This window comes from Dipodomys merriami, unplaced genomic scaffold, assembly GCF_024711535.1.
Source record: "Dipodomys merriami isolate MVZ:Mamm:240054 unplaced genomic scaffold, mDipMer1.0.p SCAF_16, whole genome shotgun sequence".
Lineage (NCBI taxonomy): Eukaryota > Metazoa > Chordata > Mammalia > Rodentia > Heteromyidae > Dipodomys > Dipodomys merriami.
In genome coordinates, this window is record NW_027202937.1 from 10,843,263 (window position 1) to 10,981,116 (window position 137,854).

The 137,854-nt window shown below is 45.3% G+C and overlaps 8 protein-coding genes across 22 annotated transcripts; 6 read left to right on the forward strand and 2 right to left on the reverse strand.

Annotated features, from left to right (window-relative positions):
* The first annotated feature begins 5,463 nt into the window (after positions 1-5,463).
* On the forward strand, positions 5,464-15,981 carry LOC138828195 (HLA class II histocompatibility antigen, DRB1 beta chain-like). Its single transcript, XM_070024036.1, has 6 exons — positions 5,464-5,606; positions 9,090-9,356; positions 11,729-12,010; positions 14,541-14,651; positions 15,343-15,366; positions 15,659-15,981. Exons 1-6 carry the CDS (start codon positions 5,507-5,509, stop codon positions 15,670-15,672), a joined length of 798 nt encoding a protein of 265 aa, XP_069880137.1. The 5' UTR covers positions 5,464-5,506; the 3' UTR covers positions 15,673-15,981.
* A 1,582-nt stretch (positions 15,982-17,563) lies between these two features.
* Positions 17,564-24,305, reverse strand: LOC138828196 (HLA class II histocompatibility antigen, DR alpha chain). Its single transcript, XM_070024037.1, has 5 exons — positions 24,161-24,305; positions 20,257-20,502; positions 19,519-19,800; positions 19,116-19,278; positions 17,564-17,939 (listed from the first exon to the last, which is right to left on the reverse strand). The coding sequence occupies exons 1-4, from the start codon at positions 24,240-24,242 to the stop codon at positions 19,127-19,129; spliced, it is 762 nt and encodes a 253-aa protein (XP_069880138.1). The 5' UTR covers positions 24,243-24,305; the 3' UTR covers positions 17,564-17,939; positions 19,116-19,126.
* A 6,439-nt stretch (positions 24,306-30,744) lies between these two features.
* Tsbp1 (testis expressed basic protein 1) lies at positions 30,745-74,480 on the forward strand. 11 transcript variants are annotated; one of them, XM_070024042.1, is made up of 31 exons: positions 30,745-30,944; positions 31,914-32,000; positions 33,496-33,528; positions 33,905-33,937; positions 35,540-35,572; positions 35,657-35,686; positions 37,667-37,684; positions 37,972-37,992; positions 39,418-39,438; positions 42,536-42,574; positions 43,452-43,472; positions 45,221-45,241; positions 46,377-46,397; positions 47,010-47,030; positions 47,803-47,823; positions 51,321-51,341; positions 52,763-52,783; positions 54,061-54,081; positions 54,668-54,682; positions 55,578-55,598; positions 56,370-56,393; positions 56,689-56,712; positions 57,624-57,644; positions 58,547-58,567; positions 60,573-60,593; positions 64,354-64,374; positions 64,820-64,837; positions 66,381-66,395; positions 67,533-67,553; positions 69,282-69,296; positions 72,859-74,480. In XM_070024042.1, the coding sequence occupies exons 1-31, from the start codon at positions 30,932-30,934 to the stop codon at positions 74,196-74,198; spliced, it is 2,073 nt and encodes a 690-aa protein (XP_069880143.1). In that variant the 5' UTR covers positions 30,745-30,931; the 3' UTR covers positions 74,199-74,480. The 11 variants fall into 11 exon arrangements, with proteins under 11 accessions (XP_069880143.1, XP_069880145.1, XP_069880144.1 ...); XM_070024044.1 differs by lacking the exon at positions 64,354-64,374; XM_070024043.1 differs by lacking the exon at positions 54,668-54,682.
* Positions 74,481-92,412: 17,932 nt separating this feature from the next.
* Positions 92,413-117,874, forward strand: Notch4 (notch receptor 4). 3 transcript variants are annotated; one of them, XM_070024038.1, is made up of 30 exons: positions 92,413-92,602; positions 93,362-93,443; positions 93,654-93,949; positions 96,349-96,696; positions 96,804-96,926; positions 97,041-97,277; positions 97,400-97,555; positions 97,986-98,180; positions 99,474-99,587; positions 100,216-100,329; positions 100,411-100,533; positions 101,143-101,302; positions 102,624-102,769; positions 103,148-103,300; positions 103,751-103,868; positions 104,065-104,152; positions 104,474-104,627; positions 105,688-105,872; positions 108,250-108,502; positions 108,714-108,826; positions 109,508-110,031; positions 110,583-110,957; positions 111,328-111,503; positions 111,985-112,204; positions 112,535-112,616; positions 112,708-112,846; positions 114,252-114,547; positions 114,699-114,846; positions 115,272-115,369; positions 115,817-117,874. In XM_070024038.1, exons 1-30 carry the CDS (start codon positions 92,530-92,532, stop codon positions 116,516-116,518), a joined length of 5,991 nt encoding a protein of 1,996 aa, XP_069880139.1. In that variant the 5' UTR covers positions 92,413-92,529; the 3' UTR covers positions 116,519-117,874. The 3 variants fall into 3 exon arrangements, with proteins under 3 accessions (XP_069880139.1, XP_069880141.1, XP_069880142.1); XM_070024040.1 differs by having other exon boundaries at positions 112,535-112,607; XM_070024041.1 differs by lacking the exons at positions 115,272-115,369; positions 115,817-117,874 and having other exon boundaries at positions 114,252-114,584; positions 114,699-114,781.
* A 256-nt stretch (positions 117,875-118,130) lies between these two features.
* Gpsm3 (G protein signaling modulator 3) lies at positions 118,131-119,903 on the forward strand. The gene is made up of 4 exons (XM_070024056.1): positions 118,131-118,367; positions 118,560-118,665; positions 118,860-119,059; positions 119,186-119,903. Exons 1-4 carry the CDS (start codon positions 118,131-118,133, stop codon positions 119,321-119,323), a joined length of 681 nt encoding a protein of 226 aa, XP_069880157.1. The 3' UTR covers positions 119,324-119,903.
* Positions 119,904-120,709: 806 nt separating this feature from the next.
* Positions 120,710-125,465, forward strand: Pbx2 (PBX homeobox 2). Its single transcript, XM_070024057.1, has 9 exons — positions 120,710-120,987; positions 121,884-121,957; positions 122,436-122,683; positions 122,792-122,982; positions 123,137-123,272; positions 123,390-123,543; positions 124,088-124,176; positions 124,298-124,384; positions 124,526-125,465. Exons 1-9 carry the CDS (start codon positions 120,767-120,769, stop codon positions 124,616-124,618), a joined length of 1,293 nt encoding a protein of 430 aa, XP_069880158.1. The 5' UTR covers positions 120,710-120,766; the 3' UTR covers positions 124,619-125,465.
* Positions 125,466-126,641: 1,176 nt separating this feature from the next.
* Ager (advanced glycosylation end-product specific receptor) lies at positions 126,642-129,835 on the forward strand. Of its 2 annotated transcripts, XM_070024058.1 has the most exons (11): positions 126,643-126,780; positions 126,963-127,069; positions 127,198-127,390; positions 127,566-127,630; positions 127,961-128,048; positions 128,157-128,360; positions 128,473-128,600; positions 128,787-128,925; positions 129,182-129,208; positions 129,331-129,457; positions 129,584-129,835. In XM_070024058.1, exons 1-11 carry the CDS (start codon positions 126,729-126,731, stop codon positions 129,678-129,680), a joined length of 1,227 nt encoding a protein of 408 aa, XP_069880159.1. In that variant the 5' UTR covers positions 126,643-126,728; the 3' UTR covers positions 129,681-129,835. The 2 variants fall into 2 exon arrangements, with proteins under 2 accessions (XP_069880160.1, XP_069880159.1); XM_070024059.1 differs by lacking the exon at positions 129,182-129,208 and having other exon boundaries at positions 126,642-126,780.
* A 193-nt stretch (positions 129,836-130,028) lies between these two features.
* On the reverse strand, positions 130,029-132,509 carry Rnf5 (ring finger protein 5). 2 transcript variants are annotated; one of them, XM_070024060.1, is made up of 6 exons: positions 132,213-132,509; positions 131,299-131,317; positions 131,091-131,203; positions 130,937-130,991; positions 130,730-130,847; positions 130,029-130,627 (listed from the first exon to the last, which is right to left on the reverse strand). In XM_070024060.1, exons 1-6 carry the CDS (start codon positions 132,350-132,352, stop codon positions 130,530-130,532), a joined length of 543 nt encoding a protein of 180 aa, XP_069880161.1. In that variant the 5' UTR covers positions 132,353-132,509; the 3' UTR covers positions 130,029-130,529. The 2 variants fall into 2 exon arrangements, with proteins under 2 accessions (XP_069880161.1, XP_069880162.1); XM_070024061.1 differs by lacking the exon at positions 131,299-131,317 and having other exon boundaries at positions 132,213-132,294.
* Positions 132,510-137,854: the final 5,345 nt, after the last annotated feature.

A 137,854-nucleotide genomic window follows, 5' to 3' on the forward strand; every position in this document is an offset into this window, starting at 1 on the left:
GGGATCAAAAACTTTTTACAATTATTTTAGAACATAGATGTGTCTAAGGCTGATTCTGAGTACTGCATTGATCCCTGAGCATCTGTGTAGTTTGCTTTAGAGGGTGTTCTTTCCCTATTGCTAAGTGCAAAGATTCTCTTAAGACCTTTATTCCCTGTGGATGGCCTCCTTTCAGCCTAGTGCCTATGTGTATTCAGAGGCCACTGAAATCAGTGACAGCAGATACACTAGAATTACTGTCATTCATTTAACTAACTACCTTTGAATAGTTTATCAGCCATGTCCCTAAATGTGAAGGAGAGGAAGTATGGGTGAATGCACTCATAATATTCAATATACACATGTGAAAATAGAACTAGGTAAATTGAAAGGATAGTGGGAGTGGCAGAGATGGAGGAGACATTGATCAAAATGCAGTGTACTAACAAAGTGACATGCTGAATTTAAACTCTTTTGTACAAGTATTTAAAGATAATTTAAAAATTAAAAAAACAAACACAAAACTAAAGAAAATAGACAGGCACTGGTGGTTCATGCCTGTAATTCTAGCCTCTCAGAAAGCTGAGATCTGAGTATTGTGGCTCAAAGCCAGCTTGGGCAGAAAAGTCAGTGAGACTGTTACCTTCCATAAACTACTCAGAAAAAGTGGCACTGTGGCTCAAGTGGTAGAGCACTAAGAGCCCAGGAATAGCACCCAGGACTTGAGTTCAAGTTTCAGGACCAGCACACATAAATGAACACATAAACACACACACACACACACACACACACACACACACACACACACACACACACACACACACACACACAGAAAAAATAAGTATAGACTTTATTCTTCAATCAGCAGTTATAATTCTGCCGTATCATCAGTTTCACTGGAACCCTGTTTCTTGGGGGAGAGGGGGAATCTCCAAAACCACAGCAAAACTGAAGTGGTTGGAAGATTGCAGTGCCTTCATTTCAACTGTGAGAAGTTAATGATATCCCCAATCTACAATACCCAGTCAAGGCACAGTCAATGCAAGAATAAACTTGTCATTTACTCTCCATTCCCTTTTATCCCTAAGCACATCCACAAATGTAATTGTCCAACTCACTCTGTCCTCAAGTAATCATGTGAATTGAACAGACGGATGCCTTACCTGCCAGCACAGAGATGACTTGCCATAGTGGCTTAATTCAAGTTGTTCAGATATAACTGGATCAGACTTTTCACATACAAAATGGAAATACCCCTTTGAAAGATGGAAGTTCTGAGTTTCAGAAGAAGACCTTCCTAGTAAATCTCTGCCCAGCAACTGATGATGCTAATATAATATGCAGACTGGTTTTTCTATATTGAAATCATCCAATCCAGCACCAAACCAATGAATATTCCTTACTTGGGAGGTGGATACAGAAGAGTCATAGCTCTCACTGGATAAAGAAAATCTACTCCACTGGCTCTCATCTTCTCCTAATTTCCAGCATGATGTGCCTGTGGCTCTCTGGAGGATCTCGCATGGCAGCTCTAACTAACCATGATAATAATGATGTTGAGTCCTCCCCTGGCTTGGGCTAGGAACACTCAATCTTAGTGCACACATTATGGGCTAAACAAGTAGGGATTGTGGAAGGAAGGGTGTTAACTGGGTCATGGTTTCCAGGCAGCGTCCTTTAAAAATTGTGGTCTTTTTTCTTTTTAAGTGGCTACGTATGTTTATCATATGCATCCCAAATAATTTCCACAGAAGAATCCCCCACACCTCCATGTATGCTCTGTCTGTAGGCTCTACTTATGGTGCCTTTATAGAAACCATTTGTTCCCAACTCTCCTGCAGTGAAACCTCTCCAACATTAAATTCCTTTCCCTGAAGGGCCTGACAAGACTTAGAAGCGTTGTTGTTAAAATACTTCCCCATACTGCCCTTCCCTGGTTAATGCCATCTTATGTCAGAACAAGTTTTCAAAGAGAATTAGTAGAGTCTCTCCTTCAGATCCTGTGTTCCATCCTCCACAGAATCAGTGATGTTGCTGTCTCCTTCACATGTGAGATTGTGCCAGGAGAAGTCTTCTATCAGCTTCTCTTCCCCCCGCCCCCACACCCCAACTCCAATGTCTATGATGTCTGTGTCCCTCTGGGTCAGGTGTTCTGATGGAAGGTGGGATTAGCTCCTACTTGCTTCTCTTGAAAGCATCCTGTGACTGAGGTAGAAACCCTTAATACTTATAATGCTCTTATCGATAAAGAGAATCTATGAATTGTTCTTGGGTGCCTTGAAGTATTTAAGGTGTATTGTAAAAACCTAGGACATTATATTGCATATTTTAAATCTATTTTGATTCTTTTTATGTGAACACTTTCTTGTTCATTATCTGACTGCCAGCCAAAAGAAAGGAATTCAAATTGTGGAGAGTAAATTTTATGGAACTCTATTTTGGTCATCTTAAAAGTAGTAAAATATTAACAGTATCTTATGATTCAAAGTATATGCCTAAACAAAGTTCCAGAGAGGTATGGAGGCTGTTAAATTTTGTCATGTTGAACATCAATAAGCAGGCCAGAAGAACTCACTGTTCTGTAGATTGCTGGTGAATTTCATGGTTTCCTTAATTTGTCCTGTTTCCCTCAATTTGCCATATGTGACAAATAGGATCTCATCTACGAACTTTACTTTCCCCAGATTTACTTGGAAAAAAGAGACTCATGGTTTTTTAAAGCTCAAAAAATCCTCATTTTCAAAGTATTTTGAGTCCTAAGAGGGTCAGAAATGGAACTGTGGTATCTATACATGTTTTGAGACATCACGGATGGAAATATAGAGAAGGGTTTTGAAAACAAAGGTGAAAGAGGAAGAAAGTGATGGATATAGAGACTGGAATAATCCAGAGCAAGACTGGGTGGAACAGGAGAGGGGGTTATAAGAATGAGGCTGTGGGAAGGGCCAGCAAAGGAGGAAGCCTTGTTTGACGTGAGTCCTGAGACTTGTGGGGAAGGGAAATTTAGAGCTCTGTGGTTGGGGTGAAGGTTTAGGGAAGGTGGCATGAAGGAAGTAAACTATTTAGTAGGGTCATGGGTTTTATCTACGTAACAAGTATGTGACATAGTACACATATCAAATGGTTTTAGTTCATATATAATTTTTACATGCAAATATTTTACTTGTAAATGAAAATATTTTTTAAGAATTTAGTCAAAATTAGCACAAAAATGCCTCAGAACAGATTTTAAACAATTGAAACAAATTTGACCAAAAGTAAATGGCTAAAAGAAAGCTAAAAAAGGGGGTTAGAGGCATGGCTCAGTTGGTAGAGTGACAGCCAGTGAGTGAAAACATCAAGTACTGAGTACCAGCCCTGTTCTTGGATCTAAAAAAAAAAGAAAAGAAAAGAAATTAAAAAGCTAGACAAATTAATTTAAAGTTCTTTTGATCCTTACCTAAAATAGTGTTAACTCTAATTTCAAATCAGTGTCTGGATCTTAAGACTCCATAGACTTCATTAACATACCATTTTTAAAGTGGGTTTCAGAGAAAGGGGTATTATATACACTGTCAAGAAGTTAGTATGGAAGTGGTGCTGTGGCTCAAGCAGTAGAGTGCTTGCCTTGAGCTGAAGAGCACAGGGACAGTGCCCAAGCCCAGAGTTCAAGGCCCACGACCGACCAAAAAAAAAAAAAAAGAAGTTAGAAAATCCTGTTGTATTCCATCTGAAGTGTCAGTTTCAAATGTAAGTCAAATCAAAATCAAATAATCGGTTACCAAGTTATTTCAGAGTCTAAACATTTGAATCTAATGTCTCTATTGCCACAGACATTTTATGTTATTATTCTTATTGTTGTTTTCATTATTATTTAGGGGTACTGGGGTTTCAACTCACACTTGCAAAGCAGGGGCTCTGCCACTTGAGCCATGCCCCAGCAGCAGCTTTTATTTTTTTTTTTATTTTTTTTTTTTTTTTTGGGTCCGGTCATGGGGCCTGAACTCTGGGCCTGGGCACTGTCCCTCAGCTCTTCAGCTCAAAGCTAGTGCTCTACCACTTGAGCCATAGCGCCACTTCCGGCTTTTTTCTTTTTGCTTATGTGGTGCTTGGGAATCGAACCCAGGGCCTCATGCATGCAAGGCAAGCACTCTACCACTGAGCCACCTTCCCAGCCCGCAGCTTTTATTTTTTAAGGAAATTGAGAATTTAAACTTTTCATTTTTAAAGTTACACATAATTCAAAGAAACTCTTCCTATTAGAATTTAAGAAGGTGGTATTGATGTCTTTTCTGCTTGACCTAGGGTAATAAATGTACTTTGACTTTCTTCCTTAAGTGAAGAAACAATTTACCTTAGCTTATCTGAGACCAGTGGTATAAGGTAGAATGAAAAAAATATATATGGCCAAAATATTTCAATGAAGAATCTGCTGAGAATAGCAGGTAATCTGATGTAATTGACATGACTTTCCTTTGACACATTTTCATGCATAGAAACTTTCTCCAAGATGGAGAATCTTCAGGGTTGTTCAATTCAGCAGACTGGTGACCTTTCCAAGTGAGGTACTGTGATGAACTAACTCAACTTGTACTATTTGCTATCACATAGAACCCAACTGAAACCCCAATGTAGAATATTCTAGCCTGACAACCTTGCAAGAATTGTTTAGTATAATTTCAGACTCTTCATTTGGAGAGATGATAGAATTAATACAAGTAGGATGTATATAAAGCTCTTAGGACAATTCTGGGTACAGTGTGAAATATGCAAATCTCAATAGAGACTTTAATTGCAGCATGTTGAATTCTGCTAGCACAAGTAGCGAAACAAAGAACAACTGCTTGTCAGAACTATGACAAAGTGTGAGTTAATGTTGAACTTCGTGTGTATAGTTGCCCTTTGGAGTACATTCTGAATCTGTGTCATTGCATTTCTATCAATATAATGTGTGATCATCAATGGTAGAATCTTATTTCACAAATTATACAATTTCATTATATGGTGTAACATCATCATCATCATCATCATCATCATCATTCATTGCATTGACTTGCCTGAATGCTTGAGAGTGTATTAATTAGCAATTTTTAGGATAAAGTAGATGAGGAGGAATAATAGAAAGGAACATATCCTCAATAAAATGAGGATGTCATCATGGGAAGCAGGACTGAAGGACTGAACTCATTTCCACATACTGTATAACTATCCTAAAGCAAAATTATGGTGTCAAAGGCTGGCTTGGAATCAACAGAGATGGCTCACCACAGAGGTGTTTCAGATTGCAATTAGATCAAAACTTTAAAAAATCATCTAAATCAATCCTTTTAATGAAGGAAATTGGAACTTTCAGAAGACCTTCATACTATAACTCTAACCATCAACAGATGATGCTATTCATTGTTGAGGCTGATTGGTTCTTCACCTAGCACTAAAGAAATGAGCACCTTAGTTCTTACTATTTAGGATGTGGGTGGAGTCAGGTCCCAGTGCTCACTCAGTGAGGCTGGTCTACAGCTCTGACACCCCTCCTCTCCTCTTCTCCAGCATGGTGTGCCTATGGCTCCCCAGCAGTCCCTTCAAGGCAACTCTAACCCTGATGCTGATGGTGTTGAGCCCTCCTGGGGCTTTGTTCAGGGACACCCGACGTAAGTGCACACCTCAGGTGCTGAGCTACTATGGGTGGGGGATGAAAGGGGGATAACTTCCTCATTTTCTTTGGGCCTTTTATATTTTTAAAGAATTTTTCCCCCTGTGGCTACTTGTGTTTATCATGTGAATGTCAAATTATTTCTACACAAGGGAAAAAAAGGAGCCTGGATGTTTGCCCTCTCTGAAATCTATGTATGGGACCAACATATAGGCCATTTCTTCACATCCTCTCTACCCTCACACCCAAAAGAAGCATCTCCAGTCTTTGATGATGTCTTCTTAGGGATTTGGGAAGCCTTAGAACTTAGAACTTAAATTTAAAATAATTTCCTGCCCAACACTTCTCTTGATACTGTTGAGTTATCCTGGGAGAAAGGAAAAGTGTCTCTGAAAATTTTATGAGGCATGGAAGAGTTGGAGGTTCTCTCTAAGAGATTCTGTGCTATGTTTTCACAGAGGGATCAGTGATGTTGGAGCCTTGGTATTTGCCATTCTCTTTTCTTTCTTTCTTAGACACTAAGAAGTCCTGGATCACTGAAGTTCTATCTCCCACAAAGTCATAGGGTGGGAATACTATGTCATCAAGCTGTTTACAGCTGTGCAATATTGTTGGCCTGTACTCATTTCCAATAGCTTATTTTTCATTCTTCTCTGAGACCTTACCAGAATGACCTTGATTGCCCATATTTCTATAGTCTTATCAGAACACTTTAATAGCCTCTGCCAATGCATATTTATTGAGTTCAAGAAGAATAGACAGGCTTGATTTAAAAAAAAAAAAAAACGGGCTGGGAAGGTAGCTCAGTGGTAGAGCGCTTGCCTCACATGCATGAGGCCCTGGGTTCGATTCCTCAGCACCACATAAACAGAAAAAAGCCGGAAGTGGTGCTGTGGCTCAAGTGGTAGAGTGTTAGCCCTGAGCCGAAGAGCTGAGGGACACCACCCAGGCCCAGAGGTCAAGCCCTATGACCAATCACAAAACAAAACAAAACCTATTTGCAAATCCAGGAGTTACAACCCTTGAAAGTGCACTTGAAAAGGAACAGAGACAAGGGCAAGCTTACCCAGACAAATGTCCTATTTAGTTCTCATTCTGGTCTGCTTTATGCAAATAAAAGCTGCAATTTTGCCCATTCCTGATTGGTTGATTTTACATACAGCTTTTTTATTGATCAGGTCCAGATTGCAAAACAAGAGTATTGGGAGGCTGTTCATCTTAGCAGCTAAAACAAAGACATGGATCTGTTTATGGTTTCCTCAGGAGCACAAGAGTACTTTGCAGCCCCTCAATCAGCAAATGGCTACCCAACTCCATTCTGAGTTTAAACCAGGATAGCTTTCCTTCTTGGGGATGTAACTTTTTGAAAAACTTAAGATTTGGGCTTCAAATAAAATGAATTCTTCATAAAATGAATTCTTCATACCAGTAGCTGCAGTCCCAACCAAGGCTGTGGGCTGAAGGGAAAAATCTTCCTAGTTCCCAAGGGGCAAGCAGGATGGGACTTGGCTTGTGGCTATAGCAGCTAGTAGTTCTGAAGATGCAGGATGCTAAAGGAACTGTCTTCCACCCAGTGAGGTGCATGCCAACCCAGAGCCTCTGGTGGCAGCCAGCCTAAGAGGCATCTCCTAAGCAACATGTCTTCTAGCGACAGCTACTGTAGTCGTTTGGGGTCTTGGCACTGGTAAGATCCAAAGCAAGTTCCTTCTTTGGAGCAGAGCTGCCACTGTGAAACCAGTCAGCTGCCCAAATTTCTTAAAGCCTGCAGGAATGACTGTTAGTAACAATGACAGTTAGAACTGCCAGTCAGCTGCCTTGGCTGGGCTTGCTGGTACTTTCCCACTTCTGTAGGGTCCCCATCCCCGACTAGGGAGCTGGGATTGAAGCTGCAATTGGCTTTGTTCTTTCCTCTAGGTTGGGTTTGGGGGAGGGGAGGAAGGGTGTTTGTTTTTGCTTTACTCTCTGTGCTGCTTAAGGTTTCCATCCCTTGCTAGCTGATTTCCAGACAGAATCACAGCCAGGCACCCGTAGTTGGTCCTCTTGGTAGTTATCTATCCAGAAAGTCTTCCATGAAGTGTATGTAGTAATTACACACTAGGACACCAAAGCTAGATCTCTTCATTTCTATTGAATATTTGGTTCTGCTTTATTTGATAATCAAAGCAGTTATAAAATAAAGGGGGCAATATTGCCCGCTTTTACTTTTTTATTTTTTTAGTTATCCTTAAGTAATTGTGCAAGGACATTTCAATTTAACTTGTTAGTTTGTGAGCACAGTGTATCTTGATCAATGTCACCCCTTGCACCATTTTCTTTTTCTTTTTCTTTTTTGTTGGTCATGGGGCTAGAACTCTGGACCTGGGCACTGTCCCTGAACTCTTCAGCTCAAGGCGAATGCTCTACCACTTGAACTACAGCACCACTTCTGGTTTTCTGGTGGTTTATTGGAGATCAGAGTCTCATGGACTTTCCTGCCCAGGCTGGCTTTGAACTGTGATCCTACAATCTCAGCCTCCTGAGTAGCTAGGATTACAGGCATGAGCCACTGGCATCCAGCCCTTGCATCATAGTCTAATACTTTATATAACTGTTTCGAGGATTGAAAGGTATGGCATATATAAAGCAGTAGAAACATTGCCTACTAATGACCAGGTACCAGTGACTCATCTCTGTAGTCCTAGCTACTCAGGAGGCTGAGATCTGAGGACCACAGTTTGAAGCAGCCCAGTGAGGAAAGTCTGTGAGATTCTTTTTTTTTTTTTTTTTGGGGGGGGGTCCAGTCATAGGCCCTGAACTCTGGGCCTGGGCGCTGCCCTCAGCTCTTCAGCTCAAGGCTAGCACTCTACCACTTGAACCACAGCGCCACTTCCGGCTTTTTTCTTTTTGCTTATGTGGTGCCGAAGAATCGAACCGAGGGCCTCATGCATGCAAGGCAAGCGCTCTACCACTGAGCCACCTTCCCAGCCCAAGTCTGTGAGATTCTTATCTCCAATTAACCACCAGAAAACTGGAAGTGGCACTGTGGCTTAAAGTGGTAGAATACTAGCCTTAAGCAAAAAGAGCTCAGGGACAGTGCCCACGCCCTGAATTCAAGTCCCATGACTGAAAAAAGAAAGAAGGAAGGAAGGAAGAGAGAAAGAGGGAGTGAGAAGGAAACAAAGAAACAAAAAAGAGAGAGGAGCAAGCAAGCAAGATTTCCTGGTGCTCCATTATCCCATGGATGTTGTCTCAAAAATATCTCTCAAACACCACTATTACCATCCATGCACCAAGCTTTTCTTCCACTTTTGCACTTTTTTTTTCCTCTTGTGGTACTAAAGGTTGAAGTCAGGCTACCACAGGACTTTTGGTACTCAATTGGAGATAAGAGTCTTAGGGACTTGCCTGCCCAGGCTGGCGATCCTCAGATCTCAGCCTCCTGATTAGCACCCCCCTTCCCCCCAGCCCCCCAGCCCAGCTCACACCGTGTTTCTGTCCTCAGCACGCTTCATGCAGCAGTTGAAGGGTGAGTGTTATTTCCCCAATGGGACCGAGGGAGTGCGGAGCGTGACCAGATACATCTACAACCAGAAGGAGTTCCTGCGCTTTGACAGCGACGTTGGGGAGTTCCGCGCTCAGACTGAGCTGGGGCGACCCATCGCCGAGGAACTCAACAGCCAGAAGGACGTGCTGGACAATTACCGAGCTTCAGTAGACAGGTGCAGAAATGACTATCCATTAGTTGACATACTCCTGTCATCACAAGGAGGTGAGTGTGGGGCTGGGGACAGCTAAGCTGCGCGTGCGCGCACGTGAGTGTGAGTGAGTGTGTGTGTGTGTGCACCTCCCACCTTTCCAAGGTTTCTTTTTTTTCTTTTTCTTTTGTGTGTGTGTGAAAATACCGTACAGAGGGGTTACAATTATGGGCAAGGTAATGAGTACATTTCTTATCAAGCATTGTTGCCTCCTCCTTTGTTTCCCCCAAGGTTTCTTTTAGGTGAATGTTTCTTGCTTTCTTTGTCTGTATATATTTACGGCATTGAAAATTGCAGAACTAGCTTTTTTAACTTATAATTTCGTGGCCTAGCAGACCTAGATACTGTTTCTAGATAATGCTAATACTATTTAGTGACACATTTCTTTGTATAGTTAAGGTAATTTGCAACCGAGGCCCTTTAGTTTGATTTAAAAAAATCTTTTCCGTAATGACACATAATTAAAAACTTCTTTTTAATTTTACTTTCTGTCTTTTTTTTTTTTTTTTTGGTCTGGTTATAAGTCTTGAACTCTGGGCCTGGGCACTGTCCCTCAGCTCTTCAGCTCAAAGCTAGCACTCTACCTGTTGAGCCACAGCGCCACTTCCAGTTTTCTGGTGGTTAAGTGGAGATAAGAGTCTCACAAACTTTCCTGCCTAGGCTAGCTTTGAACCACAATCCTCAGTTCTCAGCCTCCTGAGTAGCTAGGATTACAGGCGTGAGCCACCCAATTGCCCAGCCAATTTCTATGTCTTTGATTTCTGTGTCTCCTGAACATAGTTCACTTTTATTGGGCAATTATCATCACTGCTCTAAGAATCATTATTGTCTATTAGCTGAGGATCCTGAGGTTTTTTCTCAGTTTATGGAGTTTCGTGCAGTAAGATTATTAATACTTTGTTATTTGCTCTGGCATTTTCTTCAGATTATGGTTTATATTTCTATTACTTTCTATGTTAAGAATCTTAACAGTTTTATTTAATTATTTAATTATCTAATAATTATCTAATTACTTAATCAAATAATTAAATAAGTATTTATTTAAAAATTCTGGAAAGTTTCTAGTTTTTTCCAATCATTTTTTCCATATTATCTTTTTTGCACTTTTTATTTTTATTTTTTGTTGTTACTACAAAGGTGATATACAGAGGGGTTATAGGTACATAAGTCAAGTCATGAGTACATTTCTTTTTGGACACTGCCACCCCTTCCCTCACTATCTCAGTTTTCCATATTATCTTTTAGTATTTGTACGGGAGAGTTTCAATTCCACATGTCAGTTTATGAATGAACTCATTTTGATCAATGTCACCTCTTTCAATAATTCTTAAATGTGTCATTTGCAGTAGTGAAGCAATACTTCCCTTTAAATTCCTCCTTTAAATAAATGCTTTCATTGAGCATGGTCATATGAAGGGTTGTCCTAGCAACAAAGCACATGTTGTAAGTAAGCAATGAGTCCAAGTCCATAAGTCCAATGAGTCCTGTCCATAAATGTCAGTTTAGAGAGTCGGAAGATCACAAAAATTCTAATAGTAGGCATGCTCATTTAGGAAAGGAGATGGGTTCCTCAGCTGAGTGTAAACCTAAGAACTCTAAAACTCTTTCCTTCTCCTCAGGATTCCTATGAATTTACCTCTACATGCATCTGCCTCCCAGGACAGAATCAGTTCTGATGCATTTTAAGGTGTGTGGTTGTTTGGTAGCATTGAAGATCCATCCACATTGCTTTGAGTCATATTTTCTCTCAAAGTAAACAAGGGGCATAAATATCAACTGTATATTGAAGACTACATTCCAGTCACTGCTTTATACATTTCGGATATGTTAATCTTCATGTGAAGTCAGTATCAGTATCTTCCCATGCAAGTAGGAGAGCTGTGGCACAGGGCAACATAGAACATTCCTCCAGAATCAACCAGAAAAGCAGAGCCTTGATCTAAACCTAACCTGCCCAGAAATTACACTTTTCAAACAACGTTTATTAACATGTATTGATTGTTACAGGGGGATTTCATTATGATACTTCCATGCATGCACGCAATGTACCCTGATCAAATGCACCGCTCTATCTCTCTCCCTCAGTCCTTTGCCTTCTCCTGAAAACAATTTTAACAGGTTGTATGTAAAGTACAGAAGCCACACTATGTGCTTTGCAAAAGTTTGAACCTCTTACAATTTTGGCAATGGATTAATTACTTTAAGCTATGGGGGGGGGGGGGAAATCCCTACAGTTTTTTCTTAGTATTTGTGAAATTGAATGAACTCCTGCTATGAGGACTCAATTCGAGGTTGCAGCAAGCTTTGAGGAGGCCAGAGATTAGAAAAGCAAAGGACCAGGGCGGACTGTTCTACCTTCTGAGTTCTCTCCACTTTTCTCTTCTAGTTATGCCTAAGGTGACCGTGTACCCCACAAAGACGGAACCCCTGCAGCACCACAACCTCCTGGTATGCGCTGTGCATGGATTCTACCCAGGCAACATTGAAGTCAGATGGTTCCACAATGGCCAGGAGGAGCAGGCTGGGGTGGTGTCCACAGGCCTGGTCCAGAATGGAGACTGGACCTTCCAGATCCTGGTGATGCTGGAAATTATCCCCCAACAGGAAGACGTCTACACCTGCCACGTGGAGCACCCCAGGCTGGACAGTCCAGTCACTGTGGAGTGGAGTGAGTGCAAAGTTTCCCAGCTTATAAATTCTATCAGTGTTAGGACTGTCCTCGCCATACTCCCCATTTTCATTTGCCCATGTTCTCGTCTGCTTTGTTCGGCACAGATGGCTGGCAGTAGCCCTGTCACTGTGCTGATTCAAGGCCCTGGACATCTTTAATTATAACCTCCATGATTGTTCTAGCGTAACACTAGCTGGGCTTTCCTACATAGTTAAGAGTAGAAAAAACCATGTTGAACTTTACTACCAAACCCTGGAGCCAAGAAGGTGCCTGACTCTGAAATTTGATGAATATACACCGAGTCAATTTCAATTTTATGAAGTCACTTTGATCCTGACTAGTATATACTTCTGTTCTTCAGACCCAAATCATAGCCGTTTATTTTGTCTGCCTGCCACCCAGAACCACACTTCTACCTCTTAGTTTCCCAATAAATAGCACTCTGTACAATTCTGGATCTATCAGTATCAGTGCCCCGCTGGCTCCTGGGGAAAAGATAACAAAACTAGAAAGCAGTTATAACTAGAAAGAGATACACATCTCTCACTTAGCCTGTAACCTGGCTGACAAGTGGAAAACAGAGACCAAGTCTTGAAAACCTAGCTTGCTGCTTTGAGTATCAAGAAGAAATGGAAGTGAGAAAGGATGCAAGTAGAAGAAATGAAGAGAAAACCAAATCAAGCCATTTTCTTGTGATCAGAAGTGGACACAAAGAATTGGAATTCATGGGAAATGGGGAGTGAGGGAAAGGCTGAGATTAAAGGGATAGAGAACTCTGGGCGCCAGTGGCTCACACCTGTAATTTTAGCTACTCAGGGGGTTAAGATTTGAGGATTGCAGTCCAAAACTAGCCTGTGCTTTTATCTCCAATTAACCACCAGAAACCTGGAAGTAGAGCTTTGACTCAAGTGGTAGAGCACCAGCCTTGAGTAAACAAGCTCAGGGACAGCTCCTAGGCCCTGAGTTCAAGCCCCACAACTGACAAAAAAAAAAAAAAAAAAAGACGGCTTAGGTGTTTTCTGGGTGACAGTGCCTGCCTCCAAAATTGTATTTGGCTGTCCTAACTCTCAGTACCCCAGAATGCGACCTGGTTTGGAAATAGTGTATTCACAAGAGATAATCAAGTTGATAAGATCCTTATGCTGGGCCCTAATCTAAGATGACTGGAGATTTTAGAGAGAGAGAAATTTGGACACTGAGAAATACACAGTGAGGAAAGATAATACAAAGACCCAGGGAAAATGCCACCCATAAATCAAGGAGCACCCCAGGCTACTAGAAGCTGGGAGAGAGTCCCTTCCAGAGAAGATGCTCCCTCACCATTCTCAAATGGAACTAGTTCTGTCAACACTGTGATCTTGGCCTTTGAGGCTCTGGAACCCTGAGACATTAAATATCTGTTTGCCAACTGGTTGCAAGACTTGGTTACCTTCCTACCTGTCAGATGTTTGCAAGCAAGAAGTAGTTGAAAAAGCAAAGTTTTTTTTTTTTTGGTAGACCAAGCCTGCCAATGCAGTCAGATAAAGGTCACCAGTGCAGCAGATGGCATGATTTGGGTTTTCTGGCAAGAATAAGAACAAAAGGAACCTGTAGGGTTTTGGTCACAGTTCTGGAAGGGAACTAGAACAAGACAACCCCCTTAGCATCGCAGTTTCTACAAGTAACAATGAAATACTACAGGTGTAGCTACTAACAGGGTTTACTGGGCACAGTGTGAAACTGACCTACCAATAATGGGATAGATTGGACTTTTGTCTGTTTTTGGTGCCATTAATGAGGCTTACACTCAGGATCTGGGTGCTATAGTCACAGCTCCATTCTAGCTTGTATGTGTGTGTGTGTGTGTGTGTGTGTGTGTGTGTGTGTGGTTAATTAGAGATATGAGCCTCATGGACTTTCCTGTCTAGGCTGGCTTTGAACTGTAATCCCTAGCCCTTAGCCTCTTATGCAGCTAGGTTGACAGTTTTCATTACTGCCTGTCTGTGTTTATCATGACTTGTGAAGAGGAGCGATGCAGGGTTCCTTCTGACATCCAAAAGAGCTAATCTCAGCTTTGTTTTTCATCCATGATAAATTCTTCAGCCTCACTGGGTCTCAAACTGTTTGTTTATCTGGTGGTGTTTCAAGACAGCCATAGTTAAGTTCACAGCTTGAATTTTACAGCGACTCAGTGGGATTTTAAAATGTTTCTTCTACAGTGATATTCACAAGACACTATGTTGGAAATGAACTTTACAGCTTGGTGGGAAGGGGAGCTGGGGGGGAGGAAAGTGGGAGAAAAATGAGGAAGGAGGTAACAACGTTCAACAAGAAATGTACTCATGACCTTACTTATGTAACTGTAACCCCTCTGTACATCACCTTTACAATAAAATAAAATTAAATGTTAAAAAAAAAAAGTCTTCTCAGGCAGGCTTCTTCTAATGCAGGCTTCTTCTGGTAGTTCTCAAGCTCTGATTCCCAGGGTCTTAACAAGGAGAAGTTGGATTTGGAGTGAAAAATCACTAAGCCTAGCTTCTTCTCCCAGGGGCCAGATCTGGATCTACACAGAGGAAGATGCTGAGCGGAGTTGCAGTCTTTGTGCTGGGTCTGCTCTTCCTTGGGGTGGGGCTGTTCATCCATCTCAGGAATCACAACGGTAAGAAAGATGTCTTTGCTGAGTACTAGTGGCTCACACCTGTAATCCTAGCTACTCAGGAGGCGGAGGATCGCAGTTCAACGCCAGCTCAGGCAAGAAAATCTATGAGACTCTTAACTCCAATTAACCACCAAAAAAGCCAGATATGGAGTTGTGGCGCAAGTAGTAGAACACCAGCCTTGAGAAAAAAAAAGGGGGGACAGTGCCCAGACCCTGAGTTCAAGGTTCAAGTATGTATGTGTATATATATATTTGTGTGCATGTGTATATATATGTATATGTATATAGGAAACATGTGTATATGTATGTGTGTGTATACACACATACATATACACACACATCTTTGATGAGATTAGTTCTCAAGATATCTATCAATGGCCATGTATGAAGTCTTTCTTTAAGTGATCTCAAATGTCCTGGAAATTTATAAATCGTTTCTGGTTAATTATATTGAAAGGTTAAGCAGCCTAGAAATATCAACCTGAGAACCGGCAACAAATGAAGGAAGAAAGAGACATTTATCACTGGCTTCCTGGGTCAGCTGGTCTCTGTCTGCGCTCTGCTTTCTGCCTCACCTGGGTGGACTGTATGCGAAGGGAGGCTCAGGTGCCAGGAGGGAGCTTGAGGACTTGAATTTGGGGACCGTTCACCTCCATGTTTGTAAACTCCTGTCTCTCTTTTCCTTTCTCAGGACGCTCTGGACATCAGCCAATAGGTAACATCCCTTCATCTCCTCTCAGACACAGATTTTCTTCCCTTGAAACAGATGAGAACAATGACAAAAAAAAAAAAAAATGGGGAGGATTTTGGATCCAAATTTCTGATGGGACAATTTGTCTAAACCTTCTACTTGCCACTAATAGAAGGCCTGGGCTCTGAAGAGCCATGGCCTTGGGGGAAGTTTCTACGTGTTTCTCTTCTTTCTGCAATGCTGGGGACCCTGAGATGGGAAGGGAAGTCGTTTGCAGGGTTAGGCCTGAAACACCGCTGCTCTGTGTCTCCTGCAGAATGCCTGAGCTGAAGTGGAGGTGACGGCACCGAAGGAGGGACCTCTGTCCCCACCGCTCCAAGTGAGGAAAATGCGTCTCATTCATCCAAACAGAGAATGTGTCTAGGACCTGGTTCTCTCCTGCTCCATGACCTGACAGGTCATGTGCTTGCTGAGGGCCTTGTCCACCCCGTGGCTAACCCCATGCCCCAGTACCTTCCCCCCATTCTCTCACGGATGCTTTAATCCCTCCCTGCCTCCCAGGCATCTGAAAACCCCTTTGCCACTTTTCTCCATTATGTTTTGCTCAAATAAACAAAGAGTGGAAAATTATCTGCTTCACACAGTTGGGTTTTTTTGTGTGTGCATGTGTGTGTGTGTGCATGTGTGTGTGTGTGTGTGTTGGGGGGGGGGGGACTCCTGGGGCTTGAACTCAGGGCCTGGGCACTGTCTCTGAGCTTTTTTGCTCAAGGTTAGCTCTACCACTTGTGCTACAACTCCACTGCCAGCTTTTTGGTGGTTAATCGGGAAATAAGAATGTCACAGACAGGAGCTGGGAAGGTGGCTCAGTGGTAGAGCACTTGCCTTGCATGCATGAGGCCCTGGGTTTGATTCCTCAGCACCACATAAGCAAAAAGAAAAAAAGCAGGAAGTGGCGCTGTGGCTCAAGTGGTAGAGCACTAGCCTTGAGCTGAAGAGCTGAGGGACAGCGCCCCCCACAGCTCAGGCCCCATTACCGGACCCAAAAAAAAAAAAAAAGAATCTCACAGACTTTTCTGCCCAGGCTGACTCTGAACTGTGATCCTCAGATCTCAGCCTCCTGAGAAGCTGGGATTATCTATACAGTTTTAAGGACAAGAAATAGGAGGGGAGAAAGGAGGATTATTTCACAACACAACAATATTTCAGGTCAATAAAATGACCTGTGTGACACTATAATAACAGATATATGACTTCATATACTTATCAGAACTGTATAATACATAGTGAAGCCTAATGTAACTATGGATTTTGGTTCATAATAAATAGCATTATTAGTTAATCTGTTGTAACAAATGTAGAATACTAACACAAGATTTAAATAACAGGAGCAACCTGAGGGGAAGGTACAGTTACAGAAGGGGCTAATCACAGCTCCTTATACTTTCCCCACAAGTTTTGTGTGAACTTAAAATGGCTCTAAAAAACAAAGTCTAAGAAATGTACTCACCTGACTTATGTAACTGTAACCCCTCTATACATCACCTTTATAAAAACAATTAAGAAGTAAATGGGGGGGGAGTAAAGTCCATTAAACAATCTTTCTTACATTGAAGAACATAAATTTAGACAGATTTTTTTTCTATACTTCTATACGTTTTACTGTGTTCTCAATTGCAAACCTTGCTTATTTTAGAATAAAAGTTATACAAATGTGCCTAAATTGCATCCTCAATATTCTCAAGGTGCTTGAAATGAGAACAAACCCTAATAAACCTGGGTATTTCTGGTTAATTTCACATCTTTTAGATACATTCAGCAGCCAGATATTTCAGGATGGAAGGAATATATATATATATATATATATATATATATATATATATATATATATACACACATATATTATATATATGGGATATTTTGATTGGTTGTAGGGCTTGAACTCAGGGCCTGGGCACTGCCCCTAAACTCTTTTGCTCAGACTAGTACCTACCACTTTGAGCCATAGCTCCACTTCCAGTTTTTAAGTGACTAATTGGAGATAAGAGTCTCATGAGGACTTCTCTGGCTAGGCTGGCTTCAAACCACAATCCTCAGATCTCAGCCTCCTGAATAGCTAGGATTACAGGCATGAGCCGCTGGCACCCAACTGACCATGTATGTTTTTCAGAACCCTTCCACCCTTCCCCACCCCAACCCCACTAAGAACTGAATCAGACATGAAAAAAACACCACAAAAAAGTTTATTGCAGGTAGACAAATCATAATTCAGAGAAATGCATGCAAGTTTTCTACATGTAATGCTCAGCATGTTCCTTAGTGGAGACAGACATTATGGAATTTATCAGAGAGGAATGACATGGCAATGATAAAATGAAAGGAGATAGAGGGAAAGCAGACAAGGGAAGCCGTGGTGGACAAGCACCCAGTTCTCTGTTAGGCTAGGATGAGACTGGGAAGACATCTCTACTCTTGATGTTTAGGGCTTAGAAAATGCTGAAGATACCTATTTTCAGTGATGCGAACAGCTGGAGATTTATCAGTTTTGGAAAGCTTTGAAAGCAGAAATTTCTTCACTGAACCTCTAAGGTAGGTTTTACCTGTAATGAGACACATATAGTTAGTTACTAAGAAGCTTAAGATGAATATTCTGAGCTCTTTCTTTCAGATATTCCCCAGTCCTCCTAATCATTTGACTTTGGAAATGTTGTCAAATGTAACATTACCAAGGTGAATTGTAAACCCTACTTTTCAAGTTTGTATGACCTTTATCTCTCTCTCTTTCCCTGTCCCCCCTCTCGCTCTTGTTCTCCCTCCCTCCCTCTTCCTCCCTCTTTTTCTCCTTCTCTCTCTTTTGTGCCAATACTAGTTTGAACTCAGGATCTTATGCTCTTCCTTAGCTTTTATCCTCAAGGCTGGTGTTTTATCACATGAGCCACACCTCCACTTTCAGCATTTTTTCCTTGTTAATTGAAGATTGAAGTTTCTCAGCTGCCCCAGGTGTCTTTAAGATCTTGATCTTGAAGATCTCAACCTCCTAAATAGCTAGGGTTGTGGACATAAGCCACCAGTGCCTGCCTTAAGCTTTTCTTTTAAAAGATCTTCTAAGGCCAGGCACTGGTGGCTCATGCCTGTAATTCTAGATACTCAGGAGGCTGAGATCTGAGGATCACGGTTCAAAGCCAGTTCAGGCAGGAAAGTCCGAAAGACTCTTATCTCTAATAAACCACCAGAAAACTGGAAGTGGTGCTGTAGCTCAAGTGGTAGAGTGCTAGCCTTGAGCTGAAGAGCTAAGGGACAGTGCCCAGGCCCAGAGTTCAAGACCTATAGCCTACCAAAAACAAAAATAAAAAAACTTCTAAGATCAGAAATAGCCCTTGACTGTTAAGGGATTTCCATTTCATGCCAGGAACTCACCCTAACTCTAAAGATGCCAGGCTCTGGAAATGCTTTGAAGTTGATGGGTTGCCTTAGAAAATACAATTCAATAAGTGCCTAAACCTTGAGGTTCCCTGCCTAAATAATCAGGATGCAGTATTCTGACATCCACTGGTCTTGAGACCAGTTGGTTGGTTTGGAATTACATCTATGGGAAGTGATGACAGAGCCCAAGGCTATGGGAAACCAGATGATACCATTGCCTGATTTCTTCTAGCAAAAAGAAATCAAGAAGTCCAATTTTTCTTTCCCTGTGTAGTGTCACATGTCCACTTCCCTATGTGTTTCCCTCCCTCAGACACCTCCATACTGTCTTCTTCTGGCCATACCAAACCTACCTCCATAGGTCTCACAGAGGTCCTCGGCGTTGTTTATTGCCTTTGTGTACACCCTTGATGATAAAAATGGTTCCAACAACGATGCCCACCAGACCCACAATCAGGCCCAGGGCGCACACGGCATTCTCTGTGGTTTCTGAGAGGGGAGCTGGCTGGTCCAACTCTGGAGGGAAAGAAAAGAGTAGGTAGTAGTAAAAGGAAGGAGGGCCCATTTGAACACTAGTGATCAATAAATGAAAGAAGAGAAAAATAGAATTCGGTGTTGAGGCAATTGTAGATCTAAGCGGGGAGGAGTGTGAAATTACAACAGAGCTTATGAAACACTAAATTCTGAGGGCCTAGTCACAAGCATCAAGGGAGGAAAACCTTAGAATAGGCAGGGAATTGAAGGGTGTTTGCATACCCCAGTGCTTGAGAAGAGGTTTATCCAGCCCCCAGTGCTCCACCCTGCAGTCATAAAAGTCTTCCGTGGAGGGCAGGAAGGGTAAGTAGTAGAATTTGCGGAAAAGGTTGTCGGCCCTGGGCAGGAAGACTGTCTCTGATACCCCCGTGGTAACCGGTTTGCTGTTTTTCAGCCAGGTGACATTGACCACTGGAGGAGAGAACTTGTCGACGTAACAGATGAGGACGTTGGGCTCCCCTGCTTCTGCAGGGCTGCTAGTCAGCACGGTCACCTCTGGAGGCACTGGAGGACACATGACAGACATTAGCTTCCTATCTTTAGGCTTGCTTCTCAGTCTCGACCTTCTACACTGACTTGCGGTACAAACATATCTGAAGCAGCAGTTGGAATTAGGCCCTGAGAAGTGTATGCCCCATTTGCCAATGCCTATCTCTGATTTGCTAGAGCCAAGCTTGAAGTATATAAAATATCCAAGAACCTAATTTTTAATCCATCTCCCCACCACCACCACACATACATACCCTATAGACTCAGAGCAGTGAGTGCTCATGTATGGCAGAGATATTAAGGAAGGATAACTATTATAAAATTCTTGCGCTTGTACCATGAGAATATAGGGTTTTCTGAGGCATGGGTAGGCCTCAGAGCGAGAGTCATGGTAATATGGCAGACATTGCTGAAGTATCTATTTTAAAGCTATGGATGCCCACATCTGGGAGTGCAGTCGAGAGGCAGTACCATTGGCATCTGGAGTGTAGTTGGAGCGCTTCATCAGGATGTCCAGGTTGGCTTTGTCCACAGCTATGTTGTCCAAGGCACCCTGAGCTTCAAAGCTGGCAAACTGTCCGAATTCTTTAAGCCTCCAAACTGTCTCTTTCTTTGCTAAATCCACATGAAAAATCTCATCACCATCAAAGTCAAACATGAATTCTCCTCTTTGGTCAGGAAGCAGATAGAACTCCGCCTGGATGATCTTATGTTCCTCTGAAAAGACAGGAAAGGGAGTTGAGGGAATCAAGAGGAGACAAGAACACATCTGCCATATGGGTAGGAGATGATGGAGAGGGACTGGGCCAAGTGGAATCAAGGAAGAGGGAGAGTTGGGATGAGTGGCAGATAATGGGCATCCTTACTGAGTAAAGCTGGAAGGTTGAAAACAACAACAACAAGAAAACACAGCAGGGATTGGTTAGAGAGGGTAAATGGAAGGAGAGATCAGAGCTGTAGAATCAATAATATTGAAATTCATTCAGTTTCTTACCTAGATTATTTATAGCTATTTATGTGTGGCTTTTCCAATTCTGCTGCTATGGTTTCATTTCTACTGCAGGTTTTAGATAAGTAATTTCTTACTATATACAAAGCACTCTAAGCAAGCACTGATCGCATTGTATTTAAAGACAAGACTTAGGGGAAATACAACGGGGCCGGGCAGGGGAAGGGGGAGGGGAGGGTGATCTGAGGAACCTATGAAATTGAGATTAAGACCTTGTAGTGTTGTAGAGTGCTGGCCTTCATGGGTCCCAAGCCCTACCGTGAATACTACCTCTGTGTAAAAGCTTGGCTCTAGATTGGCTTCAGCAACTTGATACCTATCTTAATGCTACTTGGATTGAGACTCTCGTTGAAGGTCCTATTCTCTCATGATTCACACTGAGTCTAACCAACTACAGGAAAAATCAACTTGAAAATAGTCAACTTGATTAACCATGTATGGCTGATAGACAGGTCTTCAGAGGAAAAAGTGAGCGATTTAAAAGTCTGATTGTATATTCATATACCTAGGGACTTATTTAGCATTTGCCTCTATACACAGATTTTCTTTTTTTGTGGGGGGGGGTCCAGTCGTGGGGCCTGACATCTGGGCCTGGGCACTGTCCCTCAGCTCTTCAGCTCAAGGCTAGCGCTCTACCACTTGAGCCACAGCACCACTTCCGGCTTTTTTCTTTTTTGTTTATGTGGTGCTGAGGAATTGAACCCAGGGCCTCATGCATGCAAGGCAAGTGCTCTACCACTGAGCCAACTTCCCAGCCCTATACACAGATTTTCTAACTGCCTTTTCCCAACCCAAGGAAAGAGTTTGTGTCTTTCCTGGGCAGTAAAAATGTATACTTCATATTATGGATCTGAGATCTGGGTTATTTTCATTCTACCTGCAAATATCTGAAGGGATACCTCTGATCATTCACTTTTTCTATCTTTGAGAGCACTGCAATTTAGTTTATATATAGTTTAGATATATGATATATATATACATATATATATAGTGCCCAGATAGAGGTTTCTAATTTTCAATTTTACTAATATTCCAGAAAGAAAAATTAAAGCCCACAAATAACATTTGTTAATGCCTATCCATAATATTTCCCCACCCTCTGTAACTTTGGCTCAAACCAAGCCAAAAGTATTACTACCCATCTTAGTTTTGTCCAAGTAAACTAAATTTGGCTATATTCTAAACTAATTTAGTGTATGTGTGTATTATACATTATATAGTAATATGTATGCTAAATTATATATACTAATTATATTCTAAACTAATTTAATATACATATACAATAGCATAAAGGCTTGCTCTGGAGATGACAGAGAATGATAGCAGAAGCTCCATTTATTTGTTGTTCTATTCTTTTGGAAATATTACTAAATAGCCATAGATCTTACAAGAGCTACTGTAGAATGAGGTGGGCGTAGCTAGCACTGTTCCAAATACTATTAAATTAAATGTCTGCCCTTCTCCTTCCCTTGTTGCTCTTTGATGACTTTTCTTTCCAGTGATCTTTAATACATTCATTGCTTATGTTCAAAATATGCTGACTGGCTGGGCGCTGGTGGCTCAAGCCTGTACTCCTAGTTACTCAGGAGGATGAGATCAGATGGTTACAGTTCAAAGCCAAACCACATGAAAACTGGAAGTAGAGCTGTGGCTCAAAGTAGTAGAGCACTAGCCTTGAGCAAAAGAGCTTAAGGACAGCACCCAGGCCCTGAGTTCAAACTCTTTTTTTTTTTTTGGGGGGGGGGGGTCCGGTCATGGTGCCTGAACTCTGGGCCTGGGCGCTGTCCCTCAGCTCTTCAGCTCAAAGCGAGCACTCTACCCTTGAGCCACAGTACCACTTCCAGCTTTTTTTTTCTGCTTATGTGGTGCTGAGGAATCGAACCCAGGGCCTCATGCATGCAAGGCAAGCGCTCTACCATTGACTCACCTTCCCAGCCCCCAAACTCTTTTTTTGGGTGGGGGGAGGTCGGTTGTGGAGCTTGAACTCTGGGCCTGAGAGCTGTCCCTCAGCTCTTCAGTTCAAGGCGAGTGCTCTACCACTTAAGCTACAGCGTCACTTCCCGTTTTCTGGTGGTTTATTGGAGATAAGAGTTTCACGAACTTTCCTGCCCAGGCTGGCTTTGAACCGTGATCCTCAGATCTCAGTCTCCTGAGTAACTAGGATTACAGGAGTGAGCCACCTGTGCCCGGACTGTTCAAACTCTTTAACTGATGAGGAGGAGGGGGGGGGGAAGGGAGGGAGGGAGGGAGAGAGGAGGAGGAGGAGAAAGAAGAGAAAGAAGAAGAAGGAGAAGAAGAAGAAGAAGAAGAAGAAGAAGAAGAAGAAGAAGAAGAAGAAGAAGAAGAAGAAGAAGAAGAAGAAGAAGAAGAAGAAGAAGAAGAAGAAGACGACGAGGAGGAGGAGGAGGAGGAGGAGGAAGGAGGAGGAGAAGAAGGAGGAAGAAAATAAAAGTGAGAGAAGGGGTGGGTTAGGAGCAATGGGTAACAATGTTATCAGACACTTTGTATTCATATACTGTTTTGTAGAATGGAAACTTCTTTGTACAACCACTTAAAGATAATTTAAAAAAAATTTAAAACTTGGGAGAAAGAGGGGCAAGGGAGAAAACCTAAAAGAAAATGCAAAAAAGAAGCACTATTCAAAAAGAAATATATTCATTACCTGACTTATATAACTGTAATCCCTCTGTGCAACACTTTTACAATACAGATAAAAAAAATTAATGCCATGATTCAGCTAAGAATAGTGCTAAGAACTTTTCATACTTTTTTTTTTCATTTAATTCTAAAATTTATGGTGAGGTTTCTAAGTTTTGGCAGGGTGGGGGGAGAAGAGTCAGTCCTGGGGCTTGATTTCAGGGCCTGAGCACTGTCCTTGAGCTTCTCTTGCTCAAGGCTAGCACTCTACCACTTCAGCCATAGCTCTGCTTCTGGCTTTTTTTTTTTTTTTTTTTGGTAGTTTATTGTAGATAAGAGCCTCAGGGACTTTCCTGCCCAAGCTGGCTTCAAATCTTGATCTTCAGAACTCAGCCTCCTAAGTAGCTAAGATTACAGGCATGAGTCACTAGTGCCAACCTGAGATTTCTAATTTTTAATTTTACTAATGTTCCAGAAAGAAAAATTAAAGCCCACAAATAACATTTGTTAATGCCTATCCGTAGTATTTCCCCCACCCTCTGTAACTTTGGCTCATACCAAGTCAAAAGTATTATTACCCAGTTTAGTTTTGTGCAAATAAACTAAATTTGACTTATTTCATTTTTTAATAGTTTCCTGTTTAAGCCAAAGATTGTCCTGCAAATGTCCACAGTTCATTTCTCAAGAGCTTCATCGTCTACTGTCCCTAGTTTTTCTCTCAGGACTTACCTTTGATAGCCCATGACTCCTGAGGGCTCATCAGGATAGCCATGAAGAAAATTTCTAACATCAGGACTCCATTTAAGGCCATTTCTTCTTGGGTGTTTTGATGGGGACCGGCAGAGCTCTCAAGAGAGACAGACTAGAAAAGAATAAAGATAAGAGAATTAAAGTTCAAATCAGTGGAGCAGTAGCCAATCAGAAAATTCTTTTGAGATGACACTGCTGTTGCTAGGGAAAGGGCCCTCCTAAAGGGTGCCAGATAGGGAATATGTAGCTCAGCATTTAATACCAGACTCTCCATTTATTTGTTATTTCAAGAAGCAAATTTCCTTAAGAATTATTTTATCCATTTATTCCAGAAGTCTCTTAGGTGAGCAGAATAAAATGTTAAGTTTTTGAGAATATTATTCAATTTACTCTCTCGTGAATCCCAATACAAATTCTAAAAAGGAATATATTTAGGAGTAGTTGAAGCACATTAATGGGAAAAGAACTGGGGTTGGAGGCATGGTTCAGTTGGTAGAACACTTAGCCAATGAGTAAAAATGTCAGGTATTGAGTTCAAGTGCCTGTTTCAGACCAAAAGATAGCTGGGGAGAGGGGCAAAAGGCTATGGGGAAAGGGGGAGAGAGGGAGGAGGGAAGGAAGGATTGATGGAAGTACCATACCTAAAGTGGGTGCTAACACCAATCATGCCTCTGGGATATGATAACATGAAGCTTTGTGTGTTTTGTTTTGATTTCTGTTTTTAGGAGCAATGAATCAAGTTAAACTGTCCGGCTATGGAGAATGCTTGAACTTGGGCAGTACAGACAGCAGCTTCACTTAAGAATCTCCTGGGTTGGGCTGGGAAGGTGGCTCAGTGGTAGAGCGCTTGCCTTGCATGCATGAGGCCCTGGGTTCGATTCCTCAGCACCATATAAGCAAAAAGAAAAAAGCCGGAAGTGGTGCTGTGGCTCAAGTGGTAGAGCGCTAGCCTTGAGCTGAAGAGCTGAGGGACAGCGCCCAGGCCCAGAGTTCAGGCTGCACAACTGGACCCAAAAATAAATAAATAAACAAGAATCTCCTGGGTGAGCTGGGAATGTGGCTTAGTGGTAGAGTCCTTGCCTAGCATGCATGAAGCCCTGGGTTCAATTCCTCAGTACCACATAAACACAAAAGGCTGGAAGTGGTGCTGGCTCAAGTGGTAGAGTGCTAGCCTTGAGGAGAAAAGAAGCTCAGGGACAGTGCATAATGCTGGGTAGAGATGGAAAACTTTGCCTTAGAACACAGAGCTGAGCTTATAAACAACCAACTGTAATGGAGACACCTTCTCTGTGTGCCACACACTGGGGACACTCTTTTATAAGAGTCTGACTGGAGGGAGTGCCTCATTTGGCCACTTAGGTCAGTACCATAGACCGGGCACACTAAAGGTAAGGAGTCCACAGGTGAACTTTACACCTTCTCTCATGTAAAGAGATTATGAAAGCTCTTCTGCCACACAGCTACTAGAGTTCTGAACCAAAGAAGATATTTTGATCTTCTCTCCATGGGGAATACTAAAAGATGAGAGTTTCTGAAGCTTCTGTGTTGGAACACAAAGTGTGAGAGAAAAGAAAAATTCAAACTACACGTGGAGAGGACGGTAATCTCAATGCTTCCGACAAAAAGTGACCCGTGGCTGGGAATGTAGCTTAGTGACAGAGTGCTTGCTTAGTATGCGTGAAGCCCTGGGTTCCATTCCCTTGTACCACATACACAGAAAAGGCCAGATGTGGCCCTGTGGCTCAAGTGATAGAGTGCTAGCCTTGAGCAAAAGGAGCTCAGGAACAGTGCCCAGGCCCTGAGTTCAAGCCCCAGGACTGGCAAAAAAAAAAAAAAAAAATGTGAGCTGTCAGTGCTGCAAGTCTAGGGATAGCGTGTCTATCATTCAGCATCAGTTGTAACCCATCTGCTTAGGGTAGATTTCCACACTGCTGCACCATTATTCTGCTATGCAACTCCCCTCCCAGATCAGGAGGGCAAACATCCTAAACATTACTGATTTTCTCATCACATCCAAGGGCTTGCAACATCCTCACATGCTCTGTGTTATTAATTCTGAGATCACTAAGAGCAGACCACAACACAGCTCTGTCCTATATATACATTCCTATCAAGAATGTATTTCTTGGAGGCAGGGTATAGGCTAGAAGAAGATCTATGATGTAGCCTCATCTCATCTTCAGAGGCAAAAGCGCTAGTATTATTTTTCTGCGTATCATCATGCCTTGTCCTTAAAAGCTGCTTAACAAACACACAGTTGCTTCAGCAACTGAGCCTTCAATCCAAAGTGCTGCTCAGTAACCTATGACATGCCTTAGACCTCCACCGGGGATTGGCTCTGCTAAGGAGATGACTAAAACTGAGACACTTTCAAAAAGACTTTCAGTTCTCCTTGTCTGAAATTGGCAAGAAGTTGTTCCTATTTGGCCAGCACTCATGGTTTCCTGTTCTCTCAAACTCTAGATTCTGGTGTGTGGTAGGGGACTTCCAAGGGCACCTGAATGGCGTCATCATCTTGGTGACATGAAGACGTGAGGCAAGCACTCTACCACTGAGCCACCTTCCCAGCCCCAATTTCTGGTGGTTAATTGAAAATAAGAATCTAATGGAGGGCTGGGAAGGTAGTTCAGTGGTACAGCGCTTGCCTTGCATGCATGAGGCCCTGGGTTCGATTCCCCAGCATCACATAAGCAGAAAAAGCTAGAAGTGGGCACTGTGGCTCAAGTGGTAGAGCACTCGCCTTGAGCTGAAGAGCTGAGGGACAGTGTCCAGGCCCAGAGTTTAAGCCCCATGACTGACAAAAAAGAAAGAAAGAGAGAAAGAAAGAAAGGAAGAAAGAGAGAAAGAGAGAAAAAGAAAGAAAGAAAGAAAGAAAGAAAGAAAGAAAGAAAGAAAGAAAGAAAGAAAGAAAGAAAGAAAGAAAGAAGGAAAGAAAGAAGGAAGGAAGGAAAGATAGATTGTGGCTTCAAGCCACAATCACCACAATCATCAGATCTCAGTCTCCAGAGTAGCTACAATTACAGATGTGAGCCACCAATGTCTAGCCTGGGGTTTCTTTTAAACAACTTCACTGCCAGGCTGTTTTGTCTGTGGAGGTTCTGGTGCATAGGGCAATAGGAGAGGAATGGAATGGGATCCATTCTCAAGGGACTGATCCTGGAGAAGAGGCCTGATCTGGGAGGTGAGACAGTGGCCTCACCCAGAGTACTGTCACTCTCTTGTCTACTTGTCACTCTCTCCTGCTGCAGGCAGAAGACAGACCAAGAGCACTGAGGAACAACTACACTAGGATATGAAGAGGGCTGATTTTTCTTTCTCTTCCCTGCGGGACTTATACATGTGTAATTCCCATTGCCAGGAAATCTCTAAAATAAATCATCTTTCTGGTGCGTTGACTTGACAACTTTTAAAATCACTTTCTACCAAGTCTCTAAGAGTAGAAGCAGGTAATCTCTGTGTGAATTTCCACATGTTCATAGCAAAGACGCTAACATCTCTTGGTTTGATATTGTTTGCTAAATAAGAAAATTCCCTTATTCTCATATTTCATCTCCTTTCTTGTTTCACTCTCTCGTCTTTCCAAGTTGCTTCACTCTCAATAGTGACATGTAATACCTAAGAGTACCTAAGAATAATGGGAGCAGTGAACATAATGTGCTGTCCGATGTTAAAACAAAAGAAATGGACCCCAGAAATGAATCGGTTTGTCCAAAGTAAAGCTTGGATACATTTATAGCAAAATTTAGAATTTAAATCCCAGGCATTCGAAGTTCCTTTTGTCATCTGGTGCCTGAGACAGAAACAAGGAGGGAAGCAGAAAGGGAGAGGGATAGAGAGAGGCAGGAGACAGGGAGGAGAGAGAGATCCTAGAATTTGGAGGAAATCAATTTTGTCAAGAGATTGTCTTTGAAGGTCAAGACTGTGAGCGTGTCTTTGGTGCCCTCTGGAGGCCACATAGGCCTACAACTCCTATTCTTGCCTTCTCTGGAATCTGTTCCTCCTGCCCACTCTGTGCCATAAGCATTTGTCCAGATCTCCCAAATGTGAAGTCTAATCAGAATAGTAAAGAGTTTGTGTCTTCTTTTTCTCTTCCACATACAATTTTCATACAAAAAATTCAGCCAGGTGCCAGTGGTTCACACCTATAATCCTAACCACTCAGGAGGCTGAGATCTAAAGATTACAGTTCAAAGACAGGCTGGACAGGAAAGTCTGTAAATACTTTTTTTTTGGTCAATCATGGGCCTGAACTCTGAGCCTGGGTGCTGTCCCTCAGCTCTTCAGCTCACCACTAGCGCTCTACCACTTGAGCCACAGTGCCACTTCCAGCTTTTTTTCTGCTTATGTGGTGCTGAGGAATTGAACCCAGGGCCTCATGCATGCAAGGCAAGCACTCTACCATTGAGCCACCTTCCCAGGCCCATGTGAAGACTCATCTCTACAATGAACTATCAAAGAGCAGAAAGTAGAGCTATGGCTCAAGCATTAGAGCTGTAGCCTTGATCAAAAAATATTCAGGGACAGCACCCAGAACCTGAGTACAAGCCATAGGGTGTGTGTGTGTGTGTGTGTGTGTGTGTGTGTGTGTGTGTGTGTGTGTGTGTGTGTGTGTGTGTGTGTGTGTGTGTGTGTGTGTGTGTGTGTGTGTGTGTGTGTGTGTGTGTGTGTGTGTGTGTGTGTGTGTGTGTGTGTGTGTGTGTTCATAGCATAATTTAGTCCACAGTTCTTATTTCAAAACTGGTTGGCTGCAGGGAGCTGGTGGCTTACACCTGTGATCTTAGCTATTCTACTCAGCAGACTGAGATCTGAGGATCTCAGTTCAAAGACAGCCTGAGTAAGAAAGTGTGTGATACTCTTATCTCCAATTAGGCACTAAAAAAGCTGGAATTGGGAGGGGAGGCTCAAGTGGTAGAGCACTAACCTTGAGCAAGGATAGCTCAGGGACAGCACTCAGACCCCGAGTTCAAGAAAAAAGGAAACAAACTTGGTTGGCCACTATTTATAAATAGTTTGTAAGGAAAGACACACACAAGTTTAAATAGAGCTATTTTAAGCAATTAATTGGTCATGAAACAAAACTAGGAAGATGGATACTGATTCCTGGCAGAATCTCAGCACTGACCTTACTGAAGAGTCTAGTTTTTATGCAAAGCACTAGGCTGTGTCATGACGAGTTGGTCTGAAAACCTCCAGATAATCTCCACCCCCTCCCCCATACCATGTGTCTCTGCTCAGTGTCACTTCTGTTCCGGGACAAGAAATGGGCCAGGGCTGGGGCAGGTCTTCCTCATATTCCCAGCTCTGACCTCTGCTGCATGTCAAGGACACTTTATGTTCCCAGACCATCACAATCCTCCCGCCCCCCTGTGAGAGTGGCTGTTTATCCATAACACCACATTCTTTTTTTAAATTTTATTTTATTGTCAAGGTGAACACCACATTCTTCACCCTCCAACCCCATATCTTGCCTCTCTCCTGCCTCTTTCTGCCCATTTTTGTGTTTTAGTCTGTCATGGGGCTTGAACTCTGGGCCTGCATGCTGTCCCTGAGCCCGGCTGAACACCACACTCTTAATGCCAGCATTCAGGCAGCATTTGAGTGTTCCAGGAACACTCAGGGTTTTCAGGGTCTGTGGGAGAAGGGAAGTCTGTGGACAAGGCTGCCATTTGGGTCCAGGGCCTAAGTGGGGAGCAGGCCCTGCTACACTGATGGAGAGTTGGGGTGAAGCCTTCATCCATCCTTACGTTTGTCTCCTATGCAAACCTCTCTTCTTCACTTCACAGAAGAGCTTTACCTAAACCTAAGTGGGAAAGAGGAAATCCTCACACTGAGAACTGCTAGTAGCATTTTCCACCCCTCAGGGCTGGCACTCTACTACTTGAGCCATAGCTCTACTTTGGGATTTTTTGTTGTTGTTGGGGAGGGGTTTGGGTGGTTAATTGGAGAGAAGAGTCTCACAAACTTCCCTACCTAGGCTGGCTTTGAACCACAATCCTCACATCTTAACTAAGATTACAAGCATAATCCTAGTTTTATTTTTAAATATAAAAATGTTTTCACTTTTAGCTGGGTGCTGGTGGCACACACCTGTAATCCTAGCTATTCAGGAGGCTGAGAATTGCAGTTCAAAGCCAGCCCAGACAGGAAAGTCCATGAGACTCTTATCTCCACTTCACCAGAAAATCAGAAGTGGTGCTGTGGCTCAAATGGCAGAGCACTAGCCTTGAGCTGAAGAGCTCTGGGACAATGCCCAGGCCCAGAGTTCAAGTCCCATGACTGACAAAAACAAAAAAGAATGGGGAAAAAATGTTTTTACTTTTGATTCCTAAACACTTCTAAAGTGTTCTCAGGCTTCAAATATCTCCAGAAAGTTAGAAATCATTCTAAATCCTAATAAAGTTTCCACCCAATATCCTACATCAATTTCAAGATCCACCCAAGTATTCTTAAATCTGCCCAGCTGCTCAGTCTTCTTCCGGTCCCCTTAGAACCTCTGGAAGTTCTAAGGCATTGTTGCCACACCCACTCCGGAACCTTCCTAGACCACACCTCCCATAGGCCGCTCAGGTCTCACCAACCTGAGCTACACAATTCCTCAGGGGCCCTCTGCATCTTCGCCTACGAGGGCCTCCCTGACACTCAAGCTCTTACTGCTCAGGAACAGTGAGCTTGACTTGCCATTTTATCTTTGTCTCCTCCTGACAAAGGAATCCAAATGACGTGGGATCCCCTGAAGACAATACCTGAAAAATGGCCATCTTGGGTATGGACCCTCGCCGAGGAGGCTTTCTTGATCTGTCTCAAGATCCTGCTGCTGGAGACACTGACACCATTGCTTTACCTCTTGGCCTGCTTTCCTTTCAAACTCAGGATCCATTGTTTTGTTCTCTCTCTTTCCTCAGGGAATCTGGGGGGAAATAGCTCACGGTTAACTAAGTTCTATAGTGAAACAGAGTTTCTACTTTGGTTTGAACTGGTCAAAAACAATCAACTTCCAGCTGGGTACAGGTGGTCCAGATCTGTAAACGTAGCTACTGGTCAGGAGGCTGAGATCTGAGGGTTATGGTTCAAAGCCAGGCTATGTGGTAAAGTCGGTGAGACTCCTATTTCAAATTAATCACTGAAATGCTAGAAGTAGAGCTGTGGTTCAAGTGGTAGAGTGCTAGCTTTGAGCAAAAACACTCGGAGACAACACTTAGGTAGAAAAAGAAAGAAAGGCCGGGCGCTGGTGGCTCACGCCTGTAATCCTAGCTATTCAGGAGGCTGAGATCTGAGGATCGCGGTTCAAAGCCAGCCCGGGCAGGAGAGACCGTGAGACTCCTATCTCCAATAAACCACCAGAAAACCGGAAGTGGCGCTGTAGCTCAAGTGGTAGAGCGCTCGCCTTGGGCTGAAGAGCTGAGGGACAGCGCCCAGGCCCAGAGTTCAAGCCCACGGCCAACAAAAAAAAAAAAAAAAAAAAAGAAAGAAAGAAAAGAAAGAAAGAAAGAAAGAAAGAAAGAAAGAAAGAAAGAAAGAAAGAAAGAAAGAAAGGAAGGAAGGAAGAAAGAAGGAAGGAAAGGAAGGAAGGAAGAAGGGAGGGAGAGAGGGAAGGAGAAAGGAGGGAGGGGAAAAAGACAAAGCCTGGTGTGGGTGGGAAGAAGAAGCAGTCTATCTGTCGACCAGAAATTTTCCCTGATAATGCCCTGGCCCAAGTCCATAAGCAGTACAGATGAGTTTTCTTTTGTTTCAGAAATAACTTTGGCTATCATCCTGACTCTACTGGGACTTGCAATTTTGGCTATTTTGGTGACAAGGTGGACACGGCGCAAACAAAATGGTGAGTGACAATGAATCAAACTGCAGGTTCCCCATCATACTCCCAGAGGAGGGGGGCCAGGATCTAGTCTGCGCCTCGCTCTCCTTACCACATAGCTGGAAATGTTGCCAGTGTTTGAGGGTCTGTTTCAACACAAGTCCAAGAATCTTGAACTTAGTGATACTCTTTGCAATGTTAAAGTCCTAAAGCTTATGTTATCAATGCTGTCGATACTTTTAAAATCACAGAGCAGTTAGCAAGAGATACTAATGATAAGGATGATGATGATGATGATGATGATGATGATGATGATGATGATGATGATGATGATGATACTTTAAAACACCTTACACCTATAATCCTTACTCGGGAGGCTAAGTGGGAATGAGATTTTGAGTTGAGGTCAGTTCTGACAGAAGAATTTATGGGGGTCCTCTTCTCAACCCATAGCTGGTGTTCTGGCATACACCTGTCATCCCAGGCTACTTGGGAGCTAAGATTGGGAGAATCATGGTAACAGGCAATCTTGTATATGAGACCTTGTCTCCACAAGTGCAAAGCTGGACACCGTAGCACATGCCTGTGACCCCAGCAAACAACAGGAAGCTCAAAGTAGGCAGTTCAGGCACATCACTGACATAGAGCAAGAAACTATCCAAAAACAACCAGTAAAAGACTGTTGGAGGTGTGGATCATCTGTAGAGTGCCAGCCTAGCATATCCAAAGCCCTGGGTTCAACACCTTGTACCACCCTCCAAAAAATACTCTAAATTATCTAAGCTAAGGGAAATTACCTGAGTATAAAAAGAGAGAGAGAGCTGAACACCAGTGACTCATACCTGTAATCCTGGCTATGCAGGAGGCTGAGATCTGAGGATGGCGGTTTGAAGCCAGCCCAGGCAGGAAAGTCCATGAGAAGCCAGAAGTAGAACTCCACTCAATGGTAGAGCACTACTACTACTCAATGGTAGACTCAAATGATAGAGCACTAGCCTTGAGCATTAACACTTATGGACAGCACTCAGGCCCTGAGTTCAAGTTCTAAGGCTGGTACAAGAAAAAAATGGAATGATAAGACAGTAGCTAATAGACATCAATATCTAATATTACATGAAAAGAATTGGAGACTTAGTAACTTAATGAGGAAAGATGATAAAATGAGACAAATGCAGAGCAGTATTTGTCAGTGAAACAGAGATGGAGTTACTGAATGTGAACACTTATTTCTGTAGCATAAGGCTCCTCTCATTATCTCTTCCCCTCCAGTCACCTGTTCCCTCCTTATTTCTTATCTTCAGCCTCAACCCTCAGTGGGGAAAAGGTAGTGTGAAAATATGATACAATTTGGCTAGCTTAAAAAAGGTGTGGGAGAAAGTGTGAGTCAGTAATGCATTAAATCCAAAAGATCACCTTGGGAGCAAAGAAGTATAATATAGAATAAGGAAAACTGGGTCAGAGGGAATATATCTATCTCAAGTAATTAATAGAAATATTTTTGCCTAATTCTTTTTCACAGAAATGTATATCTCCAGATACAGTTCAGAACAAAGTAAGTACCTCCACCCATGAGAAAAAGAAATCTAGTTAGCATGTGCCAATGTGGCAGGAACAAAATTTGTTCAGTTCATCATTTCATGTCCAGCACCTATTAAAAATAAATTTCTAAATTACCAAGAGAATGCTACCAAAGATTTCTTAGTACTTTGAAAGCCAATGTTTATTGCACAGAATAAATAAGTAAGCATGATCTTGAGCTTTGGAGATAGCAAACTCCTCAGGAATGAGACCAGATGATCCCATGAAAAGTCCAAATCTGATGAGTTAGTTCATGTTACATTAACTCTTAGGTCTTTAAATGAAAAACTCCACTGATAATCACAAAGGAAAATCATAGATCTCTATCTCTGTCTGCTTTTGCTCTTAAGGTACTGGACTTCTGGACTATGAGGATGATAGAGGTAACTAGATTAAAAACTACTAAAGTGTAAGAATTGTTCTTTAGGAACATGATTAGTTAGCATAACTTCGTTTTGTTGCTACGATGTCCCACCCTCTATGCGTGTGTATATGTAAGTACAAAAGATCTATGCACTTTGCTCTCCCTAACACCACTAAAACAATTCATTGTTGGATGCTGGTAGCCCATACCTGTAATCTTAGCTACTCAAGAAGCTGAGATCTAAAGATTGTGGTTCAAAGCCAGCCCCAGCAGGAAAAATCTGTAAGACTCTTTTCTCCAATGATCCACCAGAAAACCGGAAGTGGTGCTTTGGCTCAAAGTTGGTAGAGCACAAGCCTTGAGCAAAGAGCTCAAGGATGGGCTGGGAAGGTGGCTCAGTGGTAGTGTGCTTGCCTCACTTACGTGAGGCCCTGGGTTCGATTCCTCAGCACCACATAAATGGAAAAAGCTGGAAGTGGCGCTGTGGCTCAAGTGGTAGAGCTCTAGCCTTGAGCTGAAGAGCTGAGGGTCAGCACCCAGGCCCAGACTTCAAGCCCCATGGCTGACAAAAAAAAAAAAAAGAGCTCAAGGACAGTGCCCAGGCCATGAGTTCAAGCCCCACGATTACTTCAGATTGTCTAAGGGGTAATAAACCTTCTTGAAATGATGTGTAAAGACGTGTAAAATTGCGGATAAAATGTTCACATCTGGGGGGAGGGACAGTCCTGGGGCCTGAACTCAGGGCCTGGGGGTTTTCCCTGAGCTTCTTTGGCTCAGGGCTAGTGCTCTACCAACTTGAGAGCCACAGAGCCACTTCAGGCCTATTCTGAGTAGGAGATAAGAATCTCATGGACTTTCCTGTCTAGGCTGGCTTCAAACCATGATCCTCAGATCTCAGCCTCCTGAGTAGCTAGGATTACAAACATGAGCCACCAGTGCTTTGCCTTATTCCTGTATTAAGCCACTAATGTCTCTAGTTGGCCTGCCTACCAAAAGAGTTACGAGGTTTACATATAAAAACAATTATATTCATTCTCTCTTTCTCTTTCTCTTTCTCTATCTTCTCTCTCTGTCTCTCTTTCATCCCTGAGGAGGAAGGGAAAAGAGAGAAATTTAGCTATTTTGGTCATTCTGCTTGTTGCTTATGTTTTATATTTGTTTCATCCCTCTCCTCCTTACCTCTCTATAATTCATCTGTCATAAACAATAAAGGTGAAAAGAAAAGAGTTATGGTGGGCTGGAAGGTGGCTCAGTGGTAGAGCGCTTGCCTTGCAAAATGAGGCCCTGGGTTCAATTCCTCAGCACCACATAAGAAAAAAGAAAAAAGCCGGAAGTGGCGCTGTGGCTCAAGTGGTAGAGTGCTATCCTTGAACTGAAGAGCTGAGGGACAGCGCCCAGGCCCAGAGTTCAGGCCCCACGACTGGACCCCCCCCCCCCAAAAAAAAAAAGAAAAGAAAAGAGTTATGGCATCTTCTCTTTGTTTTCTGATGTGGAACCCAAAGAAAATGGGAATATCTGGGAAAATAACATATATTATTTGTAATGATGTAGAGTAATGGTAGACATATTTTTCAATGATCTGTTGGTAAGATTAATGTTTTCATTTCCTTTCCTAAAATAGGTATTTCCAATAAAAAATCTAAAAGATCAAGAGGTAAATATATTCTCATCTGATTAGAAAGCAAAATAGATAACACCTTCCAACCTGTAATCTCACTGTGTTTTCATCTTCTTTTAGATTTCCAACATTCGTATTCAACAGAAAGTGGTAAATAAGTTAGATACTAGAACATTAAATAAATAACACATATAAGTATATTTATAAGAAATTAAGCATTTTGACTTTTTTCTTCAATCCTATAATCATTTTACATGAGGCCCAAAGAAAGTATATTTTAAAATTACGATAAAACATAGGAGGGCTGGGAAGGTGGCTCAGTGGTAGAGCGCTTGCCTTGCATGCCTGAGGCCCTGGGTTCGATTCCTCAGCACCACATAAGCAAAAAGAAAAAAGCTGAAAGTGGCGCTGTGGCTCAAGTGGTAGAGCGCTAGCCTTGAGCTGAAGAGCTGAGGGACAGCGCCCAGGCCCAGAGTTCAGGCCCCACGACTGGATCCAAAAAAAAAACATAGGAAAAAATATCCACATTTCTTCCTGCCATAATAATCTAAGGGGCTGTAAAACCTGCTGTGTGATTCAGCTTCCAGTCACTCTGATAAAATACTGGAGAAAAACAACTAAAATGAAGAAAGATGTGCTTAGAGTCTCTGGTTTCCTAAGTCTCAGTTCATTTTCCCTTGGTCTAGTTGTTTTTAGGCACATGTCGGAGCAAACTACTCAGCTTGTGCCAGTTGGAAAGCAGAGAGAGTTCATGTTCATAACAAAGTCCCTTCCCCCAAATACATTCTTAAATGAATTCATATATTCATGAGGTCAAGGCCCTCATAATCCAATCATTTCCAAAAGGCTCCACCTCTGAACCCTGGTACACTGGGGACAAACCCTTTGACACAGGAGCTTTGAGGTGAGGATTACAGGTATGAGCCGCCAGTACCTGCCAACATGACTTATTTTTGTGTGTGAGATTGACTTTGTTTCCAGATGTTTTAGCAATTCTGTTTCCATTATTTCACTAAGAAATAAGTTTTAGGGCTGGGAAGGTGGCTCAGTGGTAGAGCACTTGCCTTGCATGCATGAGGCCCTGGGTTCGATTCCTCAGCACCACATAAGCAGAAAAAAAAAAGCCGGAAGTGGCACTGTGGCTCAAGTGGTAGAGTGCTAGCCCTGAGCGGAATTGCTGAGGGACAGCGCCCAGGCCCAGAGTTCAGGCCCCACTACCGGACCCAAAAAAAAAAAAAAAAAAAAAAAAGAAGTTTTAGGTCATGAAAAATATATTCAAGAATAGATACATGCATATGTATTTGTTAAAAAAAAAAAAAAGTGTCATGAAACCAGGCACCAATAGCTCACGCCTGTAATTCTAGCTACTCAGGAGGCTGAGATCTGAGGATCACAGTTTGAAGCCAGCTGGGGCAAGAAAATGTGTGAGACTCCTATCTCCAGTTAACCACCAAAAAGCCAGAAGTGGCTTTGAAAAAAAGCTAGAGTGGCTCAAGTGTTTGAGTGCTAGCCTTGAGCACAGGAGCTCAGGGACAGTGCCCAGGCCCTCTGGTCAAGACCCCAGGATTTGCACCAAAATAAACAGTCATTGAACTTGAATTCTCAATTGACTAAGTAAATACCTTACCATTCCTTATCTTAATTGATCTCATTTGTCTTATAACTAATATATTCTTTTTCTGTTAGCCTTTGCCTACTTTTTTAAAAATTTTATTTAACCCCTAAAGTAAGCCATGAAATCTTTTTTTTTTGGGGGGGGGGGGGGGGGCGGGGGGGGGGGAGTAGTCCGGTCGAGGGGCCTGAACTCTGGGCCTGGGCACTGTCCCTCAGCTCTTCAGCTCAAGGCTAGCACTCTACCACTTGAGCCACAGTGCCACTTCCAGCTTTTTTTTTTCTGCTTATGTGGTGCTGAGGAATCGAACCCAGGGCCTCATGCATGCAAGGCAAGCGCTCTACCACTGAGCCACCTTCCCAGCCCTAAGCCATGAGATTTTCCCCTTGTTTCTTGCCACTGGATATTTGAAGATGTTGATTAAATGATCCTCTATAATATAATCATAAATATGATGACATATTTTAGGAATCAAAAAATATAAGCTGATTTTTTTCTTTGTTTTGTGTGTGTTTCAGTGATGTCCAGAGATTACAGTAAGTATTGTCTTGCTTCTTGACAAAAATTTGACTCTCACAAAAAAAAAATTAATACTCCCTTAGATTGTCTTTTCAAGGAGGGGAGGGGGAAACCCCTATCAGAGCATATGGATTTGTGTGTGTGTGTGTGTGTGTGTGTGTGTGTGTGTGTGTGTGTGTGTGTGTGTGAAATGCCTCCCTGGGCCTGGGTCTCAATCTTGAGAGGGTGTCACAATGAAGTTGATATGCAAAGGTTGAGGATACAAATTCTGATGAATCACCTCATGTTTTCCTGTGTGTTTTAGCACCAACAGCCAGCTCCGTAGGTAAGTCTTTTGTGGATTTCTTTCAATTCTATCTTCTGATTTGCAACCTCTGTTATTTCTATATTTGTCTTTTCCCCTTCTTTTAGAGAAGGTTTAAAAATAAAGTGTAAAAATAACCTATACTTGATGCGACCACTGATAATATTTTGCCATAGTAAGTAGTCACCTACTGATGAATTGATAAAGAAAACGTGGTATACATACACAGTAGAATATTATTCAGCCATAAAGAAAGCTGAAATTATGACCTTAGGTCATCATGTTTATTGAGATAAGCCAAGCTCAAAAAGCCAAATATAGAATGATTTTGCTCATATATGGAACCTAGACTAAAATCATAATGATTAATGAGGCAGAGGAGGTAGTGGTGGTGGTGGTGGTAGTGGTGGTGGTGGTGGTAGTAGTGGTATTGGTAGTGGTGATGGTGGTAGCGGAACATGACTATAAACAGAAGAAACCATATAGAGGAATGTACAGGAGTGGGGAGGGAAAAGGGGATGGTTAAGAGGATCAAAGCACCTTTTATATAAGTGTGTATGTATGGATATGTAATGTTTTATCTATATAGTAGATAATATAAAGATATAGCATAACAAAACTCAACAAACACTTGTTCAAAGTACACTTATATATATACATATGCTAATGTATGCTAATGGAAAATAAATTTGAAGGAAGGTTAAGCATTTCCTCTCTATATACACAGAAACCTTTCCTTTCTTGCTCTCCAGCTCATCTCTACCCTTTAAGACTTAGGAAAATGTTATGGGCCAAACTTTTGCAAGTAAATAGAGAGGCTGAGCTATCAATCTTGGCAGCAGGCCCTCTTTATCTTCTCCTAATCAAGAAGCTCCTCATCTTGCTCTCTCACTACTCAGCATCGCCATAAGTGATTTACAGAAAGTAGAAAATCCCCTTTGGAGCAGTTATTTAGTAATAATTTGGTCTAACACAGGATCTTTCAAACAAAGGGAAAACCCAGAAAGAAATTTGAGAGAGAAGGAGAAAGTTAAGAAAACAGCCAAGAGCCAGCTGAATAAAAATAAGACAAGATATAGAGACAAAATATATAAGGACTTAGAAACTTGTAATCATGCCCTCTCTTCTAAAAGTTAAAGACCTCACCTCAAACTTTTTGGCTAAGATTCACTGTACAAACTAAAAGGCCCATGGCACAGCTCTTTCGGTCCTATTCTACCTCAAGTGAATGACATGTGAAATACACCTAAAGTCTGAAGTTTGTACCTGAAAGTCAATCTGTAAGTAGATAAGGAGCTGCAGATCACATTGCGTGGCAATGGAAAAGGGGATGGGATTGGTCCCTGCCTCTTTCCCACAGCCATTGTGATATAATGTCTGTGGGATCTACGCTCCCCCACCCCCAAAGACACAGAACAACTCATTCTTGCTTTTGTTTTCTTTCAGGAACGTCTCGATCAACTATTGGTAAGTTCCTTTCCCTTTCCTCAATTCTGCCAACATTTCGCCAAGAGAACATTTACCTAAACACCCAAATTGATTCCACCAAAGCACAGCAGAAGCCAGTTTCCTATTTCTCCCCGATTTCTTTGCTTTCTATAACCAGATACCTCAAGAATCAACCAGGGGCTGGGAAGGTGGCTCAGTGGTAGAGTGCTTGCCTTGCATGCATGAAACACTGGGTTCGATTCCTCGGCACCAAATAATCAGAAAAAGGTGGAAGTGGCGCTGACTCAAATGGTAGAGCGCTAGCCTTGAGCTGAAGAGCTGAGGGACAGCGCTCAGGCCAAGAGTTCAGGCCCTACAACTGTCAAAAAAAAAAAAAAAGAATCAGTCAGACTTCTGGAAAGTAAATGAAAGTTCCTTGGGGGCTTACTATTATTGTGTGCCATTCCCAAAACAGTAGTGCCAGAAATGAATAAACAAAGAAGGGAGCTGGGAGCTAATATGGAAAATAGGATGAGAATAAAGACCATAGAGAGTGACAAATAATGGTGCCATTTGTCTTCAGAGAGTTTAAGTTTTGTATGGCTGACAGTAATGTTCCGTAAAGATGTGCCCAGGCAATAATGAATACATGTGTAATCCCCACCTCCCTGAACTAGGCCTAACATTCGCAGGGGTTTGGTGTTCCCAGGGGCTCCATTTTCTGACCTTCACACACACATCCCCAGAAGAGGACAGAATAAAAAGTCACTTTTGAGCTAGAAAACCACATAACATTTTGTTTTTATTTATTTTTTTAAAAGAACAAAGTGGTAATTCCTTTCTTTCCAAATTCTGATTCTCTTGAGTGTGCCATTGAGCTGGGAAACTTATTCCTAATTCTCCAAGCTCTTTTCCCTCTTCTTCTTTCCCTTATCCACTATTATTTTATCTGAAATTAATGAGAGCTTTAGAAAATGAGATGCCCACTGCTTAACAAAAAGCATAGGGAGTGGAATTTTGTTTTATCTAGCAGTGATGGTTTTAGCAATACAAGAATAATTTTATGCCAGGCACCAGTGGCTCACGCCTGTTATCCTAGCTACTCAGAAGGCTGAGATCTCAGGATCATGGTTCAAAGCCAGTCCAGGCAGGAAAGTCTGTGAGACTCTTATATCCAATAAACCACCAGAAAAACAGAAGTGGTGATATGGCTTAAAGTGGTAGAGTACTAGCCTTGAGCTGGAGAGCTAAGGGACAGCGCGCAGACCCAGTTCAAGCCCCACAATCGACAAAAAAAAAAAAAGAATAGTTTTATTTTAACTTAGAATGAGGAGAGAAAATGAGTGTGGAATGTAAAAAGGATAAGGGATGGGAGGGAGATCTTGCATAGATTATAATTAAAGGAAGTCATGCTTACTCAGTGCATATTTAAAGGTACACATGAAAAAGTTTAAGAACATTGACTTTCAAAAGGTATAGAGCTAATAAAAAAGGTAAAAACTGAAGTAAGCCTTATTAGTTATACTAGTGCTTTTCTATCACCAAAACATTATTAAATACATTTAATTTACTAAATCCAAGTAACCTTTAGAAATGAAAACTGTGCATATGTCTAGTAATATGACTTCCATTTAAAATGCCATATAAAATCTTAAATTGTGAATTAATCTAAATCTGAAAAGTGATTGTGCTTGTCCAATACTATGCCATCCCTTACCCTATGAAAAAGACCAAGTTATGATATGATATGACTCTTAAAAGCTGCCTTCAGGAAACTATCAGGTTCAATATTTTATAATTAAGGCAAGTTTTTCCTTAGTTTTGCCTTGTTTCACCTAATTTAGTCATACCAAAAGTCTAGAAAAACTCTTGGAAAGTGTGTGGATTATTTATCTCTTTAATTCTGTACTAACATGGTTTTGTTGCTACTGTGTTTAGTGTTTCAGCAAGGCACCATGTGGAAGTTTTTCTTCTAGTTTCAAAATCTGGACTTTTCCACTAGGAAGGAGATGTCTCCTAGTCTTGTTTCTTACTCTGCAAGGGTGACAAGACTTGAAGTTTATGATCATCTACTTGGCCTTCATTAGCCCATTTAACCAATACTAGTCAGTTTAACCAACATTGGTCATGCTTACCTTTATCACCTTTCTCCTTCCCCAAGGCAATGACCGGCCATTCTGTGCTTAGGCAAATTCCTCTGCTCAGGCCTTTGGCCCCCCACTCCCACCCAGCTATCTTCCCAGCATTCATCTCCAACATAGCTCTAAAATTTACCCTTCCTTTTACTTCTTACAGATTATGTTTGATTTTTCTCACATCCCAAATTGATCTTCAGGAAACTATGCTGTTCCTCTGGCTATGGGATTTTGGGGGGGGGGGGGTGGAGGGAGGGAATGATGGCTCATGTCTGATCTACTAGGAACTGTTTCTCAATGCGTTGAGAGCAGTATAATTGGAACCTCTAACAAAGACTTTCAAAGTAAGTTGATTTGTTAGCCAGGTTCCAGCGCCTCAGGCCTGGAATCCTAGCTACTCAGGAGGCTGAGACTTGAAGATGGCTGTAAAGCCAGCCACATCCACGACAGGAAAGGAAAGTCCATAAGACTCTTATCTCCAATTAACCAGCAAAAAGGTAGAAGTGGTAGAGCGCTCGCCATCCATTAATGAAAAAGCTAAGGGACAGAGCCCAGCCAACTTCAAACTGGGCTTAAATTTAATTTCGTATACAGAGACCATTACCTGCATACAGCCTCTAGAACAAGGCTATCTAGAATTGCACACCAGATCTTCTTATCTCCAACAAAAAGTCAGAAATGGGGTGTAGCTGAGGGTCAGTGAGTGAGCACTCACTACCCTACTGTTTGCAATAGAACTTTCTGGCTTTCTCATCTGTTACTACTCCTGATTTTTCACTATAATCTTCACAGCGTAAGCCAAGAGAGTTCCACTGTAAAGATGGGGCAGGGGCAAGAAATGTTAAAAGATGGGATGAGTTGCCAGAGTCATAGAGCTAGAGAATAGCAGAGCTGGCACTCAGATCCTTAACCTCAAGACTATTCATCTCTCACCTCTGGGAAGGGGGAAATGACTTCTGTAGGCCAATTCATAAGATTTTATTTGTCAATATTTATCCTAGGTGATGAAAGATATTTGAAAGCAGCTAAAGGATCTTTGAGTAAGTATCCCATATTTATAACTTCATTCTTTTTTATTTTCTGTAAAGTACCTACTATGGGGACAGGGAGACTTGAAGAGGGTGGTGAAGAACATGGAAGGAAAGATTAAAAAAAAAAAAAAAAAAACACTTGTTCCTTTACTACTGTTTTCTTTTTTACCAATGAGGAACTTGAGCCTGGTTAATACTAAGACTTTTTGTTTAGCAATGTGAAAACTCTGTTACTAAACAAACAAATTCTCTAGAATATGTAAGAAAAATGCTGAGGTTGGGTGATATGGGTTAGCATTTAAAAAATAAAGCTTGGGGCTAGGAAGTTGGCTCAGTGGTAGAGCGCTTGCCTTGCATGCCTGAGGCCCTGGGTTTGATTCCTCAGCACCACATAAGCAAAAAGAAAAAAGCCGGAAGTGGCGCTGTGGCTCAAGTGGTAGAGCGCTAGCCTTGAGCTGAAGAGCTGAGGGACAGAGCCCAGGCCCAGAGTTCAGGCCCCACAACTGGACCCAAAAAAAACAAAAAATAAAAAACAAAGCTTGTAGAAAGATTTGGTAGAAGGAAAACAGTGACAATTGAGATCAAGAAGAAATAATTACAGAAAATGGAGGTGTGGCTCAGGTGGTAGAGTGCCAGTTTTGAGCAAAAAGCAAAGTGAAAGTGTGAGACCCTGAATTCAAGCCTCACTACTACCATCACCACCCCAAAAAAGAAAAAAAATGATTATAGAATATAATCGTATCCAGCTCTTAAACAGCCTTCCTCTCACTGCCTTTCTTTGTAAATTTAACAGGTAGTACATGCTTGATCTGAAACTTTTGAATATGTCATACTTATGTCATACTCTCTCCAAACTTGATTTTTTTTTTTTATGTTTGAATTTTAGCTGGCACTCCGGGAACCATCAGTAAGTTATTTTCTCTTGTTAGTCATCCATTTGATTTACTACATGGTTAGACTAAGTGAGACATGTTATATTTCTCTTGTCTTTTCTTTCCTTCTGCACAAACTGTCCATTCTGTCCCCCTTTTCATCCTCTGTGAGAAAGTATTATCATCTACAATGTTGACAACGTTTTCAGATTAAATGGCCAAAGAAAAGGGTCAGGAACAGAGGGGTCAAGTATTAAATAAGAAAATCCCCTGTCTGAGGTGTTCTAGTCAGATCCATCAAAAGTGGCAGCCATTCCACTCAAGACCTACCTAGAGTGTTTCTGAGCTGGGCTGCTGGTGGCTCACATCTATAATCCTAGCTACTCAGGAGGCTGAGATCTAAGGATCATGGTTCGAAGCCAGCCTAGGCAGGAAAGTCCATGAGACTTTTATCTCCAATTAACCACCAAAAAGCCAGAGGTGGAGCTGTGGCTGAAGTGATAGAGTGCTAGTTTTGAGCACAAAAGCTCAGGGGACAGCACCTAGGACCAGAGTTCAAGCCCCAGGATTGGCATACACACACACACACACAAAGAGTGTGTCTGTAGAATGCAATAAGATCCAGTGTGAAGACTGAAGGTCCCCAAGCTGTCACTGATGGTGATCTGCCCTGCTATGACCAAAACAAACATCTAGAAGTTTCCAGGGAGAATTTGAAGTGATGTTATAACAAATATCTCTGGCAGAAGAACTGGGAGCAAATAGAGAGGAAGGGGTATATGAGAGGTAGCTGATTTAGAAAAGGAGGGGGAAAAGGTAAATGGAAGCAATGACATATAACAGATGTGATGTATTTGATTTTATCAACCCTTTATCACTTTACTGCTCAGAGTAGTCCCAGGGCCTGCAGTCTTTGGGTTTGTTGGAGATGCCGAATCTCAGCCTGCTAATTACTCTGACCTAAACATACCCCATTTTTAAATGAAAATCCTCATGTCATTTGTGCTCACGTTATAATCTGAATGTTGTTGCTCTGCAGGATTTCAATCCTCTGTCCTTGGGAAGTAGCCAGTTAGTGTACTTGGCCCACATCTAACCAGCTTTCCTGTTCCTACACAGAGTAGTTGACTTAAAGAAATGACAAGAAAGAGAAAAGTCACCAGGATTTAACTCGTTTCTTAGCATTCCTGAGGATGATTAGACCTTGAACTCCTGAGACAGAGCCAACCCTAAAGGAGAGAAAAGAAAAGTTTGAGGATTGGAACTCATGAGGCATCATACCCTGAGAAGACTGTTGGACACACATGCGGGCCTCGTGACCTAAGGCCTTTACTGACTCAAGTTCCCTGTGAATGTCATGAATCTCTGCAGAGTTTCTATTCCCTCTTATACTAAGATAAGACAGGCCAAGTTACTCTATTGAATTAGAAGCCAAATACCACAAACACAGTAACTCCACTGGATGGACTGGGTTCTAGCTAAGCAAGTTCAAACGAACCCTGCCAATGGGTGCTTTTGCAGGCTGTGGCTGAGCAACCTCATAGCTGCAAATAGTTCACCCCACAGAGAAGGACCGCTTCATCCCTACACTCACATTGTCAGAGTCTTGGGGCCCCCAAGATGAGGAATAGGCATTTATAAACTTCATTGCCTAACTATCCAAGGTGGAAACTTGTTCCGGGTTTCTTCATTTCTGATGTTTTCCCAGAAAGAATTTTGATGCAAACTGTATTTTCCTATGCCAAGACCTAATTAGTTCTGTTTTGATTTTCCCATCTTTCAGCTGGAGCTATTGGACCTATAAGTGAGTTCCTTTTGGTTTCTTGAGTCTTTCTTTTTTACTTCATAAAATGTAATACATTACTACGTAAAAATTTTTAAATGTTAAGGCAAAGTTTATTTTACTCCCATTTGGTAAAGATAATGAGAAGTACTTGGTTCTTCTGCAAAGACATTCAGGAACAACAGTAGAAAGTCCTCGTAATTCATACATCCTTGGCTTTCTATGTGGCCTAGGATCCTGTTGGCCCCTGTTTCCATTCCTATACCCAGGACTGTCCACTCGAGTTCACTCAAATTAAATGCAGTCAAATTGCACTCCATTGATTGCATTCAAGTCTCCTGAATTTCCCAACAACACGAGACAAAAGGCCCAGAATTATCAATGATTTCAGAAAAGGGAAAGCCAAATAGCTATATTTAAATTTTGTGTTTTCTCTTTATATTTTTCTTTTGCTTTTTTTTCATTTACTGAAATCTCTCAGTTAAGCTGTATACTGAATGGAATCATCTCAACCTGATCTGTTGGGAAGGTCATGAGATTCCCCAAAAACATTATCTGCAGTCTTGCATGAGTCATTCTCCCTCTGCTTCAAAGTTTCTTAAGAAAAATGTGATATAGAAATGCACTCATTACCTTGCCCATGTAATTACAACCCCTCTGTACGGTATTTTCACAATTTAAAAAAACACTGATTCACTCCCATCAGGAAGAACAAAATTATGACTTTCACAGGAAAATATGAATGGAACTGGGAAAAATTTATGTTAAGTGAAGTAAGGCTCAGAAAGACAAAACCATGAATATTTTCTCTCATATGTGGAAGTCAGATCTATATTATAAACATTTATAGGACTCTGCACATACATAAATAAACAAGCTGACTAAAGTACGGTATATAATACTCAATGTACACATGTGAACATATGAACCAGGTAACTTGAGGGGACGGGTGGGGTTGGAAGAGAATGGGGGAAAATGATGGAAGGGGTGACCTTGATCAAGATGCGTTGAACTCATAAACTGACATGTTGAATTAGAACCCCTTTGTACAACTACTTAAAGACAATTTATAAGAAATGTTTCTTTAGGAAAAAAATATTGGTGGTTTGAGAACTCAGTTAATGTCACATTGATTTTCCCCTTTTTTATATTTCAGTGCAATTCTCAGCACCCATCCGTAAGTTGGATTCTTCTCTACTCTGGTCCCTCTGATGACTGATTGTGTGTGTGTGTGTGTGTGTGTGTGTGTGTGTGTGTGTGTGTGTGTGTGTGTGTGTGTGTGATTAATATGGAATACATTTTTCTCAGTCCTTCAAAGGGTTTTAATCATCAATAAAAGCAAAAGGAAGCCTCTATTCTTTTAGATCCTATGTATTGACAATAGGAGGCCTACCTAAGGCTTTCCATAAAAGCAACTCTTTAACTCTTTTTTTTTTTTTTTTTTTTCCTTTGGGTCTGGTTGTGGAGCCTGAACTCTGGGCCTGGGCGCTGTCCCTCAGCTCTTCAGCTCAAGGCTAGCGCTCTACCACATGAGCCACAGCGCCATTTCCAGCTTTTTTCTTTTTTTGCTTATGTGGTACTGAGGAATCGAACCTAAGGCCTCATGCATGCAAGGCAAGCGCTCTACCACTGAGCCACCTTCCCAGCCCCATAAAAGCAACTCTTGGTCTTCATTTATGACAATCCCTTTCGAATGTGTACTAGATAAAAAGCATTTCCTTCACAGTGATTAATAATGTTGATATAATGACATCCTCTCTCTCTGTCTCCCACTCCCTCCCTCTCTCAGCTGGATCTACAGGACCCATCAGTAAGTTTGCTATCTGATTCTACATTATAGAGACTTTTAGTTTCCTGAAATATCCTCCCTAAGACACTATGGGAAAAAATTTTTCCGGATTTCAAAGGTTTGGGGTTCACATTTTCTTGGCCTTTTGGAGTTTTTTCTACCCAGTATGTGATTAATAAGTAAGTCATTGATAAGTCTTGAACATACATCTTTGATAAACACCATCCATACTGTGAGGTAGCCCCTTGGGGAAGGCCTCCAGTGGCTTGCTAACAGCACACAAGGACTTCTCAAAACAGAGTGAGGTGGAAGTGGCGCTGTAGCTCAAGTGGTAGAGCGCTCGCCTTGAGCTGAAGAGCTAAGGGACAACGCCCAGGCCCAGAGTTCAAGCCCCATGACCGACAAAAAAAAAAAAAAAAGTATGGACCGACAAAAAAAAAAAAAAAAAAAAACAGAGTGAGGTGGAAAAAAGTAAAGGAGAGAGGAAGAAAGTAGTTTAAATGAGGAATGATTTTTCTAATCTTCTACAAGCACTAAATGGACCAAAGAAGTAAGTCCTACTTAGTGTAGCTACAACCTGCTCACTCAGTGGATCCATTGAATAAGAAAGCTTTACCTTTCCACAGTATTTCCAACAACAATAAAAAAAATCAATTACTCAGCTGCAGCTGATCTCAATTAGTGGTACATATTCTTACTAAGGAAAGCATACAAATAGGAGCTGTGGTCTCCAAAGTTGGAAGTCATCTACTAATTTCCTTACTTTTTAAATTTTCTTTGCTTTTTTTTCCAGAGCTCTCGCAAAAGACCATTGGTAAGTCATACTAGTCTCAATCATAATGCTTTTTTGTCTTTGACAACGTAAGTCCATTGTTATTTCAATTATTTACACCTACAGATTCAAAGGGCTCATGATCCTTCCCAGAACTCCCCTAGACTGGGTTCAGCCAGGTTCTAATATATATTTTAGTTCATAGCTTATAGATATATATTTATTTACATATGTTTATATTTTAATATTTTTATTTATATAGTTACTTACACATGTGATATATTATTATGTGACTGAAATACAGGGGGAAAACAAACCCATAGAAATTTTCCTTCCTCACCCATTTAAGTGTATCATTCCATGATTTTGAGCCAATATGTAACAAAGACTTAAAATACAGCACCTAAATATCTTGCTTTTCATGCAGTTTTTTTTTTTCACTATTAGATTACCTTCACTTTGTGAAGCAGTGCATTTTAAGTTTCTTTTCATTTCTAATTTCTCTGAAAGATTCTCTCCAAGGCATTTTGGTTTTAGTCTCATCAATTTTTATGGATCTGGTCGTGGGGCCTGAACTCTGGGCCTGGGCGCTGTCCCTCAGCTCTTCAGCTCAAGGCTAGCGCTCTACCACTTGAGACACAGAGCCACTTCCGGCTTTTTTTTTTTCTGGTATGTGGTGCTGAGGAATCGAACCCAGGGCCTCATGCATGCAAGGCAAGCGCTCTACCACTGAGCCACCTTCCCAACCCTATAGTCTCATCAATTTTTAATAACTTTCTCTATTACATTTTCCCATGGAAACAGTATAAATAATTGGTTCTAAGACATAACAATTCATAATTATGTGTTTATAAACCAAGACCTCTCCTTGTCAAAGAGTTTGTTTCACATACTTTGTTATATTATTTCTTGCAAACATTAAGACATTAAAATTATGAAACTAAGGAAATATCACTTGAGTTTCTTTTGTGTTCATGTAATAGATAAATATGAATCAAACATTTGTCACATTTTTGGAACTAACTCCCAACATACCTTACAAGTACTCATTTCGGGAGCTGGGCACCAGTGCCTCCCACTTGAAATCCTTGCTACTCAGGAGGCTCAGTTCTAGAGAAGATCAGTTCCAAGCCAGAAATGTTCACTAGACTCCATCTCTAATCAGCAAAAATCAGGGATGGGGGTGTGGCCCAAACAGTAGAATACAAGCCAAGCAACCAAGTTGAGCAAGTCTGAGGCTCTAAGTTCAATCCCTAAAACTTACAAAAATACCCATTTGTGCATTATTTTGTTGAATTTATACACTATTCCAATAATTATGGGTCAGGAGGTATAACCACATTGAGAGTTGTCAATAATGATATTTTACTGGCTGTTCTTTCCACCATCATTTTTTTAGTGTGATATAGTATGTTATTGACAGTGAATAAAATGAACTTTCAGTGCTGGAATTCAAGAGGGAAAAGAGCCTAAAGAAAGAGAAAGTGAAAAAATCAACAATGAATGCAAAAAAGTAGGAGTCAGACAAAATATTAGGGAAAGAGGGCTGGGAAGTTGGCTCAGTGGTAGAGCGCTTGCCTTGCATACCCGAAGCCCTGGGTTCGATTCCTCAGCACCACATAAGCAAAAAAAAGAAAAAAGCCGGAAGTGGCGCTGTGGCTCAAGTGGTAGAGCACTAGCCTTGAGCTAAAGAGCTGAGGGACAGCGCCCAGGCCCAGAGTTCAGGCCCCACGACCAGACCCAAAAAAAAAAAAAAAAAAAAAAGGGAAAGAGGAAAAATAGGAAAAAATAAATGTGAACAAAAGAAGAAAGATCAAATTCATTGGCAGATAGGAGAAGAGAATAAATGAGTACAAATAAATCTGAGAAAGGGAAGAAAGGCAGATGTACAACAAGTCACAGATTAAGAATGGAAAGGGAGAAGAAATATAGGAAGAAACAATAAAATTTAAAGCATCTATCCAAGGATTTACTGACTTATATTGAGAGGTAAGTATCCTAACAGTTCTGCTTCAGAATCAAAGGCACACATTAATAATATTAATAGATAAAAATAGAATCAAATATTAAATTACTTTACAGAACAGTTAAAATTGTAGCTTGTCTACTGTTCATAGACTAATATATCCAAATCTAGAAAAGCAAATCAAAATCTTCTAGCTATTTTGCACAGAAAATTATTTTTAAAAAAAGAATTTAAAAAGTAACGATTGGAGGCTTATGTGTATGATCCAAGGTATTTTCCATCATGAGCACCATAAAATGAGTACCTGTGGAAAAGAAAGACATTGTACTGCCTACTGCTAGGGGAGGGGTAGAGAATCTTTTCAGATTAACCTGTTTAGAGCAACAAGAATTATCACAGCCCTCAACTAGCACTCAATAGGATCCAACACAGGAGGGAGCCCATTGTCCCAGAAGAGCAGCATTTTCTGTGTATGCGCAACACTGTAACACTCAGGTATAGGTGTGTCCACAGGTAGACACTGAGGGCTATTTTCTTTGGCCTCCCAACAAGCAAGTGTTGAGAGAACAATGGGAAGGAAATAAACATGAGCAAAAGAGAACGAAATTGGAGGAAAGATAAAAGAAGGGAGAACCCTGGCTTAGAACACCCCACCCCAGGTCCCTCAAAAACCAAGATATCCTATGACATTCCCACCGCATTTGGGGAAGTGATGGCTTCTTAATGGATATTTAGAATTCTCCAAATTGAGGCAGTTTCCAATCAAAGGTCATTCGTATGTTTAGAAATAACCTGAGTTTTCCATCATTATCAGCTCACCATAGGATCAGAGTTAGAATATCAGCTAAAGGCCCAATGCTCATTAAAAACCATAGAGTTTGCTGGGCAATGTAGCTCACACCTGAAATCCTAACTACTCAGGAAGGTGAGATCTGAGGATTACAGCTCAAAGCCAGCCTGAGCAGGAAAGACCAGGAGACTCTTATATCCAATTAATCACCAAAAACGGAAGTGGCGCTGTGACTCAAAGTACTGGAGTGCTAGCTTTGAGCAAAAGAACTCAGGGACAGCACTTAGGCCCTGAGTTCAAGCCCCACAAAGGGAAAAAATTTTTAATTTTAAACCACAAAGATTTTGTTGCCCTATTGCTTAGAGACCACTCCTTTAGTCCCCCATATGTGGAATCTGTGAGAAGGAACAACTTGGTTCCTTACCTTCTACACTTATGCCTAGACGTAAACATATAGATGGTAAGAAATATTGAGTACAAGGATCATCCCTTAAGAAGGCAGCATCTTCCACTGCTACTGACCGGAAGGGAAAGTAGATCCATCTTCCTCTAATGTCTCTTACAGTGACAAGAGTCCTTCAGAAACCTCTGTCCTCAGGCTGGAATACGGCAGCCTTCTGCTCTAACTTAGATTTAGTTTGTTCTCTCTCATGATCTCATAACTGATTTCACTTCCTCTCTGCCTCCCTAAGCCCCACCTCTAGGACAGAATTAATTAAAACCAGAATATAAACTTTTCTGCTAAGTAACCATACTAATGTGTTAATTTGGATTTCTTTTCAGTGCAAACTCCAGGACCTATTGGTAAGTTGCTATAAATACATATACATATACATATACATACACAAACACATACACATACATATACATGTGTGTGTATACAAACTCATTTCTAATAGCTTCCTTCTATGTCTGAAGGACTTGGGCTCCTTCAGAGCTAAATGTTTACATTTCTCCTTTAAAGGAAATGAAAATCATGATTCTCAGACTTCATTTCCACCCACTCTTGCCATCTCCATAATCAATCATAGTTTAGAAAATGGATATCACATAGCCTTAAAATTCCTAATAGGTAGCATACCATTTTCTTTAATAATGATTGAAAGGCTGTAACAATAACTATTAGGTAAGCTTCATAGCAAAGATGTCATCAAAAGAATCTGAGGAGCCAGGCCCCAGTGGCTCACACCTGTAATCGTAGCTACTCAGGGGGCTGAGATTTGAGGACTGCAGTTCAAAGCCAGCCAGGACAGGAAAGTCTGTGATACTCTTATCTCCAATTAACCACCAGAAAACCAGAAGTGACACTGTGGCTCAAGTGGCAGAGTGCTTACCTTGAGCTGAAGAGCTCAGGGTCAGCGCCCAGGCCCAGATTTCAAGCCCCATGACTGACAAAAAAAAAAAAATCTGAGGAATATAATGAATAAGTAAGAAGACAAAATTGACAAGATTGAGAGACAGACGCAAGAGTGATATGACGGGAAAGGATGAAGGATGGGGAAAGGAATCCTATTAAGAATTTCATCTCTGTGGTTAGACACCAATGTCTTACACCTGTAATCCAAACTGCTCAGGAGGCTGAGATCTGAGGATCACAATTTGAAGACAGCCTGGGTAAGAAAAAGTCCTTGAGACTCTTCAATTAACCACCTAAAAACCAGAAATAGAGCTGTGGCTCAAAGTGGTAGAGTGCTAACCTTGAGCTGAAAAATCAGCTCAGGGACAGCACCCAGGCCCTGAGTTCCAGACCCATGACTGACAAAAATCAAAAAGAAAAGAAAGGAGAGACTAAAACAGTAATCAGTCTCCTAGAGGAAGTTCTGGTTCTTATGAAGAGGCTGTATACAGCAGAGTATAGTATTAAAATTCGTTAATCCGGAATACTCTAAATTTTTATTTATTTATTTTGTTAGCTGTAGAGCTTGAACTCAGGACCTGGGTGTTGTCCCCGAGCTCATTTGCTCAAGGCTTAGAAGTTCCACTTCCAGTTTTTTTGAGTGGTTAATTGTGGATAAGAGTCTCAAGGAGACCTTCCTGCTTGTGCTGGCTTTGAACCACAATCCTCAGATCTGTCTCCTGAGAACTAGGATTACAGGTATGAGCCAGGCACCTCTGAATAATACTTAGATTTTAAAATCCCTACAAATGCCAGTTTTACTGCTGTCTTTGAAATACATCAATGGGTATTTATGTTTAACAATCACAATCATTTTTTTCTATTTTAGTGCAATATACTGGACATAGTGGTGAGTCCCTCATCTGTTCGTTTTTTGGTCTCTTTTGTTTCTATTCCCTGTCCCAGTCTCTCTCCTGCCGTAAGAACAGTAGTGTTAGGGATGTTTTCACACTTCCCAGTTTACTTGCTGAGAACCCTTCAGAGTAGTTGTTTTTATACTAAAAAAAAAAAGTCTGGGTTTTTTTTTTATTACCTTTAAGTAGCTGTACAAAGGATTTGCCATTTAACAAAGCAGTTTGTGAACATACTACATGTTGATCAATGTCACCCCTTTTGAAAAAGTATTCAAAAATACCCCCCCCAATACTAGGTATAACTGTTTCTAAAATATAGTTTTTCTAGAGCACCAGAAGAAGAATAGTAGGGAAGTTTTCTAGTTGTGAATTATTTTGTAGCTTCCACGAAGGGCTTACTCAGAGATACTGGGAGCCAATGTAGGGGAAAATGACTAAAGGAAAGCAAACTTTAAAAATAAATTTAAAAGGGGGAAATACAATAAAATTGAAACAAACTAAGGTCTTACAAGTATTGTGAGGCAAGTTTGCCAGAGAAAACTGCAGGGCTAGTTCCCCTGAATTCCCAGTCTTCTCCTCTAAGACCTTTCTGTTTTCTCCAGTCCCAAATATCACCCACTTGGCCCTGCCCCTCATAGAAAGAGGAAAGGAGCATTTCAAGAAACAGGATCTGAAAGTAGCTGGGCCACAGTCATAAGCATTAGCAGGAGCATCAGGCAGTCACAAACCACCTGTGAGAGAAAATAAGCAAAGAAACAGCTCATGTGATTAGCTGGGGGGTTGGGGGGAGGGCAGGAAGGACAGTATTAAAATCTAGTTTGTGGCCGAGTAGGTGCCAGTGATTCACACCTGTCATCCTAGGCTGAGATCTGAGGATTGCAGTTCAAAGCCAGCCCAGGCAGCAAAGTCTGTGAGACTCTTATCTCCAATGAGCCACAAAAAGGCAGTAGTAGAGCTTTAGCTCAAGTGGTAGAGCTCTTTTTCAAGCCCCAGTACCAGAAGACAGAGACCGAGAAGAGCAGGTAGAGAGAGGACAGATAGAAAGAGAAAGAGGGTGGGGGGAAGAAATCTTACTTTATAGCCACTCTTCTATCCTGGACCAACAGAAACAGGCCTAAGGCTGCACAGGCTGCGCTGAGCTACAGTGAGGCAGGGTGTAGACCCTTGTGCCCTCTCTGAGGTCACTCTTAAGCTAATCAATCATGGGATAACTGAGATCTCTTGGTTCTACACGTGCTGATTACTCCTCTTTTCCCTTTTGTTTTCCTACCAGTTGATTCTTCAGACACAACCTGTAAGTTTCATGCCTGTTTTTATATGAGGACTGCCTTTGTGGTCATAGTATTTGGACATCTTTCTACTCTCTGCTTGATTCCATCTGTGGGTGGAGAAACTTGTGGCCCTTCTCTAGCTCTTTGACTCCTTGCACTGTCTTGTTGGTGCCTGTTCCCCTCAAGAAAAGAATGAATGGAGGAAAAATACAAACCTCAATATCAACCCGAGCACAGAGATCAGAGGAAATAAAGCTGACAGTAACTTATCAACAGGGTGGGACAATTGTATTAGTGAAGGAAAACCTACACAGGTTGGCTGGAACAGGGAGAAAGAAAGGGAAGGCAGAGCAATGTAAAGAAAACATCCCCAGTCCTGCAGGATGTCAAGCCACTATCAGGCATTGCAAAAAGGGAAAAAATAAGTCGTCATCTGGAAGGTTCAATGCAGAATTACCCAAGGTGTGATGGTAGATATACAAAACTCTAAAGCCCTTCCATTCAAGATGAGGATCCATTGCTACTTCTAGTATTCCCTCCTAGAAGAATAGTGGGAAAACTAGTCCTCTTCCATTAGCCTCTTCACATTCATTTCTTTTTGTTTTTCAGCTCCAGGAAACTCTTGTAAGTTTGTTTCCATTTGTGATGGAATAAAATGTTCTTCCCTAGTATCTAACAAATCTTAAACCAAAATGTTAGGATGCAATAGCTTAAAATTCTGATTTTCTTTTTTTTTTTTTTTTTTTTTAAATTGTATTTTATTTTATTTGAGAACATACTGTACAGAGGGGTTACAATTACATGGGCAGGATAATGCGTACATTTCTTACCAAGCATTGCAGCCTCCTCCTTTGTTTACCCTTCACTTCCCTTCCCCGCCTCCCCCCTCCCCCCACCCAATTTTACCCCCCTCCCCCCACCCAAAATTCTGATTTTCTTGATTCTCTATTTCCTCAGAACACTTATAGGTTATTAACAATCTTGTAGAACATTTAAAGAGAAATTTAAAGAGGGGGGAAAGAAAACAAAAGAAATTTCCCCCCATGGTTCTAATGATTATAAATTAGGAGACATCTATACAGAAAGAAAGAATTAGGGCTGGGAAGGTGGCTCAGTGGTAGAGTCCTTGCCTTGCATGCATGAGGCCCTGGGTTCCATTCCTCAGCACCACATAAGCAGAAAAAAAGCCAGAAGTGGCTCTGTGGCTCACTTGGTAGAGTGCTAGCCTTAAGCTGAAGAGCTCAGGGATAGCGCCCAAGCCCAGAGTTCAGGCCCCATGACTGACAAAAAAAGACAAGAAAAGAAAACAGAATTAAAGGAAATGATACAGATATTTCTGTTTTCTAGCTAGATCAGCTATACAAATAACAAGTTCTCTGCTATACACGCAGCAAAATCCAGGGATGATTATGAGAACTTATGTTCTAAAAGAAACTTGAAACTGTTCATTTCCTTAGCTTTTTACATTACTTTTTAAAAATTTAAGAAACAATAAGGAATTTCTCTGCTTTCTTTTCAGATGGCTCATCTCCTCGTGTCAGTAAGTCTGTGTTGGTTTCCTTCTCTCACACAGGACTTTGTGGACCTCTACTGGGGCCCAAAAGCCTGTCCACAAGGCTGCATAGGGCTGGAGGCATATGTTGGCCTCAGGCTATCTCATTATAAACCCCTGAAGATTCTAAATTGCGTACTAGAAAGTTTTAACTAGGTTAATTCAAAAAGAGATGAAGAGCAGAGAAACAGAATTGCACAATTCTAAGTCCTCAGTTAATAACAAATACTGTGTACAGAAAAGGAAAAAAATGATGAGAGGACAAAGAAGACATGATTGTGTAACTGTTTATCATTTAGACCTCATTTCCTGACCACATATGGATTTGAAGGCTCAAAGTTTCTACTTTAATAATCTATGGGGAAAAAAAGTAAACTGTATTTATTTACATAATAATAAAGAGTAAGCCAGGGGCTAGTGGTTCCACACCTGTCATTCTAGCTATTCAGGATCTGAAGATTATGGTTCAAAACCAACCAGGTTAGACATAGCCAAGAGACTTATCTCTGATTAACCACTAAAAAGCCAGCAGTGGAGATGAGGCTCAAGTGGTCAAGCATTAGCTTTGAGCAAAAAAGCCAAGTAAGAGCATGAGGTTCTGAGTTCAAGCCCCAGTACTAGTACACAAACAATAGTAATAACAATAAGAAGAGTAGAGAGGAAAGTTTCTCAGTAGTTTAGAGTAACATATTACAAGGGAATTGACAATGTCAAAAAACAAACAACTAAGATAACAGTTTTCTCTGTTCTCCTTACCAGGTAGACCAATTTCACTTGCCATCAGTAAGTCCACATTTCTGACACCATGGGGTCCTAGAATCCCTCTCTCCCCTGATAGTGCTGGGATTTGGGGACCTGTGGCGCTTACTACTTTAACCATTTACCTTCCTAATTGTCTAAGTTACTAATGATCTTTTTAAGAAAATGCAACCTCTGCTAATTCACATGAAAAGTAAATAAACACCAAAGAGAAGAGTTTCCCTATTGATACAATGACCTACCAAGAAAGAACTCTCTATGTAGAAGGGGGAAATTTTAATGGGAGAAGAAAATAATAAGATTCTTCCCTGTTTTTCAGCTGGTCAGCTTTCCACACCCAGCGGTAAGTTGTACTTGTTTTCCTGCTCTTTTCTGTGGTGACTGCTCGCCACATGCCTAGTGCCTTTCCCTGCTCTGCTCATTCTAACCTGTATATACTAACCTAAGACACATGACTTCCTGCTTCCTTTTCTGGTTCCACCTGTGAAGGAAACCAACATTTATTAAATTTTTTTTCTTTGCCTGTCCTGGGACTTGAACTCAGGGCCTGGGTGCTGTCCCTGAGCTGCTTTGCACTCAAGGCTAGCGCTCTACCACTTGAGCCACAGTGCCACTTCCAGCTTTTTCTGAGTAGTTTATTGGAGATAAGAGTGTCACAGATATTCCTGCCTGGGCTGGCTTTGAACTGTGATCTTTAGATCTCAGCCTCCTGAGTAGCTAGGTTGACAGGCATGAGCACTGGAGCCTGGCCATTTATTGAATTGTAAACACTGATTTTCTTTGCATATCCTTTAAGAACTATTAGTGTTCTTTAGTTATATTGCCCCATTTAATCCTTACAGGAGCTCCATTGGTCTTCTTATAAGAAAGAAGAAACTGAAGCCAAATAACTTGCCCAAAAGTGTATAGTCATAGAACCATACTTCAAACCTAGAATGTATATATACCAAGATTATTTATTTATTTATTTATTTTTTGCTGGACATGGGGCCTGAACTCTAGGCCTGGGCTCTGTCCCTCAGCTCTTCAGCTCAAGGCTAGCACTCTACCACTTGAGCCACAGTGCCACTTCCGGCTCTTTTTTTTCTTTTTGCTTATGTGGTGCTGAGGAATCGAACCCAGGGCCTCATGCATGCAAGGCAAGCACTCTGCCACTGAGCCACCTTCCCAGCCCCTATACCAAGATTTTTGTCTACACAAATATGGCTCTTTAAGAGGCATACAAGTCACTGATTTCTAATTCTGTTTTTTTAGGTACACTGCTGACACCTTTATGTAAGTATAACATCTCTTTCTCTACCTTAGTTCTCTTTTGTCCCCTTCATTTCATTTCTGCGTAAATGATCTGAGTTTCTCATCCCTGACTAACCTCCTTATCACTCAGCTTCCTCCATATCATAGCTCCTAGATCATGAAAGAAAATACTGATTAGAAGGACCAAGTTAACATTTATCAACAAAATACTGGAGAATGTTAGGGGGAAATGGAGATGTAGGCAGAATTTTTGAGAGAGAAGGGGAGGGTATAGAAGCAGAGGGGAAGGGCAAAGAACAGAGAATGAAGGGGAGCAGGGAGGAGAGGGAAAGAGGAGGGAAAAAAGAAGGAAGGGAAGGGAAAAGAAAAGTAGCTATTTAGTATCTACTTAGGAGGCTGAGATCTGAGGATCATGGTTTAAAGCCAACCAAGGCAAGAAAATCCATGAGACTCTTATCTCCAATAAACTTCTCAAAAATAAATCAGGAAAAGGAGCTATGGTTCAAATGGTGGAACACTAGCCTTGAGTAAAAAAGCTCAGGGTAGTACTCAGGCCCTGAGTTCAAGTCCCAGGACCATTACCAAAAAAAAAAAAAAAAAATAGAAAAAGAACCCAAGTTTCCCCCAATGATCACAATGTTATTCAAAGGAAACAAAAAACTCAAGTATTCTTTAGCTAAGACTGTAACACAATGTTGTTTACGTCCAATAAATGAAGAAACCCTTTAGGGAAGTCCTACCTTAGTCATCATCTTCACTGCTTAACCTCACATCTGAGTTTGAATTGCAGCTGATCTTCAAGGCTGTTTTGGATCCTTTTTCCGTGTGCCAACCTCTTACAGACACCAGCAAAAATAATTAAGAGAACACTGTGTGGTTCATATTTTTTTAAGTAAATGAATTTATTTTGTTTATTCTTTTAGTGATCTCCCAGAGGATCGCAAGTAAGTTCTCCACTTTTCCTTAGGTTAGATGGTTCTATTTCTAAGGGCCCTTGTGTTTTATTCCACATTCCATAAGGGCCTACATAATGACTGAAAGGTACCTTTTTGATTTGCAACTGTAGAATTTCTAGCCATTTCAGTTCTTCACTCAATTTCCCGGGTAACAGTTGCCAACAGTGACTTAACAAGTCACACTAAACATTGACAATAGTGTTAGTTCATATAAAATTTAGAAACCCAGTCTTCACAAGAAGATGCAAATCTTTAGCAATCCCAATAACCCCTGGAGTTCCTCAAACTAAGTTACATTAATATTAAAGGACAAGCTCAGCACCATGATTCATACCATAATCTTCATTACGTGGGAGGCTGAAGTCAAATGGGTTTCCAGCCCAGGCAAAAAAGTTCACAAGACCCCTGTCCCGCTGCTGTAGGAGGTAGTGCATGCCTGTCATCCCAGCTACATGAGAGGTTGAGATCAGGAGGACCATGGATCCGGGCAAAAAATTCACAAGACCTAATCTCAATAGAAAATACTGGTGTAGTGGTCTATATTTGTCATTTCAGCTATTGTGAAAGGCATAATTAATATAAGAGGGTCATAATTCAGGCCAGCTTAAACAAAAAGCAAGGACCTAAAAATAAGCAGAGACAGCCAAGCACTGTAGTCCTAACTACTCAGGAGACTGAGAGAAGAGGACTGTGGTTTGAAACCAGCCCAGGCAAGAAAGTCTGTGAGACTCATCTCCAATGAAGCACCAAGAAAAGCTGGAAGAGAAGCTATGGACCAAGTGGTAGAGTGAGATAGCTTTAAGCAACAAAGTTCTGGGTCAACGCCCAGGTCCTGAGTTCAAGCTCCAGGACTGGCACCAAGTTGGTACAATAGTAGTAGTAGTAGTAGTGAGAGCCAAATAGGTACACACACACACACACACACACACACACACACACATTGAGAGAGAGAGAGAGAAAGTTCATGCCAAGGTTAGAAATTCAATTCAGAATCTACAAGCCGTTAAGCAGGTACTCTAAATGAATATGATGAATTAGGTCCCCTAAGAACTGTGTAGAGTCACGTGCATTCTGATGACAAACACTGCTGCTCTGCTCTGGCCAACTTTTCCATGCAAGAAAGCAGATTTAGAGGTGCCAAAGCAGCTCAAGTGAAGCCAGGTTTGGGAGTATAATTTCCCAACATTTTAGCATGGATCCCTGTGGTAGATTTGCAAACATCCATATATATCTCCCTCCACTTCCATCTAGACACACTTGAAATATAACTGCACAACAATAATGAATTGCAAAGCCAGGACAAAGAGATTTGTATTTGAAGGAGAATTGGAGCTATTGACATAGAATGTGCTAGGGTTTCAAGACCCACTTCAAGATGGCAGCCAAGGTGGTAGAGAGTTGGAATCAGGATGTCTTGAAGTGAAGTTGGGAGCAGAAAACACACAGCGTGTCCATGGACAGGAACTAAGATATCTTCACCTCTCTGTCCCAGGAGTGAAACAGCATTCGTAACCCTGATAGGATAAGAAGAACCAAAAGTCTAACTGGAGGGGGTGATAGAGATATTGAGGGGTTGGTGGGATGGCTCAGGTGGTAGGGCACCTGCCAGTGAGCAAAAAAATAATGAGTTTCAGTCCCAGTCTAGGAAAAAAGAGAGAGAGATTGAAAAGTAGGAAAGTAAGGAAGCTGGTATGCATGTGGTCTGTGGCATTTACTTTCGTGAAAGTAGAAGAGGGACTATGAGGGAGGTGGGAAAGTAATCAGGAAAGTGGAGTTGAGAGATGCTAGCAGAGGCGTGAATATCAACAATAAATGCTATCCGTCATAATTAAGCCCACTACTTTGTATAATTAGTGTATGTGAATAGAAACTAAAATCTACCATGAATGAGGTCTTGCTCGCTCTTCTTATTCAGTGTGACACTGAATGACATCAGTCAGAGATTGTCTTTCTCCAGACAAACACACTAATTTATTTGTCTTTTCTATTGAAGCAAAACCTGGGATGCCTGCAAGTAAGTTCCATATTTCTCTCCATTTTATTGCTATATTAGTTTCTTGTGGCATCAATACATAGTCCCTATTGAGTCCTATTATGTGTGGGAAGGTACCAAAACCCAAAACCCTTTCTTTTTTTTTTTTTTTTGGTCGGTCATGGGGCTTGAACTCTGGGCCTGGACACTATCGCTCAGTTCTTCAGCTCAAAGCTAACACTCTACCACTTGAGCCACAATCGCCACTTCTGGTTTTCTAGTGGTTTATTGGAGATAAGAGTCTCATGGAGGAAGTGGCGCTGTAGCTCAAGTGGTAGAGCGCTCGCCTTGAGTTGAAGAGCTGAGGGACAACGCCCAGGCCCAGAGTTCAGGCCCCATGAACTACCGAAAATAAAAAAGTGGAAAATGTAAGACTAGGTATCTCACTCACAATCTCACAACTACAAGTACTAGGGCCACCTACCTGACTCTAAAAGTTAAGTAGTACCTCCATCAAGCTAAATAAGGTATTTATGCTTTTGGAGGGAAAAAGAAACTTTTCTAAAATTAACCTAAAAGTATAATGGAATGAGCAAGTTGAATCAAACACAATCATTTCAAAGAAATAACAAGAAAGGAATAAGAAAGTAATCAAGGGCTGGGAAGGTGGCTCAGTGGGAGAGCGCTTGCCTTGCATGCTCGAGGCCCTGGGTTTGATTCCTCAGCACCACATAAGCAGAAAGAAAAAAGCCGGAAGTGGCGCTGTGGCTCAAGTGGTAGAGTGCTAGCCTTGAGCTGAAGAGCTGAGGGACAGCGCCCAGGCCCAGAGTTCAGGCCCCACGACCGGACCAAAAAAAAAAAAAAGAAAAGAAAGTAATCAAGTGACCCAATACATTATACCACTGAATTTTGAAACTTCAAATCAGCAGAGAGAAATAAAGAGGAAACAGCCTCTCTCGATGATCACTGTCTTATCCTTGCTTTCCAAAAAGGAACCCAAATTAAGACACTTGAAGAGAACAACCTCAAGATGGTCTCCCACTATTGTTAATTGATCCTAAAGAGAGTTTGGTGGCCTCTGAGTTCTGTTTCTAAAACTTCCAGTAGAAAGACTCTGAGAAGTAACTATGTTTGTCATGTAGAAACCTCTTTTATTCAATTATTTCTTTTTACAGTAAAACAAAAACCAAGTAAGTTCTGTCTACTTATCGATCCTGAGATTGGTTCCTGTACAGATTATATCCTTTTCCAAGCATATAAGACCTCAACATTCAAACTTTTTTTTCATTTATTTTGCTCTATATTGAATGGCTTCCTCTAACAACACTGAAAGATACTTTAGAAAAATAAAAATGTCCAGGCCCCAGTGACTCACGCCTGTAATCCCAGCTACACAGGAGGCTGAGATCTCACAATAGCAGCTCAAAGCCAGCTCAGGCAAGAAAGTCTGTGAGATCCCCTGATCTCCAATTAACCACCAAAAGGCTGGGAAGTGAGCTCTGACTTGAATAATAGAGTGCCAGTTTTGAGCAAGATACCTCAGGGACAGTGCCCAGGCCCTGATTTCAAAGACCCAGGACCAGGAAAACAAAGAAACAGATGACCTTTTTAAAGATAGCATGACATCAAAAATGGTATTTTCAAATGACTTTCATTGGGTTATTTGGGTTTCAATTTATTTTGACACATAATAATTATATACATTCATGAGGTATAATATGACCACTTAACATGTGTATACAAAGCATAACAATCAAATCAAGCTAATTAGCAGTCCTATCTCATTTTTTAAAATCATCATTTCTTGTGTATGGAATACACAAGTCCCTTTCCTCTAGTTCTTTATAAAGTATATAATGAGTTTTTACAAACTATTGTCACTCTACTGTGCTATAAGATAGTAGGACAGTGGCATACTAGAGGTCAGAAGAAGCAAGAAAGTAAAGGCCGGCATGTTAGAACTGCCCATCATTCTTGATCTTTGTATACAAATAAGTTCTTCTCCTTTGATTAATAAACATCTATAAAATAAAACACAAACAGAAATAATTTTGGATGGGATAAGAAAAAAAATTGAATTAGTTTTACTGGCTTTTCCACACACAAGAAAGAATAGTTTATTTGCATACATTAGCTGCACAAGGGTTTCTTTGTGATATACACATACACACATGCAAAGTACCTAGATCTTATTTAGCTATGGCTCCTCTTTGTTCCCCTTCCTCACTTCTTAAGACAATTTCTACAGGTTTCTTTGTGCTAGTTTCATACATGTTTGTCTCCACACAAACTCCCTCTCCTCTTGTCCTCCCCCTCCCACTGGTACCCACACCCAAACAGAACATGTTTTACATTCCCTGTCATTCTTTTTCTTTTTTTGCCAGTCATAGGGCTTGAACTCAGGGCCTAGACACTGTCCCTGAGCTGCGTTTGCTCAAGGCTAGCACTCTACCACTTGAGCCTCATGACCACTTCCAGCTTTTTCTGGAACCCAGGGCTTCATGCATGTTAGGCAAGCACTCTACCACGAAGCCACATTCCCAACCCCATAGAGTAGATTCTGCATATGAGAGAGAATGTGTGGTATTTATCTTTCTTACTCTGGCTTATTTCACGTAACATGACAATCCCTAGTGCCACTCATTTCTCTGCAAATGACAAAACTTCACTCTTCTTTGCAGCTGAATAATACTCCATTGTGTATGCCACGTTTTCTTTGTCTAGTCATTGGTTAATGGACACCTAAACTACTTCCATATTTTTGACTCTTGTGAATAGGGCTACTATAAAACCTAACTCTATGTAGGTGTCTTAACTGTATTGGATTAACTGACTGGCATTCTTTGCCACGTATGCTCAATTAAACATGGTAGAAATTACACTGAAAAGTAGGAAAATCATGGAGAGAGTAAGCAATGAGAGAATAAAGGGGGAAAATCAAGCAAAACTGATGAGAAATGAGGGGCTTTCTCGCTCTTTTATGCTTCATTTTCCAAGAGAAATTAGATAATAAAAAGGAAACTTAAGCCAGGTGTCAGTGGCTCGTGCCTGTAATGCTAGCTACTCAGGAGGCTGAGATCTGAGAATTGCAGTTCAAAGCTAGCTCAAGCAGGAAAATCTGTGAGACTCTTATCTCTAAAAGCCAGAAGTGGTGCTGTAGCTCAAATGGTAGAGTGCTAGCCTTGACCAAAAGGAGCTTAGGGACAGTGCCCAGGCCCAGAGTTTAAGGGCCAGGACCAGCAAAATAAAATAAAATAAGTACTCACTTCAACTCTCAAAATAGTTAGATTACTATGTTTGCTCTGTGTGTGTGTGTGTGTGTGTGTGTGTGTGAGAGAGAGAGAGAGAGAGAGAGAGAGAGAGAGAGAGAGAGAGAGAGAGAGAGAGAGAGAGAGAGAGAGCCTATACTGGTCCTGGGGCTTGAATTTAGGAGCTGAGCACTGTCCCTGAGCTTTTATACTCAATGCTAGTGCTCTACCACTTGAGCCACAGTTCTACTTCCAGTTTTTTGGTGGTTAATTGGAGATAATAGTCTCACAAACTTCCCTACCTGGGCTAGCTTTGAACCATAACCCTCAAATCTCAGCCTCCTGAGAAGCTAGGATTACAGGCATGAGCCACCAGCCCTTGGCAGAATACTGTTTCAAAGGACTAAAGTAACTCATTATAAGGCTTGTAGATTGAATTCTTCCATTTCATCCCAAAATTCCTGTCTGTAAACAGTGCTAGAAAGAATTCTGTTATCATTGTTAATTCTGCTATGAGTGTCAACCCATGCTAATAATTTGTATTTGGATTTTAGCACAGGTAACAGTGCCTATAAGTAAGTTCCTTTCTTCATAAATCTAGTGTAAATTGGGTGCCCAATATGAGGAGGACTTTCTTTTCCAAATTCTCACCTAAATTCTGTGTATAGAATCTGTCTCTTACTCAGCAATCTGCTGATGTAAGAAAAAAAGAGAAAAGAAAGAAAAGGAAAGGAAAAAAGAAATTGATATCTCTGCCCAATATGAGGAGGACTTTCTTTTCCAAATTCTCACCTAAAATCTGTGTATAGAATCTGTCTCTTACTCAGCAATCTGCTGATGTAAGAAAAAAAGAGAAAAGAAAGAAAAGGAAAGGAAAAAAGAAATTGATATCTCTGCCTCCATTACACATAAATTTTGGGGTAGTGGGGGTTGGTGTCGCCCAAATGTCTGTGTTAGAGACACATATTCTTGATCCAGAATCTTTACTAATACATTTTTATTTCATGTTGTCTGGCCCAGAAAATCCAGCACCTGTTGGTAAGTTATTATGCATTTATTTCTTAATTCTAGTATCCTTTAGCTGGCCATCATAGATTCTTCAAAGTTGACAGTGGCTAATCCAAGTAGTTTATGTGTTGCTAAGGAGCTGTTTTTATCAGATGGTAAAATCTTTGTTCTATTTGAAGAAAGCACTCGTATTAAGGCAAATTCCATTAAAGACAATAGGTGAACTTGCCTAGCAATCTTGAGACTGAATTCAATCTCTAGAACCTCAAAAAATAAGTATAACAATAATGTGTTTAAAAGGCACTAGGTAAAAATATGACCTTGATTTGGGTGAGATTTTTCTAGCAAATTCACCAATCTTCCAGTTGCTTTCCATATTCCCTCCACACGTACCCTCCCATGAAGGCAATCATTTTTGTCAGATGGCTATATTTTCAACTCTTCCCTAAATGACTAAAGAATCGGTTTTTTATTTATTGCAATAACAGTTACTATATACTCAAAACTCATACATATGTCTACTAGTTGATTAATACTAATACTTGATACTGAAAATGAGTAGTTTTTACTATCTTCAGTTGTACAAAGGAGTCTCAATTCAACATGTCAGTTTGAGTACAATGGATCTTGATCCATGTCACCCCGTTCATCATTCTCCCCCATCTCTCCCAACCCCACCAATCCCCTCCGTTTTCCTAGTTCTGTTTTCACATATATACGTTGAATATTATAGCTGCATCATCCTACCCTTCCTCTCTTTGCCTACTTCCCTCCCCTTGGCCGCCTCATCTACCCTGAAACCTCAAGGTTCAGCTTCCTGGAATCCATGTTGTTAGACTATAAGTTTGCTGGAAAACTAGGATCTAAATATTAACAATTCCTCATACTGCATTCCATCCCTCCCCTATTCTAGTTACCTACAGTTTCTGTGATGTTAGAGATATGATTAAGGGTTTTTCTCTATCATGTATCTTTGTAGCTTCTTTCTTAGGAGACAAAGTGATACAGTATCTTAGGAAGGTTTTTTTTCTTTATCACTATTACTATAAAGAATATGATCATTGAATGTATTTTGTTTGTTATTGCTGTTATTTTTGTGGGTCATGGGGCTTGAACTCTGGGCCTGGGCGCTGTCCCTGAGCTCTTCAGCTCAAGGCAAGCGCTCTACTACTTGAGCCATAGCGCCACTCCCAGTTTTCTGGTAGTTTATTTATTAGAGATTAGATGTCATAGACTTTCCTGCCCAGGCTGGAAAGTGGAGCTGTAAGCTCAAGTGGTAGAGCACTTGACTTGAGCAAAAAAGCCAAGTGACAGTGAGAGAGCCTGAGTTCAAGCACTCATATTGGCACGAATAATAATAATAATAATAATTTTTTAAATTTTGCTTCATTAGCTCATTACTCTCCAAATAACCTGGTTATTTAGGTTCTAAAAACTGGGTTTAAATTGATTTAATAAGAGAAAGCATATTCTGAGAGAATTTAATATTTTCCAAAAGACTGCTTTCTGATACTTGAAGTGGGTTTTCATGTATATAATTTTGAAATCTAATCCATTTTCTTTTCCTTTTTAGCATTTTGCCCACTAAGTAAGTTCCCATTATCTTTCTCAATTTTGTCTAAATTGGTTCTGCATTTGGAATCTGTTGTATCTGGTTCATTTTATTCATTGGTTGGGTGGGTTGGTTGGTTGGTTGGTGGTTGTGGTAGTGATGGAGGTCTTTGGGTCAATTTTTGTTTTGTTTTGATAAAAAAAAAAAACAGGACATCATATGGAAAGGATAAAAGGGGAAAATGTGTTTCTCTGGTTAGAGAATTAAAATTCAGAGGGGAAAAAAAGAAACAATATTCAAACAATGTGGTCAGATTACACTAAAACCTTTATATTTCAACTTGTAGAATCACAAAACAAATCCCAAAAGATAAAAGGTAGAAACACTAAAATTTATACCTAGCAAGTGAGACAATAAAGAGCTACAGACTGAAGGCAGGTGTAATAGCTCATTTGTATAATCCCAGATACTCAGGAGGCAGCAATTGAAAAGATCATGGTCCCAAGGCCAGCTCCAGCAAAAAAAAATTAGCAAGACCTCCAAGAGCTACAAAATATCATTCTTACTTTTTCAACCATTTATAAATGCAAAGTCTAATTGTACCTCCCAGAGCATACAAAAATAGACACAAGCTACATTTATGTAGGAGCTGGGCTTTGCCAAATCTTGCTGTAGATTTCAGATATCCTAACACTACATTCTCAACCCTGATAAACAATCCTGGTATTGTATTTCTCGCAATTTCATGCTTTCTTATTATTGTATTTTTATATTAGGTGTATTAAGTAACATCAACCCAAGAGATACACCTATATGTCAATATGAGTTGAAATATATATCTGACAAGCATACCTAAAGTAATTCTTAAGTGAATAACGTTAGCATGTGTCTTCTAACTAAGGACATTATATATCCCATGTTTTATAAACGCTAATCATGGAACTCTAAATAAAATTGCTAGTTATTGATGAAAAGTAATGGCAATTTGGATTATCCAAATCTTCCTAAAGGACAACAGGCTAAGGAAGGGAAGGCAATGAAATTTCCTCCTATTTAACTAAACAGAACTTAGTAATTAATAACACAGATTCTATCAATATAGAGGCTGGAGTCTTGGGAAGAAGGGAAAACCCAGAATCTTTTTTTTTTTTTTTTTGCCTTTTTCTCTTTCAGTGGACAACTCTGGAAAAATCAGTAAGTTTGGATCATTTCCTTACCTTTCCTGTTTCTACAATTAGGACCTTACAGACTGTGTTCGCAAATTTTCTTGAGTTACAAGTTAGTCTATCTTAAAGTAGTCATCTTTTTTTTTTTTTTTTCCAATCCTGGGGCTTGAATTCTGGGCCTGGGCACTGTCCCTCAGCTGTTCAGCTCAAGGCTAGTCTCTACCACTTGAGCAACAGCACCACTTCTGGTTTTCTAGTGGTTTATTGGAGATAAAAGTCTCATGGACTTTTCCTGCCTGGGCTGGCTTTGAACCATGATCCTCAGATCTCAACCTCCTGAGTAACTAGGATTACAGGCACAAGCCACTGACGCCCAGCTTAGTAGTCATCATTTCTTAAATGATTTCCTCTCATTTTGGTTTTGATTCCCTCTTCACCTATTTTTCTTGTGTAACAAAGTATAATTGCTTTCCCTTGGTTCCTAGCTCTGTATCACCAATAATCATCAATAGCAGAAATCACCAATTAGTCAACCAAAATGACTAGTTGGCAATTGGGAACTTTACATTTAAAAAGAAAATGCTAGGGGCTGAGAAGGTGGCTCAGTGGTAGAGTACTTGCTTTGCATGCATGAGGCCCTGGGTTCTTCTTCAGCACCATATAAGCAGAAAAAGCTGGAAGTGGTGCTGTGGCTCAAGTGGTAGAGCACTAGCCTTGAGCTGAAGAGCTGAGGACAGCGCCCAGCCCAGAGTTCAGGCCCCATGACCGGACCAAAAAAAGAAAGAAAGAAAGAAAACGCTCAGAGATTTGACAGCAACTAAGTACCAAGACATGATGATTTTGACATTTTTCAAACTAATTAGAATAGGTTAAAATTTTGAATCATAAAAGAATTTTATGTAGTGTGTAGTCCTAGCTACTCAGGAAGCTGAGATGTAAGGATCATGGTGCAAAGCCAGCCCAGACAGCAAAGTCCATAAGACCCTTATCTCCAAATAAAACAGAAGGTGCTGTGGCTCAAAGCCGTAGAGCTCTGGTCTTGCAAAAAGAGCTCAGAAACAGCACCTAGACCCTAAGTTCAAGCCCCATGACCAACAACAAGAAAAGACAAAAAGGTAGGATGTAAGTCAAGAGCAGTGGTTCATGCCTGTGGAATCCCAGCTACTCAGGAGACTGAGATCTGAGGATCTCAATTCAAAGCCAGACAGGGCAGGAAAGTTAGAGACATTCTTACCTCCAATTAATCATCAAAAATGCTAGAAGTGGAGATGTAGCTCAAGTGGCAGAGTGCTAGCCTTTAACAAAAAAAACTCAGGGAGCAGGGCACCAGAGGCTCACACCTATAACCCCTAGCTACTCAGAAGACTGAGATCTGAGGATCAGAGTTCAAAGCCAGCCTGAGCAGAAAAGTCTTATCTTATCTTCAATTAACCACCAGAAAACCAGAAGTGGTTCTGTGGACAGTGCTCAGGCCCAGAGTTCAAGCCTCAGACCTCTCCCACTCCACCCCTCCCCCCAAAAAGTAGGAACTGTAATAGTTGGGATTTTAGTAGAGTTCATCTTTCTTATCCAAGGATTAAAGATTACCCTCTCTACAGAGTAGAATAGGAAACATTGGCCTGTAACAGTCCTGAAGATAATTTGTCTTCCATGTAGATTCTATTTCTGAATTAACCTAAAAAGAATATTATTGGAAAGTGGGTTCTCTTTAAGTTAGAAAATGCTCACTGATCTTTCTTTTGTGTTTTACTTTTAGCACTATTTCCAATGGGTAAGTTCCTTAACAATTATTAACTAGGATATTTACATTGCTTGTCATTGTTTTCTGAACTGGACATTTCTACTCCTACAGTACAGGCATGTGCATTAAGGTCATTTTAAATATCCCTTTTATCTGGAATCATCGGAGTTTTCTGTATGTGGGTGCCAGTACTGGGCCTTGAACTCATGGGCACCATGCTCTTGTTTAGCTTTTTCTTTTTTTCTTTTTTTGGAGGGGGGGTCCGGTCGTGGGGCCTGAATTCTGGGCCTGGGCGCTGTCCCTCAGCTCTTCAGCTCAAGGCTAGCAGTGCTCTAACACTTGAGCCATAGCACCAATTCCAGCTTTTTTTTCTGCTTATGTGGTGCTAAGGAATCGAACCAAGGGCCTCATGCATGCAAGGCAAGTGCTCTACCACTGAGCCATCTTCCCAGCTCTTGCTTAGCTGTTTCATGCAAGGCTGACCACTTGAGCCACACCTCTACTTCCTCATCTAGCACTTAAGTACATTCTTTGACAAAAAAAAAATTATTGTTATTATAAAGGTAATCTACAAATTAAATACATAGTTTTAGAGATACTGCTGCAGAGAAAATGAAGTTCATAGGAAAGGATTGTTGATATCTTCCAGCCATCTTATTCTAGACTTTAAAAAGAATCTCATTGGCTCCCAGTAATATGCAATGAAAGAAAGATTGGTTTCTGAGTTCTGTTAGCTTTTTTGCTGGGAATTTAAAATTCATTTTCAAGTAAAGTCTTCTGGATCACACTGTTAGGGGAAAAATCTAGTTGCATTCCTTTTTTTGAAGGACAGTAGGGATGGAGTACCTGCTATATATTGTATATTGGGCTATGCACCTTCAAAACAGTATTTCTTTTTTTCCCCCTCAGCGTTAGCACTTTGCCACTTTCAGCCACAGCTCCATTTCTGGTTCACAGCTCCACTTCTGGTGTTCTGGTGGTTAATTGGAGATAAGGGTGTCTCAGGGGCTTTTCTGCCTTGGCTGGCTTTGAAATGCAATCCTCAGATCTCAGCCTTCTAGGTGGCTAGAATTACAGGCATGAGCCACTGGCACCTTGCTCTTACTCTTTTTATAGTCCTATCTGGTAGCTATTATTTTTTGAGTGCCTGTCCTGGGGCTTAAACTCAGGGCCTGTATGCTGTCCCTGAGTTCTTTTGCTCAATGGCACTCTACCACAGCTCTACTTTCAAGTTTTTTTGGTACTTAAGTGAAGATAAGAGTCTCATGAACATTTTTGTCCAAGCTGGCTTAGATCCATGCTCCTTGGAGCTGAGCTTCCAGAGAGGCTAGGATTATAGGCATGAACCACCAGCACTTGTGGCAGCTATTATTATCTCCAACTTTACAGATCTGGAAACTGGCTCAGATGTGGTGTAAAGAGTTGGAAAATAGTGTTAAACCTTCCTGGCACTGAAGTACCGATTCTATACCAACACCTTGTCTCCTACATTATGTCATAATGCTTTTTTGTGACTAGTCATGAAACCTGATCTAGTAATCAACTATTTATAAATATAAATATGTGTCTACTAGAGATATTGACTAATGTTCACAAAAGAATTCTTCTTAAAATAGATAAGTTCCCATTTAGATCAATTTTTGATTTGTGTGTGTGTGTGTGTGTGTGTGTGTGTGTGTGTGTGTGTGTGTGTGTGCACGTATGCACATGAGTGCTAGTAACAGAGCTTGAACTCAGGGCCTGGGCCCCAGTCCTTTGGCTTTTTTTTTTTCTAAAGGCTAGTGCTCTACCACTTGAGCCTTTGCTCTACTTCCAGATTTTTGGTGGTTACTTGGAAACAAGAGTCTCATGAACTTTGCTGCCTAGGCTGATTTCCAGCTACAACCTCAGATCTCAGCCTCCTGAGTAACTAGGATTATAGGTGTAAGTCAGTAGTGTCTGGCTGACTTTTTTTTTTTTTTTTGGGGTCCGGTTGTGGGGCCTGAACTCTGGGCCTGGGTGCTGTCCCTCAGCTCTTCAGCTCAAGGCTAGCGCTCTACCACTTGAGCCTTTGCTCTACTTCCAGATTTTTGGTGGTTACTTGGAAACAAGAGTCTCATGAACTTTGCTGCCTAGGCTGATTTCCAGCTACAACCTCAGATCTCAGCCTCCTGAGTAACTAGGATTATAGGTGTAAGTCAGTAGTGTCTGGCTGACTTTTTTTTTTTTTTGGGGGGTCCGGTTGTGGGGCCTGAACTCTGGGCCTGGGTGCTGTCCCTCAGCTCTTCAGCTCAAGGCTAGCGCTCTACCACTTGAGCCACAGCGCCACTTCCGGCTTTTTGCTTATGTGGTGCTGAGGAATCGAACCCAGGGCCTCATGCATGCAAGGCAAGCACTCTACCACTGGGCCACCTTCCCAGCCCCCTGGCTGACTTTTTGTTTTCTAAATTCAGGTTTCTCCCTACGGGGCTTATTTAAATCATGGCCTTCAAGAAACTATATTAAAAAAAAAGAGTACTAATTTTTTAAATATACATGTATATATAATCATAAGAAACAAGCCAGGCACTGGTGGCTCACGCCTGTAATCCTAGCTACTCAGGAGGCTGAGATCTGAGGATCACGGTTCAAAGCCAGCCCGGGCAGGAAAGATTGTGAGACTCCTGTCTCCAATAAACCACCAGAAAACCGGAAGTGGCGCTGTAGTTCAAGTGGTAGAGCGCTCGCCTTGAGCTGAAGAGCTGAAGGACAGCGCCCAGGCCCAGAGTTCAAGCCCCACGACCGACAAAAAAAAAAAAAAAAAAAAAACATAAGAAACAAGTAAGACCCATCTAATGAGATATATTTCAATCTTTCCAAACAAAATCTGAAGGAGCAATCATTTTATTTTGAACAAGAAATAGTATGCTTTTTTTTTTTTTTTTTTTTTTTTGGTCAGCCGTGGGGCTTGAACTCTGGGCTTGGGTACTGTCCTTGCGCTCTTTGGCTCAAGGCAAGTGCTCTACCACTAGATCCATAGCACCACTTCCGGTTTTCTGAGTGGTTTATTGGAGATAAGAGTCTCACAGACTTTCCTGGCTTTGAACCGTGATCCTCAGCTCTCAGCCTCCTGTGTAGCTAGGATTACAGGCATGAGCCACTAGCGCCTGGCTTATGAATTCTTTTATACAAGAAATAATATAGGCCAGACACTGATGGATAATGCCTGTAATGCTAGCAACTCAGGAGACTGAAATCTGAGGATCCTGGTTCAAGGCCAGCATGGACAGACAAATCTAAAACTCTTATCTCCAATAACCAGCTAAAAGGTTGGAAGTAGAGCTGTGGAGCAAGTGATAGAGCACCAGCCTTGAATAACATGACAAGCAGTAACGGGAGGCAATCCTGAGTTCAAGCCTCCATAGTGGCACCAAAACAACAGAAAAAAAGTGGAATTTTATCAATACTTCTATAATTTTCATCTTTTCCACTATTTTATATTTTTAGGAAATTTTCCTATTATATCCAGTTTGTCCCTTTTAAGACAAAATATGGAAACCAGTATGGGGGGGATAGAGGGAGATAAAGCAGAAGAACTTGATATTTGAATCATGCACTTTTATTGTGTACTCAGTTATGCTTCCAGGTAACAAGGCTGAAGGACTTAAAAAACAATGCGATAACAAAGTCCAGTTTCTGGAACATGGAGGAACCACAAGTTATCAGAAGAGCCAAGAGGAAACCAAGGAAGCAGAGTGTTGTGAATCCTTGTTTCCAACACACACAAAAGAGCCAAGTGGCATTTCACTGGAGGAAGACAAGCTAGAAATAGAGATCATGTTAAAGAGCGACTCTGAAATACTAAAAGAAGAGGAATCCCCAGTGAAGAAGAGCGATGCCAGAGTCCCGAGAGAACAGAATGCCCAAGAAAATGCTAAGGTGGCATTACGAAAAGAACAGGAATCCCCAGTGAAGAGGAGTGAGGTGGAGATTGCAAAAGGAAAGGAAGGCAAAGTCAGGCAAAGTGAGGTCGAAGTTCCAAAAGAACCTGAAGTCCAAGAAAAGAGGGAAGTATTCGTACCAAAAAGGCAGGAACCCTTCATAAATAAGAGTGAGGTAATAGTACCAAAAAGACAGGAATTGCAAGAAAAGAATGAGATGGCAGCAGCCAAACAAGCTGAAGCCCCAGAGAGGAAGAACGAGGCAGGAGAACCGAAGGGACAGGAGTCCCGAATAAAGCCGAGTGAAGCGTCCATACCAAAAGGACAGGACTCCCAGAGGAGTGTGATGGGCACATCCAAGCAAGCCGAAGCCCCAGAGAGGAAGATCGAGGCAGGAGAACCCAAAGGACAGGAGTCCCGAATAAGGAAAAGTGAAGTCGGACTACCAAAAAGACAGGAATCCTATGCAAGAGTGACTAAAGAACCTGAAGCCCAAGAGAAGAAAAATGAGGCACTAGCACTGAAAGGACCGGAAACCCAAGCGAAGAAGAGTGAGGCGTTAGTAACAAAAGGACCAGAAACCCAAGCCAAGAAGAGTGAGGCGTTAGGACCAAAAGGACCAGAAATCCAAGGGAAGAAGAGTGAGGCGTTAGTACCAAAAGGACCAGAAATCCAAGGGAAAAAGAGTGAGACGTTAGTACCAAAAGGACCAGAAATCCAAGGGAAAAAGAGTGAGACGTTAGTACCAAAAGGACCAGAAATCCAAGGGAAAAAGAGTGAGGCGTTAGTACCAAAAGGATCAGAAACCCAAGCGAAGAGGAATGAGGCAGAAGCTCGTGAAGGACAAGAATCCCAAGAAAAGAAAAATGAGACAGGAATACCAAACAAAGGAGAGGCCCAAACAGGGGGAAAGATGTCAAGGAATAAGGGAAAGGAAGGCCAGAGAAATGAGGGAGGTGCACTGATGAATCAAAATAATGGCCAGTTGATGAAGGCAAAGGTAACAAAGAAAAAGATACTGTTAAGGAATTAGATGTGAAAGGTAAATTTAAAAAAAAAATATTTAAGGGGGCCAAAGCACGTAAAGAAAATGAGTAAATACAAAGAGAACTGATCCTTGTAATTCCCATCCTCCAAATACAAGGCACGTACCAGCCACTGGAGTCTAAATAAAAAATCAACGTCATCTATAGATCTACAGTTTCTGCTCTTCAGAAGTTTCATCAGGTTGAGATATCTTAGCCACAAGCCAGCTTTTAAATGTGTGCTTTATAAGTCAATCCATAATAGCATCCAATCAAGAAGGGCTGGGTACTCTGAAATAAAACATTTTTACTAAAGAAATGTGTATTATTTCATTTTTTAAATTTTTTTTGTCATTCATGGAGGCTTGAACTCAGGACCTGAGCTCTTTTGCTCAAGGTTAGCACTCTGCCACTTTAAGCCACAGCTCCACTTCTGGTTTTCTGGTGGCTAATTGGAGATAAAAGTCTCACAGCCTGCCTTTCCCTGGATTACAGGTGTGAGCAACCAGTGCACAATTAAGAGATGTCTAATTTCCTTTGACAAATATTCTGTCTCTAATTTACCCAACTAAACAATCTCTCTTCATAGTCATTGGTAGCAAGATAATCTATTAGCACTAAGGAATATTCAGAAAAACACAGTCAGAGTTCCTGCCGAAAAGTAGTTTGTAATATAGAGAGTTATATATGTACAAGTAATTTTTTTAAATCAGTGTTTAAAAGTGTCAAGAAGTGGGCTGGGAAAGTTGCTCGGTGGTAGAGTGCTTGCCTCGTATGCATGAGGCCCTGGGTTCCATTTCTTAGCACATATAAACAGAAAAGGCCAGAAGTGGCACTATGTCTCAAGTGGTAGAGCACTAGCCATGAGCTGAAGAGCTGAGGGACAGCACCCAGGCCCAGAGTTCAAGGCCCACAGCCAACAAAAGAAAAGTGTCCAAAACTGTTTTAGAGGGCTGGGAAGGTGGCTCAGTGGTAAAGTGCTTGCCTTACATGCATGAAGCCCTCAGCACCACATAAGCAGAAAAAGCCAGAAGTGGTGGTGTGGCTCAAATGGTAGAGTACTAGCCTTGAGCTCAAGAGCTGAGGGATAGCGCCCAGTCCCAGAGTTCAGGTCCCATAACTGACAAAAAAAAAAAAAAAAAGTGCTTTAGATAACCCAGGCACTGGTGGCTCACACCTGTAATCCTAAATACTCAGGAGGCTGAGACCTGATCATTACAGTTTGGAACCAGTCCAGACAGGAAAGTCCATGAGACTCTTATTTCCAATTAACCACCAAAAATTCAGAAATGGAGCTGAGCCTCAAGTGGTAGAGTGATAGCCTTAATTTAAGAAAACTGAATTTCTTATTTTGCTCTTCAGGAAGATGAAAGACTTCTGACATGATTAAGAAGGACAGTGAGTAAATTTGCATTACAAAAAATTAATCTTGGGATTGTGCAAAATAGATGGAAGAAAAGAAACACCAGAAAAATCGAGGTAAGAAGTGTAGCTTTGGGTGGCAGAGAAGAAAAAAGAAGAAATCACTATTTCGTGGTGACCAGTAGGAGTAAGGAAAACAAAACAATTGATAACTCCCTAACATTTTTTAACCAATTCAGTGTATTTTTTTCATAACAAGCCTCTTCATTTACCAGCAAGAAAAAAATACTTTGAATAGGAAAGACATGTCATGATAAGCTAGAACATGATTAATTTTTCCCTTCAGTATTTGCTTGGGGGGAAAAGGATACCACATTTCTACTCAATTATGGAAAGCACTTTATAGTTCAGAAGTTTGTTTGTTTTTATACACTCCATTATGCCATGAAGTTGTAGGAAGTACACTCCAGCCAGCTCAGGCTACTTTCCTCTTGAATCTCACAAGGTTTTCTCTTTGGCTTCTTTTCCTGATCCTTTTCTTTCACACACTTGAAGCAGCCTTACCCATGAGACTGCTTACTGTACTCAATGTGCACACTGATGCTCTTGGCATGAAGCTTGCCCTTCACTTGCTTGTGTATAACAATGCCAAGAACATGATGGGAAATGTTATAGACTCTTTTTACCATGGTCATGTTTGTAGAGCATTCTTACTTGAGTACAACTTAATGGGAAGGATTTTTTATTTCAGATCCTGACATCAGAGGTGTCAGTCCATTATGGTGGGTGGGGTGTAGTTCAATGTCATGGCAGACAGAAAGCAGAGATCAGGAATACAGGAAGAGGCTAAGGACATGCCCCCAGTGACCTCCTCCCTCCAACTGGGCCCCACACCTTACCTTTCATCATTTCCCAATAATACCCATCCTACCAAGAATCCATTGGGATCAATCTCCTATTTAGGTCAGAGCCCTCATGATTCAATCATCTCTGGAAATGGCACAACAGACACCTAAGAACTGTTTTATTCATCTGGGCATTTCCCAATCCAATCAATCAAGTTGACAAGATTAAGTATCACAAACAGTTCCTAATCCCTTTGATGCCTACAATATCACCGTTCTTACAGATTGGTATATGTGCCCGGAGGAACAGTTCCATGCTTCTTTTTTTGTTGTTGTTGGTCGTAGGACTTGAACTTGGGCCTGGGTGCTGTCCCTAAGCTCTTCAGCTCAAGGCTAGCACTCTATACCACTTGAGCCACAGTGCCACTTCCAGTTTTCTAGTGGTTTAATGGAGATAAGAGTCTCATGGAATTTCCTGCTTCGGCTGGCTTTGAACAGCGATCCTCAGATCTCAATCTCCTGAGTAGTCAGGATTATAGGTGTGAGCCACCAGCGCCCCGCTCCATGCTTTCTAAAAGATCTAGACATTGGGTGCCTCTTGTGCTCATCATTTTGGTGATAGTAGTTCCGGCTAAAAGACACTCCATAGCTTTTGAAACTAGATGAGAAAAAAACAGTGCAAACTAGGTTCTAGTTTGTGGGACAAAGAGAGAATAGACTACTGAGTGTAAGGAGAGAAACACTAGCTGGGTGTCAATGGCTCACACCTGTAATCCTAGCTACTCGGAGCCTGAGATCTGAGAATTTCGGTTGGAAGTCATCTCCAGCAGGAAAGTCTATGAGACTCTCATCTCCAATGAATCACCAAAAAGCCAGAAGTGGAGCCACAGCTCAAGTGGTACAGTGCTAGCCTTGAGCTAAAAAAGCTCAGGAACAGTGCCCAGGCCCTGAGTTAAAGCCCCACAGCAGGCACCAAAAAGAAGAAAAGGAAGAGGAGGAAGGAAAAGAAAAAGGGTGGGGAAGAAGGCAGAAGAGGAAAAAGAAGAGGAAGAGGGGGTGGTGAAGGAGGAGGTGGACAAACACTGAGAGAACTAGAAATAGCAATTGAAGCCCTAGAGTAAATAAAATGGCTTCCCCAAGAAGGGCAGCCCACTAGAAGTCTGAACACTGGGCTTTGAGTATATAATAGGTTAAAACAAAATTAACAGGAATAGGAAGACACAGGAGAAACTTGTATAATGAAATGCTCCAATCATTATTTTAAAAATGAGTTTCAAGAAGAATGAATAGTTAAAGAATAGCTAAGGCTACGAGGAAAATAAAGACCAAAAGAGACTATATTTGCTGGGCGCTGCTAGATCACACATCATATAATCCTAATTACACAGCAGGCCGAGATCAGAGTCCCAGAGGAGGAAGGAAGCTTCTGAGAGGAGAGAATGTGGGACCCATCAGTCATGTTGTAGAAGGAGATGGTGCCTTCACCACTGTAGCCCAGGAAAATGGCCCCCTGCAGGCATTCTGCCTAAGGGCTCAGGGAATCTAGCATTTAGTACAGGCATAATGCGTATTCTCAAACTGCCTCACAACTCCAAACCCCTTCTTGAGGAGCGCTCAAACCATCCCTTCCTTTCCATATCTCCCCTGAACACACCACCCCCCCTCCCCCACCACACACATTCACTGCTATTCCCATTCTTAATTTCTACCTCCCAGTAGAAACTTCTGGACTTGATGCCCTCAAGTCCCAGAACACTGAGCCCAGGCCCATGTCCAGCTAGGTCAACATCACCCTTTCAGAGTCAACAATCATATCAAGTCCTCTGCTCCTAAACAACCACCTCCAAGTAATTAGACCACCCTTGGAGATAAGACTTGTGATTCAAGCCAATGAATTCCAAGCAGGAGAAGGTGCCACAGAGCTTATTTGGGGGTTAGATAGGACTGAATGCCATATGATTCAATTATTGCTCAGAATAAGAAGAACTGACCTTATCTTCTTTGAGTGCATCGCACGGTGACCAACCCAGTTTGTGGAAGGCACCTCTTCCACCGGCCCCCAACTCCCTTGAAGGTATTCCATATCATCACAGAGAATTTGAGAGACCAGTGTCCATGGGGAAAGCAAAGCATACCCAGAAAGAACTTCAAGTCACTCAGTTGACTGGCTTGGCTCCTCCCACCAGGGTACAAGAAAGGACATTTCCTGCCAGCCACTGATGGCTCACGCCTGTCATCCTAGCTACTCAGGAGGCTGAGACCTGAGGATCGCAGTTCAAAGACATCCGGGCAGGAAAGTCCATGAGACTCTTATCTCCAATAAACCGCTCAGAAAACCGGAAGTGGAGCTGTGGCTCAAATGGTAGAGTGTCAGACTTGAGCTGAAGAGCTGAGGGACAGCGCCCAGGTTGAGAGTTCAAGCCCCACAACCAACAACAACAACAAAAAGGACATTTCCTATAAGGCTACACATGAGGGCAGGGTCAGCATGCAGTCTTCTGAAACACAGCCATTTGACAGTGAGGGGGAAAGTGTGTGTGAAAACACCGAGCTAGTATATTTATTTCTTGAACTCTCTCTCTCTCTCTCTCTCTCTCTCTCTCTCTCACACACACACACACACACACACACACACACACACACGCACCCTTTTCCAATAAAATTTAACATGAGCCTGGTGCTGGTTGCTCATGCCTGTCATCCTAGCTACTCAGTCAGGATTGTAGTTCAAAGCCAGCCCAAGCAGGGAAGTCCATGAGACACTTATCTCCAATTACCCACCCCAGAAAACCAGAAGTGGAGCGGTGGCTCAAAGTGGCAGAGTGCTAGCCTTGAACAACAAAACTCAGGGACAGTGCCCAAGGCACTGAGTTCAAGCCCCATGACCAACAACAACAACAAAAAGACTGACTTGAGATACTGGATACCAACATGAGCAGAAAAATCACAGTCTAGATTTATGATCTGGATAAGATGACCTTCCGTTGGTCAGAACAGCGAGTCTACAACTCTGTCTGCACCATCACTGCCCTGCTCCCGACAGTCCAGGTCTCCTCATAGCTGCCCCAACCACCAAGCACACCAATAAAATGTCAGTTGAACCAGGTGCTGACCTGAACAATGACCTGTGGTGAAGTTAAGGCCTAGAAATGGAGGCAGCTCTGAGATCTCAAGGAGGAAACCCTGCAGCCTTTGAGTCAAAGGGACCAGGCTGGCAGGAACCCTGCCAGAGAAGAAGATAGAGGTTGGGGAGGGAGGGGGACGTGAGAGTCACTGACCTGCATACAATCAGGCCTGTCTTCCTGCAGAAAAGGAAGACACTCAGTAAGGCCTCAGGCAGAACATCTCTGTCTTAGCCCGAATCTGTGGGTCTTGGCTCACCTCATTTCTAAAGAGGAGAGAGGCTAGAAAGGAAGTGGCCTCTTGCAACATGCAGAGGCTGCAGGGTCGGATGGGAAATGTTTCTGGAAATGTTTCAGGTGGGCTGCATTACAGGCTGACCCCCCCACACACACACCCAGTGCCGTGTGACTACTGGTTGTTAAATAGTTGTTTGTGCCTCAAAACCCATAAAAGCACATATTCTCCATTTAGTCCACTTTGTGATAAGATTAAGATTACACTACGTTGCCAGGTGCCAGTGGCTCACGCCTGTAGTCCTGGCTACTCGGGTGGCTGAGATCTGAGGATCAGAGTTCAAAGCCAGCCTAAACAGGAAAGGCCGTGAGACTCTTGTTCCAACTAACCACCAAAAAATCCAAAAGCGTAGCTGTGGCTGAAGTGGTAGAGCACCAGCCTTGAGCAGAAAAGCTAAGGGAAAGCACCAATGCCCTGAGTTTAAGATTCCAGCAGACACACACACACACACACACACACACGTGTATATATATAGAAATTTACAGTAAAAGAGGACTCGTTTCAGGACAGGGATATGAGGTCAGTTCTGAGATACAGGGCCTACCCGTTCACAGGTGAAATATTTCCGGAAATAGATGTTACTCCTCCAGGGAGCACTCAGCATATTCCATTTCATCCCCATCTGTGCTCAGCATCTATTATTGCTTTATTTTTTGTGGGTCATTGGGCTTGAACTCAGGGCTTTAGCTGTGTCTCTGAGCTCTTTTGCTCTTGACTAGCTAGCACTCTACCACTTGGAGCCACAGTGCCACTTCTGTCTTTCTGGTGGTTAACTGGAGATAAGAGTCTCAAAGACTTTCCTGCCTGGACTGGCTTTGACCCACAATCCTCAGATCTCAGTCTCCTGAGTGGCTACGATTACAGGTGTGAGCCTCTGGCACCCAGATCTCCTTATCACTTTAACCAGCACCTTCAGGGCCTGACGAGAACAGATGGTGATGGGCCAGGTGGATTTAGAGAGGAAGAGTTCAAACACCTGAGCTGAATGACCTCATTTACTTCTGTAGCTTACTAAATGCGTCCTCAGTACCTGCATTTTGGTGTCCAGGTACAGACCAATACATTGAAGGCTAAAAACTAACAATATGGCAAGCAGGGCAGAGTTGGAATGAGAGCCAGGATGTCTGATCAGCTCCAGGGGCTGACATGGAACCCAGGTCTGCAAAAACAGTGACTCGGATCTGGGAGACTCCATGGACTAAGGTTCCACCTCCCACCAACTTTTACTTCTACTCCTAGGGGGGCAGAAGGGTCTTATGTTTGCACCTAGACAGAAACAAGAAGAAGGGACACCAGGGCATAGGCGAAACACAGAATGAAAAGAGAACAGGCAATGGTAGAGAGGCATCGGCCAGGTAAGCAGCTCCCCTCTGATCTGAAAGCAACACACAGGGAAGAGGTGAACTACCAGCTAGAATGTCCGGACTAAGGCGACACAAAGGGAAAGTAGCACTTCACCAAGATCGGCCTGGAATTGATCTGAAGAGAAACGGGAAGCAGTGTGAACTCCCATGCCAAGTAAAGAAAAGAAAAGACTATGCCAGGGGCTGGGAAGGTGGCTCAGTGGTAGAGCGCTTGCCTTGCATGCCTGAGGCCCTGGGTTCGATTCCTCAGCACCACATAAGCAAAAAGAAAAAAGCTGGAAGTGGCGCTGTGGCTCAAGTGGTAGAGTGCTAGCCTTGGGCTGAAGAGCTGAGGGACAGTGCCCAGGCCCAGAGTTCAGGCCCCATGACCAGACCCAAAAAATAAATAAATAAAATAAAATAAAAAATAAAAACCTCATTTCTTTACCCTGTCTGACCAGCTCTTCTCATACTTTCTACAGCTTTTGCATGCCGCTTCTGAACTGCTGAGTGACTTGATTTGACTTCAGGTCTTGCCTCCAGGCACGGCTCTGAGACTCTATTGGCCAATGGGATGAGTTACTGGGACTCAGGCAGAGGCCGAACAAGTGCTTGCACCATTGATTTTGTCCGATTTCCACTGGAAGATGAGCTGGAAGATGAGACACATGGACCAGCTGCCGTAATTCAGCCAACAACCAACTACCCACAGAACTATGGATATCCAAATTTCATGTAGTGTTCTCTTCAGCTGAATATAAGGATAAATAAAAATCATAATGTTCTCTATTGAAAATAAGAGAAGACTCTCCTCCTTTTGATCTTGACAACACTTTTTTAAAATTACTTGCAAAGTGGTAGAGCGCTAGCCTTGAGCTGAAGAGCTGAGGGACAGCGCCCAGGCCCAGAGTTCAAGCCCCACAATCCTAGCTACTCAGGAGGCTGAGGTCTAAGGATCACAATTTGAAGCCAGCCGGGGCAGAAAAGTCCCCATGAGACTCTTTTTTTCTTTCTTTTTTTTTTTTTTTTGGGGGGGGGTCCGGTAATGGGCCTGAATTCTGGGCCTGGGCACTGTCCCTCAGCTCTTCAGCTCAAGGCTAGCGCTCTACCACTTGAGCCACAGTGCCACTTCCAACTTTTTTTTTCTACTTATTGGTGCTGAGGAATCGAACCCAGGGCCTCATGCATGCAAGGCAAGCACTCTACCACTGAACCACTTTCTCAGCCTCCCACCATGAGACTTTTTTTTTTTTTTTTTTTTTTTGTCGGCCATGGGGCTTGAACTCTGGGCCTGGGCGCTGTCCCTCAGCTCTTCAGCTCAAGGCGAGCGCTCTACCACTTGAGCTACAGCGCCACTTCCGGTTTTCTGGTGGTTTATTGGAGGTAGGAGTCTCACGGTCTCTCCTGCCCAGACTGGCTTTAAACCGCGATCCTCATATCTCAGCCTCCTGAGTAGCTAGGATTACAGGCGTGAGCCACCAGCGCCCGGCCCACCATGAGACTTTTATCTCCAATAAACTACTAGTAACCATTTTCACCAAGGGCTCCAAGGAGGCCCCCTCCCCCTGGTGGTCCAGCCACAGTCCTGCAACCAGTGCATCTACCATCTACTATTGGTGCTCTATCATTTGAGCCACACCTCAAATCTTAATCTCGCCTTTTTTAATGTTACTTGCATTTGTTTTAATAATCTGTGTGAAGTTGAACATATTTGTTATCTGGGTGTTCAAGATATTTTCTGAAAGGAGTACATGTTTAAAAGAGTTTGGAAAGGCAAGGAGTAATCCCAAATGGGTTACAGGAGTTTGAGACCAACCCTAACAGAGAGAGAGAGAGAGAGAGAGAGAGAGAGAGAGAGAGAGAGAGAGAGAGACCCTGCCCCAACCAATAAATTTAGTGATATACATCTGTAATCCCAGCAATGAGGGAGGCCTGAGTAGGAAGATCACAGTCCAAGGCTAGCCCCAGAAAAGAAAAGACCTTTTCTGACAGTAACCTAAGCAGAAAGGGATAGAAGTATGGCTTGAGTGGTAGAGTGCCCAGCAAGTGTTTGCCCAGCAAACAGGAGATCCTGAGCTCAAATTCTAGTACTGAAAAAAATGGGGAGACAGGTTGAAAGTTCCCCCTGGAGCAGTGAGGAGGAGGAAACAGAGGAAACCAACACCAGCAGCCCAGGAGGAGCCCAGCAAAGAGGCTGATCCAAGGATGGGCAGTGGGCCAATGAACATCAGTAGGCAGACAGAAAGGCCACCTGGGGAGTGGTCTGTGCTACTTCAGGCTCTGCTGCCCTCTTGTGGCCATCATGTGGTACACAGGAAGTGCCCTTCCCCGTGAAAGTTGAGACAGGGCCACTGTCACATAAGACTAGAAACTAGAAAACTGAGAGTGTAGAAAATCACACATAGAGTAGCAGCTGCTGTAGGATTCTATAAATACCACATTTTAAAATTAGTCAGAAGGCCGCTGTGATAACACAGCTGAGTGGGTGGCTAGAACCGCAAGGGACAATAGAGAGCATCTTCGGATACAGGGTGTGCTCCATTCTGAGAGTAAGTGGCTTTTGTCCAGGTTGCCCATTACTGTGGCTGGCTGGGATCAGCCTTAGACCAGCTCACACACCTCCGTTCCCAAATCTGTGGCTGCAATGAACTCCCAGACCCTTTCCTGTGCCCCTGCCTTCAGATCATGGAACCCCTCACTCTGCAGATGTCCCACTGCCCCCTCTGGACGTCCCACCTCACCTGCCCCTGCCTTCACACTCTCATGCATTGCTCCTGCCTTCACTGCCATCCACAGGACCCAACTTCTGTGGTCAAGAAACCTCTAAGTTGCTGGGCGCTGGTGGCTCATGCCTATAATCCTAGCTACTCAAGAGGCTGAGATATGAGGATCATGATTCAAAGCCAGCCTGGGCAGGAAAGTCTGAGAGACTCTTATCTCCAATAAATCACTAGAAACCCGGAAGTGGTGCTGTGGCTCAAGTGGTAGAGCGCTCGCCTTGAGCTGAAGAGCTGAGAGACAGCGCCCAGGCCCAGAGTTCAAGCCCCACAATCGACAAAAACAAACAAACAAACCCTTAGTGCTAGATCTAAAATACCAGGTCACAATTATAAAGGACTGTAGGCGTTCACACACAGTGAGACCAAAGGAGGACACCCTTAGGAGAGGAACACAAAGGCACAATGCCTATCTGCATCTGATCATACAGAATAATATTTATTGAAATGAACTCCAGGAAATGAAAACAAGATATTTTTTGCTGTTTTTGTTTTCCTTCCTTCGTGTTCTGTTTGTTCATGGATATGTCTTTGGCAGTGTAAGGGGAGGCACAGAAATGGAGGAAAAAAGGATGAACAAATGCAGCAATGGTATTCCCTAGACACTATGATGGGATAATGAACTATACAACTTATGGGTGGGGATGGGAAGGAAAAACTGGGAGAGAACAAGGGAAAAGGTAACATTGTCTAAAAAGAAATATACTCTTTATCTGATTTATGTAACTTATTGCAACCCCTCTGTATATCACCTTTACAATAACAATAACAACAACAACAACAAATTTTTTAAAGGAAAGCCTGGGGCTGGAAAGGTGGCTCAGTGGTAGAGTGCTTGCCTTGCATGCATGAGACCCTGGGTTCGATTCCACAGCACCACAAAGTAGAAAAAGCCAGAAGTAGCTCTGTGGCTCAAGTGGTAGAGTGCTAGCCTTGAGCTGACCAGCTGAAGGACAGCGCCCAGGCCCAGAGTTCAAGCCCAACAACAACAACAACAAAAATAAAGCCTTGGGTTGGGAATGTGGCTTAGTGATAGAGTGCTTGCCTACCATGCATAATAATGAAATTATATTTAAAAAAAAAAAAAACCTTAGGGCTGGTATGTAGCTCAGTGACAAGGCACTTGCCTAGTAAGTGCTGCATCCTGGGTTCAAGCCCCAGTACCAAAAAGAAAAGACAAAAAAAAGACAGTTTAAAAAAAACACAAAAAGAAAACTTTACTTTCTCTCTGCCCAAGTCTTAACTGCCAGCCATTCTGTTTAGCTCTTTTTGTATAGCTTCCTGCCATCAAGTGTCCCAAAGTGAACCCAGAGAGGTACTTGAACCTTGTAGATCATACCTGCAAGTTTGAACTGTCCATCAAAACTGCTCATCATGGGGCTGGGAAGGTGGCTCAGTGGTAGAGCGCTTGCCTTGCATGCCTGAGGCCCTGGGTTCAATTCCTCAGCACTACATAAGCAAAAAGAAAAAAGCTGGAAGTGGCGCTGTGGCTCAAGTGGTAGAGCGCTAGCCTTGAGCTGAAGATCTGAGGGACAGCGCCCAGGCCCAGAGTTCAGGCCCCACGACCGGACCCAAAAAAAAAAAAAAAAACTGCTCATCATTTCCATTGGCTCCCCTCTATCTTCGCCCTTGCTAGAAATGCGGGAGGGCAGGTGGACAGGCTCCTAAAGATGGTGACTGATATAATCTCACTCCAAGGTGGCTTTTTATTTTTTTAAACCAATCCAGGGCTTGAACTCAGATCATAGGCACTCTCCCGTGCCTCTTTGTGCTCAAGGCTAGCACTCTACCACTCGAGCCACAGTGCCACTTCCAACTTTTTCTGAGTAGTTGACTGGAGATATGTCAACTTTCATCCAAGCCTTCCCCCTACCAGGCTGGCATCTGGAAACCTTAATGCTACTGCATGCTCACCTCAAAGTCCAGGAAGGTCTGTCTACTTCATCCATGTTTTAAATTGCTTTGTGGTGGTGTTTCTCCAGTCACCGACTGCAGAAAGTAAGGCCAGAGGCTCTAAACTCAACAAAGGCTAACACGCCCAGGGCAAGAGACACGCGTGTACACAGCCAGCTCAGGGAGTCAGCCCCTGAGGGACGTGGAGAGGGCTGGGAATACTTTCCCCAACAGGGAACTCCTAAGCCCCAGGCAGAGCCCTGCCCTCCAGGACTCAGAGTTCTGTTTCTTACATGAGCTTGGATTCAGGCTTAGCCCTGGGGCCCATCAGCCTCCCCAGCGTAAGATTGCCTGTTCTAGTCAAGGGAAACTGTCATGGAGCAACCAAACAAATTAATTGATTCCTTTTCATTATTTAGAGAATATGTTATTAGTTTCTATAATCAATCCCATGTCACTAAGACCTTACATATTTAATACAGTGCATTTACCCCTGTACAAATGGAGGGGGGAGGAATGAATTAAGTTTAACGTTTCTAGACCAACATGACTATTAATTTCTATAAATGCCAACTCAATGTGGTAAACTGGGATGCTTTTTCTAAAGTTGACAGCTAAAGTTTCCAAAAATTCAAACTATATATATGTGTGTGTGTGTGTGTGTGTGTGTGTGTGTGTGTGTGTGTGTATACATATATATATATGGACCGATAATAGCAGTATGTTAAGCATCAATAGCAATAACAGCTTTTCCAGATTCTGCAGTCATCAGAACAAAATTAGACATCCAGCACATCCATTAATAAAAAGAAAAAAATGATTTAGAAAAAACAGAAAAATATGAAGCTCTGTTACTGTTGTGGTACCTGGCACCATTTTTTTTATTAGCTCCTCAATCATCATCTGGGAAGAAAATATTCTTAACATCATCAAACACAGCTCTGATAAAACACAGTCACGGCTACATATTGTAAAGCAGGTAGAAGGTATTTTACACTCACAGAGGTATGATACGTAACTGCCCTGCATCTATGGCACAGAGGATACAACTAAAAAGGCATTTTTGAGACCTTGATTCTTCTTTCCCAGCAGAGGGCCCCAAGGAAGATATGACACAGTTCTGTAAAGAAATGCACTTTCGGATGTGAAGGGTAAACAAAGGAGGAGGCTGCAATGCTTGGTAAGAAATGTACGCATTATCCTGCCCATGTAATTGTAACTCCTCTGTACAGTATGTTCACAAATAAAATTAAATTAAATTAAAAAAAAAAGAAATGCACTTTCTTCCATAGGATTTCTGTGAATTTATAGTGTCAGCTTTTAAGCAGATGGCATTGGAAGAGAATCTTGGAGAACGCGGGGGTGACGCTGTGATGTCACGTGTGGATGAGCGATTTCCAAGCAGAGCACGCAGCAGATCGAGGAGCTGGGCAGAATCACATACCCTTTGGATCCCTGGGGTTTGGACCTTGGGGATATTTACTAAAGGCTGAGCAATTGTTTAACTTATTTTGTCCTGTATATATGAATTCATATATGCTTATGAATTTTTTTGGGGGGTCCGGTCATGGGGCCTGAACTCTGGGCCTGGGCACTGTCCCTCAGCTCTTTAGCTCAAGGTTAGCACTCTACCACTTGAGCCACAATGCCACTTCTGGGTTTTAACTTTTTGCTTATGTAGTGCTGAGGAATCGAACCCAGGGCCTCAGGTATGCAAGGCAAGCGCTCTACCACTGAGCCACCTTCCCAGCCCATGCTTATGAATTTTTATACTTATTTTTTTTTTTTGGGTCCAGTCGTGGGGCCTGAATTCTGAGCCTGGGTGCTGTCTCTCAGCTCTTCAGCTCAAGGCTAGCGCTCTACCACTTGAGCCACAGCGCCACTTCCGGCTTTTTGCTTATGTGGTGCTGAGGAATCGAACCCAGGGCGTCAGGCATGCAAGGCAAGCACTCTACCACTGAGCCACCTTCCCAGCCCATGCTTATGAATTTTTATACTTATAGATGTTTAAATACTTTTAATAGATGTCTTCCTCATACTAGACCCAAGCACATCATTGCTTTTCTCTTCAGGGGGAAAAAAAAAGCCAAAACACAACCAGCACATTTGTAGTGCATTTAACTTTTGCCTATCTGTGTGGCTATTTCTAAATTTAAAATGGCTGCACAATCAACCCATAATCCTGTGGGTTCAGTCCCCCAAGCTTCCCCATCACATTCGAAGGGCTGAGGTCAAGGATATGGTGGTGGAAGGAGCTGGCACAGCCGGCTGCCTTGGGGGGCAACACAGGATACACTGGCTGTGTTAGGAGCCATGCTCAGGCCCATCTTCATTCCAGCCAGGGAGAGCTTCACTGACCCTGCGCACCACCCCTTCAACAGACCAGGCTTTCCAGAAGGAGCCGCCATGATGGTTTATCAGGGCATTCCCACGGTTATGACATCATCCAGATAGGAGCTTTCCAAGCAGAGCAGGCAGCTGGGGAAAGGGTCCAGATCAGAAGCAAACACCGCAGGATTTTAGTAAGAATAATGGAGAACAGAGGAAAGAGCTGTATTAGTCATCTTACTGTAGCTGTGGTTAAAAAAAAAATACCTGAGAAAACTAACTTATCAAGAGGAAAGGTAAGCTGGGGGCCAGTGGCTCACGCTACTCAGGAGGCTGAGATCTGAGGATCACAGTTCAAAGCCAGCCTGGGCAAAGAAAGTCCGTGAGACTCTTATCTCCAATAAACCACTCAGAAACTGGAAGTGGTGCTGTGGCTCAAGTAGTAGAGCGCTAGCCTTGAGCTGAAGAGCTCAGGGACAGCGCCCAGGCCCAGAATTCAAGCCCTACAACCAACAAAAAATAAAAAGAGGAGAGGCAGCCAGCCACTGGTGGCTCATGCCTGTAATCCCAGCTACTTAGGAGATTGAGATCAGAGGATTCAATTCAAAGCCAGCCTGGGCCGAAAAATTCCCAATGTATATCCATGCAAACATTCCAGTCTGTGAAAAGGAGATATGGGCATTTTAAAGAAAGTTGAGAAACTGAAATGTAGTTCATTGCGAGACATGTGCTTAGCAAGTATAAAGCCCTGAGCTCATATAATGAGAAAATGATGATGATGATGATGATGATGATGATGATGATGATGATGATGATGACAATGATGACGATGACAATGATGATGAAAATAATGGGAAAAAATAGGAGTTGATGCCACAGGATAGTTACTGTAACTCAATTTAGACAATGGAAAGAAAATAGACTGAAACAGATTAACACATCCAGAGATTCACAAAACTCTAACAAAAAGAGCTAATAGTCATGGTATAGGAATCTCATAAGGGCAAGAAAAAGAGAGAACAGCAAAAGTATTCAATGGTTTGTCTAAAATGTTCCAAAATTAGGCATCAAGAAGCTAAATGAGCACCAAACATTATATTTTGTGTTTATTGTCTATTTGTGCATTTTTTATTGAAATGTCTATTTAAATCTTTTCTCCATTTTTGAATTGCCATACTTGGGTTGTAAAAGTTGTTTCTAAATGGGTGCAAGTAGCTCATGCCTGTAATCTCAACTACTCAGGAGGCTGAGATCTGAGGACTGAAATTTGAAACCAGTCTAGGAAGGAAATTCTGTGAGACTCTTCTCTCCAGTTATCTAGAAGTGGAGCTGTGGCTCACGTAGTAGAAGCAGAAAGATCATGTATTCAAGGCCAGCCTATGCTACATAGTAAAACCCTCTCCAAAAAAAAGAAAGAAAGAAAGAAAGAAAAAGAGAGAGGAAGGAAGGAAGGAAGGAAGGAAGGAAAGAAGGAAGCAAGCAAGCAAGCAAGTGAGCGAGCGAGCGAGGGAGGGAGGGAGGGAGGGAAGGAAAGGAGGGAAGGAAGGGAGGGAAGGGAGGGAAAGAAAGAAATGTGGGTTTCACTCCTTTTTTCTACTATTTTCTTATTTCCTAGTTTATTCACTTCTTTGCTTCCTTCTATTTGCTTTGAATTTAACTATTTCTTTTTTGGGTTGTAAGTGGAAGCTTACTGTATGGTGGCATTATCTGCATCCCAAAAATTCTTGTAGCCTGGCACTGGTGGCTCACATCTGCCATTCTAGCTATTCAGGAAGTTGAAATCTGAGGGATCGTGGTTCAGTGCCAGCCTGGGCTGACCAAATGAACACCAAACAGTACATTTTGTATGAGACCTCTATCTCCAATTAACTACCAGAAAACCAGAAGTAGCACAATGGCTCAAAGTAATAGACCACTAGCCTTGCAAAAAGAGCCCAGGCCCTAAGTTCAAGCCCCATGACTGACAAAAAAAAAAGTTCTGGTAAGTTGCCAGGTGCTGGTGGCTTATACCTGTAATCCTAGCTACTCCGGAGTCTGAGATCTGAGGATCTCAGTTAGATGCCAGACCAGGCAGGAAAAGCCCATGAAACTCTTCTCTCCAATTAACCACTAAGCTGTGGCTCAAGCAGTAGAATGCTAGCCTTGAGTGAACAAAAGCTCAGGAACAGCATCCAAGCCCTAAATGTAAGCCCCAGAACTGGCAAATATACACGTGTGCATGTATGCATGCATGCAACGCCTACCCATGCACACACACACACACACAAACACACACACACACACACACACGCACGTGCACACACACATACACATACACACCACAGAGTTCAATCTAATGGCTAATGCCTGTAATCCTAGCTACACAGGAGGCTGAGATCTGAGGATCACAATTCAAAGCCAGGCCAGACAGGAAAGTCCATGAGACTCTTATCTCCAATTAACCACCAAAAAAGTTGGAAGTAGAGCTGTGGCTCAAGTGACTCATGCACTAGCCTTGAGCTGAAGAGCTGAGAGACAGCGCCCAGGCGCAGAGTTCAAGCCCCACGACCGATAAAAAAAATAATAAAAAATAAATAAAGTCATTGAGACCTGTTTAGTAGCCTAGCATAGGTCCAGCCTAGAGAATGTCCATTTGCATTTTGGAAAAATGTTTTATTCTATGTTTGATACAGTATTTTATAGGGCTGGTAGGGCTGGGAAGGTGGCTCAGTGGTAGAGCGCTTGGCTTGCATGCATGAGGCCCTGGGTTCGATTCCTTAGCACCACATAAGCCAAAAACAAAAAAAAGCCGGAAATGGCACTGTGGCTCAAGTGGTAGAGCATTAGCCTTGAGCTGAAGAGCTGAGGGACAGTGCCCAGGCCCAGAGTTCAGGCCTTCGACGGGACCCAAAAAAAAAAAAAAAAAAAAAAAGAATGTGTAAATAATTAATAATAAAAATAATAGTAATAATTGTAAAGCAAAGTATCCTGGAATTGTTTTCAGTGGTCTTACCTCTTTCCTGTAAGTTTTAAATCATTTCAAAATAAAAGGGGTTTTGAAAAGAGGGAATAGGCTGGTATTGGTAAAGTCCACTCCTTGGCAGGGAAGGTCCCAGGTGCTCGAGGCTGCATCTGGGGCACCAGATATGGTGATACTGTGTTCTTGGTGATACAGGGTATAGCTGACCTTGGAGCTCTCCTGTGTTGACTCAAGAAGAAAGCATGAGGCTGGGAAGCTGGGAAGGTGCATGAGGCCCTGGGTTCGACTCCTCAGCACCACATAAGTAGAAAAAGCCGGAAGTGGCACTGTGGCTCAAGTGATAGAGTGCTAGCCTTGAGCTGAAGAGTTCAGGGACAGCGCCCAGGCCCAGAGTTCAGGCTTCAGGCCCTACAACCAACAACAAAAAGAAAGAAAGGAAGGAAGGAAGGAAAGAAGGAAGGAAGGAAGGAAGGAAGGAAAAAGAAAAGAAGGAAGCATGAGCATTCAAGACAATGAATTCCCTTTTGTGATGTTCTTTCCTCCAATGTTATGTCCTTCTTGGCATCCCAGAGTCCTCTTGCAGTGAAGGGAAACAGAGATAGTTGTAATCAAAGCTACCCAAAGTCAATGTTTGCTCCAGATAATCGGCAAAATGTAAAATTTTAGAATTGGAGTAGATTTGGGAATAGAACATAGAATAGTAGTCATTTACCATGGATAGTAGCAGTTTTATACATTCCTCTCTAAAGGAGGGCCAAGGTTCCCCCTCAAAAAAAAAAAAAAAAAAAAAAAACAAACTAGCCCAGCATCTTATGCATTCCCCAGAGGGAGAAAAAGAAGTCCCAGCCAGAGCTGAGGTAAGGCCTGAAAGTCCCCTGGGTTCCCTCTGCCAAGGTAAGTCATTGCAGATAACAAGTTGAAGATCATCTGAGAAGCATCTGAACTGACCCGGAGTGAAGCAGCCGTTCCTGGGAAGAGGAAAAGGAAGATCCTGTTCCCATGTCCTGCCTCTTGGGTCACAGGGGCAGCCACCTTGCAATGCCCATCTCTAGAAAGGAGAAATTCTATCCTCCAACAGGATGGCTCGGGACCACCTCCAGACCCCAGGAACCAAGCCAGGTCTCCCATGATATCACCTGCCCTCCAGCCACACTGCACAACTTCCCCACTTCCCCAGGGGTAGTCAGGGACAGAAGGCCCCTCCCTCGTCCCCCTCAATGTTCCTCTGCCCTCCCTCCCATCACTAGGGTGTCCAGGACATTGTGTGACTCAGGAAACAGCTCAGACCGAGGCTCAAAGCAGGCCGAGGAGGAGGAAGGGGCGTTGGGAGCAGGGTAGCAGGGCCTCTATGAGGCTTGTGAGGGTCGCTGTCTGAAAAGGGAGAGGGGATCTGGGCTTGGGGCAGGGGCTCTGGAATGCAGCCCCCTTCCCTGCTGCTGCTGCCGCTGCTCCTGCTGCTGCTGTGTTCCCCAGTTGTCCCGGCCAGAGGTGAGGCATGAGGTGGGAGGGATGGGGGGAAACCATCTCCCTTAGGGGGATGTCTGGTGGGGTTGGGGCAGGGGAGAAGCTGAGCCTCAGGCTTCGAAAGAATAGTGGATGAAGGAGATCCATTTTCCCAAATGGGCACAGCTTGCAGGGAGAGCTGACTGCCACAGGAGCGACTCAGACCCAAGTTTTGGGCCTGGTGCCAGGGGTGGTGACTGCTCGGAGGGGGGGGGATGGGTAAGAGGGGGTGTCCACCAGGGCAAACCCAGCTGGCCCTGGAGCTAAGAGACAGAGTTCTCCAAGTCACACAGGGAAGGGAGCCACAGACCAATTAGACCAATTACCTGAGAGAAGGCATGAGAAGAACAGAGATGGAGATGTGGAAGGTCTCACTAAGTCCCTTTCCTGTCCAGCTGTTCCCACCCCCCAGTGGCTCAATACTAGGCCCTTCCTGGAGGAAATCCCTTCTACATCTCAGCCATTCACCTCCCTGGGGCCCCTCCTGATCCCTGTTGTCCTACTTCCGAGGGATGGAGCCAGGCTGCTCTTGGGAGGCCAGAGAATAAACAGGAAAGGGGGCTGGGAATGAGAGAGGCCTCACATCCACAGAGTTGGGACCACGTGGGGGACTGGGATCAGGCGGTAAAGAGAGGGTAGTTTGGGGGCCATGTGGACACAGGGGATACTGAGGCAGATCTCCCCGGAGCACCTGAAGGAGGCACAGGCCCCCAGGGCCAGCTCCTCCTCCCTCTCCATCACCAGGCCTGCTGTGTGGAAGTTTACCAGAACCTTGCGCCAATGGAGGCACCTGCCTGAGCCGGTCCTGGGGACAAGGGATCTGCCAGTGAGTGAGGCTCCTGGGGAAGGGGAGACTGGCAGGAGAAGGGGAGACTGTCAGGAGAAGGGGAGCAGGGAAGGAAGTGGTGGGGAGTGGGGAAGAGAAAAAAGGGAGGAAGTGAAGATGAAGGAAACAAATGAAGGAGAAAGAGAGAAGGGAGAGAAAAGAGAAGAGAAGCCCAGTTGTGTATTTTTCCTTTTCTTTCCCCGCTTCCAGGTGTGCTCTTGGCTTCCTGGGTGAGATGTGCCAGTTTGCTGACCCCTGCCAGGATGCCCAGCTCTGCCAGAATGGGGGCAGCTGCCAAACCCTACTTCCCACATCCCCTCACTCCTCTAGACTCCCCTCTCCAACGGCCCCCAGCTTCTTCTGCATCTGTCCCACTGGCTTCACTGGCAAGAGGTGCCAAGTCCAGCTGGAAAACCTCTGCCCTTCCTCCTTCTGTTCTGAAAGGGGCCGCTGCTACCTTCAGGCCTCAGGCCGCCCCCAGTGCTCCTGCGAGCTTGGTTGGACAGGTAAGCTCTGGTGGGAATGCCAAGAAGGGACAGGCAGGTGACTGGGCAAGGCAGTGGTGGTGGCGGGAGGAAGAACTGGAGCCTGAGAGAAGATAGAAGCCAGAAGAGTCAAGAAGAAATTTCTTGGTAAGGAAGCCGTTCACGCAAGACTGACATTCATCAGCATGTGACTGCTAACGTACTGAAGTATTTCCAAACTAGTTGGAATATTTCCAAGCTAAGGGTGCCATGAGCCTCCTGAGTGTGCCATCTTCCTGCCTCTCCTGGGCCCTTCCAACTGTCCTCCAGATAGCCATTGCAATGTGATTATTGCTTGTCTTACTATGCATCTTCTGCACCTTGTGCATGTAGACCATGATTTCCCCCACCCCCTTCTGAGTAGTGTGTGCTAACCACAGCACCTGGAAAGTGGGACAGGACAGGATCATGCTGGAGTGATCTGACCCTGAGGGAGAAGTTTGGAATGCATCCCAGAGAAAGGGATCTAACCTTGCCTTAGAACAGGGACAAATGCCAGTCCCACTACTGACTAGCCAATAATCTGGCATGAGATACAGAAGCTGTCTAGGTTCTTGGTGACCAGCCTACTACCCACATTGTTGTTGTTGTTGTTGTTTTGTAGGTCTTAGGGCTTGAACTCAGGGCCTGGGCACTGTTCCTGAGCTCTTTTGCTCAAGGCTAGCACTTTATCACTTTGAGCCACAGTGCCACGTCTGGTTTTTCTGGTGGTTAGTTGATGATAAGTCTCACAGCTTTCCCTGCCAGGGCTGGCTTTGAACCCACCCTCGGATCTCAGGCTCCTGAGTAGCTAGGATTGCAGACTTGAGCCTGAATAGTGCCGTCTTTGTCCACATTTTTTAAGGTTGTTGAGTGCATAAAAGGGAATGATAGCCAGGAGTTGGTAGCTCATGCCTGTACAGTAATCCTAGCTACTCAGGAGACTGAGAGGATCAGGGTTTGAAGCCAGCCCTGGCAGGAAAGTTAGTGAGACTCTTACCTCTAGTAAACCACCAGAAAACCAGAAGTGGAGCAGTTGTATAAAGTGGTAGAGGGCTGGGAAGGTGGCTCAGTGGTAGAGCACATGCCTTGCATGCCAGAGGCTCTGGGTTCGATTCCTCAGCACCACATAAGCAAAAAGAAAAAAGCCAGAAGTGGCACTGTGGCTCAAGTGGTAGAGCGCTAGCCTTGAGCTGAAGAGCTGAGGGACAGCGCCCAGGCCCAGAGTTCAGGCCCCATGACTGGACCCAAAAAAACAAACAAACAAAAAATAAAGTGGTAGAGCACTAGCCTTGAGCAGAAAACTCAGGGACAGCATCCAGGCCCTGAGTTCAAGCACAATGACCTACCCAAAAAAAGCGGAGGAGAGGGGAATGATACCCAGGAAATGCTTACTTAGCTCAGTGTCTGGTCCATGTTATGGGTGCAGCAATTGGTGGTTCCTGCCATGGCCACCGCCACCGCCACTGACACTGCTCCTACTGCCATTAACCACTGGGGCACACGGCTGCTCCGTGTCCTCCTCATCAGTATCCTGGTCATCTTACACACCTAATAAATAGGGCTGGGCATGACTCAAATAGAAGAGGAGTTGCCTAGCAAGTATGAAGCCTTGAGTTCAAATCCTAGTCCTGCTTTAAAAAAGAAAGGAAGGAAGGGAAGAAGGGAGGGAAGGTGGAAAGGGAAGGAAGGAAGGAAGGAAGGAAGGATGGAAGAAAGGAAGGGAAGAAACCATGAAGAATCAGAAAGCAAAGTGACTCACCTAGGAGCATGCAAACCATTGTGGCACAGTGAGGTGTCAACCTGAGTCTCCTGCCTGCAGATGCTAGATACTTTTAATCTCGCCTAAGAAGACATGCTCTAGGCCCCTCCCCTCCCCTCTGTCCCAAATTTCCCCAGGTAAGGCCAATTCGTCATACTCCCCCCATTAGGTATCTGTTTCACTTTCCATGCTGAAAATGAGGACAGCCCTCATATAACCCTCCAAAGGCATGGCAAAATTAAGGTAGGAGTGACAGAACAGAGCAAAGAGAGACAAGCACCTGGTGGCTCATACCTGTAACTCTGGCTATGCAGGAAGCTGAGATCTGAGGATCACAGTTTGAAGCCAGCCTGGCCAGGAAAGTCTGTGAGACTCTTATCTCCAGTTAACCACCAAAAAGTGGAGCTGTAGCCAGACCCTGAGTTCAAGCCCCCAATACCTATGTACACACACACACACACACACACACACACACACACACACACACACACACACACACACACACACACACACACACACACACACACACACACGGAGACAGATATGAAACAAACACAGAAATCCCCCTCCAGGAGAGCTGAGGAAGCTCAGGTGAGCTGGGTTTGCGTAGTGCCAGCACCATCTCTCTGCCCCACCACAGGTGAGCAGTGCCAGCTTCCAGACTTCTGCTCTGCCAACCCCTGCTTAAATGGAGGTGTATGTCTGGCCACATACCCCCAGATCCAGTGCCGCTGCCCACCTGGTTTTGAGGGCCATCTCTGCCAACATGACATCAACGAGTGCTTCCTGGATCCAGGACCCTGCCCTAGGGGCACCTTCTGCCAGAACACCCTGGGCTCCTTCCAGTGTGTCTGCCCTGCGGGGAGGGAGGGCTCCCACTGTGAGCTCCGGAAGGGACCCTGCTCCTCTGGGGACTGTCCACACGGGAGCACCTGCCAGCTGGTGCCAGGGCGAGATGCCACCTTTCACCTCTGCCTCTGTCCCCCAGGTGTGTTTCTCACGGGGGCGGGGGGCTTTCCCACATTCCCCCTCTCTGGGCAGGGAGGGTCATCTCCTTTAGCTTTCCCCCTCCCGCTGATCCCGTGACCCTGTCAGGAATCACAGGCCTGGACTGTGAAGTGACTCCCGACAACTGTATCAGGCACCAGTGTCAGAACGGGGCTGCTTGCCAGGATGGGCAAGGCACCTACACCTGCGTCTGCCCAGAGACCTGGACAGGTGAGTTGCTTCAGCCAAGTTCATGCTGCCCAGGGGTCCAGCTCGGAACTCCAGCCTCCCTTCCTCTCCAGGCTCCCAGCTCCAGCCCTTGCCCTCTTCCTTCCTCCCTTACAGGCTGGGATTGCTCCAAAGATGTGGATGAATGTGAGACACAGGGTCCCCCTCGCTGCAGAAATGGGGGTACCTGCCAGAACTCCGCTGGCAGCTTCCACTGCGTGTGCGTGAGTGGCTGGGGAGGCACAGTTTGCGAGGAGAACTTGGATGACTGCATCACGGCCACCTGCGCCCCCGGATCCACCTGCATTGACCACGTGGGCTCCTTTTCCTGCCTGTGCCCTCCTGGACGCACAGGTGAGGGCAGAGGGGGAAGGGGAGGTGGGAGGCAGAAGTAGAAAGCCAGAGAAGCACAAAGAGCGCAGCTGGAAGCCTTCAAGCAGCCTGTGCCAGCCTTACCCCCTCCCCGGCCCCCACAGGCCTTCTGTGCCACCTGGAAGACATGTGTCAGAGCCAGCCGTGCCATGAGAACGCCCAGTGCAGCACCAACCCCCTGACAGGCTCCACGCTCTGCCTGTGCCAGCCTGGCTACTCAGGGCCCACCTGCCACCAGGACCTGGATGAGTGTCAGATGGGTGAGGCTCCCCACAGAAGAGCCTTTCTGAGTCCGGACACATGGCTACACTGAACAGAGTACACAGCAAATTGCTTTCAAGTTAAAAACCAATGGGCTGGGAAGGTGGCTCAGTGGTAGCGCGCTAGCCTTGAGCTGAAGAGCTGAGGGACAGCGCCCAGGCCCAGAGTTCAGGCCCCACGACCAGACCTAAAAAAAAATTGAAAACCAAATAGCTCCTTTATTCTTGAATTTGGTTCCAATTTGGCATCTCTTTCCTGCATGACCTTCTCCCCAGTGCTCGGCCCTCCTGACCCCATGGATTTCTCCACCATGAACACGCAAGCCCCTCCTCTACCACAAAGAGGCCCTCATGCTTTCCCTGGCTCTCTAAGCCCTTTGCCCTCTTCACTCTGGATCCTTGTAGATACCCAGTTTTTCTCTCCTCCCAGCCCAGCAAGGCCCCAGTCCCTGTGAACATGGCGGCTCCTGCCTCAACACCCCCGGCTCCTTCAAATGCCTCTGCCCTCCTGGCTACACGGGCTCCCGTTGTGAAGCTGACCACGATGAGTGCAAGTCCCAGCCCTGCCGCCCAGGGAGCACCTGTGTGGATCTACTGGCCACTTTCTACTGCTTCTGCCCACCAGGTACAGCCAGATGAGAACTTGAGTGGAGGGGACAGAGAACTAATCTTGAATCCAATGGGAATTGTCCCTCCAAAGCAAGGATAGTCTGAAGCCAATTGGGGGTCAGTTATTACAGAATGTTTCTCCTCTCCCTACTCCTCCCCAGGACATCCATGACCCCCCCTGGAGGGGGGGCCTACAAGTAGTAGTTGAGTTTGTGCACTGTCCAACTCTAGAGACCTCCAGTCATTTCATGATCATCACAGAGTACACAACCACTACCCCTAGCTGGCCCACAAGGGATGGGAGGATGGCAGCTTTCCACATAGCAAACTCTGCTTATGCCAATCCAGAATGTTCTTCCTTAATCACATAAACTCTCCCCTGTAGGCATAAAGGGTAAACCCTTAAAATTCCAGATGGCTTGTGTGCTTGTTCTGTGCAATAAGAAAGGAATGCTGCAAGGCAGCCTCACCTCCAGGCTAGTTTCATAGACAGGCAATGTCCTCCTAGGGAGAGAACCACAGATTAGTATCAGCTGGATGAAACCAGTTGACTTCATACCAGGAACCCTCTAAGCAGCTCACAGACACTACTATCTCAGCTACTCTTTACAATAACCCAGAGGTCATTTGATAAATGAAGAAACTGAGGCACAAAGGGGTTGAGGGGCTTGTCCAAAGTCACACAGCTCGTTAAGTGGCAAAATCAAGACTCAAACCCAGGACTTCAACATTTTATTTAACAAGCACCCAAGTATCATGGCTCAGGCCATCCACAGACGAGCCTAGAAAAGTGGAGAAAGCTGTTCAATAATCCAAGGGACAAGGTACCAGGGCAAAATCGAGGCAGCCTCTCCACGCAGGAAGAGGGAGGCCGTGAGGTCCACAGTTGATGTGACTCAAGTTCAGAGTGAGATGGTGAAGGCTTGGATGAACACAAAGCCAAGGACCAACACACATTACCAAATGCCCTTGAACCCCACCCCCTCCTGGCCCCCTCCCTGGTTGGTAGGCATGGAGGCCTGTTTAGGTAGAACTAGACAAGTGAACCACCACCCTCCAGGCAGAAGCCCACTAGTCTCTTCAGGACTGAGCCCAACCATCTGCGGGGGGCCCCACAAGTCACTTCCTCTCATACCAGCAGGAGATACACCACCAAGAGCATCAGGGTTTATCAGTCCACCCCACAGCTAGACAGCACCCAGGGAGGAATAGGTAGCTTGACAAGAACCTAATAGATCTTCTCCCAGGAAGAAGACGGGGCCACCAAGGCCTTGCTGAGCCCTGCCCTGACCACGCCCCTTGTCCTCAGGCTTAGAAGGGACCCTCTGCGAGGTGGAGATCAATGAGTGTGCCTCGGATCCATGCCTGAACCACGCTAGCTGTCAGGACCTGCTCAATGGCTTCCTGTGCGTCTGCCAGCCTGGTGGGTACAAATTTCAGCTTTCCCTAGCCTGTCCATGGAGTTCCCGATTTCTCCCCACAGTCTCTTCATATCCCCAAATCTTCCCCTGCCTACTCCCCGCCCTTATCTCTGACCTCCCAAATCGCCAGCTACCTCTTTCTGTGTACTCTGTGTGTGAGAGGCCCAGGCCACCATGGACCCAAGGAGAGCTGTCCAGACCTTTCTTCTCCATCTTTGTCAGACATCCCTCAGCTCCCCGCTATGAAAATAATTACATGGATTGAATATTTACCCTAGGACAGGCAGGCCCTTAATTATTACATTATCTAATCCTTGCAGTGTCCTTGCACTTGCTAGACAGATGCTCCACCACTGAACTGCACTCCCACCCAGTGGCCTCAATTATTCCCTACTACCGAGGAGAACACTAGAGCAAAGGGTGTTGGCTAGCCCACAGTCACACAGCTGGCAGGAGCAGAGCTTCGTGCTTTCTGAATGACCATGATGTTGCTCCACACTCAACTGCCTAGGGTCTTCTCCAGGACGGCCTGCAGGCTCACCTTCCCTGACAAAAGAGGGAACTATGTTGTTCTTCCCATATGACCTTGACCTCCCCTCCACATACCCCCCCCACTCCCTTCCCCACCAGGGTTCACGGGCACCCAGTGTGAGGAGGACATGGACGAGTGCACAAGCTCTCCCTGTGCCAATGGGGGTCACTGCCAAGACCAGCCTGGGGCCTTCCACTGCCAGTGTCTCCCAGGTAAACTGGGGTCCAAGCAGTCGGAGGGAAAAGAGAATGACACATGTCTGTGCGGTTCCTGACCCTCCCCCTGTGCTATAGGCTTTGAAGGGCCACAGTGTGAGACTGAAGTGGATGAGTGTCTAAGTGGCCCCTGCCCCACCGGAGCCAGCTGCCTTGATCTCCCAGGAGCTTTCCTTTGCCTCTGCCCCTCTGGCTTCACAGGTCAGCAGGGAAGGTGTTAGGCAGAACTGGAAGAATATTTGAGTCTATTTGGGGTGGAACAGAGGTCATAGTGGCTGCTTAATGGTTGGGATATGAGAGAATGAGAATGGCACCCCTTAAAATTATTCAGTGCAGGGGCTGGGAAGGTGGCTCAGTGGTAGAGCGCTTGCCTTGCATGCATGAGGCCCTGGATTCAATTCCTCAGCACCACATAAGCAGAAAAAGAAAAAACCGGAAGTGGCGCTGTGGCTCAAGTGGTAGAGTGCTAGCCTTGAGCTGAAGAGCTGAGGGACAGTGCCCAGGCCCAGAGTTCAGGCCCCACGACCAGACCCAAAAAAAAAATTATTCAGTGCAGCCACACTACTCAGGAGGCTGAGATCTGAGGATTGCAATTCGAAAGCAGCCTGCACAGGAAAGCCTGTGAGACTCTTATCTCCAATTAATCACCAGAAACCAGAAGTGGTAGAGCACTAGCCTTGAGCAAAAGAGCTCAGGGACAGTGGCCAGGCCCTGAGTTCAAGCCCCAGGACTGGCACACACACATGTATTGGCCCCATGAAGACATGAAGGGCTCCGTTTTTTCTCTAATGTCTCCTCACAAACCCTCAGGCCAGTCCTGTGACACTCCCTTGTGTGAACTCAACCTATGTCAAGCCAAGCAACAATGCCAGGATCCAGGAGATAAACCCCACTGTCTCTGCCCCGATGGAAGGCCTGGCTGTGTGCCTGCTCAGGACAACTGCACCTGCCATCATGGACATTGCCAGAGGTAATACCGTCCAAGCCCTCCTCATTTGTCCCCTTCTCTGGGTCCTTAGCTGGGCCAGTAGACAGCAGGTGAGGGATCAGGTCACTGGGTAAAAGCCAATGGGGAACTGGAAAGAAATGACAAAGTCCTTAGGGCAGAACAAAGCCCTTAGGAGGGCTTAGCCAATAAGTGTTTCCCAATGAGAGGAGAGTTCAAATAGAGCAAGAAGCAGAGGAGTAGAGGGTCAGAATAGAAGAAGAACAGAAATGGCAAGGTCAGCTCAGTTTTGATTAGATATTATCTATTCAGCGTGGGTTACAGGCATGGGGGGGGGAAGCCTAGAGCAAAGGAAGCAAAGTGACTATTTTCTTTTTTTTTTCTTTTTTTTTTTTTTTGTGGGTCAGTCGTGGGGCTTGAACTCTAGGCTTGGATGCTGTCCCTGCACTCTCCAGCTCAAGGCCTGAACTCTACCACTTGAGCCACAGTGCCACTTCCGGTTTTCCAGTGGTTTATTGGAGATAAGAGTCTCATGGACTTTCCTGCCCGGGGCTGACTTTGAACAGTGACCCTCAGATCTCAGCCTCCTGAGTAGCTAGGGTTACAGGCGTGAGCCACTGGCGCCCGGCAAAATGACTATTTTCATTCTGAAGATGTGTGTGTATGTGTGTGTGTGTGTATGTGAGAGAGAGAGACAGAGACAGAGAAAGAAAGAAAGAAAGAAAGAAAGAAAGAAAGAAAGAAAGAAAGAAAGAAAGAAAGAGAGAAAGAAAGAGAGAAAGAAAGAGAGAAAGAAAGAAAGAAAGAAAGAAAGAAAGAAAGAAAGAAAGAAAGAAAGAAAGAAAGAAAGAGAGAAAGAAAGAAAGAGAGAAAGAAAGAAAGAGAGAGAGAGACTGGGAAAGTGAATCAATGATAGAGTGCTTGCCTTGTATGCATGAAGCCCTGGGTTCGATTCCTCAGCACCACATAAACAGAAAAAGCCAGAAGTGGTTCTGTGGCTCAAGTGGTAGAGCACTAGCCTTGAGCTGAAGCGCTGAGGGACAGTGCTCAGAGTTCAAGCCCCAGGACAGACACATACAAAAGAAGATTTATACACAAAAACACACACATTTATATTTTTAGAGAATAGATGTTTGGGAAGAAATATACATATATATTTACTATAATTTTTTTTAATGAGTGGATGGGGAGTGGGCTGAGAAGGGACCTGATGAGAACAAAGGTCCTGAACAGAGAATTCAGAATCTCCGTGCTAGAAGAAGAGGAGGTCATAAGGGAGCCAACAGGAAGGGGCAAGGATTTCCCAGGAGAAGAGACATCGCCTCCCTTTTCTCTTTATGATCAGATCCTCATGCGTGTGTGATACGGGTTGGACGGGGCCAGAGTGTGAGGCTGAACTGGGGGACTGCAATTCCACACCCTGTGCCCACGGGGGCACCTGCTACCCCCAGCCCTCTGGCTACAACTGCACCTGCCCCACTGGCTACACAGGTGAGGCCCCAGAGCTAGTCACCCCCTAAACCAAGGGTTAAGCCTATGGGAAGTAGAGCTGTGGTTCAAGTGTCAGAGTGCTAGCCTTGAGAGAAAAAAAAAAAAACTAAAGGAACAGTGCTCTGGCCCGGAGTTCAAGCCCCACTACCATCACATACAAAAATCTATCCTAAGAGTTAAGTATATGGTTAAGGGCTCTGCAACTCAGTTATCACCAAGAACAGAACATGGGGTTCAGGAGACCCAAGTGATATACAGGAGGTGAGGGGAATAAGGGGAGGTTGGATGAGGATAAGGAAGGGAAGGGACACAGAAGTAGAAGAAGAAAGTAGAAGGAGAAAGAGGATCTCCTTTATCAGACCCTACCTGCTCCCTCAGGGCCCACCTGCAGTGAAGAGGTGACAGCCTGTCACTCGAGACCCTGTCTCAATGGTGGCTCCTGCATCCCCAGTCCTGGCAGCCACTCCTGCACCTGCCCTGCAAGCCATACAGGGTCCCACTGCCAAACCATTACTGACCACTGTGAATCTGGTGAGTGCCTACCATGTCCTGGAGATGAACCAGAGGGGATTAAACTGGACAGGGTATCTGTGGCATACTTGTTGAAAGTTAATTAGATGGGCCCGGCGCAGTAGCCCACGCCTGTAATCCTAGCTACTCAGGAGGTTGAGATCTGCGGATCATGGTTTAAAGTCAGCCCTGGCAGAAAAATCCATGAGACTCTTATCTCTAACCACAAAAAGCCAGAAGTAGAGCTGTCTGTGGCTCAAGTGGGTAGAGCGCTAACCCTGAGTACAAAAGCTCTGGGACAGTGCCCAGGCCCGAGTTCAAGCCTCAGGACCAGAAAAGAAAAAAAAAAAAAGGTGGATGGTAATGAGGTGGTGTTTTGATGGGGGATGTGAATCCTGCATGTGGTGTAACTGAGGTCACAGGCCAGGTTACAGGCAAGGAACCCAAACCCTCACAGCCTCCTCTCTCCAGCCCCGTGCCTCAATGGGGGTACCTGTGTGAACAGGCCTGGCACCCCCTCCTGCCTCTGTGCCACGGGCTTTCAGGGCCCACGCTGTGAGGAAAAGATCTACCCCAGCTGCGCAGACAGGTGAGCAGGGCACCAAGACCCCTGGAGGAAAGGTGGGAGCCCTCAGCTTTCCCACATTTCCTCTCCACTTGACCTCCCACTCCACACCCTCTGTCCTGCTTCCCCTCCTGGCCTGTCACCCCAAGACATCGCCTACTCCCCTGCCCTTTATTTCCCAGACCATCTTTCTACTGTGCCCTGTCTCTATCTTGTCCAGCCCATGTAGGAACAGGGCAACCTGCCAAGATGGTCCTCAGGGTCCCCGCTGCCTCTGTCCCCCTGGCTACACAGGAGACAGCTGCCAGGTGAGGTGCAATGAGCCCAATGTGCCAAGAAGGGAGGAGGTAACAAGGTTAGCGATGAAACGTGCCGCAAGGAAGTGTGGGGAAAATGTCCACACGAAGAGAGATAAGGAGGTCTAGGAGTTGGGGGGTCTCACTTGAGATTTGTTTGGAAAGAAGGAATGAAGAAGAGAATGGGTGAGGCTGTTCTTGGAATGTGGGAATAAAAAGAAAAGGGGGAGGGGGCACCTGTTCCAGTCTATTCATGAGGAAGAGGATTGGTAGAAGTCTATCTCTAGGCCTAGGAAGCTAATTTTCTATTTCATGTTCCCTCCCAACGCTCAGACTCTAATGGACTTATGTGCCCAGAAGCCCTGTCCAAACAACGGCCGCTGCCTGCAGAATGGGCCCTCCTTCCAGTGCCTATGCCTCCAGGGGTGGACCGGGCCCCTTTGTAACTTCCCACTGTCTTCCTGCCAGAAGGCTGCAATGAACCAAGGTACCAGCTTCGGCACTGACCAGAGAACAGAGAGAGAAAACAGAGTGCCCTCCTCTCCCCATCTCTCAGCACAGCCACACAGCCTGTGACCAAAACCGCCACCTGAGACCAGAACAGCACACTGCAATTTACTCATTCTACAGTTCACTACCCACCGGAGCCTAACACAACTCCATTTCTAATACCACATTCAACACAATTCAAGCTACACCAACTACTCCAGTTAACAGGATTCCAGCTTCACACAACCACCAAGAATGTAATTCATTTCAGAAGTTGAAACTCAGCCAGTGTGGACAGTCAATAAATTTCATCAGACCCTCTTCTAAGGTTACACCAACCCTCTTGTAGAAAAATGCCTCCTTAACTGGATGCTAGTGGCTCACACCTGTAATCCTAGCTACTCAGGAGGCCGAGATCCAAGGGTCGCAGTTCAAAGCCAGGCCCTTATCTCCAATTAACCACCAAAAAGTCAGACGTGGAGCTGTGGCTTAAGTTGTAGAGTGCTAGCTGTGAGCAAAAAAAAAGCTCTGGGACAGCATCTAAGCTGAGTTCAAACCCCAGGACTGGTGCACACATGTGCCCGTGCGTGCGCACACACAAACACACACACACACACACACACACAAACACACACACACTTTATTCAAATAGTTTGAAATAATAAGAGCTCAGGAAAGACACTACTGTGGGCTTAGGGGATGATGTCTGTGACACAGCATGAGAGGACAACAGAATAATCAGAATAGATGGGAAACTTAGGGACAGTAGTAAAACCACACGCCCCCAACGTGACATTTCCCTTGAGGTCTTTCTTGCTAAAGACCTATTTAAAGACAAGTCAACAGTCACTTACAACACTCTAACAGGCTTAAGAAGAATGATTGCTCTCACATTCTAGTAGGAAAGGTGGAAGGGAGAACCTGAAGTTTAAACCTCTTCTGGGTCAGGAGTTATTCATGCCTCAGGCTTCAGAGCATACTACTTTGCAACATTAGTGGCTTCCCATTCATCTACCCCACATTTAGCTTCATCTCTTCTTGTTTGGCTCTCTCCCTAGGCATAGAGGTCTCTGCCCTGTGCCAGAACGGAGGCCTCTGCATGGACAAAGGCCCCTCCTATTTCTGCCACTGCCCTCCAGGGTTCCAAGGCAGGTTATGCCAGGACCATGTGAACCCCTGTGAGTCCCAGCCCTGCCAATATGGGGCTACCTGCGTGGCACAGCCTGATGGGTATCTTTGCCAGGTAAGAGATTGAGAGGAGACAGAAGACAAGGGTAGGCTGGAGATGACACATGGCAGTGACAGTGAATGAGAACCCAATGTACCCAATTTTTCTCACTTTCCTTTACCCCATGCATCCAACCAATCATCAGGCCAAGCTATTCTGCCTCCCAAATATATCTCAAATCCTGTCCTTTCTCCTCACCTAGTTCCCACTGCTTTAGTCCGGGCTTTTGTTATATTCCACCTGGATACTGCCATCAACCTCCTCACCATCATCCCCTTATACTTGTATTGTTTAGTTTTGCTTTGTTTTCTGTTTTGCCAATCCTGTCTGGATGCAATTCCTGAGCTTTTGTGCTCAAGGTTAGTGCTCTACCATTTGAACCACAGCTCCACTTCCTTTTTTGCATGCTCATGTGTGTATGGTAATTGGAGATGAGTCTCACCGATTTTCCTGCTCAAGCTGGCTTTGTGAAGTAGGATCCTCAGGTCTCAGCCTCCTGAGTAGCTAGGACTAGATTAGTTTTCAAACTATTACCCGAGTACTGTACTAAGAACTAGGAGCTGACTCTTTTGTCACTCCCATGATTAACACCTACACTGACTTCAATCTTCTCTGAATAAAGCCCCAGGCACTGCATTTAACTTATCCTAGCCCACCTCCCAGGTCTTATCTGTCCTTATCTCCACTGTTCTACATCCTCCCTGATCTATCAACATAAAACTACCCTAGCTTTCTTACTCAGCCATTCTGATTCTAATCTCTCAGGCTTTTTCCTTTGTTATTGCCTCTACCTAGAATGTATTTTCCCACCCTACTCTACTTGATGGTGTTCTGGGAGCACCCCAATGTCTCTCTAGCCTGGGAAAAATCCTTTGCTTGGCAATCTAGGTTATGATGCCTGATTCCTGAACCAGGACCATGGCTTTTAATCAAAGACACACTTCACTTTTTAACGCTTACGATGAACTTTTTTTTTTTTCAGTCGTGGGGCCTGAACTCAGGGCCTGGGCACTGTCCCTCAGTTCTTCAGCTCAAGGCTAGCACTCTACCACTTGACCCACAGCACCATTTCTGGCTTTTTCTGCTTATGTGGTGCTGAGGAATCGAACCCAGGGCCTCATGCATGCGAGGCAAGTACTCTACCATTGAGCCACCTTCCCAGCCCTACTAGGAACTTTTTGTCTGAGACAAAATCTCATTATGTAGCTAGATTCAAACTCAAGATCCCCCTGCCTCCATCTCACAAATGCTGGGACTACAGAGTAATATATGCCTTCCCATGCAGTGTACTGATCGGTAGTGGACTTGTGTGTAATCATTACTTAGCTTCACACCATCTTTAATGAAACACTCTTTCCTCCAGTTTTCCAAAACACTCCTTCACTCATTCCTACCAGCTTCCTGGGCCACTCTTCAGATTCTTTGTAAATCTTTTTTTCTCTGACTCTTCAAGGCTTTCCTGTATTCTACTCTTGCAATCTCTCCTCCCTCTTGCAAGCACCTGGCACATGCTACAGATCCTTTCAGTGATCTTTTCACCAGCAGAGTGGTTGTCCCAGCACTCAAAAGGAAGAGGGGAAATCCTTATGAGTTTGAGGCCAGCCTAGGCTATATAGTGAGACCTTGTCAAAAACCAGACAAAACAAGCCGGGCACCAGTGACTCACGCCTGTAATCCTAGCTACTCAGGAGGCTGAGAGCTGAGAGAATCGCAGTTCAAAGCCAGCCTCCATGAGACTCTTCTCTCCAATTCACCACCGGAAAACTGGAAGTAGCACTGTGGCTCAACTGGTAGAGCACTCACCTTGAGCTGAAGAGCTCAGGGATTGTGCCCAGGCTGAGAGTTAAAGCCCTATGACTGACCAAAAAAAACAACACAGAGACTAGAGATCTGGCTTATGGTAGAATACATCATCTTTCTGGGATTCAATTTCCTTATCTGTCAAGTGAGGGTCAAAAGAAATAATCCATATAAAGTGTTAGGAAGTAAGTTTTTTTCTCCATTAAGGTTACATGTCTAAATCATGCAATACATGTTAGCCATCTCCCTGTTGTGGTTGACATCAATGATCAAAACATCCTCAAACAGTGCCTGACACAAAATGGGCATTCAGTAGATGCTTATGATTTATAAAGTATGAGAGAGTCTGGAGGGTGTGTTAGGAGGTTTTACCAAAAATGGGACTATGTTTAGTGGTAATGTGTTGCAGTCGTCATTTGGGACTGGGGATGATTAAGCCGTGTAGTATGTGTTAAGCCATAAAGATTGAGCTGCCTGTGACAGTAATGGATGGTGAGCTGGGCAATGTTGTTGAGCTGGAAGGTGGAGTCTGAGCAGAACATCCTGGGCTCCGCTTACCCAGTGCTCTTTACCTGACATTGTCTGCCTTCAGTGTGCCCCAGGCTACAGTGGACAGAATTGCTCAAACGAACCCGATGCTTGTCTCTCACAACCTTGTCACAACCATGGAACCTGCACTCCTAAGCCTGGAGGGTTCCACTGTGCCTGCCCTCCGGGCTTCGTGGGGCTGCGCTGTGAGGGAGATGTGGATGAGTGTCTAGACCAGCCCTGCCACCCCATAGGCACCGCAGCCTGCCACTCGCTGGCCAACGCCTTCTACTGCCAGTGTCTGCCTGGATACACAGGTGAGACCTACCATGGGGGCACAAGCCTCTCTGGGGAGACCCAAACAATCCCTGCCTGTAGAATAGCCCGGCGGTCTTGTCCGTGCCACACTCCAGAGAAGACACCCCAGGATCCCTTTCACCAGCACATCTAGCTGGCCCTTACTCCCAGGACTGAGTCAGGAGAAAGGCAGTGACTGAAGCCAGGTGTTTAATCTCACTCCTACCACAGGCCAGTGGTGCGAGGTGGAGACAGACCCCTGCCAGAGCCAACCCTGCTCCCATGGAGGGGCCTGTGAGGCTACACCAGGCCCACCCCCAGGTTTTACCTGCCACTGCCCCAAGGTAAGTGGCCACAAAGCTGGCTTCTCTTTTGGGGAACCATGAACATTGCCTAAGGGGAGATCAGAAGTCCCCTCAAGGCCAAGCTAGGGGGACTTGAATAAGCTAAGTATGGAGATGGATGTAGATGTGGATGTCCACATGTATGAACTTGGATCAATCGTAAGCCTTGAATTATGATATATTCACATGTATCACATGCTCATGATGCATTGGTTTGTGGCCAGCCCTCCTTTATTATAATAGCATAATACTCATGAGCCTAACCCAAGAATTGTACTAATGACTCATGTCTACTTATATCCTTCTCCTTTCTGTTCTCTCGGGAAAGGAAGAGGAAGGCATAAAACCTCTAAGGAGTAATACTACAATAGAGTTGAACTGTATTAGCTGTTGAGTCTTCCAAGACTAAGACTCACATTCTGAAACTATAGTTCACCCCCAGGATGTTATGCAGGGATGTGGTTCAGCATTTCCATCCAAGTGTAGTATACCATTGTATAAAATTACCATAGCACATGGTTTCAACATCCATAATACTCACTCAGTGCTCTCTCTCTAAAGACCCTTTGGATAGGAGCATCTAGGCCTCACTGTGCTATGATAACCCGGGAGCTCACTTGAGGGAAGTAGGAAGAATGACCAAAAGTCCTCTCCCATTCTTTGTTGTCCTTCCCATCACAGGGTTTTGAAGGTCCCACCTGCAGTCACCGAGCCCCTTCCTGCGGTGCCCACCATTGCCATCATGGAGGCCTGTGTCTCCCCTCCCCTAAGCTGGGCTTACCACCCTTCTGTGCCTGTCTTAGTGGCTTTGGGGATCCTGACTGCCTGACCCCCCCAGCTCCTCAAGGTTGTGGCCCTCCTTCTCCTTGTCTACACAATGGCAGCTGCTCAGAGACCCCTGGGCTGGGGCAGCCAGGCTTTCGATGCTCCTGCCCTCCCGACTCTCCAGGGCCCCGCTGTCAGAGGTCTGGAGCGGAGGAGTGTGAGGGGAGAGGCGGCGATGGGGCCTGCGACCCCGGCTGCAGTGGCCCAGGAGGAAATTGGGATGGAGGGGATTGCTCCCTGGGGGTCCCAGACCCCTGGAAAGGCTGTCCCCCCAACTCCCAATGCTGGCTTCTCTTCCGGGATGGGCAATGCCACCCACAGTGTGACTCTGAGGAGTGTCTGTTTGACGGCTATGACTGTGAGAACCCTCCAACCTGCATGTGAGCCTGAAACCCACTGGGGCCAGGGAGGGGAGGGGGGTGTGAGGAGTCAGGGATGGAAGAGGGAGGATACAAATGTTTACACTACCGGGTGGCCACAGCCTCATGCTCCAGGAAGTTTGCACACTAATACCCATTGCTAAGTAGGGATAACTTAGGCTGGACTCGGGACTCCATCCTAGAGAAATGGAATGACATTGATATTTTATGTGGGGCCACAATTTCAATCTGGGGTCCTCCTTAAGCGTTTTTGGGGCTCAGTCCTCAAGCCTGCCTCCCTAAGCCCTGTTGCTATGGACTATCTCCCCTAGTAACCGATGTCCTGAGGGAAAAAGGCCTTGAACTCCCCTTTAATAGGGAGTAAAGCTTGGGAAATTAGGGACAGAAGGGTCCTGGGAGACAAACATCAGGGTGTCTGAAAACCATCCCAAAACTGCACAGCTATCCCAACTTAGCAACCAAGGCCCTAGAAGCCATGCAATCTGGGAATTCTCTCTGGGGTGAGGAGGGGAGCCGGATTTAAAGAGTTCCCTCCTCTCTTAACTCCACAGTCCAGCCTATGACCAGTACTGCCAAGATCACTTCCACAACGGGCACTGTGAGAAAGGCTGCAACACTGCCGAATGTGGCTGGGATGGGGGTGACTGCAGGCCTGAAGATGGGGACTCGAAGTGGGGACCCTCCTTGGCCCTACTGGTGGTGCTCAGCCCTTCAGCTCTGGACCAGCAGCTGCTTACGCTGGCCCGGGTGCTCGCTCTGACTTTAAGGGTGGGACTCTGGGTAAGAAAGGACGGTGAAGGCAGGGACATGGTCTTCCCCTATCCTGGGGCCCGGGCTGAAGAGGAGCTGGGAAGAACTCGGAACTCTTCTCATCAGGAGAAAGCAGCCCCTCCTTTGGGCAAGGAGACAGACTCTGATGGCACTGGGTAAGAAATGGAAGAGAGCCAGATGCTAGGGTTTGGGGGTTTTTTGTTTTGTTTTGTTGTTGGTCATGGGGCTGGAACTCTAGGCCTGGGTGCTGTCCCTCAACTCTTCAGCTTAAGACTAGCGCTCTACCACTTGAGCCACAGCACCACTTCTGGTTTTCTGGTGGTTTTTTGGAGATAAGAGTCTCAAGGACTTTCCGGCCCGGGCTGGCTCCATGATCCTCAGATCTCAGCCTCTTGAGCAGCTAGGATTACAGGTGTGAGCCACCAGTGCCTGGTTGGGGTTGTTGTTTTGTTTTTTATTACTTTTTTTTTGTGTGTGGAGGGAAGTAGGCTAGGGCCTTAAAAAGAAGTCTTTACTTCCTCACAGGTTTGTGGTGGTGCTGGGTGTGGATCTGTCCAACTGTGGCCCTGACCACCCCGCCTCCTCATGTCCCTGGGACTCTCAGCTGCTGCTTCGCTTCCTGGCTGCAATGGCCGCAGTGGGGGCCCTGGAGCCCCTGCTACCTGGACCCCTGCTGGCTGCTCACCCACAAGCAGGCATTGGTAGGTGATCCTGCCACTTCATCTGGCCTTCGCTCACTTCCCAGCATGACATCCTCATAGATCTCAGAAAGCAAATGAAACAGGATGGCTAGATCCCAAATGTCCTTTGTGGGGACAGACTGTCCTTCAATGCCTCTTTCTCTTGATTGGATTCCCCTCAAGTACTGTACGCTAACCTTTTACACAGCCCTCCAAAAAAGCTTGAGTTCTAGCTTTTCTTCTTTGCAGAAGAAGGATATTGTCATCCCTGAACAGTACACAGGACATAAAAGGAAAACTTGTTGTATTGTGCTTTGTGTGTACTTTGCACTAAGCATTTTGCCATTAACTCATTTAATACCGTGAGAACAGTGTTGTTATTCCCACTTCACAGATGAGGAAACTGGCAAAGAGGTCATTACATTCACCCCAAAAGCCACCCAGCTGGAGCCAGTCTTATCCAAACAATGGCCTCTCTTTGTGACTGTGTTTCTCCCATCAGTGCCCCCTGCTAATCAGCTTCCGTGGCCTGTGCTATGCTCACCCGTGGCCGGAGTGCTTCTACTGGCCCTTGGGGCTCTCCTAGTGCTCCAGCTCATCCGGCGTCGACGTCGAGAGCATGGTGCTCTCTGGTTGCCTCCTGGTTTCACTGGGAGGCCCCAGACTCAGCAAACTCCACGCCGCCGCCGGCCTCCACTAGGGGAGGACAGCATTGGCCTTAAGTGAGTAAAGAGGGCCCTGTGGCAATCCTGTGGCAATCCTAGCTACTCAGGAGGCTGTGCTCTAAGGATCGCAGTTCAAAGTAGGAAAGTCTGTGAAGTTCTTATCTTCAGTTTACTATGGAAATGGAGTGTGGCTCAAGCAGTAGACCCAGGCCCTGAGGTCAAAGCCCAGTACTGGCACACAAGCACTCGTGCACATGCATGTGCATGTGCGCGCACACACACATGCTATTGCAGAAGTTAAAGATGAGGAATGAGGAATGGAGAGCGATAGGCCTGGTCCTAATCCTAACCTATATAACTAACCTCTACCCACTCACCTCCTTCCAGGACGCTGAAACCAGAGGCAGAAGTGGATGAAGATGGAGTAGTGATGTGTTCAGTCCCTGAGGAGGGAGAAGAGGTGTGCCAGGTGAAAGGTCTGGGGCAAGAATGATATGGAAGGGAAGGAGGGGATGAAAGGACAAGCAATGGCCTTCACAGCTCTTTGCTCTTGCACCAAGGTTGAAGAAATGGTCTCCCCTCCCAAGTGCCAGCTCTGGCCACTGAACGGTGGCTGTGGAGAGATCCCTCAGATAGCCATGCTGACACCTCCTCAGGAGTCTGAGATGGAAGCCTCAGATATGGATACCTGTGGCCCTGGTATGTAAGAAAACCATAACAAAGGAAATTTAAAAAGCCTCCCTTCCACCCTGTCAGAAGCAGAAACTTGTTGTTTTAGTATCAGAACCAAAAGTGTTGGGAATGTGGCTTAATGATAGAGTGCTTGCCTATCATGCATGAAGCCCTGGGTTTGATTCCTCAGTACATTTAAAAAAAAAAACTAAAAGAAGTAGTACTTCAGAATAGTAATTCTTTTTTTTTTGGGGGGGGGAGGGTCCAGTCATGGGGTCTGATATCTGGGCCTGGGCGCTGTCCCTCAGCTCTTCAGCTCAAGTCTAGTGCTCTACCACTTGAGCCACAGTGCCATTTCCGGCTTTTTTCTGCTTATGTGGTGCTGAGGAATTGAACCCAGGGCCTCATGCATGCAAGGCAAGCGCTCTACCACTGAGCTAACTTCCCAGCCCAAGAATAGTAATTCTTAAAGTATGGTGCTCAGACAGATCAGCATCATCTGGGAACTCGAAGGAATGCAAATTCTTAAGCTCCACTATAGAGCTATCCATTTAGAAACGTGAGCGATGTTTTAATAAGTACTCCAGGTGAGTGTGATTTAGACCCAAGTTTGAGAAGCCAGGCCCTAGAATGTTAACAGAATTAAGGCTTTCTTAAAACTCCTCCCTTTACTGATGAGGAAACAATCTCATATAAAATCAGGAAAAATCACTTACGACACATAATCAAGAGCCAGAGCTTGCCATGCATAGTGTAGTACATACCTGTTAATATCACCCTTAAGAGATGGAGGCTGGCCAGACACTGGTAGCTCACGCCTGTAATCCTAGCTACTGAGGAGGCTGAGCTCTGAGGATTGTGATTGGAAGCCAGCCTGGGCAGAAAGTCCCTAAGACACTTATGTCTAATTAACCAGCAGAGACATGAAAGTGTAGCTGTAGCTCAAATGGCAAAGTGCTAGTGTTGAGCAAGGACTAAGTGCCCTAGCCCTTAGTCCAAGCCCCAGTACTGGCATGCCCACACTCTCTCACACACACACACACAAGGGGGGGGAGGTAGAAGCAAGAGGAGGGTGCTGAGTTAACAGTTTACAAAGTATATTGGGCTGGGAAGGTGGCCCAGTGGTAGAGTGCTTGCCTTGCATGCATGAGGCCCTGGGTTCGATTCCTCAGCACCACATAAGCAAAAAAAGCCGGAAGTGGCGCTGTAGCTCAAGTGGTAGAGCGCTAGCCTTGAGCTGAAGAGCTGAGGGACAGCGCCCAGGCCCAGAGTTCAGGCCCCACAACCGGACCCAAAAAAAAAAAAAAAAGTATATTTACATAATAAGTTCTAGGCCATAATGAGACTCTTGTCTCATACACCACAAAGAGACACCTCCACTGTGATTCTTCCTGAACCTCCATGTGCTCCTCTCTTGACTTTTCACCCACAGATGGAGTGACACCTCTGATGTCAGCAGTCTGCTGTGGGGGAGTGGAGTCCAGAACCATCCAGGGGCCATGGTTGGGAAGTTCTGAGCCCTGGGAACCTTTGCTGGATAAAGGGGCCTGTCCCCAGGTTAACACCGTGGGCACTGGAGAGACCCCTCTGCATTTGGCTGCCCGATTCGACAGGCCAACTGCTGCCCGCCGCCTTCTTGAAGCAGGAGCCAACCCAAACCAGCAAGATCGATCAGGGCGCACCCCACTTCACACTGCTGTGGCTGCTGATGCTCAGGAGGTTTGCCAGGTTAGCACACCCTGGAGTCCCTAAAAGGGACTAAAAGGTATGCTTACAGGTAAAACTGGGTAGAAATATCCCCCAGGGTTTAAGAGAGAGAATATGAAATTACGACCTGAAGAGAGACGATGGAAAGGTTACAGGTTTTTTGTCTCCCCAGCTCCTACTGGGCAGCCGACAGACCGCGGTGGATGCACGCACAGAGGACGGGACCACACCCTTGATGCTGGCTGCCAGGCTGGCTGTGGAGGACCTAGTTGAAGAACTGATTGCAGCTGGAGCAAATGTGGGGGCCGCCGATAAATGGGGTATGGAAGGAGGGACGAGAAATTAAGCAGATGGAGCATGAGAAGAGGTGCACAATACAGGGAGGGAGACGCGTAATGGGAGGCTGAGACATTTCCCCCACCCCGCTGATATGGGAAATCTGCGGTGCTGTGGTAATAAGAACAGCGTTAGTCTCCCCCTCCCCCCCGTCCCACCATCCTCGACGAACACTGGGTCTCCCGGTCCCACCGACCCAGAACAATGCCCATTGTCCCGCCCGCGCGCCGGTGACGTCACCAGGAGAATGCTTCCGGCCTCCTGGCGGTCGCCAGGGCAACGCTTCCCGCCTTTGAGGAACCTGGGTAGCCTTTCCTCTCCCCTCCCCTAGGATAATTCGTGGGAAAACGAAGTTAGGGAGTTTGGCCCCTAGCCGCCAGGTAATAACTTCCCACATTTGTCCCCTTAGGAAAGACTGCACTACACTGGGCCGCAGCTGTGAACAACGACCGAGCCGCTCGCTCCCTTCTCCAGGCTGGAGCCGACAAAGACGCTCAAGATGGCAGGGTTAGACTGGGTAGCAGCCTCCCCACAAAAAAGAAAGAAAAGAAAAGAAGCCGGGCGCCGGTGGCTCACGCTTGTAATCCTAGCTACTCAGGAGGTTGAAATCTGAGGATCGCGGTTCGAAGCCAGCCCGGGCAGGAAACTCCGTGAGACTCTTTATCTCCAATAAACTACGCAGGAAACGCTGGAAGTAGCGCTGTGGCTCAAAGTGGTAGCGCGCTAGTCCTGAGCACAAAGAGGCTCAGGTACAGCGCCCAGGCCCTGAGTTCAAGTCCCAGTGCCAGCAAAAAAAAAAAAAAAAGGAAAAAGAAAAGGAAATCGGCAGCGGGACAGACAGAAAGCCCGGGAATCGCACAAAATCTGGAGGGGCGGGTCGGCAGCCCAGGAGGTGGAGTCGGAGGGGGACGTGTCCTTGCCTGACCCCACCCCCTGGCTGTTTCCTCCCCGCAGGAGCAGACACCGCTGTTTCTAGCGGCCCGGGAAGGAGCGGTAGAGGTGGCTCAGCTGCTGCTGGGACTCGGGGCGGCCCGAGGCTTGCGGGATCAAGCTGGACTAGCGCCCGCGGACATTGCCCGCCAGCGAAACCACTGGGATCTGCTGACCCTGCTAGGAGGGGCGGGGCCACCCGCGTCACGTCACACTGTGTCGCCGGACCGCGAGACTGGGGCCTTCTCGCGCGCAAGGACTGCGTCAGGAAGCGTACCTCCGCACGGAGGCGGGGCTCCGCCGCGTTGCCGGACACTGTCAGCCGGGGCACGCCCCCGATTGGGCGGGGCTTGTCTGCAAGCTCGCAGTCTGTCTGGAGACTTGGCCGCGCGCGGAAGCAGGGCCTATCCGCACAGCCGGAGCCCTTCGGGAGGAGGAGCCGGAGAAGGCCCGCCCCCACGCGGCCGGAGGGTTTCCGCAGGCCTCCGTGGGCCTAGGCTCAACCCCTCAATAGTGCGAGGAAGGCCCGCGTGCGTGGCTGGACGCCGAAGCAAGGCCTCAGTGGATGACTGGCCCCGTGATTGGGTGGCCCTGGGAGCCTGCCCCGCCTCCAGCACTCCGATCCCACCTCCTTGTCTTACTCCATCCCCAGAGCGAGGGTCCCCTCAAGTTGTTTGGGGTCTTCCCGCTCATGAAGGAGCCTCCTTAAACCTAGGAGAAGGTTAAAATTAGGAGTCGACTTGGAGAGGAGGCGTTGGAAAAATTATTGCTCATTAAATAACTGGCACTCGAAAGAGCTCCAGACTTTAGGATCAGCCTCAAAAAGAAGGGGCTGCAAATTGAATTTCCCTCCCCGAATTAGTGCATGCCTCTCGAAGCAAGCATTATCTTCTACCTGGAAGAAGTTACAGTGCTGAAAAGAGGGTGCTAGGATGAGACAGGCCCACTTCCTCTCCTTGAAAATTAAGAGCGAGAGGCTTCCTTAAAACTGGAACCCAGAGCTGTGGACCGAGGAGATGTAAGATGTTCTTAACTTGTGTATGGTTCCCAAAGAGAACCTCTATCATCCATTGCTTACACTGGCCCACAAAGCTGACGTATTTATTGAGAACCTACCAAGTGCCAGGCACTGTGTAGATGCTGAAAGATGGACAGTGGCCACTCCAGCTAATGACTCCGTGCTGTCATCCAAAGAAACTGCTGCATGGATGAAGCACCATTCTTCTGGCCATGGTTATCTCTAAGAACCTCAAACCTGTTTCCAATAATAAACTGATTTTTTTTTAATTGAGTTGGGGAGTGGAATGGGAAACAAAATATATGAAAGTGACCACATACAGATCTTAGAGGTCTTGGCTGACTTGGATAAGGGCTTTTCGTTTTAAGTAGATTTGGAGGGCTCATGTTTATCGTCAGAAAGCAGGGAGAATACACAAATACATATGGTCATGCAGACCATGTCCCTTGTCTAGGGGTATTTAGTTACAGTCAAGGGATTCCTAAGGCTTTAAGCAGAAGATGGAGAGAGTAAAGTTATCCACTTTTCAGCTGGACACTTTTGCCTTGTTATTAAGCCTGAGATGTGGAGGCATTCTGAAAGTTACTACCATTTATTGATCGTTCCTATTTGTCAAGTGCTTTATTACAATTAATCTTCACACCAACTATGAGGTAGGTGTTATTTTTTTAAATCCCATTTTCTTCTCCCAAAAACTGAGGCATCAAGGTTTTATATGCCTAAGATATAAAGCGTTAAAGTAGAAGAATCAAATATCAAATCACATTTCATGCTCCAAAGCCATTTACCTGTAAATTCCTTTACATGACAGATAACCATTTAAAGACCCCCCCCCAAAAATATCCATTATTCTAAATATTTACTATGTCTGACTCAGTGTAGGTACATAAGTGTATATTTGTGAGCACTCACTCCATGCTGGGTCTGAGTCCTGTTTCCCATGCTCCTCCCAGTCCAGTAAGTCAGAGGGAAGCTACAAAGGGCTAAATCCTACAACCAGGGTCGTCTTAGGTGAGGAAGGGACTTGGTTTGGGGGAGGGAGGATCCTGAAGAGTGAAACCACTTCCTGTGCAGCTAGTTCCTGTGTTGACAAAAAGAGTTGAAAGGGAGGCAGGGATGAAGGGAACAGATGCTGAAATTGGGGAGGGGGGGCAGCTAATAAAACTCTAGAGATGGGAAGGCTAGAGTCCTTCCCCACTAGGACCCACCACTACTCCTGCAGCTGCAAGATTATTTTTTCCCAGTCTCTCAGTTCCCCTGAGGCAGAGAGGTCAAACAAGCTGTTTGGGTGGGAAAAGAGAATGGAGGAAGTTGACAGAGATGGGCGGGGCCGTGGGGGGGCCTGACCAGGAACCCAGCTTCCTGCTCAGTACCCAGGCATCCAGCCCCCAGCTCACCCCCACCCCTTCCAGCCCCCCACTTCTCTCAGGAACCCTAAGTTCCAACCCTCCTCTCAAATCCCAGCCACCCCTCCCCCCCCCCTCAGCTTCTCCCCACCTGGGGATGGAGGACAAGAGACCCCAGGAAGAACCTCAGGAAGAAGAGGCTGGTGAACAGGTGAGCTGGGCACTGGGTAGGGAGGTTGGCACTGAGAAAGGAAATGTGAGGACCTGAGGCAGAGACCTTGTGATGAGGGACATAGGGGACTTGAAAAGGCTTAGACACAATAAGCAGGAACAAAAACATTGAGGAAATGGGCCACTGCCTACCCCCACTCCCGCCTGACTGGAATGGACATCTCGGCAACAGGGACACCCGCAGGATGAGCAGAGGGGCTGGGCCACTCTGAATTCTACCACTCGACCTTGGCGATCTGCTCCTCCATCCCCTCCTCTCCGAGGGACCCACCTTGCAGGTACTTCTACCCCAGGAAGCCCCTAACTTGGTGCCCACATCTTGACTCCATTACCAATGCCTGCTCCAGTGTGAACTCCCAACCCACCACGCCCCCTCTGCTGTAACCCAGGCTGATCGAACCCTGATCACCCTGTCCCCATCCACACTGCCAACTTCTGTAGGTTTCAGAGCCCTCCTTCCTCCTCTCCCCAGCCCTGGGCCCCCGCTCGGCCTCCCTGCTCTCTCTGCAGACCGAGCTTCTTCTGGACCTGGTGGCTGAGGCCCAGTCCCGCCGCTTAGAGGAGCAGAGAGCCAACTTCCACACTCCCCAGAGCACCCCAAGCCTAGCTCCAGCCCCACCCCGGCCTCTTGAGGACAAAGAACAGCTCTATAGTACCATCCTCAGTCACCAGGTGAGACATCCCAAAAAGGCAAAACCCATGCCTCCTGGTCTTTCATATCTGTGCCCCATACAAGCCCTGATTCCTAACCCAGCACTCAGGAGCCCCTTACCAATGCTTTCCTCTCCCTTCCTCCAGTGCCAGCGGATGGAAGCCCAGCGATCAGAGCCTCCCCTACCCCCAGGGGGACAGGAACTCCTGGAGTTGCTGCTGAGAGTTCAGGGTGGAGGTCGAATGGAGGAGCAAAGATCCAGACCCCCCACACACAGCTGCTGAGATTTGAGCCTCTATGAGCCCCTTTTTGCCTCTTAGGGCTCAAAAGCTGGGCTTCCCACTGCATGCCCTCAACCCTGCCTGGCAGGACTATCTAAGACTGAAGACCCAGCAGAAATTGCATTAGTCGTGACCCTCAGCACCTTCCCAGGGAGCTGGAGTGGGTGAAAGTGCTCAAACCCTAGGAATAGGTAAGGTAGGACAATCATTTAACTCCTTCCTCTAGACACTGGAGCTTAAAGGAAAAAAGAGGACCCCAGTCAGGGGAGCTCTGGGAATGGCTGTGACTCTCTGATCCTGAGCTATCAGTTCCAGGCCAGGGTGTGAGGGCTCAGGCTCCTGGGAAGCAAAGGCTACCTACCCTCCCTCCTTCCCAGCAAGAAGAAATCGAGTAGGCAAAATAGAGAGTAGACACGGGGAAGAGAGATTTAAGACAAGCCCTGCCACCAGCACACACCACCAGCCACAAGGCTGAGGGTCCTAGAGGTTTTGAATGGACCTTTAGCCCTTCCCACCCTTCCTCCCCAAAGCTGCTCTGATTCAGATCGTTTCGTATGTATGAATAAATGTGTTTCCCCTCGGACTGAAGACTGGTATCTGGAGGGGGGGAGGGCGGGGACAGAGGGGGGAGGGTAGAAAGGTGAGGCCAGAGGCCGCCTCGCTTCCCAATCTGGCCAGAGGCCAGCTCCCCTCCCTAGCTGGTTAATTACTGGCTCATTAAGCAGCGGCTGGAGACCTCCCTAATTATCTCCCCCCAACCCCCCTTTCCCGGTTTTAATTAAGAAGAACAGGGAGGGGAGTCATTAGGACAAGAAATATGAACCGAGCTGTCAGTGAACGCAGGCATTCCTGCAGCTCAGAGTCCACATCACGACGATCCAGGATCCGGAACCCCGAGGCAGGACCCCCCCACCCCCCGACGGCCCTGCCCCAGCCCCGGTCCCGGGACACCCGAGTCCAGCTCCCGGGCCTTCCCGTTTCTCCGCCTCCGGCCCCGCGCCCCACGCCCCGCTCCCCTCCTCCACCCGTCTCAGTTCCTCTGTTGCTGTCTCTCCCCGCCCCCGGCTCCTCCCTGTTCCTCCTCTCTCTGCCCTCCCCTTCCTCCCCGGCTCCCCTCCCCCCGCCTCCCTCCCTCGCTCCCCCTCCCCCTCCTCCCTCCTCCCTCTCGCACACACACCCCCGCTTGGGCCTCCTCTGTCTCTCCCTCTCTCTCTCTCCGGCTCCATTTTCTCCGCCGCCGGGGGCCGGGGTCTCCTGTGGGGGGCCCAGCCGGTACCTGAGGTCTCCCCCCAGTGCCGGGGTGAACCCCGGGGGAGCCGGGAGGGGAGGAGACGGGCGGGGGCTGGGGCGGAGGGAGCCGCGGCCCCGGCGAGTTTGGGGGGGGGGGACGTAACCGGGCGGGGGGAGGGGCGGAGCAGGGAGGGGGCCTCAGGGCCCCCCCCAGCTATGGACGAGCGGCTGCTGGGGCCGCCCCCTCCAGGCGGAGGCCGGGGGGGCCTGGGATTGGTGGGTGGGGAGCCCGGGGGTCCTGGCGAACCTCCCGGTGGCGGAGACCCCGGTGGGGGTAACGGGGGGGTCCCGGGAGGCCGAGGGAAGCAAGACATCGGGGACATACTGCAGCAGATAATGACCATCACCGACCAGAGCCTGGACGAGGCCCAGGCCAAGTGAGTGCCCCCATCCCGGACCCCCACACAGACCCCCCCCCCCATTCACAAGCTCTGAGTCTTCTGGGAGTAACCCCTCTCCCCTCCAGGTTTCTACAGCTCTGCTCTCGCCTCAGCTCGGGAAACCTCCACTTTAGTGCTCCCTCTCAAAAGCTCCCCCACCCTGAAACCTCCACCGAAGCCACCCGAGGTGGTCTCCCTCCCCTCCTCACCTCTTGCTGACCCCTACACTCCCGGCACCAGCCCCCATCTTCAGAGCTTCCTTCTGGCTCCCAGACTTAGAAACTGTTCTTGGGCAATTCTGTCTGTCCCGGGGCTCTCCACCCAGCCCAACCCATTCTCTCCAGAGCTGGGGCCTCTGTGTTCCACCCGAGGTCCTAGCATTCCTCACGACCCCTGCAGGGCCCAGGTCTTCAAGGTCCTCATATACCCCATCCCCTTTCCTGTATTCAACTCTCTGCTTAGTCCAGCACCCCTAGCCCTCTGCCACCTCAAACTGACTCTTGTCCACCTCAACCTCCATCTCTATTTTTCCTAAGCCTACTTAGTCACTCTCATTTCTCAAGTCATCCCTAAATCCCCCCTCAATACCTTTCCTGGACCCTATGCCTTCCGAAGCCCCCAGCCCACCCCATGGTGCCTATAAGCCTGCTCCCTGCACCTTGCTTGTATTTTCCCATTATGCGAGCTGAATCACACCCAGCTCTATCACAAACCTGCTTTTTCACTCCACAGATGCCTCCCCTTCTGTTCCCAGGCTCCCCTCTTAGACCTTCGTAGGCCCCTGTTCCCCACCCTCCACACACACACACACACACACACACACACACACACACACACACACACACACTGCTTCTCATGAACTTTTCTCTTTCCCCACTCCCATTTCTCCCAAGGAAACACGCCCTAAACTGCCACCGAATGAAGCCTGCTCTCTTTAGTGTCCTGTGTGAAATCAAGGAGAAAACGGGTATGTGTTTTCCCTCTTTGATTCTTCAACTTCTAGGGACACAACTCTGTTCACTGTAGGGTTTAAGAGTTTGACAACATGGAGCCTTGAGGAAAGTGGGGGCCCAAGGAGATGGCTAAAAGGGAAAGGGGAATCAAGCATTGGAAAACAAGGGTCTCTAAAAGCCACCATGGGCTAGGAAGGTGGCTCAGTGGTAGAGCGCTTGCCTTGCATGCCTGAGGCCCTGGGTTCGATTCCTCAGCACCACATAAGCAAAAAGAAAAAAGCTGGAAGTGGCTCTGTGGCTCAAGTGGTAGAGTGCTAGCCTTGAGCTGAAGAGCTGAGGGACAGCGCCCACGCCCAGAGTTCAGGCTCCACAATAGACAAAAAATAAAAAAATAAAACACCAGGAAAACTGAGCTCTGGGTGAGGGGTCCTGGTTGGCTGGTGGGGGAGGGGAGGCTGGATGGAGTCTTAAGTCCACTTGCCTACATGCTAGGCTTGAGCATTCGAAGCTCCCAAGAAGAGGAACCGGTGGACCCACAACTGATGCGCTTGGACAACATGCTTCTGGCAGAGGGTGTGGCTGGGCCTGAGAAGGGTGGGGGCTCAGCAGCTGCAGCAGCAGCAGCTGCAGCCTCTGGGGGCGGCGTGTCCCCTGACAACTCCATCGAACACTCGGACTATCGCAGCAAGCTTGCGCAGATCCGCCACATCTACCACTCAGAGCTGGAGAAGTATGAGCAGGTGAGGAGAGGAGACCAGAGTAGGTGGAAGAAGAGGCCCTTGGGAGGGAATCTCAAGCCCAAAGAGGTCCTCTTCTCCAGCCCACCTTCCCTCTTTTTCCCAATACAGGCATGTAACGAGTTCACAACCCATGTCATGAACCTGCTGCGGGAGCAGAGTCGCACACGGCCTGTGGCCCCCAAAGAGATGGAGCGAATGGTGAGCATCATCCATCGGAAGTTCAGCGCCATCCAGATGCAGCTCAAGCAGAGCACCTGCGAGGCAGTTATGATCCTGCGTTCCCGCTTCCTGGATGCCAGGTGGGGTCCAGGGATCCAGATTAAACCAGTCTTATTCCTCTCCAAGCCTCTAGGCTGCCAGGTTGTACAACATGGTACTCAGTGACAATGGTGTCCCCTGGAGTTACCCAACAGGACACCAACATTCTCTCCCTGCTACCTCCTTCCTCTGCAGACGAAAACGCCGTAACTTTAGCAAACAGGCCACTGAGGTCCTGAATGAGTATTTCTACTCCCATCTGAGTAACCCATATCCTAGTGAGGAGGCTAAGGAGGAGCTCGCCAAGAAGTGTGGCATTACCGTCTCTCAGGTATTGTGAGGGTTTGGAGAGAAGGTGTTTGGGAACAGAAAGCTCTCAGATGCCATTCGGTGAGGAGCTTTCGTAGGAAATTTTTCCACCTGACCCTCTCTACCCAACACCCTACAGGTTTCCAATTGGTTTGGCAACAAGCGGATTCGGTATAAGAAAAATATTGGAAAGTTCCAAGAGGAAGCCAACATCTATGCTGTCAAGACAGCTGTGTCAGTCGCCCAGGGGGGCCACAGCCGCACCAGCTCCCCAACACCCCCTTCTTCTGCAGGTGGAGCTCACTGCCACCCTGGCTAGCTGTTATACACAGTTCCTGCTTTTGTTCCCATTTCCTGTCTAGGCAGGATCATAGCAGAGAGACTTTTGGGGGTTAGAAGGTCCATGCTAAGATGGGTGATCGTGTCAGGGTCAGAGGTCACTCTAGTGAAATTTCTTATGCCTTCCTTCCAGCGGGTATCTAGAAGTTCTAGAACAGCTTGCTTTTTCTGAGTGTGGGTATGTCTCCACTTGATTTGGTTTGGTTTGGTTTTATAAGACGGGGTCTCACTATGTGGTCCAGGTTGACCTAAGAACTCACTATGCAGTCGAGGCTGGTTTTGAACTCGGATCTTCCTATCTCAGCTTCTCAGTACTGGGATTTCCGGCATATACCACCATGCCCAGCTGGGAAGGTTGTTTCATTGGTGATTTGTGTATAATCCACATGTATCCCTGCAGAACTAGTTCACAGGGTTTTCTGCAACATGAGGATTGTGTCTATCTGCCAACTCAGGCTCCCTGGTACTCTCTCCTAATTCCTTCTCTGTTTCTCCAAGGCTCTGGCGGCTCTTTCAATCTCTCAGGATCCGGAGACATGTTTCTGGGGATGCCCGGGCTCAATGGAGATTCCTATTCTGCTTCCCAGGTTAGGTGCCCCATGGCTTCTTGAGTAGGTCTTTCCTCCTGGACTCCCTTTTCCCCCCTTTAGGATAGAAGACTTTTTTTTGTCATTTCCTCACCATCACACCTTCCTCTGTGGCCTGCAGGTGGAATCACTCCGACACTCGATGGGGCCAGGGGGCTACGGGGATAACCTAGGAGCGGGCCAGATGTACAGTCCTCGAGAAATGAGGGTGAGTGGATCCTGAAGCCCTGGGGTCTCCCGCTCTCATCAAGATAAGGCAACTTTTTCCCTAGTGCTATTTGTCCCCACAGGGCTTCCCAGGGCCCTACTCCTACTCTCTCTCTCTCTCTCTCTCTCTCCCTCTTTCTAGGCAAACGGCAGCTGGCAGGAAGCTGTGACCCCATCCTCGGTGACATCCCCAACAGAGGGACCAGGGAGTGTTCACTCCGACACCTCCAACTGATCTCACCCCTCAGGGTCACAGGGGTGGGGGCTCCCAGAAGGCGACTCTTGAAGAGGACCCAGGCATCCAGATGACAGACCCCAAACAGGAGAAGCACAAAACAGAGGGGCGAATGGGTCGTCCCTTCTCCAACCATAGACTCTCAGTGCTGGGGGTGCTGACTAACATGGCAGGGAGAATGGGGTCCTGAAGCCGGGGGGGAGGATGGAGTCTGTCTCCCCCCCCCCCATTTTTTCCTTTTTTTTTTTGATCTTTTTTTATTTCCTTTATTCTCTTACACAGAAAAACGCACACACCTATTTCTCAGATCTTTTTTTCCCCCACTCATTTTTTTCTCATGCGTGCACACACATGTATACACACATATGCAAATACAACTATTGTTTGTCTCTCTGGGCTCCCCCACTTTCCCTTCCCCGCCCCACTTACATGCTGTGGAATCTGGAGACGTCAGCCCTACCCAACCCAGAGATGCCAAAAATGGGGACTGGACTTCTGGACAGAGAACATGGGCCACGCCTCCCGTGTATCCCCTACCCCTTGGCCCCTCCAGACGGCTTTATTACCTCATACGCAGCTCATCTTAAACCAATAGAATCGCTCGGTGGACAAGAGTGTCTGACTCAGATATCTACCTCGGAGGGAGTTTCTGCTACTTTAGGAAATTGTTGACTGGGCTTTGGGGTTGAAGTTTTTTTTGTTTTTGTTTTTGTTTTGTTTTTTAGAAAGGAAAAAAAAAGAACAAACCCTGGGATCCATCTGTATTTTTTTTTAATTTAGTTTGGGGAAGTAGGGTTTGGTGGGGCTTTTTTGTTGTTTGTTTTTATAAATATATAAACATACTGAATTATTTTTTTATTTCTTGCTTTCCCATTGTAGAGGTGATAGCCAAAGGGGTTCTGGTAAGAGAAAAAGGATTAAACAGAACTAGTAGAGAGGCCCGCCTAGCTCTGGGCCTGCCCATCAGGAAGTGAATTTTGCAGGACACCAAGCCACCCACTCCTGAAGTCACTAAGATGTTCTTTGCTTGTATAGACAAGTTTCTGCTGCATTTGGTGTGGAAGAGCTTTACCTGCTGGCCTCCTATCCCCCCTCTTTCCACAACTCTTAGGCAAAGCTGGATTCAGTCATTTTGAAGAAATCAAAGATCCCACCTTCCCTGTATAATGTATCTTTTTTGGTTTTTTGATTTTTAACTATTTACAGATTGGAGGAGAATGGGGAGTGGGTTCTTGCCAAATATGCTAAGTATGGGTCAGGTGCTTATATATGTATCTCCCTCAGTTTCTCCCAGGGGAGGGGGGAACAGAATCTTTTATCCTCACACCAAAATCAAGGGAATGGGGAGAGGAGGGAGGTCACAAAAAGTGTTGACGGTAAAAACATTCTCCCATCCTCAGCCCTGAACCCTTCTTTCTGATCCCCTCAAAGATCCTCAGGATTTAAAAGGACTGTCATAATGGGGAACCCATCCCCATCAAGGGTCCGAGCAGGATTAGGGGACAGATTGGGAGTGTGATGGGGGGGTGGGGGGTGGGGGGAGGTACGGGCCGGGGCAGGGACAGTTCTCTCCTCACTTGTAAACTTGTAGTTTCACAGAAAAGAAAATGCAGTTTTAAATAAAGAAATTTCTTTTTTCCTGGGTTTAGTTTTTTTTTCATCTCCAAGGAATATAACTTTTTTTTTTTTTTCAAAAAGCCTCAAACAGCTTCCTTCTGCTTTGCCCTCCCAGCTTTGCCCTTTATTACCAGCTCCCTGTGTCCACCCCCCGGGGTACATCAGCCCATATCCTCTTAGCATCCTTTCCCAATCATGGTGGGGTTCCAGGCAGCCCTCAGAGTGGGATTGGTGGAACATGGCTGAAGACTTGGAATGAGACCCTAGAAAGTGTACTCCCCGCCCCCAGCGAAGTGGCTGTGCCCAGAGACTGGTAGCGCCCAAGGGTGGGGTGAGATTTCTTCTAGTACCTGAAGGACTCTTGTTCAGGAGGCATGAATTCCTAGCATTCCCTGTGACTGACAAGACCAGGAGAGGGGGCAAGCCCCATGTAGGGAAGTAGCCACATTGGGGAAAGTGGCAGACAGAGCCAGGAGCCTGGGAAGGAAACAGGATGGCGGCAGGGACAGCGACTAGAGCCTGGGTGCTGATCCTCGGTCTGTGGGGTGAGCCACTCCCCAGCCCCATTAATCTTCCCTGCAGAAAATACTGCCTCCAGGACCCTTCTGCCCCCAAATCTAGAATTTCCTAGACCTGGGCACGACCTTTCAAGCTACCTCTCACCCTGTCCTGATTTCTTTAGTTCTCATCTCCCCTCCAATTCCTCAACTGCCATCTTCTCTCTCAGGGTCAGTAGTAGGTGGTCAAAACATCACAGCCCACATTGGGGAGCCACTGGTGCTGAACTGTAGAGGAGCACCCAGGAAACCACCCCAGCAGCTGGAATGGAAGCTGGTAAGGGCTCCCATAACAGCGTCCCAAATTTGAAGCTGGACCTGTGATGGTCCCCACCACCATCCTGCCTGAGCCATCCTTTCCCAGAGGACTTGGAAATCTTATGCTTTTCTCCTTCATGTCTCTAGAACACAGCCCGGACAGAAGCTTGGAAGGTCCTCTCTCCCCAGGGAAGCCCCTGGGAAAGTGTGGCTCGAGTCCTTCCCAATGGCTCCCTCCTCCTTCCAGCTGTTGGGATCCAGGATGAGGGAACTTTCAGGTGCAGAGCAATGAGCAGGCGTGGGAAGGAGGCCAAGTCCAACTACCGGGTCCGAGTCTATGGTAAGGGTTCCAGAGCTTTAGCCAAGCCCCACCTCTCATCTAGGGAAAGGCTTTCACTCACCCCCACCCCAAGCCCTTGACTCCTAGGACCCCGTGTGTGACCTCTGACTCCTCACACCTGCTGTGTGAGGATCTCCAAAGATCTGGCCTTTAACTGAATTTTTCCCTCTATCAGAGATTCCTGGGAAGCCAGAAATTGTAGATCCTGCCTCTGAACTCACAGTCGGTGTCCCCACTAAGGTAGCGGATAGTGTGGGGGAAGGGGGAGTCATAAGTGGTACTGTGAATGCAACTGTGTACCTGTATGGCATCTTACCTTTTTTTTTTTTTTCTTGCCAGTCCTGGGCTTGAACTCAGGGCCTGGGTACTATCCCTGAGCTTCTTTTGCTTAAGGCTAGCACTTTTAACACTTGAGTGACAGCGCCACTGCTGGCTTTTTCTGTTTCTGTGGTACTGAGGAATGGAACCCAGGGCTTCATGCATGCTAGGCAAGCACTCTACCACTAAGCCATATTCCCAGCCCAAGGCATCTTGCATTTTTAAAGGATGCCCTCACCACTCTTTCCCCAGGTGGGAACCTGTGTGTCTGAGGGAAGCTACCCTGCGGGGACTCTTAGCTGGCACTTGGATGGGAAACCTCTGATTCCTGATGGAAAAGGTGAGACCCAAGGTACCCCCCACTTTCCCCAGACCCCTGCCATTGCTGCTTCCTGATCTCGTTCCCATAACCACCTGGGTGTCTCATCTTGTCTTTCTCCTACCACAGGAGTCTTGGTGAAAGAAGAGACCAGAAGACACCCTGAGTCGGGGCTCTTTACACTCCAATCAGAGCTCACAGTGACCCTGGCCCAGGGAGATGCTGCTGGCCCCACCTTCTTCTGTAGCTTTAGCCCAGCTCTTCCTCGGCACCGGGCTTTGAACACAGCTCCCATCCAGCCCATTGTGAGGAGTGGGAGGATTCCAAGTTCAGGTGAACACACTTAGGAAATGTGCCCTTTGGGAAAGGAAGACTGAAGTCCACGGGTATAGCCCAGGGCCATTCCTAGGTGTACTGTATTGATCACCCCCCTGCCCACCTCCAGAGTCTGTACCACTGGAAGTCCAACTGTTGATCGAGCCAGAAGGTGGAGTAGTATCTCAAGGTGGGACGGTGACCCTCACCTGTGAAGCCCCTGCACAGCCTCCTTCTCAGATCCACTGGATAAAGGATGTGAGTGCCATGGAGGGTTTGGGAAGTGGGGGAGAACTGTGACTGCCACCTGGGAATGGAGGGAAAGGTGGGCAAGGAGCTAAGATGGAAGATAGGGGGTATCTGAGGCTGTGGAGACAAAACCAAAAGCATGGGACATGCGAATAGGAGTTTGATAATAGTTTCCTCTCCCCCTTTCCTTACCAGGGAATACCCCTGCCCCTGCCCCCCAGCCCTGTGCTTCTCATCCCTGAGGTAGGGCCTCAGGATGAAGGGACCTACAGCTGTGTGGCCACCCATCCCAGTCAAGGGACTAAGGAAAGCCCTGCCGTCAACGTCATCATAGGTGAGGCCTCTTCCTTTAAATCCAAGGACCCTGGAACTGGACTGAGCAACACAGCAGGCTCCAACTCCCTACCCCATTTTAATAGGATTCCCCAAGAGCTACCCTCTCTTTCCCAGTCAGAGCCTCCTTTGACCTATCCAAATCCTTCCAAATGACCAGCCCAGTTTCCCCTTGCTGAACTGAAGGGAGACTCCATTGGGGCTCCTCTCCCAAACTGAAGTGTACCTTTCTGATTTGCTTGGACTTTGTCTTCCAGAAACAGGAGAGGAGGGGCGAGCTGCAGGTGAGGGACTGGATTAAAGTCAGAGGAACAGATAGCCCTGCCGTGTGACTGTGGGTATGGTCAACAGGAAAGGCATGGTGAGTGGTGGGACTGTTTCCTCAATTGTCTGCATCTCCCTACAGGCTCTGTGGGTGGGTCAGGGCTGGGAACTCTAGCCCTGGCCCTGGGGATCCTGGGAGGCCTGGGACTAGCCGCCCTGCTCATTGGGGCCATCATGTGGCGAAAACGGCAACATCGAGGAGAGGAGAGGTGAGTGGAAAAAAAGACTCCTGACAAGGGGCTTCTAGACAGCAACTACACGGGGTGGGGGATGGAATGACAGAATGCTAGGAATCATGTGCCATGTGCAGAATTTTCCTTATTCCTCCTCCTCAGAAAGGCCCCAGAAAACCAAGAAGAGGAGGAAGAACGTGCAGAGCTGAATCAGTCAGAGGAGCCAGACGCAGCAGAGAGTGGTGCAGGAGGGCCTTAAGGGACCCCTAGGAAGAAACCCACCCATTAGCTCCTTTGCACTGGACTGGTCCCTAACCATCTCTCCCCTGTAAAATGTTCCTCCCCACCTTGCCACACTTTGTTCCACAACCAGACCTCTCCACGAACTGTGCTGAGTAAACACTTGACACATGGTGCCATGCGTGTTTGTGTGTTTGTGTAAGAGGGAAAGAGACAACTTAATCCCTGCCCTAAGATCCCTGAAGTCGAGAGGGGCTCATCCCTATGCATACCATACCATACCAAACATCTACTCAAGCCGGGGAGAAGAGGAGCCTGTTCTGGAAAGAAAGAAGGAAGGGAGAACTGGGGAAAGAGATCCCATCGATACATTTCATCTTTTTTATTGAATTTATCATAAAGGAGGTAGTGAGGGGAGGGGAGCAATTAAGTTGGAACTCATATTAAGCACTGGGAAGAGAAAAATTAAATTAAATCAACAAGAGGAGGAATGGAAGAGAGTCAGAGGGAGCCTTGCCCACCGTTCAACATCAATTCATGAAATCTGGAGGAAAACAAAAGATTAGGAGAGAGGAGAAATGGATGTTGTCTTCAATCTTTCCTCCTCCCCCAGGACTGGAGTTTCATTGCAAGAATTCAGAGAATTCCAGCAAGAATTCAGAGCAGCTCAGAGCAGCTGGCTTTCCCTTCCTATGCACAGATGTGACTCCTCTCCATGACCTCCTAGAGAGTGGCCAGGGTTGACCTTAGCCAGCAGAAATGGAGGGGGGTCACAAGAGGAAAGAGTGTTCAGAAATAAGGAGGGGTCAGTAGGGACCCCCAATACTGATTCTCTTCTGGCTGGAGGTGGGCAGGATGGAGACACAGCTCAAATACTGAGCAGCCAGAAAAAGAAGAAGATGGCAAGAAACAGGAAGAGGGAATCCTGCCAACTGGAGACTGGGTGACCCTGTCCCAAATCCACACCTGTAGGAGAAAGGGAAAAAGATGTTGGACCGATCACACTGGTAGACTAGGCAAGGGGCTGGGAGAGGACTCCTTGGGTAGGAGCTAAGGAAAGATTCTTACCTGCGCCCCTGCGGAAAGGCTCATGGGTATTGAAGACGGTGGTAAAAAAGCCAAAGGGAAAAGCACCAACACCAAATGAGAAGTGAAAGCCCCCGGTATCACCAAATGGTTGAAATCCCTAGAGAGGCAGAGAAAGTCAGGAAAGCTGGCACATCTTTGGCATGGAAAGTACACAACTGGACAAAAAACAAACAAAACTCCTCTCACCCCTCTGCTCTCAGGAGCTGGTCGCTGGCCCTGAGGACGGGGTGGAGTTTTCAATCTGAAAGGGAAAAGACTGTCAACAGGGCATCTCCTCTCCCAAAACTTACCCCCAGCCAAAGCCTTCAAGCTTCACTGGGCACCAATTCTGGAATCTGACCTGGGATCCTGGGGCTTCTGGCTCCCTCGCCCATAAAGAGGGACAACCTTATCTCTGCTGATGCCAGCTTTGCAGACAGGGCATTCTTGCCGGTCTGGTCGTGTCTCCAGCCACTGAGGAGGAATAAATAAAGTGGTTTCAAACACATGGAGAGTCTTTTAGTTCCTCAGACCTCCCCCATTTTCCTCTTCATCTCCTGAATACCAACCTGATGAAGACAGGGCCAACTAGATGGAGGAAGGGGGAAAAAAAGTCACACTTCAGTTACAAGACAGTTACTGACCCCAAAATTAACAGAATCCCATCTCACTCCTCTTCCCAGGTATTACCTCCTATCCTTCACATTTTTTGCAACCTCTACCATGCCAGCTAACCTGGCCTTCCTACTTTTCTGATCTTCCAACATCTAGAGTTCCCTCCATCGACTCTCAACACTTTCGACCTTCTCTCCCCTAACTCCTCTCTCTTTCTCTCTCCACTCCCTTCCCTTCTCTGCCTTTCCAATTCTCTTCAACACACCCCATTCCAGGTCTCCTTTTTCAATTCCAACCTATTCTTGTCCCCATCCTGGCCGGACCAAACCCTCTTCACAAGCACATTCTCCCACTGCTCTTTTTCCTCCTTCAACCCTCATTAAAGCTTCTATTTCCAGGATCAAGCATGCCCCTCCACATTGTCCCAGTTCGTCCCTCTTCCCACATATCACTTGAACATGGGCCCACACCGTCCCTGGGTCAATTACTCAAGTGATACGTGCCTCTCCTAACCTTTTGACTCTCTTCTGTTTTTATCTATACAGCTAAGAAAAGTCCAACTTCCCTGGGGTAAGGTGGCTCCGGTCTCACTTGCACAGGGCGGAGCACAGATGAAGGCGCCGAGGTCCAGGGTCCCATCCCTTATAACTCATCCCACACGCACCAGCTCCTAATTTCTAGGACCCTCCTTTCCAGACATCTCTGTGGTAGACGCGATCCTCCCACCCACACAAACCAGCCAAGACCTAAGGTCTCCCGTAGGCGATGTGCCCTCCGATTATCTGTATGGGTGTATGGTCCCTCCCTCCAGGCCTCCCCACTGTAGAGATGAACCCCACCGCCTTCTGCTCCGGTCCCAGACTCTCACCAATACAGGTGGCCACACACACTGACCACAGCTTCCCGAGCGGTCTCCAAACATATATTACATTCGAAGGTCGCGCCTGCCCCGCCCCGCTCGCGGTTTGGCCCTTCAGGGCCCCCGTCCTCCTCTTCTGCAGCTGCCATGGCCGGTTCGGTTTCGCCCCCACGTATTCCCTCAGCCCCCCTACACACACACACACACACACACACGCACACACACGCACACGCACTCACACACACATACACGTACACGCCCCAACAAATGAGAAACCGCCTCCTGCCCACAATCGTTGGGCAGGCTTCAAGGTTTTCTAATGGCTATTGGCCTGAGTGCCTGTCCATCACAGAGATTCAAAAGAAAGGATTGGCCCAAAGGATGGGGGCGGCAAAAGGTTTGCGCGGTCCTGACTTTGCATAATGATTATTGGCTGATTGCAGTCACAGTACTTATGCACTGTCAAGAGATTGGTAACACCCGAGGCTGTCACCGGGCCAGAAAAGCTTTCATTCGCCTGAGTAGCTGCCAGTCATAACCAAGATCCTGAAGTTAATTGGTTCAGGTCTACATAGACCTCGCCCACTATGGGCCTCTTTCTTTCCTTCACTTCCTCCTTCAAAGAATGTCCGGATTCCTATTGGACTTTGGAGTGTATGCTCCAAACCAAGTGATTGGCTCCAAGACCAACCATGGTGGTTAGTCCCACCCCTTTACCTCTATCCCGTTGCCATGGTGACGGCTCTGCAATTGGCAGGGCTTGCAATTCAAAGGCTTTGGCTTGGCCTCATCCGGGTCTTTCGGCTGTGGCCCCTCTCGGCTGATTGGGCCGTTTCTCTCGCTCCTGATTGGCCAAAACCCAAAAGACGGCGCAGTGCACGGAAAAGGGGGCCGGTGGGAGGGGGAAGAAAACTAGGGTCGCAGGGTTCAAAATGGCTCCGGCCTCCTTGGGTGACGTAGAGGGCAGAACTTGGGTCCGCCCCTCCCTCTTAATGAAGAAGGAAGCAGAACTGGGATTAGCCCGACGTTTGGATGCTACGAACATCGATCTTCGGCGCTGGTGTTAACCCAACTCCCTCAGCTGGACGACTCAGCCCGCCCCTCTTTAGGTGATTTACAGAGCAGAACTGAGCTACAGGCCCACCCCCTCCTAACGTGACACCGAGCAGAACCGAATCGACCTCGGCTCCGTCTTAAACATTAAGAGCAGAAAAGGCCTTTATGAGTGGATGCAGAAGGGACAAGACCCACCCCTTTTTAGGTGACCCGCGGCAGAATGGGGTTAGGCCCGCCCCTTCCTTCTTGTAATTTGCCCAGCAGAACTGGGGGCTTCTTCCTGGCTGGACCCCTAGGAGCTTGGGCCTATCCTACAGTCAGTGACCCTCACTGTGGCCCCAGGACCAGAACTAGGTAACAGTCCTCTCACTACCAGTGTTCTTTACATCCTCTTCACCTGGGCGTGTAAACTCATGCAATGCAAAGGTGTGTCTGGGGGCTAAGGGCTGTCTAGGAACATTGTGATTAAAAGGTCCCTGGTGATTCCAGAATCAGGAAAAATGAGAAGCTGGGAATTGCGTAGAGAAGGAAAGGAGAGGTTAGGATTTGGGAGGCTTGAAGAACGTTTTGAAAGGGAGAGATGGAAAACAAGGAAGGAGAAGGAATGGGATGATCCTGAGTTTGAGGAAGAGGAGGGCCAGAACTGGAGTGCTAGAAACACACTTTAAGGAGACGTACTCATCCCAGAGAAATCAGCATCCTTCCTTTTTCTCCCCACCCCCCACCAAAGCAATGCCTTAATACCCAGTTTCCATCAAAGAAAAGATGCATTCAAACTCTACATGAGAGGGAGGGGTTGTCTCAGCTGGGGTGCTTCAAGGAGACTTGATAAGAGGAAACTAGGAAAGAAGTGCAGCGATAAAACAAACAGGAAAGGGAAATGGGCCAGAAGGACAGAAAGTACCCATTCTCTTTAAAGGCCAGAGAGGGTGGGTGGAGGAAGGAGCTAGGAGCTAGACTGCTGGCCACAGAGAGGGCAAAGGGCAAAGAGACTACACCAGAAGGCTAGAGTACGAGGTGGGGAGAAGATGGAGCCCTAAAAAGGAAAAGAACTGAGCTCAGTGTTTGCAAGTAGGTGCTTGATAAGTATCCATAATGGAACGGGGAACAGGAAAGGGGATCTTGGGAACGAGTTGGGAGTTATTCCAGGGACAAAGCATTGATACTGGAGTTTAAAAGAAAGGGATTTTTTTTTTTAATCCGAGAGAAAGCCAGGTAGACGTGGCAATAAGAGGAGAGCGAGTGGAGAATGAAGAAAAGGAGTGTATGGAAGGAGGACTCGACATCCGTGAGGGATCCCCAGCTGAGTGTGCAGAAAGGCAAGAAGGAAAAAAGATGCAGCCGGAGGCTGGCCGAGCCCAGCTCAGCTCTCCTGGGGCGGAGCTAGCGAGAGGACACTGGTAGATGTGGAAAGGAGATGACCGGGCCTCTAGGAGGCGATTGGCAAAAGAGACAGTCCATCACCACCCCCCACTTCCTGGCCGGCCCCGGAAACTAGCGGGCGTACGGGAGGGTGGGGGAGATAGCGGCAGCAGCAGCAGCCCCAGCCCTCAGAGAGACAGCAGGAAGGGAGGGAGGGTGCTGGGGGGACGACCCCCCCCAATCCTACCGCTATGGGTCCAACCTCCCACTCCCACTTCCACTCCATCGGCCGGGGCTAGGAAACCCCCAAATCCTGTCCGCCCCTCTTGGCACCGACAGAGACAGAGACACAACCAGCCGCCGCCACCGCTGCCGCAGCCTGGCTGGAGGGGGCCAGCCCCCCAGGCCCCCCACCTCACTGAGGTGTGGGCGGGAAAGGGGGAGGAGGGAGGGGGGTGCTGAGAGGGACTGGGGTGGGGAGAGTTTGGGGCTGGGAGGGCCGACTGGGGAGAAGGTTGCTGGGAAAAAGGTCAGGGCCGACTGGGAAGAGGATTGCTGGGGAAAGGAGAGAGGGGCCTGAGCGGAAGCATGGGAGAGACACGGGTGGGAGGGGATGTGGAAACTCTGAATTTGGGACGGGGGTGTGGACAGGGAATCTTGGGAGAGGGAAGTCAATACACATTCCCCAATTTCTCTTTGTGCCCTTTGGCCCCACACGACTTTTTCTCTGGTTGGTGAGGCGGCCAACAGAATTGCTTCTTAGAAATAACCCTCAGGCCCCTCGTTTTCCTACAGGCACAGAACCTCATTTTCCAGAGGCCTTCCACACAGTGCTAGATTATTGACACATAAATGCCTCTAGGGGCTGGGGATGTTAATATATTGACTGTGTGCCTTTGACTTGTGTAATGGCTGTGTGCAGCTTGGTTGTCCTTATGCTATCCAAAGGCTATGGAGAGATGATGTTTTGATTATCTGTCAGAATTGCCTGTTCTCATATCGTGCACATCCAGTTTTGACATGTGTGAGTACTGCATGTGTGTGAAGGTGGTTTCATTGCATCTCTTGTGTGGTTTCATCGTACCTACATGTTTTATGTTTGTGCATGTATAGGTTATAAACTTCATTTTTGGCCTCAGATCCATGATTCTGCCTAATAGGCGTTTTCATGTGTGGGACCCCGTGGCTTAGCGGCAGTACACACACTTGTGTTGTGATGGGCTTAGTGGGTTTCCATAGTTGTGATTCTCACCACACGTGTGCATGCCTCTTTGAAGGACGGATATGTCCGTGTGGCACATGCATAGTATGTGTGCTTCTTGTTACACCTACCATTTATTTCCTAAATTCATTGTCATTATATACTATTTGTGGAGCTGTATGCTCATTAACTATGCATTCAAGTGTGTTTATAATGCCTTCAACATGTCTAGAGAATATTACTTGATATCAAAAATTTGAGAAGGTAACTTAGTCTCTCAATTTTTTTTCAATGGTACTGAGTTTTAAATTCAAGACCTAGTCCTTTCTAGACAGATCCTCTACCACTTGAGCTATACCCCAGCCCTTTTTTTTTTTGGCTAGGGTGTCATTTTCTGGCCAGACCACACCAGGACCATCTATGCCTCCTGTATTGCTTGAGTGCAAGGGTGAATCACCACACCTAGCTTGTTGGTTGAGATGGGTGGGCTCACTAAATCTCTCTCTCAGCTGGCTTCCAGAGTAACTAAGATTACAACAGTGAGCCGCTACACCTGGCTCCCAAAAGATCATTAAATACCTTTCCTTAATGACTCTCTTGGCCTCTCCGTACACATTATCACTTCATTCGCCGTGTTCCTTGGCTTATTTCAAGTCCAAGAGTCAGGCCCACTGTAAACTCTCATCACCCATATTTTTTGTGGGCCATAAGGCCCCGCTCTTTGCATTGTTGGTACATATGTGGTGGCTAGAGTGTCTTCCCTCAGTGGCTGGCATGACAGTTTTGTGAGATAACATCTCTCTACCTTCACTGCAGCCGTGTATTCTCTATGAACATTCAAAATACATTAGCTCTTAGGCTTGGTACAAAAACTTTTTCAGCGACTTTTCCAGCTAGCATTTCTTGAGAGAGTAATTACTAGATTCATAATCAGAACTCACATCTGGGAGCTGAAGCTATTGTTTCATGGCCAGAAGGCTTATCTAATCATGTGTAAAGTCCTGGAATCCTTAATATTGATAGAACAATAATGTGTCTATAAGTATTACAATTCATTGCCAATTTATTGAGTACTTACAGTCCTCACCTGACATTGGAGATAAGACAGAATCTTGTCTTCCTGTTTGTTAGAACCTAATGGAAAAGAAAATAACAGTGAGGGGCTGGGAAGATGGCTCAGTGGTAGAGCGCTTTCCTTGCATGCCTCTGAGGCCCTGGGTTCGATTCCTCAGCACCACATAAGCAAAAAGAAAAAAGCCGGAAGTGGCGCTGTGGCTCAAGTGGTAGAGCGCTAGCCTTGAGCTGAAGAGCTGAGGGACAGTGCCCAAGCCCAGAGTTCAGGCCCCACGACCAGACCCAAAAGAAAGAAAGAAAATAACAGTGAATGCTTACACCCTATGCTATCAGAATCAGTGGTTTCTTGTGCATATCAGATTCACCTGGATAGCTTGTTAAATTACAGATTACTTGGCCCAGAATTTCTGATATACAGAATTTCGATTCTGTATATCTGGGCAAGGTTCAATAATTTGCATTTCTACATTTGAGAACCACTGGTCAAGAAAAAAGAAACTGTGATTAAAGCATAGGTCAGAAATATTTGAAGTGTGGTAGGAAGGTACAGAAGCATAAAAGGTTGTGTTGCACCTGAGGAAGTGAAGTAAATCAGTTTGGAGCTGAAAAAGGCTTTTGTGGGGATGTGGTTGAAGTTGTAAACAGAAGTGACATTGCCAAGAAAGTGACATTGTCAAAATAGGGAAATGTTCAGATTTATACTATAGAAAACATTTCTGCCATGTGAGGGCAAGTGTTAGTAGCCTGTAGCATGTAGTTCAGGGGAGAAATTATGCTGGTCTGAACTTATCTGGGGGCAGTGGATAAGAGCAGCTTAAAAGCCTAAGTGTTGCCAGGTACTGGTGGCTCATGCTTGTAATTCTAGCAACTCAGGAGAACTGAGGATCATGGTACAAAGCTAGCTGGGACAGGAAAGTCTGTGAGACTCTCATGTCCAATTAAGCACCAAAAAGATGGA

Coding starts and splice junctions, on each gene's coding strand:
- LOC138828195 (XM_070024036.1), top strand. CDS start 5,507: ATGGTGTGCCTATGGCTCCCCAGCAGTCCCTTCAAGGCAACTCTAACC. Junction 12,011..14,540: donor TCCAGTCACTGTGGAGTGGA/GTGAGTGCAAAG, acceptor TTCTTCTCCCAG/GGGCCAGATCTGGATCTACA. Junction 14,652..15,342: donor CCATCTCAGGAATCACAACG/GTAAGAAAGATG, acceptor TTCCTTTCTCAG/GACGCTCTGGACATCAGCCA.
- LOC138828196 (XM_070024037.1), bottom strand. CDS start 24,242: ATGGCCTTAAATGGAGTCCTGATGTTAGAAATTTTCTTCATGGCTATC. Junction 20,503..24,160: donor GGAGTCATGGGCTATCAAAG/GTAAGTCCTGAG, acceptor CTGTCTTTTCAG/AGGAACATAAGATCATCCAG. Junction 19,279..19,518: donor ACCTCTTCTCAAGCACTGGG/GTATGCAAACAC, acceptor CTTTCCCTCCAG/AGTTGGACCAGCCAGCTCCC.
- Tsbp1 (XM_070024042.1), top strand. Junction 37,993..39,417: donor ACCAACAGCCAGCTCCGTAG/GTAAGTCTTTTG, acceptor GTTTTCTTTCAG/GAACGTCTCGATCAACTATT. Junction 57,645..58,546: donor TACACTGCTGACACCTTTAT/GTAAGTATAACA, acceptor TTATTCTTTTAG/TGATCTCCCAGAGGATCGCA.
- Notch4 (XM_070024038.1), top strand. CDS start 92,530: ATGCAGCCCCCTTCCCTGCTGCTGCTGCCGCTGCTCCTGCTGCTGCTG. Junction 98,181..99,473: donor CTACTGCTTCTGCCCACCAG/GTACAGCCAGAT, acceptor CCTTGTCCTCAG/GCTTAGAAGGGACCCTCTGC. Junction 108,503..108,713: donor GTGTCTGCCTGGATACACAG/GTGAGACCTACC, acceptor CTCCTACCACAG/GCCAGTGGTGCGAGGTGGAG.
- Gpsm3 (XM_070024056.1), top strand. CDS start 118,131: ATGGGCGGGGCCGTGGGGGGGCCTGACCAGGAACCCAGCTTCCTGCTC. Junction 118,666..118,859: donor CCGAGGGACCCACCTTGCAG/GTACTTCTACCC, acceptor TCCTCTCCCCAG/CCCTGGGCCCCCGCTCGGCC. Junction 119,060..119,185: donor GTACCATCCTCAGTCACCAG/GTGAGACATCCC, acceptor CCCTTCCTCCAG/TGCCAGCGGATGGAAGCCCA.
- Pbx2 (XM_070024057.1), top strand. CDS start 120,767: ATGGACGAGCGGCTGCTGGGGCCGCCCCCTCCAGGCGGAGGCCGGGGG. Junction 123,544..124,087: donor AACACCCCCTTCTTCTGCAG/GTGGAGCTCACT, acceptor TGTTTCTCCAAG/GCTCTGGCGGCTCTTTCAAT. Junction 124,177..124,297: donor ATTCCTATTCTGCTTCCCAG/GTTAGGTGCCCC, acceptor TGTGGCCTGCAG/GTGGAATCACTCCGACACTC.
- Ager (XM_070024058.1), top strand. CDS start 126,729: ATGGCGGCAGGGACAGCGACTAGAGCCTGGGTGCTGATCCTCGGTCTG. Junction 128,361..128,472: donor TGGGAGGATTCCAAGTTCAG/GTGAACACACTT, acceptor GCCCACCTCCAG/AGTCTGTACCACTGGAAGTC. Junction 128,601..128,786: donor AGATCCACTGGATAAAGGAT/GTGAGTGCCATG, acceptor TTTCCTTACCAG/GGAATACCCCTGCCCCTGCC.
- Rnf5 (XM_070024060.1), bottom strand. CDS start 132,352: ATGGCAGCTGCAGAAGAGGAGGACGGGGGCCCTGAAGGGCCAAACCGC. Junction 130,848..130,936: donor CAGCTCCTGAGAGCAGAGGG/GTGAGAGGAGTT, acceptor CTGCCTCTCTAG/GGATTTCAACCATTTGGTGA. Junction 130,628..130,729: donor GCCTTTCCGCAGGGGCGCAG/GTAAGAATCTTT, acceptor TTTCTCCTACAG/GTGTGGATTTGGGACAGGGT.